The 144179-nt window shown below is 39.1% G+C and overlaps 3 protein-coding genes and 1 long non-coding RNA gene across 6 annotated transcripts in view; 1 reads left to right on the top strand and 3 right to left on the bottom strand.

Annotated features, from left to right (window-relative positions):
* ece2b (endothelin converting enzyme 2b) overlaps window positions 1–12622 on the bottom strand; it is a 150566-nt gene extending 137944 nt beyond the window's left edge. The window contains exons 1-2 of one of the 2 annotated variants that reach the window (XM_087283360.1): window positions 12494–12581; window positions 12292–12369 (exon numbers count right to left, since the gene is read on the bottom strand). In XM_087283360.1, coding sequence (XP_087139486.1) covers window positions 12292–12324 — 33 coding nt within the window. In that variant the 5' untranslated portion in view covers window positions 12325–12369; window positions 12494–12581. 2 annotated transcript variants of the gene reach the window in all.
* On the top strand, window positions 11777–20654 carry LOC103908795 (uncharacterized). 2 transcript variants are annotated; one of them, XR_015508982.1, is made up of 3 exons: window positions 11777–11957; window positions 16939–17038; window positions 19117–20654. It is a non-coding gene; the product is annotated as an uncharacterized LOC103908795 (long non-coding RNA). The 2 variants fall into 2 exon arrangements; XR_015508981.1 differs by lacking the exon at window positions 19117–20654 and having other exon boundaries at window positions 16939–17466.
* A 31030-nt stretch (window positions 20655–51684) lies between these two features.
* Window positions 51685–114407, bottom strand: atp1b3b (ATPase Na+/K+ transporting subunit beta 3b). Its single transcript, NM_131670.1, is given in 7 exon segments — window positions 51685–52703; window positions 56650–56736; window positions 62474–62524; window positions 66006–66193; window positions 70301–70399; window positions 74640–74768; window positions 114223–114407. Coding segments are annotated over 7 exon segments (828 nt in total). The 5' UTR covers window positions 114329–114407; the 3' UTR covers window positions 51685–52535.
* Window positions 114408–120404: 5997 nt separating this feature from the next.
* tfdp2 (transcription factor Dp-2) overlaps window positions 120405–144179 on the bottom strand; it is a gene marked incomplete at its 5' end in the record, with an annotated part of 71595 nt that continues 47820 nt past the window's right edge. The window contains 7 exon segments of the mRNA NM_198208.1: window positions 120405–121202; window positions 121803–121845; window positions 124993–125159; window positions 127503–127654; window positions 134070–134138; window positions 134360–134506; window positions 143676–143838. Of these exon segments, the coding sequence (NP_937851.1) occupies window positions 121091–121202; window positions 121803–121845; window positions 124993–125159; window positions 127503–127654; window positions 134070–134138; window positions 134360–134506; window positions 143676–143838 (853 nt within the window). The 3' untranslated portion in view covers window positions 120405–121090.

Here is a 144179-nt window from a genome sequence, read left to right on the forward strand (position 1 = left end):
GTTAAGGGAGGTGTCGCGGATGCCGCCCTCTCTATACTGCCACCCTAGGCGGCCGCCTAGGTCGCCTCTATGGACGCGCCGGCCCTGCCCGGGGGAAATCCTCCAGCCGACACTGACAACAGCTCACCAAACTGGGCTGGGCTCAGTCAAAAGCACAGCTGAAAGCCTCCATCATCCAGGTACAGTTCCTGGAGGAGTTTATGAGCTTACAGAGCTGGATGCACCTCTGAAAGGATCAAGTGGACTCAGACACGGCCCTAAACATATCGATGCTGTTTTTCAGCCTTCATAAAGCATATAAACACTGTTATTTTCATCATAAAATACATGTCAGCCATTTAGCAACGAAACTAGAGTCACCGGGCAAATAGAAGCCCTACCCATCATGCGACTCCGCGACTGTTTTGGACGGATTTGACGCGCGAATGAAACGTGGTTTGATGCAGGAATGAAGTGGGATTTGACACGCGAATGAAGCGAGTAAACTCAAATGTTCACGCGGCTATTTACGCGTGAATAGCGTGATTTATCCGCGCGTTCTGCATCTGGTGTGAACACAGCATAAGTAAGGTATTTCAGATTCGCAAATATGTCAACAGCGCCTTCTAGTGAAACCAAACACACCTTAGCAACGTATTTAACAAAACGTTTTGCAGAAATGTAGACCAATTGACGTATTTCCAATGAGTTTGGGTTGTTAAAAACAGACCATCTGCAAGGGACATCAGATGCATGGATTGCTCGATTGCTGACCTTAACTTGGACCCTGAACCCACACACACACACACACACCGGTACAGATGGAGTCTTGGCGTAGACAGGAAAGTGTGGCCATCTCCCTGCTCTCACACACCCAATGGCAGGATGTACCAGTGCTCCCAAGCCCTGAGCAGTGCTTTAGGGGTCACGCAGGGGATGACTAGAAAGTGCACTCCACCTCCAGAGAGCTTAACAACCAGCCGTTCCCACAGCAAAACCACACCCTGGAGTCTCCCTGTCTTTCTGATCTGGAGCCAGTGCTGCGCTCTCTACCACCATGATTACGGGATTTAAGAAGCAGCTCCTAGATTTGAGCCAAAGGGCAACCGTTACTCGAAAAATCGTTTTTTTATGACCACTAGCATCTGTATTCCAGAAAAGCACGGGTTAATTTCTGGTGTTTAGCGTAATGGAGATGGAGCGTAAAACATGCAAACAGGATGATGCTAGTTACATAACATCTTTATCTTCATGAACACATAATCCAATCACTGTGGACACAGGCCAGTGCCTCTCCAGCCATATCAAAGTTTACTGCGAGCCCCTGGAAGTCACTGAAAAGTAAACAGTTTGACTGTGCGAATACGACCACGAAACTCACACTGGTTTTATTTGCATGCATACATGCACTGACATTCAGAACCTGGGAGGACGTGCAGAAGACCAGATAAACAAACAGATGCAAGTGGAACTGACAGAGTAATACAACACAACACTGCAAATTTAGAGAAACGTTCTTTACTACAACAGATTTTACGGCATAAAAAAGGCAGACACATACGGCTTTGGTTTTAAATTCCATTTCACGAGTTCACACTTGCATTCGTTTAAGTATAAAGCATATTTGGCGTGCTGTCCGGGGGGAGGGCTCTGAGCTTGAGGAGACACCCCAACTCGAGTAATTCCCCTTATCAGGAAACAAAGAGGAGTTGGGATTCGAGCGAAGTATCTAGCCCGGCCCCAGAACGCTCCCCCTGGGAATGCAATGCAAGAGGTGAGGTGACGGGGTGGTGGAGGGATGCTAAAGTCGTGAGATGCTGCAGGTAAGACAGCTTCGGTATATATCAATGACTGTGAAAAATATGGACAGCCCTTTTTCCCATTGAACGCCTTGAGGGCAAAACGCCTGCTTGACGGGCACAAACTGTCGCAAAAGACTGCTGAAATTGGAGCCTTGACATGCGCAGAAGGACTGCCTGATGGAGCCAGAGGAGGAGCCGCGAAAATGAGCGGAGTCGAGCTTCCAACCAAACGCTTTATGTAAAATCAACCACGCCCCCCGAACTTCTCAGCATGCGTTTGCTGTCATATCAACACAAATGGATGTAATAATAACGTTAACAAATATGAGGGTTTTATATATTCAATCGCGCCAGCTCCGGGCCGCAGCACATAACCTACTCGCGGCGTCGCGGGCTGTTTTCGGCTCGCTCGGCCGCCGCATCTGGCTCGATTGACTCAGGCTGGAATTGGGCAGTGAGTCCAGGCATCCGGAGTAGGTCCAGCAGAGGTAGTCAGTCTGAGCTCTAAGGGATATGTCTCCGGCAGGCGAGAATCTAGCCAGAACTGTGTTTTGCTATCTGGGTGGTTAGGCGTGTATCAGCAAACTAATAAAGCCCGAAAAAAGCCCTGAACTTAGCGAATAAACAGTGTTCCACCAGGATCATGTATGTCAGAAACTGTAGTTTACTGCTGAACTCATTTTGTCATGGTAAAATAACACAAACATCGAATAATAACACTTCAGTCTTCTGCCGAAGCTCAGACGCGCTGCTTTGAGAAACTGTCAATCACAGCTGTCAATCACCATGACACGCCCAGCATTAAATTACTGCTAAAAACAAACTGTTCACAAAAATGAAGATCTGCACCTATTTCAGCACAATAACCAGTGCCTTAATCGACCAGAACCATCTTTCGGGACATTTTATTGCAAGTGTAATAATTTTTTTATCTGGGCTCAAGTCTCCTTTATTAACACGGAGGAGGCGGGCTTTATGACTTGTACTGCAGCCAGCCCCCAGGGGGCGATCTAACGGCCGAGACCTTCACTCAAACGCAGGCTTGCGGCACACTTGGTATATATGGGTTGCTCAGAAACTGATTTGATGTTGGGATTATTGTCAGTGACGTATTTGATACTGAAACTTCTCCGCATGCTCCTCCCGAAATTTGTTTACAAAACATCACTAAAACTACACTCTTACAACGGTTCAGACTCGCATCCAATATCTCCATTGTCACGGAGGCCATGCATGAAATGCTCCTGAATGAAAGTGAAAGTGCCGAACTGCAGTTAAAGTCGACAAATTGAAAATGAAACTCTGTATGAAATGCGGATAGCGAGGTGACGCAATGACGTTAGTCAATCTATATACTATAACATGTAAAACCGGATCATGAGAGTAACATTTAAAAACAAAACTCATGCAAACACCTGAGTCATATTATTGTCTTATTCACATTAAGACAAATAATTTGATATCTGATGTCCAAGTAAATGTAGTCACTGAGAAAATGATTTAGTATAAAGTATTTTGCACAGTAAAATCGTCCTACTTGGTTATTAATAAAGTATTTTGCACTGTTAAATCCTCGTACCTGTATATTTATACGTTTTTTGCACTATAACTCAACTCCCTCTTCATTCAGTAACCCGCTGTAGGATTTTTCGAGGAGGTTAGATGAACCGATAGATATAGCTATAATTTTGCGCTAAAAAGATTCCAATAGGCAAGAAGGTCACTGGTTCAAGCCTCGGCTGGGTCAGTTGGTGTTTCTGTGTGGAGTTTGCATGTTCTCCCTGTGTGGGATTTCTATGGGTGCTCCGGTTTCCACCACAGTCGTAAGACATGTGGTACAAGTGAATTGGGTAAGCTAAATTGTCTGTGTATGTGCGTGAATAAGTGTGATGATGTTCTAAGCCGAAAAGAAAATGAATGAATGAACAAAAGAAATCTAATTTAAATTAACACATACATTTGACTTGCTGAAGCATGTATTACACAAATACATGAAGTGGGTAGGCTAAATTGTCCATAGTGAATGAGTGTGTAGTTGTTTCCCAGAGATGTGTTGTGGCTGGAAGGGCATCCGCTGTATAAAAACATGCTCGATAAGTTGTCGGTTCATTCCTACGTGACGACCCCGGATTAATAAAGGGACTAAGCCGAAAATAAAATGAATGAATGAATATTCCAATAGCTGCATCCACTGGTACGTGAAGAAATCTGGCCAAACGTTCAGGCGCAGTAGGTAGTGCTGTCGCCTCACAGCAGGAAGGCCGCTGGTTCGAGTCTCGGCTGGGTCAGATGGCGTTTCTGTGTGGAGTTTGGTTAATTTTGACCTTAAAATGGTTTTTAAAAAATTAAAAACTGCTTTTATTTTAGCTGAGATAAAACAAATAAGACTTTCTCCAGAAGAAAAAATATTATCAGACATACTGTGAAAATTTCCTTGCTCTGTTAAACATCATTTCAGAAATATTTAAAAAAGAAGAAATTAATCAAAAGGGGCTAATAATTCTGACTTAAACTGTCTGTCAATGCTTCCAACTTTCAGCAAAAATATCTTAAGTGTTCAATTGAAGAAAGAAAGTAAAACGGCTTTAAGACACGTAAAGAGTGAGTAAATGATGAATGATTTTTCATTTTGGGGTGAACTATCCCTTTAACAACCTTAGCAGAGGAAAGAACTATAATCCCATTAAGCACTTTGGCTTACAAAATTGGATTTAAACAGAGCAAGCATTATCAAATGCCTTAAACTCGTTGGTTAATATATATTTCAGGTTTAATATAAAACTATTGATTTATTTGGAGCACGACTTGATCGTTTTAATCGGTGAATGTGAACAGATGGGTTCACAGCAGGTCTCTCTTTCTTTAAAAGTTTCACTTTGAAACTTCCAGAGCCAGATTGTTGCAGTCTGTAAGAATGTCAGAGAGAGCAAGAGAGAGATGGTCGGTGCTTTTGGAAATCCCGTTAGCCAAAACTCACACTTAATTTAGTCTCTGCGCCCTCAGAACTGATGTATTCAATCCTATCAGCCAAAAACACCTTAAAGGGGGAATTCTCCCGAAAATGAAAAGTCTGTCTTTCTTCATTCACGCTCATGTCATTCACTATCTGTATGAGTGTTATATCTTATATCTGTGGAGTATAAAAGAAGATATTTTGAGAAATATCTCACATATTTTTTTCATAGGGTCCAATACCTTTCATTGTAATGGGAAAAATTGACGTTTCTTTAAAAGACAGAGATTCAAGCAGGCGACTATCCATCTTATACTTGTGAGGAAATGTATTTGAATTTTAGTGTCAAAGTCATTTTGACTTTTGGGTTTGTTTTGTTGAGGCAAAAAGACTCAGTCAGTCAATCTTTATACATTTTCCGAAGGCAATTTGCTTGCAGCATACAAGCATGTCACATAATTAGGCATGGGCCAGTATAAAAATCTGACGGTATGATAACCTTGGATAAAAATATCACGGTATCATGGATATATATATATATATATATATATATATATATATATATATATATATATATATATATATATATATATATATGTATATATGTATGTATGTATATATATATATATATATATATATATATATATATATATATATATATATATATATATATATATATATATATATATATGTATGTATATATATATATATATATATATATATATATATATATATATATATGTATATATGTATGTATGTATATATATATATATATATATATATATATATATATATATATATATATATATATATATATATATATATATATATATATATATATGTATGTGTATATATATATATATATATATATATATATATATTTATATATATGTATATATATATATATATATATATATATATATATATATATATATATATATACATACATATATATATATATATATATATATATATATATATATATATATATATATATATATATATATATATATATATATATATACATACATACATATATACATATATATATATATATATATATATATATATATATATATATATATATATATATATATATATATATATATATATGTATGTGTATATATATATATATATATATATATATATATATTTATATATATGTATGTATATATATATATATATATATATATATATATATATATATATATATATATATATATATATATATATATATATATATATATATATATATATATATATAGTCACACTTTACAATAAGGTTCATTAGTTAATGTTAATTAATGCATTTACTAACATGCACAAACAATGAACAATACATTTATCTATTTACATGGACTTGGATGTTAATAATGCATTAGTAAATGTTCAAATATGATTAATAAATGCTGTACATGTGTTGTTCATGATTAGTTCATGTTAGTTAATGCATTAACTAATGAACCTTATTGTAAAGTGTTACCATATATATATATATATATATATATATATATATATATATATATATATATATATATATATATTAGTCAGTTTGATTAATGTAGGTTGACAAATTCTACTAAATAAATTAGGCAGGCAGTTTATTTTTAAGTAATTTCGTCAATTTGTAGATGCTTTTGTCCAAAGTGACTTTCAATTGAGCAGGCATTCAGCAAATCACATCTTTACAGTGTAGCTACTAAATTAAAGTTATGAACACTGCCATAGGATTACATTGTAATGGGCGAAATGTCCATGTATGCATTTGGCAGACAAATCCACTTACATTTACGCATTTGTCAAAAGAGGAACAAAAGCGACAGTATTTGTCAAAATGCCAGCAAAAACACAATGCTAACATAACAAGGCTATATACAATGCACACAATCAGGACTCTTCAGAGGAACCGTGCAGTCATTCATCACTTTTTATGGTGAACGTTTGACACGAGTACACCGGCCTGGAACGCAGTGTACGACATATATGCGTCAGTCTGCAAATGATCTTGCCCATGCAGATAACAAAGTTGTGGAAATGGCCCTCGCTCTGCACGCAGTAATTGATTTACAGCATATTGGACCAGGGCTAATTAGAGCGGCTCCATCGTGACCTCTGAGCACTCTTCCCAAATGAGTGAAGCAGTGTGCGTTCGCAGCCACTCTGGATATATTAGGTTTACAGAAATGAAGCTCTGCTTATTAGCGCTGATTGCTAAGGCAGGGCTGCTTTCGAAAACCCTTGTCCTGAGTGTTGAGCTTCACATTGCTACGGTGCTGCTGCAGACCTGAGAGAAACTGCGTGGGCTGTCGAGGAGAAATGTGCTGTGATTATACCTTCATTTCTGCCTGCCAGACAATACAGCAAAAAAAAAAAAAACTCTTGAAAATTTAAATAATAAGAGGGCTGAACCATATACAGGAACTGAAATACCGAAGGGAGCATACTTGTAGATGTTTAGACTTTTTGGGCTCTATTTTGACGGTCCATGTGCAAAGTGCAAAGCGCAGGGCGCAAACGCTTTCAGGACGTGTCAGAATCCACTTTTGCTAATATAAGGATGGGAAAATCCACTTTGCGCCATGGCGCATGATATAAAACGGTTGAGCTTATTTTCTTAATGAATTATAGGTGTGTTTTGAGAATAAACCAATCAGAGTCTCATCTCTCATTCCCTTTAAGAGCCAATGTGTTGCGCCATAAGCGCATTTGCTATTTACATGACGTAAAGTAAGAGTAAGTAGAATAACTGAGCATTTCACTAGCAAGAAAACTGTTAAACAGAGCATCTACAGCACGAGAATGAGAGATAAAGCCTCCTCATTATCTACTTTCACTTTCGCTCTCGTTATACGAGAAAACCTTATACACACAGACATCAGTTAGCCTATAAATAATTAATTTTGTTTGTTAAGCGCAAAGATTTTTTTCAAAACTATTTCTAAATTCAGTTCTAATTTCCAGCAAACGAATAAATGAACAATAATAATGAAGTGTGGTCAAAAAGTTATATCCAAATACACATGCTGTGCCCAATATGGTCTAAAACCTGACAGGTGGGCAAATCTAAGCTTGTTTTTAATAAAACTAATATAAATATGGATATAATAAATAATACTGCTAATAATAATAACATTATACAAAAGCAAATTGTTATGAGTAAGCCTCCCGAGATGAAAAAGGCATGAAGGCAGTGGTTTTTAAATTTATGTAGGCTAGAAATTAATATGTTTTTGTAATATTTTAATCCTTTATATTTACATCCTATATATATCCTTATTATATCCTTATATATCCCTAATATTTTTATTATTTTTCATTTGTAAAGATTTTTGCGTATTGCTCTACATCTTGTGTGTATTAAGCAGTGTGTAAGCGAGGCACACAACTAACTTGCTCTGCGCTGGACAATAGACAGGGTTTGTTTTGGTCTATTGAAAAATCTATTAGTTTCTCAAAATAGCAACGCGCCTCAGAACGCCTTCCTTTTTAGACCAGAACGCCTATTGGCGCGCATATGAGCGCAATTGCATTTGCTATTTAAACAGTTTGTCGGAAAACGTCAAAACGACTCTTGCACAGAGCTGAAACTAGCAAGCAACAATTGTGCCGTGCCTTGCGCCACATTGCGCCGGGTGTATGATAGGGCCCTTAAAGTGGACCTATTATGCCCCTTTTTACAAGTTGTATAATAAGTCCCTGATGTCCCTAAAGAGTGTTTGTGAAGTTTCAGCTCAAAATACTACACAAATAATGTTTTATAACTCGTTAAAACTGACTCTTTTAGGATTCAAAAAGAAATCTAGCTCCGCCCACTCCCTTAATATAATGTAAACAACATTATAGTATTTTTCCCTACAATTAAAACACTGCATGTGTGTCTGTCTGTCTGTCGGTCTGTCTGTCTATCTATCTGTCTATCTATCTGACTGTCTGTCGGCCGGTCTGTCTATCTGTCTGTCTGTCGGTCTGTCTGACTGTCTATCTAAAGTAGGGGAAATAAGTATTGAACACCACCATTTTCTCAGAAAAGGTTGAGGTGCGTTGACTTGAAATCTTAACCAGATATTAGTAACAACCAAAGAAATACATTTTTGGCAAAGAGAACCAATCTAATTAGTTTACAAATTAAGTGATGTTGAATAAAATAAAATGATGCAGGGACAAGTATTGATATACTTATAATTACCCTAACTTGCCTAGTTAACCTAATTAACCTAGTTAAGCCTTTAAATGTCACTTTAAGCTGTATAGGAGTGTCTTGAAAAATATCTAGTCATTTTAAAATATATAAGATATAAAATCAGTCGAAAGAAATACGTTAATAAAACTATTATGTTTAGAAATGTGTTGAACAAATCTTCTCTCTGTTAAACAGAAATTGAGGAAAAAAATAAACAGGATGGTGAATAATTCAGGGGTTCTAATAATTCAGACTTCAACTGCATACTGTATATACTATATACAGTACATAAAAATAAAAAAATAAGCTACTATTTGTCTGATACTGTAATTGCACGATGCTTAAAAAAACAAAGCAAAGTCAAACTAAAAATACTGTAGAAAATTGTCAAAATATGGTATGTATTGAAGGATTAGAAACATTTTGTTTTTTTGATAGATATATAATTTAGGCCCAGTTTGACTCAAATTTAAAGAATTAAAAGTTGAATTTCCATGTGTAGAGATTTACGTGGATTTTTAGTTTTTATTAAGTTACTTTTCAGACAAAGTATTTAGAATACAGTCATTTATATACAATTGTATTGATGTAACTAGTATTTAATCACATGTATCAAGTAATTTCAGTGTTTCCCAAAACTGGTGGTCACCAAGATTAAAATATACAAATACATATAAACAGTTTAAGAATTTAATTTACTTTCAATTTATCAATATGTTGGGTGACTAAAATATTATTTGAATAAAAATATCTGTTTAATAAATCTGTTTTGTTTAAATGCACCAAAATGCACTGCCTATATTCACTAAGAAATGGATCAAAATATTAATTTTCAAAATTTAGTGTACTCAATTATGCTCAGCACTATATATATATATATATATATATATATATATATATATATATATATATATATATATTTTTTTTTTTTTTTTTTTTTTTTTTTTTGCATCAGATGTTTTGCATACTTTTTAACTAAAACTACTATTTTTTTCTGCCAATTGCACATGATGCTTAAGAAACAATAAAATGCTTTAGTAAATTGTACTAGTTTTTGTTGATAATGGTCCAAAAGCAAGTACACTCAAATTCATGTTAGAGAAAAAAAAAATGTAATACAAATTTAAAAAGAGGAAAATTCAAGAATTCAAGAGAAGCAAAAAAAAAACAAAAAAAAACAAACAAAACAAAAATGAAATATAATGAAATATATAGCTGAAATTTTGTAGGTTGTAATTTTTTTTTAGGGTTTTTTGGCAATATTTAGCTTGAATTTAATTTCAATTTCTAAATATGTTTGCTGACTAAAATATTATTTTAATAAATATATCTGTTTAATAAATCTGTTTTGTTTAAATGCACCAAAATACATTGCCTATATTCACTGAGAAATGGATCAAAATATTATTTTTCAAAATAAGGTGTGGTCACATGCTGAGCACCATGTATATATTCAATATTTTAATCAGATTTTTTGCATAATTCTTTTCTAAAAATAAGCTACTATTTGTCTGACAATTGCACATGGTGCTTAAGAAACAATAAAATGCTTTAGTAAACTGTCAAAATATGAGAGGTATTAATTCATTTGAAACAATTTGTTTGTTTTTTGATAGATATACAATTAATAAAGGCCCAGTTTGACTCAAATTTAAAGAATTAAAAGTTTCATTCCTATGCGAGGAGATTTACGTGGAGTTTTAAGTATTTAGTCAGTTAAATTACTGACTTTTCAGACAAAGTAATTGGGAAAAAAAGTCTTTTATATACAATTGTAATGATGAAACTAGTAATAAATCACACATCTGAACAAATACCCAACACTGGTGGTCACCAAGGTTAAAATATATTACAAATATAAACATTTAGATTTTCGTGTGGGGTTTCACACATAGCACGTCACAGGTTACATGACATTTAACAAGCAGAACTGTGATCTACTCAGGATTTTCTAGCCTGGTTTGCCTCCCAACTAATTAATAAATGTTACTGAAACGAGTTTGGATGTGATTATTATTGAAAGATGTAAAACATTGAGGTTGACAAGGCACTTCTAAAGAGGAGCTGGTGAGAATATGACACATATGACATAGTGCTCAACATGTATGAGAACACCACTCACAAAACTCTCAATTAGATTATTAATTTCTATAGGAAGCTTTACAATATGATATCTGTGCATATACACTAGATTAGTCAGTACTGAAGCCAGATCTGGAGCTTATCTAACAAAATAACTTACGATAACGGTCCAAAAACAAGTACACTCGAATTTATATGCACAGGTGTCAAATGCAATTCCTGGAGGGCTGCAGCACAGTTTAGTTCCAACCGCTTCAACACACTTACCTATAGGCTCAAACAAGCCTAAAGGACTTAATTAGTTTGATCAGGTGTGTTTAATTAGGGTTAAAGCTAAACTGTGCAGAGCTGCGGCCCTTCAGGAACTGGATTTGACACCTGTATGTCAGAGAAAAATATTATTATTATTATTTTTTTTAGAAAGAGCAAAATAATTATAAAATTGTTAAAACTCTGTAGTTAGCATTTTCTCCAATATTTCGCATGAATTAAGATTGTATTATATTTCCATTTTTAAAGATGATCAGTAACTAAAATATTATTTTAATATACATATCTGTTTAACAAATCTGTTTCATTCAAATGCACCAAAACAGATCCCCTATATTCACTGAGAAATGGATAAAAATGTTCATTTTCTAAATGAGGAGCGCTCATTTATGTTGTTCACTGTATACCTGTTACAGTACAAACTATCCTCGCGCGACCCCCCGGCGCTCCAGTTGCCATGGGTAACGTACGCCAGTCTATAAAGCGTTGTGCAACTCAAGACGCTCTCTCGTAGCCACTCCCTGTAAACAAACCAGCAAGCCTCGAACAAAGAGAAACGAATAATAAAAAACCAGTTCGTCACGGGTTGTAAATTTAACAGAAAGGAATCTGCGCTATTCCAGAAAAACCAACGAGTTCGGTTTGTCGTGTTCGTGTCAACTGCTTGATGGTTTCTGGGAACCCACGCGCGGTAACGTTAAACAGTTTGTCTTTCACCTCGATATAAACTCTTTGTTTTGCTATAAAAGATGCTGAATTCCAGCTGTAAATAATGTAAAGAGGTGTTAAATAAAAACGCGACACAACACTGCTCAGTCGTGAGTTTTTCCCGTCACACGTCAGTCATTGCGCAACAGAAGAGTAAACATTATACAGAAACAAAACATAAACAAACGCACGAACATCTCCAAATGTGCAGAAATTGCCCTTTTACGTGCTAGGAATGGATTCAAAGCAGGTTCTGTCAGCCAGCGAGATGTCTAGCAGATGTTTCTGGTGTAATAAAAAGCATCAGTGCGACTCACGTTATTTCGTAAATCTTGCAGCGCTACACTCATCGTGCAGCATCGGCGCTCCGCACGCGACTAAGCCATCCCTCGCGCCTGAAACAAACATGAGCAGTCAAGAGTTAAACACCATCCTCCGGTCCATTCGCCGATGCAGTTTTTTTTTTTTCTCGAGCTGCAATTATTGATATGAGACTGGCAGGGCGATGCGTTTGCCTACCGCTGAGCGTTTTCAGAAGACGGCGCGCATGATGGGCTGCTGTGCCTACGCCAACGACCAGCACGTCCTCTGCTCTGTGTGTTATAACATAGAAAGATGTCTGTGGGAGATAGATAGAGATCAGCTCTCGCTCTCTCTCGCTCTCTCTTTCTCTCTCTATCCCCTCCCCTTTCTCCCTCATGCGCGCGCCGTGATTCGGCCTCTCGAGCTGCTGCCGCATCTGTATGGAGAGGTTTGCTGACTCTGTCAAAAGCATCAAGTGGGATGAGCGCTCATTTACATTTCATGTGATCTTAAAAAGCATAATTTTTACTTCAATGTGCTTCTGGAGTTGACATATGGCTCTGTTGAGATTAAAACATCTTGACTTTACATTGATTTCTTGGACAATAGGCTGTTTTTGTTGATGGAGCATTAACTACTACAGTTTTAGACATAACTTTTTTTTTAAGATATTCAAATTCATAGGTTTCTTTATTTGAAACTTTAATTTTATGTTATATATTGTATTTTATATAGCTACTGCTACAGTAAAAAAAATGTTCACCGATTGAGGAACTGTTTTCTAGGTAATATATATGTTTTATTAAATCATATTCATATAACATTGTTTCTTTGTATGTCATGTAGGTCTGTATATGTGAAACATACTCTATTTTATATATTGTTACAAAAACAGAAATCATTAATGATTGAGGTGTTTAAAGATTTCCAAATTTTCAGAGGGGGTGGGGGGATTTTGGGGGGGTTATGAAAAGCAGGATCCCAAAACTCAAACATAAAGAAACATCAAAGCTTAATGCTATTTACATGACGATATACACTCTTCGGCCACTTTATTAGGTACACCTGCACAACGTGAATTTCTCATCAGCCAATCACATGGCAGCAACTCAATGCATGTAGGCATGTAGACATAGTCAAGACAATCTGCTGCCGTTTAAAATGAGCATCAGAATGGGGGAGAAATGTGATTTATGTGACTTTGAATGTAGCATGGTTGTTGGTGCCAGACGGGCTGGTCTGAGTATTTCAGAAACTGCTGATCTACTGTGATTTTCATGCACAGCCATCTCTAGGGTTTACAGAGGATGGTCTGAAAAAGAGAAAATATCCAGTGAGTGGCAGTTCTGTGGGCGCACATGCCTTGTTGATGCCATAGGTTAGAGGAGAATGGCCAGACTGGTTCCAGCTGATAGAAAGGCAACAGTAACTCAAACAACCACTCATTACAACTGAGGTCTGCTTAAGAGCATCTCTGAACGCACACCACATCCAACCTTGAAGCGGATGGTCTACAGCAGCAGGGGGATATTTGCTTGACACACTTTGGGCCCGTTAGTACCAATTGAGCATCGTGTCAACGCCACAGCCTACCTGAGTATTGTTGCTGACCATGTCCATCCCTTTATGCCCACAGCGTACCCATCTTCTGATGGCTACTTCCAGCAGGATAACGCGCCATGTCATAAAGCTCGAACCATCTCAGACTGGATTCTTGGACATGACAATGAGTTCACTGTACTTAAATGGCCTCCACAGTCACCAGATCTCAATCCAATTGAGCACATGTGGGATGTGGTGGAACGGAAGATTGGCATCATGGATGTGCAGCCGACATCCTGTGTGATGCTATCTTGTCAATATGGAGCAAAATCTCAGGAATAGGCACAGTGGGTATCGCTGTTGCATCACAGTAAGAAGGTCCCTGGTTCGAGCTGCGACTGGGCCGGTTGGCATTTCTGTGTGGAGTTTGCATGTTCTCCCCGTGTTTGTGTGGGTTTCCTCCAGGTGCTCTGGTTTCCCCCACAAGTCCAAAGACGTGCTATAGGTGAATTGGGTAAGGTAAATTGTCCATAGTGTATGCGTGAATGAGAGTGTATGGGTGTTTCCCAGTGATGGGTTGCAGCTTGAAGGGCATTCACTGTGTAAAACATATTCTGGATAAATTGGAGGTTCATTCCTCTGTGGCACCCTCTGATAACTAAAGGGACTAAGCCGAAAAGAAAATGAATTCATAAATGATCTTAAAAGTATATATATTTTCCCTCAATATGCTTCTGGAGATGACAGATGACACTGTTGAGATTAAAACATCTTGGTGTTACATTACAGATTTCTTAGATGAGTTTATTTGTTAATGGATAATTGCTACAGTTTTCTATGTATTATTATTATTTTTTTAAGTTAATCAAATTAATATAATAGGGCGAGGCAGTGGTGCAGTAGGTATTGCTGTCGCCTCACAGCAAGAAGGTCGCTGGGTCGCTGGTTCGAACCTCGGCTCAGTTGGCGTTTCTGTGTGGAGTTTGCATGTTCTCCCTGCCTTCGTGTGAGTTTCCTCCGGGTGCTCTGGTTTCCCCTACAGTCCAAAGACATGCGGTACAGGTGAATTGGGTAGGCTAAATTGTCCGTAGTGTATGAGTGTGTGTGTGAATGTGTGTGTGGATGTTTCCCAGAGATGGGTTGCGGCCGGAAGGGCATCCACTGCGTAAAAACTTGCTGGATAAGTTGGCGGTTCATTCGGCTGTGGTGACCCCGTATTAATAAAGGGACTAAGCCGACAAGAAAATGAATGAATTAATATAATGTTGTTTCTTTGTTTTAAACCACATAGGTCTGTATATGTGAAACATACTGCATTTTTTATACTGTCATAGAAAGAAAGCAAATGTTTAAGGTTGAGTTGTTTATAGGATTCCATATTTGATTTTTTAAGCAGGCTCCCAAAATTCTAACATAAAAAAACAGTGAGTACGCTAACATAGATACCAATAATCAGATTTTAATACGATTACGACAACACTTTAAAAGTCAATGATTAAAAGTCGACCATGTAAACAGCGATTTTTGATGACCTCAATCTGACTAAAGTCATAATCAAACTAAACAGATATCAAATGAAGACGTGGAGTATGCCGATTCAGTGTTTCCTCTAGGACTTTTTCCAGCTTTTTTATATATTTTTTTATTTTTTTTACACGGATCTACCAACTACCTGTTGCTTTATTATTTCAGTGACAAATGTTGTGAGCGCAGTATTAGAAATCGGAATGGCATTTATGTAATAGCCTACGAGCATGCGAATCTCTGTGCTTGCGTGGATTTCCTCTGCTCGTGCACAAAACTTCTTGCACGCCCCCTCAAATATAAGCCGCTTCAAGAGCGCGCAGATCTTCTTGTGCGCTCTCAAATAAACGCTGCTGGGTGCGATTTAGTGCGTTTATGTAACGAGTATGTCTCCGGCGATTATTAGATTTGCTAGGAATATTTATAAATGTCTCAAATAGACCTACAGAGTAGCATTACTCCTCTTTTTCCTGGGATTCTCCCGTATTTTACAGTTCTATCCCGCTATCATCAAGTGAAGGTATTTTCCCGTATTCCTCCCATATTTTCAGTCTTTCTCTGAAGGGTTGCAAATAAATATTAAAGAACTGATCCTCCCTATACGCAACCCATACCGCTGAACTACCAGTGGATGCTCAAATATTATTACTTAATTTATAAAAGTAATGCGTTACTTTACTCGTTACTTAGAAAGGTAATATTATTATGTATCTTGCGGGTGGTGGGGGGTGTTGTCGTGGATAAAAGGGGTGTTGGTTCGTGGACAAAAAAGAAAACAGGATGGGTGGGTCCAACGCAATCTCACGGTAATTCGTAACTTTTTGATTTAGTGGCTAATTCGTATGAATTCGTACAATCTAATTCCTACCATTTAGTACGATTTGCTCTTCAACAAATGACGGTTGGGGTTAGGGGTGTGGTTGGATGCCACGCCTCCTTTTTAAAATCGTACATTTTCGTACAACTGAACTCGTACAAATTCGTACCAATTAGCCACTAAACTGACAAAACTTAAAATACTTATGTTTCCTCGTGAGATCAGGTTGGTGGGTCTTGCAAATGAAAGAGAAGAGTTCGGGGTGAGGGTAGGAGGGGTTTGGGATGAGGGTTGGATTTGGCCCTCTAATAGTAACTCTGGGGGCTTCGAAAAGTTGTGGGTTCTTAGCGGCACCCACGTTAATGCTACAAATTAATAAAATACGGTAGTTTACCGGAAAAATGTAACTTTTTTTATTAACAATAAACCATAGCTGAAATTTCTTTACCGTAATATTTTTTTTTTTACAGAGATGCAGCTACAATGTGTCTTAGATAGCATATTAGCTAAGATTGAAGGACAGTTGTTTAAACATCACAGAAAAAAAAAACAAGTGTTAAAGTCTGCTGGACGTTACAACAAAATCAATGAACGCATAGCGTTTGAAACTGAATCGCAGCACGGCCCCTGAGGTTGTTATGAGAACCTGATCGATGGTTTCCCACGTGAAGAAACAAACATCTCAGCTCTGATTGAAAACATATGTTTTACATGACTTAAGCCTGGCTGGGGTTATGTAACACATTTCAGCCGCTCTCTTTCTCTCTCTTTTGTCCAGGAATGAAGGCAACATATTTCTGCATCTTGGATAACACCCAAACCCTGCATCGTTTAAATGAGAAGAGAACTGCAGTAAATTGCTGGCCCGATATCAGAAGGTAGATTACACTGATTGGCTTATAGACAAGACAAAGATAAAGTGTATCCAGATTTCTCAAGTGTATCCACAAGCCGACATTCAGCATTGTCTGGATCCTACCTTTACATCTTACCTCTTTTTGAAAACGTCAGGTATAAATGAATACGCTATGAGTTAGATTTGAACACTTCAAACATTAGCATTCTGCAGTGTTGTGTTGTTAGCACACCACAGTGCATAGTAGTCTAGATGAAATATAATAATTCTGGGTTGTTTAAAGCCAAATTTGAGTAAAATTTGGACAAACTATTTTTTATTATAAAATTTTTAGCCGAAGGGTTGTTTTTCTCCACATTTTAACATCCAAATTTTGTAAAAAAAAATAAAAATTAAAAATAAACAGCATTTTTTAGGTATATTTGTTAACAAAAAAAAAAAAAATTAAAATGCTGTACGTCTTTACTCACCTTTACTTAAAGTCAACTAATCGTTTTAAAAGCAACAGGTTTACTCACTTATTTTAAGAAAGGTCAACTAATCAATTTAAAAAACAGGTTTACTCACTTATTTTAAGTAAAGTCAACTAATCGTTTGAAAGCAACAGGTTTACTCACTAATTTTAAGTAAAGTCAACTAATCGCTTTAAAAGCAACAGGTTTACTCACTATTTTAAGTAAAGTCAATTAATCGCTTTAAAAACAACAGGTTTACTCACTATTTTAAGTAAAGTCAACTAATCGATTTAAAAGCAACATGCTAACCTATTTTAAGAAAGGTCAACTAATCACTTTAAAAAACAGGTTAACTCACTAATTTTAAGTAAAGTCAACTAATCGCTTTAAAAACAACAGGTTTACTCACTATTTTAAGTAAAGTCAACTAATCTATTTAAAAGCAACAGGCTAACCTACTTATTTTAAGAAAGGTCAACTAATCACTTTAAAAACAGGTTTACTCCCTAATTTTAAGTAAAGTCAACTAATCGCTTTAAAAACAGGTTAACTCACTTATTTTAAGTAAAGTCAACTAATCGCTTTAAAAACAACAGGTTTACTCACTATTTTAAGTAACGTCAACTAATCAATTTAAAAGCAACAGGCTAACCTACTTATTTTAAGAAAGGTCTACTAATCACTTTAAAAAACAGGTTTACTCACTTATTTTAAGTAAAGTCAACTAATCGCTTTAAAAGCAACAGGTTTTTGTGGGATTTAACAAAAACAGTGTGGAAGCATTTAAAATCATAGTTACAGCACAGTTAAGGTCAAACATTTTATGACAAAAGTGTGTGAATTCAAAGCTGACAAAATTTCAAGAAAGAGAACACGATAAAATGTTCAGCAGTACATCAAGGTTACATTCATAGTACACTGATATAAAATGTACTTTTAGGATGATTGCGAAGTATTTGTTTATTTAAAATAAGGATACCAAGCCCAGTCTGTAATAATCAGTGTTTTGCATTCTCTGTACAACATTTGACACAGCATACTGCGGTAATAATACGGCTATAATGTTGTTTGACATAACCTGTTTTTTTTATTTTATTTTTTTTTATATAGCAATATGTCTAATTTTTTATGAATTATATGTTGTGAGTGAAAATGTAAGTGAAAATAAGATTGAGACTAAATAAACTCTGAATGAAAAATGTCTAAAAATGTCCCTTAATTATAACTTTGTGCTCCGGTTTCTCCCACAAGTCCAAAGACGTGCTATAGGTGAACTGGGTACACTAAATTGTCTGAAGTGTATGTTTGTGAATGAGTGTGTATGTTTGTTTCCCAGTGATGGGTTGCAGCTTGAAGGGCATCCGCTGCCTAAAACATATGTTGGATAAGTTGGTGGTTCATTCCGCTGTGGCGACCCCAGATTAATAAAGGGACTAAGCCGAAAAGAAAATGAATGAATGAATAACAGCTTGAGATATATGCCCTGTAAGATTGTAAATTCACTGGTGTTTTACATTTATAGAAAGCATTATAGGACCTTGACCTCTGACGTTTAAATGTCAAATAATGTGGCATTTTTTGGTACACTGTAAATATATTTGTTAATTAACAATTTCCGTATTTTGTGTTTTCTGTTTATTTATAGATGTGAATTGCATTATGAAACCTAAATTTATCTAAATTTACACATATTTACACAAGTAAATAAACAGAATCAATGATGGGCTGAAAATCTGCGGAATTCTGCGCATGCAGATTTCATGTGGGCTTACTAATGACCTTCACAGCCAATCACAGTCATTTCTGTTGAGCACTGGTGAACACTATGGCAAATCAGCGCTGTTTAAGAACGCGCTCAGCGGTGCTTGAATGTTCGCAGGAAATGGACGTTTTTACCAGGACAACACTGCTACAGACGAGGGTGTGCTACAGAGGACTGCATCATTTTATCGCTCACCGGGTTACATAGACTGAAGCAGGCAAGCGTCATCATGGTGTTTACCTGGTGCCATGAGCTAAAGCCTAGGAGGACACTTAAGCATGTCACTCCTAAAGAGATTGTGATTTTGTTTGATGCCTAATCTGCTTTTAATTGTTTAAACTAAACTGAACTGAAGGATATTGAAGTGATGTTTACACCATATCTGCATTTGAAATCGTGGCAACAGCCAATTTGTAGTCCCCTGATTAATAAAGGGACTAAGCCGAAAAGAAAATGAATGAATGAATAACAGCTTGAGATATATGCAATGTAAGATTGTAAATTCACTGGTGTTTTACATTTATAGAAAGCATTATAGGACCTTGACCTCTGACGTTTAAATGTCAAATAAAGTGGCATTTTTTGGTACACTGTAAATATATTTGTTAATTAACAATTTCCGTATTTTGTGTTTTCTGTTTATTTATAGATGTGAATTGCATTATGAAACCTAAATTTATCTAAATTTACACATATTTACACAAGTAAATAAACAGAATCAATGATGGGCTGAAAATCTGCGGAATTCTGCGCATGGAGATTTCATGTGGGCTTACTAATGACCTTCACAGCCAATCACAGTCATTTCTGTTGAGCACTGGTGAACACTATGGCAAATCAGCGCTGTTTAAGAACGCACTCAGCGGTGCTTAAATGTTCGCAGGAAATGGACGTTTTTACCAGGACAACACTGCTACAGACGAGGGTGTGCTACAGAGGACTGCATCATTTTATCGCTCACCGGGTTACATAGACTGAAGCAGGCAAGCGTCATCATGGTGTTTACCTGGTGCCATGAGCTAAAGCCTAGGAGGACACTTAAGCATGTTACTCCTAAAGAGATTGTGATTTTGTTTGATGCCTAATCTGCTTTTAATTGTTTAAATTAAACTTAACTGAAGGATATTGAAGTGATGTTTACACCATATCTGCATTTGAAATCGTGGCAACAGCTAATTTGTAGTCTACAGTATGTTACTGCGATGTTTACAGTGCTGATCCTATACTTCGGGGTTTCTTCCCACTGCAGCCTCACTTTCGTGTTTTAAAATGGCAGCTGCGTGAAATAAGCATATTGAATAGGTAGAATATGTTGTATTTTTAATGCAATTTCACCAGCATATTTATAGGTTTTACAAAGTCTCATATACAAAATATTGTTTCATGCTCTGTAAAAAAATCAGTAAATTGGCAGTTTTCCGTATTTTTGTGATTCATGTTTTTATTTTTACCCGGTTTATTTATGATTTTGAATTGCATTATGAAACCTTGATCAACTTTTGCACCAACACCAACCCAGTCAATTTATCACTTTAAACTATTGAAGATGTAAATAAAATCACTTTTTTCAAACTTTTCAAGGTTAAAAGTTAAAGATAACTAACTAGTGCCATTTCCCTTAACTTAGCTGAAAATGAGCTCTGATATTCCTTTTTATTTTCACTATTTACTCAGAACGGACCTTCGGGTCACTCGGAAGGCGTTAAAATCATGAATTTGTGTCACTTTCTCTTCGCTGATAAGATATACAGCCAAGTACACAACATTCCTGTATGACTTAGGCGATACATCAGGGTTTCTTCCCACCGCAGCCTCGATTATGCTTTTAAAAATGGCGGCCAAGTAAAATCAGTCTATGCACTGCGAGTTAACAAGAACTAACAATTAACTATTAATTAATACTGTAAGTTGTTTGTGCAATGGACCCTATTTTTTTATTGTTTATCTAACCAACCTTCTGTCTCGCTACAAACCAACTCGCTCTTTAAGATCTCAAAATTCAGGGCTTCTGGTAGTACCTAGAATAGCAAAATCAAGTAAAGGAGGTCGAGCCTTCTCCTTTATGGCTCCTACACTCTGGAATAGCCTTCCTGATAACGTCCGAGGCTCAGACACACTCTCCCAGTTCAAAACTAGATTAAAGACCTATCTGTTTAGTAAAGCATACACTCAATGCATCACCTAGCGGGTTCCACACAGGCTTCTGCATCTTGCTTATATACACTATGACCAGCAGCTACGCTAATTATTCTCTTTATTCTCTATTTTCACCTGGGGATACTCATCCCGAGGTCCTCAGATTATGCGGAGTCACTGATTGGATCCAAGACCAGCAACGTGATGATCCCAAGGATTCCATATCCGGGACCAGGCCATATCCTGAGCTGCTGATGGTCGTGGGGAGTGGAGAACATGAGTCTGATTCCAGCGACGTTCCAGGGACAGACGAGTCTTCACTGAGGCCGTCTTCCTGCCTAAACCACGGCGACTGAAGCTCTGCACAAGACTTTTGGCCAGCGGAGAAATTAAAATGGTCGTGCCCAACTGAGTCTGGTTCCCTCAAGGTTTTTTTTTTCACTCCCATCAGGTGAAGTTTTTTTTCCCTCTCCGCTGTCGCCACTGCCTCGCATGGTTCAGGATTGGTAGAGCTACGCATCGATGAATTTGCTCTTCAGTGTTTGAACTCTCAGTAATGATTAAATCACACTGAACTGAGCTAAACTGAACTGAACTTAAACACTAAAACCTGAACCACACTGTTCCAGTTACTATGACCATTTATGTGAAGCTGCTTTGACACAATCTACATTGTAAAAGCGCTATACAAATAAAGCTGAATTGAATTGAATATTTTTACCAACTTTTTTTAGTGTATAAATATATCAGCGAGAGCAGCTTATTAATGCTAGTGCGAGAAAGCCTGATGAATGCAAAACAGCCAACGTGTATATTTTGCTTTCCAAGGTCAAAAGAAAAACAACAGATTTGGAAGGACATGAAAGTGTCGAATTGATGACAGGAAACTCGTTTTAGGGGCAACGGTTGTTTCATTTGTAAGTCACTTTGAGCAAAATAATGCGCTAAATAAATAAACCGTTGCTTTTTTAAATTATGCAACATGAACCATCAAAACATTTGGCTGGAATGCTGATGTATGATCAGATGGTGCAGTAGACAGCCAAAAAAGTTTGTTTTTTTCTTGCGTTTGAAGAAAAACAACTCATAGCAAATATAGAGAAGCAGCAACAGTGAAGTCTTTATCTTAGCTTAAATGCTCTCTGTGATCAATAGCTGAAGGCTGTAACTCCTGGGAGGCTTTCATAAAGCCAACCATGCATAATATAACGCAGCTCTCAACTTCTGGCTTTGTTTGCTTGCTTTCGCCAGATGGAAAAGCAAGGTCGTCGGGCAGATATGTCTGCTGATAGTCCCGTCTGCTGCCATCCTCATCTCTCACCTTGAACAACATCAAGGCCTGCCAGAAAACCAATGATCTGAAGCCGCTGCACTCAATCTCTCAGTCTCTATCTCTCTACATTTCAGTTCGGTTTACTGCAAGTGTGATTGTCTGTACATTCGTAGACGTCTCCTACTGTATATACTATGAAGCTGCAGGTTAACTATGTTTATATATCATTTATTAATTTTCCTTCGGCTTAGTCCCTTGTTTTTCAGGGGTCGCCACAGCGTAATGAACCGCCAACTATTTCAGCATATGTTTTATGCAGTAGTTCCTGCCGCAACCCAGTACTGAGAAACATACACTACAGCCAATTTAGTTCAAGTTCACCTTTACAGCATGTCTTTGCCAGGGGAAGCTGGAGCTGGAACCCATGCCAACACAAGGAGAACATGCAAACTCCACACAGAAATGCCTGAAACGCACAGAAACTGGCTCAGCCGGGACTCGAACCAGCGACTTTCTTGCTGTGAGGCAACAGTGTTAACCAATGAGTGTTAAACACTCGCTCCAACTACACTGAAAAAAGTGTTGCATGCAGAACTGTTGCAAACAATTTATTTGTGTTGAATTTAAACAAACAAATTAAGTTTATTAATGTTCAACTTAATTTGTTTGTTTAAATTCAACACAGATAAATTGTTTACAACCACCTTACGTAAAAAAAATTGAGTAAATCCAAGGAGTCATCTCTGTATAATTTTTTTCAGTGTAGTGTTGCCAACTATTTTAAATGAAAAGGCGTTAAGCTCTGTTCGAAAAGTCACTAAATGTCGCTAGATTACATCATACGTCAATTTGTATATTACTGACATCATCACGTCCGGCAGTTTTTGTTTAACAGCCTATGATTAATCACCTGCAGCTTACTGAGAAGACTAGGAGCGGTACAGACACATGAGAGTCTATAAAAATCTCCAGTAACAACAAAAAAGTCGCTAGATTTGTCGCTAGTCACTTTTTAAATATATATTTGTCGCTAAGGGGGTCTGAAAAGTCACTAAATATACTATGTTGGCAACACTGGCTCCAACGGATTCATGCGGCTCTCATTCCCACCCACACTGTTCACACTACCAAGCCGACCATTCACAGAGCTTGCACTACGCATCGTTACGACGTGTAGTTACATTTTTTGAGCGGTGCAGGTCAGCTTCAGCCATAGCAAGGGCTATGCGACTGTGTGGAGTCTGCATGTTCTCCCTGTGTTCGCGTGGGTTTCTAACAGTCCAAAGACATGCACTATAGGGGGATTGAATAAGCTAAATTGTCCGTAGTGTGTGTGAATGAGTGTGTATGGATGTTTCCCAGTGTTGGGTTGCAGCTGGAAGGGCATCCGCTGTGTAAAACATATGCTGGATAAGTTGGTGGTTCATTCTGCTGTGGTGACCCCAGATTAATAAGGTGACTAAGTCAAAATGAAAATGAATGAATTAATAAATTTTCCTTTCTATAGCAATATTCTCTTTAAAATATTTAAATTCCATATTTAAAGATCTATTTCATATTTGTTCTTATTTTCTATAGGTATAAGTTTTATTTCTACACTGTTAAAAAAAGTTGACTCAACTTAAAACTGTAAGGCAACTTGCTGCACAGCTTTTTTTCAGTTGACTCAACTTTTAACCCAAGTACTGCACTTGATTTGATTTAAGTTGACTCAACTCAAAAGGCTGTACAGCAAGTTGCCTCACAATATTAAGTTGAGTCAACTTTTTTACAGTGTTCACTGTTAAATTATGCTGGGTTCTTCACAATTCATTCATGTTGTCCCAACACAAATTGATTAAGTTAACTTAATTGTTTTCACAAATTTAAGTAGATTGAACATAAAACAATTAAGTTGCCCCGCCCCCCCCAAAAAAATAAAAATAAAAAATTGTGTAAATTCCACTCATTTTAAATAAGTAGTTTGTACAAGCAGCAAAAAAATTTGATTCATTCATTTATTCATTCATTCATTCATTCATTCATTCATTCATTTATTCATTCATTTTATTTTTAGCTTAGTCCCCTTATTAATCTGGGGTTGCCACAGCGGAATAAACCACCAGCTTATCCAGCAAATATAACCAGGGGATGTGACACTGACAACAGGGTGCGGATCCAAATGCAAGTTTTTTGGCAAGGCCAGGTAGGCAGTGGTCAATACAGGAGCAAACAGATGTATAAGAGCAATCCAGAGTCGTAGTCAAAATAACAAGCAGATGGTAAAAAAGGTAGGCAGCAAACAGGATTAAACAAATAAACGAGGCAAGGATCCAACATGTTGTAATGTCACTAAAATAGTAAACAAGACTCAGCAACATTGTGTGTGTTTGTGCTGCTTATATAGTCCATGAATCAGTCTTTGAGCAGCTTCAGCTGTGAGAGTGTAATCAGTCAGGATGAGGAACCGGTTGTGTGTGTGTGTGTGTTGCATGACTGGGCGTTGTAGTCCATAACAGGGCGGATTTGTAGTTCATGTGAATGTGAGTGTATTTACCAGTGATCTCTGGTTGTAGATCGCTGTTGATCGTGACAATATGGTTTACTCTGCGGATGCCCTTCCAGCTGCAGCCATCACTGGGAAACATCCATACGCACTCATTCACACACATACACTTCGAACAATTTAGCGTACCCAATTCACCTATAGTGCATGCTTTTGGACTTGTGGGGGAAACCGGAGCACCCGGACGAAAAGTCACGTAAACATGGGGAGAACATGCAAACTCCGCACAGAAACGCCAACTGACCCAGCCGGGGCTCAAACCAGCGACCTTCTTGCTGTGAGGTGATTGTGCTACCCATTGCGCCACTATGTATATCTAAAATGTTCTGTTTACTTATTATTAAATTCGATAATTGAGATTCTTATTGACATTTTTTCAGTTTGTTTAAGGTCATGGGTTGTTTTATAAGCATTTGACTGAATATAGTACTGTGTCTGTGACAGCTAAAATTTTCATTTAAAATGGACACACTGCAGAAAAGTTTCTCTGGAGAAAGCTACGAGAAGCACTGCAACTTGACACATTTATACTCTCTCTTCCCGAATTTAGTCTTTATCTCTGGTTCCCTTCACAACCTCTTCTGCTTATTCCTGGCCATCTCTTTTTTGGCCTCCCGCTCAATGATGTTTTTGTGTCTGCCTCCAACACAACTCGGTTCACCTCCTCCCTTGCTTTGCTAGAAGGTCAGATCTTGCTATTGGGTGAAATGAGCAAACTCAGCGTGTGGCCTTGTCACAGTTTCAAAGGAATATTCAAAGGGTCATATCGTTTTAGAGAAACAGTTTGACTGATTTGTACATGTTTCTGATTAATTTCCTAGCATGTTCACAGGATTGATCAAAGTCGGTCTCAAATTGTAAACTGAAAGGGAAGTTAATAGTGAAAAATGAGTTCAATTTTGGTTAGTTCCTCAAACAGATTTCCCCAAAAATCGAGATACAGCACACGGTCTTTGTGAAAAAGAAGTGCACACATAAAGTATACTATACCACTCCTATTAAACTGAATAAAATTGAGTGTGTGAATTAAATCTGATGTTCTTAAACACATGAATGCATGTTCTAGGGGATTTATTCAAAATAAAAATGGCACAGGAAAATGTATTGAACACAGGAAGAAAGGGAGGTGTAGAAAAGTGAAGGCCCAGACAGCAGCTGAAATCTCTCAGTAGTTCTCCAGCAACCCCCCTTCATCACTGTAAATGAATATCAGCTGCTTCAGTCCAACATCTACATGAGCAGGATGCTGAAAATGAAACCAGGGTGGACATTTGTGGAAGACAATGATCTAAAACACAGCCAAGGAAACTCTCAAATGCATTTCGAGAAAGAAAATCAAGCTGTAGAATGGCCCAGGCAATCACCTGACTTGAATCCAATAGAAAATACAAAATAAAGATCAAATTTAATAGACGAGACCCGAAGAACCATCAAGTTTTTACACTGCTGAAGTCTTTGAAAAGTCACAGCTGAGCAACGCATGACCATAAGCTACCATCAGCAAAACAAATTTTCAGTACTTCCTCCTTGTGTTATTCCATTGTTGTTACACATAACTATTTTTTCAGATTTTGTGTTGTTTTTTTTTTTTTTTTTTTTAATCAAAAATCTGGTTCAATTCCATGTCAACAGCTCCTTTAGTCCGTTTTATACCAATCACTGCATATACAGTACTCTCACATTTGTGCCAAACTCTAGGAAAGGTACATTTCTAGTGGGGGAAGGTGGTTTGTTATGGTTTTCTAAGTCCTGACTATACGAGTGCAACAATGTGTATGACTTTGGCCTTGGCCAGTACTAAACGCCTTCTCTCTGCATTCTAATACGCTGTTCATCATGATGTTTGTTAAAAATTTCCATCACACCACATTCATACTTTTAACATTAAATCTAATAGCATTCCATTTTAACAGATTTTTTCTAATGGTCCATTTCCACTGTGTGGTAGGGGCGGAATGGGGGATTCTTCATAATGAAGATGGCTGTTATATGGAACTTAGAGTATTTATAGTGGCTCAGGAATTATCTGATTGGTGAATCATAAATTGAATAATGCTGGACCAGCCGCAAGCAATCATAAGCACGTGATCCTCTCGAAATTCGTTTATAAATAAACTACACTTATATCGAAGTTGATATTTAGCCACACCATGTTGATATTCCGTAACATCTCATTTTTACAAGGTGGGTCGTTGGCCCAACGCTTCTCCCCCAACCTGGGGTCTGTTCTTTGAACGTAAATTGCTCAGTTAGCTGGATTTGGATGTTGACGATTTGACACGATCCAGGATCTTTTGGTTCTCCATAACTCATCTGAGACTTGTTGTCATAGTAACAGTTCTGGTAGCTCAAGCCTGCTTAGGAGCAGGTTCATTTCATATAAAGAGGATTAGATTAGGTCAGTTCAAGCAAAGATAATACTGAAATATGTACCAAATGCTGATATTTTCTTACAGTAGATATATACACTTGGGAAAATAGTATATATATATATATATATATATATATATATATATATATATATATATATATATATATATATATATATATATATAAAGTTAAACATATATATATTTTTTTTAACTTTTGTCAGGTAGTGTAGATGCTTTTTCTTCTTCAGGAGAAAATCTTATTTGTTTCAGTTTGGATGGAAGAAAAAGACCTTGTTAAGTCAATACTACAGTATTAGCCTACTTAACCTTTAAACTTAATGAGCCTTCATAATGTACTTTAAGCTGAATACTAGTATCTTGCAAAACAACTAAAATATGTACTGTCATCATGGAAATTACAAAATAATTAGTTATTGCGAATCAGTTATTAACATATTCTTAGAAATGTGTTTAAAAACTCTCCACTTGTACAGCTGTGAACAATCATAAGCACGTGATCCTCTTGAAATTGTTTCATAAATAAACTTCACTTCATATGACTCAATTCATACGAATTCGTACGAATTAGCCACTAAACTGACCAAATGAAAAATACTTACGTTTCCTCGTGAGACCGGGCTGGCCTGTCAGTCAAAATTGGTGGGCGGGGAAAACCGTACTGCTAAATCGTGTTCTGGCCTCAGAATCACTAGGGATTTGAATCCTATTTTAACATCAGAAAATTTAATAGAAGACACTTGCGTGGTCGTACTGAAACTCCCCTTTTCATGCAAACCCTTCCCTCTTTCGCCACTCGTCACTCCCTCCTTGACAAAGCTGGACCCACCCACTTTCCTGTCTTTTTTTAAACTAGAGGTGTAAAAACACCCTACTAAGACAGGGGGGTTTCATGTTCTTTAAACATGTGTTTAAAAACTCTCCACTTTTAAAATACTAGAAAAACAATTAACATTTCACATACAGTTCGTAACGTCACCTTCAACTCTAAATTGTGAGTCAGCTCACTTCAAAAGCAGTAACTCTTGTTTTATACTGCGAAATATGACAAAAACACTGAGTAAATGAACATTTTTGCAGAATCCTTTCACAATACAACACAACCTGTCACATTTTCACATAACAGTGCTTTCCTTTTTTACTCCAGCTTGTTTTCTCCACGTGGTGAAAGAAAAGGCATCATTATATCTGACAGAAACAAAGCAAAGCACACCGTTAATTTTCTTGTTAGAAAGTATATCATTCCCAGTTCATAATAGTCCAAAAGGTGATGATGATAGTTAAACATGGCAGTTTGTTCATCTGCTAGGTTGCTGAAAGAATCATTTGCTCATTTGTTTTTTAGCACTTCACTCTCAAGTTTGTCCGTTTCTGAAAGGATCAGATGTCGGAAGCACTTTAATAATCATGCACGTTAATATCATCATCTCAAGAAGTTCGTTATTTCAAATATAGACGCATGGTAACGGCAACAAACATGGACAACAATCATAAAAAAACTGACAGATTAAATAAAATCAAAAGATTACAAGCAGGTAATGATAAACTTTATTGTGATAAAAAATATTTTCGAGACTTTTGTAGTTGCATAAACATATTGTTGTGTACACTATGCAGCGGTGGTGATTCCAATGATTATAAATTACGTAGCTGAAAACGTTCAAAATGCCTTTTAAAAAATACAAAATGTAGCACTTGATGCTTCTTTAAGTACAGTTTGATCACAGAGAGTTTTGAACAGATCTTTTAATCTGAGTTTCATTGCAAATCCTGTCATGTTGACATGATTATACACATTAATACTGAGACGCGCTAATATGCACATGTCCAATGCAATCTCACGTCAATTCGTAACTTTTTGATTTAATGGCTAATTCTTCAAGACAAAGATATTGAGATAAGAAAAGTCTGGTTATTTATAGTGAGTTAAGGATCGTCTGATAGGATAATCATTCATTAGCTAAAGTTAGAACAGCTGTGAACAATCATAAGCACGTGATCCTCTTGAAATTGTTTCATAAATAAACTTCACTTCATATGACTCAATTCATACGAATTCGTACGAATTAGCCACTAAACTGACCAAATGTAAAATACTTACTTTTCCTCGTGAGACCTGGCTGGCCTGTCAGTCAAAATTGGTGGGCGGGGAAAACCGTACTGCTACATCGTGTTCTGGCCTTAGAATCACTAGGGATTTGAATCCTATTTTAACATCAGAAAATTTAATAAAAGACACTTGCGTGGTCGTACTGAAACTCCCCTTTTCATGCAAACCCTTCCCTCTTTCGCCACTCGACACTCCCTCCTTGACAAAGCTGGACCCACCCACTTTCCTGTCTTTTTTTAAACTAGAGGTGTAAAAACACCCTACTAAGACAGGGGGGTTTCATGGCCCTTTAAACATGTGTTTAAAAACTCTCCACTTGTAAAATACTAGAAAAACAATTAACATTTCACATACAGTACGTAACGTCACCTTCAACTCTAAATTGTGAGTCAGCTCACTTCAAAAGCAGTAACTCTTGTTTTATACTGCGAAATATGACAAAAACACTGAGTAAATGAACATTTTTGCAGAAGCCTTTCATAATACAACGCAACCTGTCACATTTTAACATAACAATTTCCTTTTTTACTCCAGCTTGTTTTCTCCACGAGGTGAAAGAAAAGGCATCATTATATCTGACAGAAACAAAGCAAAGCGCACCGTTAATTTTCAGTCAGACTAACAGACACGTCTCTGAGCTGACAAATCAAAGCCACAGGCACACAGAAACGGCGACTCGTATATCTCGCATCAATGTATCTTTAATAGCTATTATATAAAGTGGTCAGATTTGCATGATGGAGCCACGTTCTGCTATAAGAGTCTCATGTTCGGCTGTGGCCAGAGCATCGCTAATAAGATGGACTATAAGGCGTTGTCATAGTATTGCCATGGTGACCGTTTCCAGCCAGTCGGAGGCCAGCAATCCTCTTTTCCTGTGGTGAGAATGAGTGTGGTGTGGGAGGATGGTGGGCTGAGAGCTGCGTCTATTGGGAAAAAGAAGCATGAGTGTTTGCTCAACTTGCTGTCTTATTTTTATCATCCCAGCGCGTCGTATTGAACTGCTCTATTAGCTGTCTGGAGTTCAGCATCCAATGTGGCAATTTGATGTATAGTAAACAGCCCACGTTTAGAGCGCTTAGTTATGTTTGCGATCATCCCTGAAAATCCCCTTCATGTTTATTGAGATTTTGGACGCTTTCCCAGATCAACATCTTTTGTTGGTCATGAAACAGCATTTGTGTCAGACTGAACGATTTCACAGATATAGGCGAAGGCTTAGGTTCAGCTTAGGATGGGGTAATGCGGTTTTTGCTCCTTTGAGAGTTTAGATGGGGTTGAGGATTGGAGGTTTTGGAGGGTTTCTTGCTTGAAATTGGGAAAAGGTTCAAAAGCTCAAGGGCAAAAGGGGAATCAGAAATGAAGGTTTTCTTTAAAGTGATAGTTCACATAAAAATTAAAAAATCCCTCATTTAGTAGTGTTGCTAATCATTGACTTCCGAAGTGTTAAAAAATTTCCCCTGTAAGAGTTGAAATATTGCAAATATTTTGATATCTTTGACAATTCAAAACATGAGCTGAAAACAGAGACTGGTGACTTCACAACCCAGCAAGGGGGAATGCGGGAAAAACCAGTTCCTGCTGCATTTGCATCTGAGTCTGCTGAAACTCAGTTTCATCCACCCCATCTCACACATATGGTCATTTCAATGTTTGAATGTTCTAGATTAACCAAACTGACTTTAACTATCATGTTTGATATCATTTGAAATGTCTCAGTGCGACTGGTACAATGGTCTCATTCTCTCAGAAATAGACATAATCAAAACAATAAATATATAACTTCAGGCATGTTTTGAACCACTGTGAAGGGTGTGACTTTTCCAAGTGTGAAAGCTCTTTTGTTATACACACGCCCCCTTCCTTGAGGGAATTCTTGGATTATTTAAGGTAAGGTCTGAGAAAGGTCCAGCGCGATTCTGCCTAACCAGATCAGCCCATAACATGGCTTGCTCCATGTTATGTATATTTTTGAAGTCAGGAATGCATCTTTTTCATCTTGGATTTGTCTTTGATAATTTGATGTTTTGTATTGATCGTTTATGAATTGACTGATTGAATTTGGCATAATACATTTACCTGACTAATAAATTATGTTTTGAATTATTCAAACCTCGTGTTATTATCACTGATAAATGTTGTTGTCCATAGCGCTACAAGCCACTGTACAGGTTAGTAACGGACTAAAACATGTTAGACGGAGCAGCGTGGCACGCTATACAATGTTGGTAGAGATCCGACTAACAAATTGGCATTTATTCAAGTATACTTGGACTGTAAAAGGCCAACTATTTAGAACAACAAAATATTGATGAAACTACTTTAAATGTGGATATTTAGGCCTTCATCTACAAACGTATAATCCTGTGCGATTATTATTAAAATACTTTGTCTTGAATTAGTAGATAACAGATCTATAGGGGCCACATAAAAAATCTCCTAAATTGAGTAAGTAGTGTTCTGCCTTTTTAGGAGAGTGGTTAATCGCCTCTGTTTAATGACCAAGACTGACAAGCTTGTATTAAGAGATTGTATACCCGGCCGGTGCAAGACTCGGGATGCTATAGGAATCTGAGTAAATGAGAATAAGGTATAATAACAAATCAAAAGAATATTCAATCATAATCTAAAATAATGTGAATGGAAACAAAATAACCTTCTCAATGTTTTATAATTGGAGTCTGATAAAACGAGGATAAATATATTAATATTCTAAACCACCTCATACTAAAATTGGAGTCAGATATGAGTAAAGTTTAATATAAATCAACATTGTGCACTGGAAAGACCGAACATGCAGTAAACCTTCATCCACCATTGGATACCGTCATTGGACCAACTGGCTGGACCCTACACCCCCAACACTACCACCCTGAACAGTTGATACAAGGCAGGATGGATCCATGCTTTCATGTTGTTAATGCCAAATTCTGACCTGACCATCCGAATCAGAAATCGACACTCGTCAGACCAGGCAATCAGTTTCCTGTTCTAGCTGACAGGAATGCCAAACGGTGTGGTCTTCTGCTGCTGTCGCCCCAGAAATGAAGGTTAGTTCACTTAAAAATAAAAACAAATCCCTCATTTTGTAGTGTTGCTAACCATTGACTTCCGAAGTGTTTAACAGAAGGGCACCTATGGTAAAAAAAAATCTACTTTCCAAGCTGATTGGACAGACATGTGTGTAGGTATAGTGTATAGACCGTCATATTGGGGTGATATAAACACACCCAGTCCTTTTTTTTTTTTCAATTAACTTGACGTAGGAGTGCGGTACCCGCCCCTCCCCCCCACACTAATATTGATTGACATGCGCGTCATCATATCCTCAGTTTGTTTATTCACGTCCGCCATTTTGAGCTCGAGTCAAAGCGATGTCACTTAAGGAAAACCCTTGCTCTATTTTTAGATGTAAGGCTCATTGGGCTCAACACAAGATCAATATTCTCCACATTATCACTATAATCGCAATTATTGGTTGTATTTTTAGGTAGTTTTGCAAACATGTGTACTTTGCATTGTGTCTACCTTAAACTTCAGACGTTTGCATTTCTCGAGGTCCCAGAAGCTCCCTATGATCTTAACTAGGTGCATCTGGAAAGGTGCAAGCATGTGCATTACACCACCACCACCAACTTGAACCGTTGATACAAGGCAGGATGGATTCATGCTTTCATGTTGTTGATGCCAATTTCTGACCCGACCATCAAAATCAGAAATGGACACTTATCAGACCAGGCAATCAGTTTCCTGTTCTTAGCTGACAGGAGTGGCACCTGGTGTGGTCTTCAGCTGCTGTAGCCCATCCGCCTCAAGGTTGAACGTGTTGTGCGTTCAGAGATGCTCTTCTGCAGACCTCGGTAGTAACGAGTGCTTATTTGAGTTACTGTTGCCTTTCTATCAGCTGGAACCAGTCTGGCCATTCTCCTCTGACCTCTGGCATCAACAAGGCATGCATTTGAGCCTGCAGAACTGCCACTCACTGGATATATTCTCTTTGGACCAGCAGTTTCTGAAATACTCAGACCATCCTGTCTGGCATCAACAACCATGCCACGTTCAGTCACTTAAATCACATTTCCTCTCCATTCTGATGCTCGGTTTGAACTGCAGCAGATCATCCTGACCATGTCTACATGCCTAAATGCACTGAGTTGCTGCCGTGTGATTGGCTGAAATTTGCATTAACAAGCAGTTGGACAGGTGTACCTAATAAAGTGGCCGGTAAATGTATGTTCATTCATTAATTTTCGTTTTGGCTTTATATTTGGTCTCTTTGTAAATCTGGGGTCGCCACAGCTGAATGAACCGCCAACTCATCCAGCACATATTTTATGCAGCGGATGCCCTTCAGGCTTCAACCCATCTCTGGGAAACATCCATACATCCTCATTCACACTCACGGACAATTAAGCCTGTTAATATATTTATTATAATAAGTGACAACAAATCCAGTCTTATGTATGTTGCATGGGAATATTTCTGGCCATAGCCAAAAATACATTGTAATGGTAAATGATATAATCCCAAAAATCATGGACATATTATGTAAATATCATGTACCATGAAGACATGTTGTAAATTTCCTACCATAAATATGTCAGAAGTCAATTTTTGATCAGTATATGCATTGATAAAACTTAAATCTGGACAACTTTAAAGTGTTTTTCTCAATATTTAGATTTTTTTAACCCTAAAACATCCAGATTTTAATATATTGATTAAATATTTTCCAAAGTATACATTAATGAGAGCTTACAAATTCAATTTCAGTATAATGCATAAGTCTCAATTTCCAGAGATTGACACTTAGGACTGGTTTTCTGGTCACATATTTCATTAAATCCATTTAAACAAAATGTATTTATTGATTTTCTCTGGCCATCTAATTCTGACAACAGGCTCTTGCTATCAATTTTGATGGAGCGTAAAGTGATCAAATAAAAAATAGTAATACAACAAATTGGAAATACGTTAATTACTATTAATCCAATAACACACGTTTTAATATAAATTACAAATAAAACTCACAGCTAAGTTATTGTCTTGTTTCTAGTCCAAACAGCGCAGTGGGTAGCACTATCGCCTCACAGCAAGAAGGTTGCTGGTTCGAGTTGGCAATTCTGTGTGGAGTTTGCATGTTCTCCCCATGTTCGTGTGGGTTTCCTCCAGGTGCTCTGGTTTCCCTCACAGTCTAAAGACATGAGCTATAGGTAAATTGAATAAACAAATGGCTGTAATGTAAATGATTAAATCACACTGAACTGAGCTAAACTGAACTGAACTGAACTTAAACACTAAAACCTGAACCACACTGTTCCAGTTACTATGACCATTTATGTGAAGCTGCTTTGACACAATCTACATTGTAAAAGCGCTATACAAATAAAGCTGAATTGAATTGAATTGAATTGTAATGCATCCACTGCATAAAACATATGCGGGATAAGTTGGCGGTTCATTCTGCTGTGGTGACCCCTGATTAATAAAGGGACTAAGCCGAAGGAAAATGATTAATTGAAAGCATTTTGTTGACAAGCTAAAGTATTGTCTCGTTTTCAGAAATAATAAGTTAAATTTAAGTGAGGTTTTCCTTAAAAACAAGCAAAATAATCTGGTTTTCACTTCAAATTAAAATTGTCTTATTTTAAGGGGAAAAAAACTCTTAATTTTGATTAATTATTTCTGAAAACAAGACAATATTTTTACTTGTCTTAAAAATGCTCATTGTTTTGTGATTTTTCTTAGATATTTTGACCAGAACCCTGCTGAAAAAACAGCATGGTATGTTTTGATGTTAATGTTGATTTGCTGGTCTCAGAAAACAAGGCAAAAAACTTCTTTTTATTGCAGTGTGCCCTAGATCACAACTTTAACTAAATAGTTTTGATTGTACCCTTACAAATAACCTGGAGATAAGCACTCCTTTGCGTTGGCCTGCTACCAAAAACATGCGGCAAGCAAATTGCTGTCCTGTCAATTATTCAGCTGCTCTTGTATTAAAAGATCTATTATTCAAGAGGAAGCAAAAGCTGGCTGAAAGACTTATAAATTAGTCTTGCAAATCAAATACGGCTGCCTTTCATCATAAAGAGCGACAGAGAACACCTGTTTATTCATTAATGCTGAAATCATCTGTGCTGAATAGGCCACCGTCACAACGCGCTTTGATCTAAACGCACTGAATTGCATCGAGGTTTTTTTGATAGCCGGTATTTTGTGTTAACCGCCGCACGCAGACTGGTGAAGGCTCAATATAATGACTTTAACGTGGTGTCACCAATCGATAAACTTCAAAGCTTCAGTTTCTATTAAAAAAATAATGGGCAGTTGCGTAACCGACTGAAAGCTGGCTGCTAATAGCCTACGCCGCCATCTTGTGGTGAGTAGAGAGTCTATCAAACTTTTACAAATATGTCAGATATTATGAGATTGTGGTCTTGTTACCGTGTTCTCAAATAAAAAAAATTATAAATATAAATAAACACTGAATAATAATTATATTTAAGAGTTTTCAAACAATACCACAAAGACTTGTGGTACCGTTGTGGTAATTTTTTTTACAGTGGCTGCAACAACAAAAAACAAATGACCCAAATACTTTCTACAACTGTGCTGTGCTACAATACACCAATTCATTAGTACGGTATAGCATTTATTATCAAAGAATTGTAAATTAAAGTTTAGTGATATACTACACTTCCCTGCTAAAAAAAACCCCAGCTTAAACCAGCCTATAGGCCAGATATGGCTGGTTTTAGAGGGGTTTTGGCCATTTCCAGCCTGGTCTTAGCTGGTCAGGCTGAAAAATGACCAGCTAAAACCAGCTTGACCAGCATGGTGTAAGCTGGACATACAGTAGCTGGTTTTGGCTGGGCTCTCAGCCTGGCTAGGCTGGTCAAGCTGGACATCTCCCAGCCTGACCAGCTAAGACCAGTCTGGAAATGGCTGGAAATGGCCAAAACCCCTCTAAAACCAGCCTGGTCGACCAGCTAAAACCAGCCAACCAGTCTAGGCTGGTTTAAGCAGTTTTTTTCAGTAGGGTTAATTGTAATTTGGTTCAAAAACACTATTACTATAATAGTAGACAATTGGAAAATTGAACAGAATAAGTCAGTATAGACAAGCATCACTGTTGCTATTTTTTTTTATTAGTTTTCGCTGCATTTTCAAAGATACATTTTACCTAGCCTACATCAAAATGTACAATTTCTCATAGTTTTTAAGTGAACGACGTTCTTTTGAGCTGATTCTGAAATATGAAATAATTAACCTAAATTGAAACCAGTAGGCTAAGCCCAGGTCATTTTATAGCTAACAATAGCTTTTTAATAGGTTATTTTAAGGTTAATTAGGTTAATAAATTCATTTATTCCTTAATTTTCTTTTCAGCTTAGTCCCTTTATTAATCTGGGGTCACCACAGTGGAATGAACCACCAACATCTAGCATATGTTTTACGCTACAGATGCAGCAGCAACCCATCAGTGGAAAACACATACTCACTCATTCACACACTACGGTCAATTTTAGCATACCCAATTCACCTGTACCACATGTCTTAAGTTTGGACTGTGGGGGAAACCGGAGCACCTGGAGCAGGGGTGGCCAACTATGTTCCTGAAGAGCCACCTTCCTGCAGATTTCAGTTGCAACCCATATCAAACACACCTGCCTGTAATTATCACATGGTTTCAGGTCCTAATTAATTGGTTCAGGTGTGTTTTATATGGGTAGCAACTGAAATCTGCAGGAATGTAGCTCTCCAGGAACAGGGTTGGCCACCCCTGACCTGGAGGAAACCCACGCGAACACGGGGAGAACATGCAAACTCCACACAGAAATGCCAACTGACCCGGCCGAGGCTCAAATCACAGTAAAAGATCATTAGGAGTTTATTCTTATGCGAATTGGATTATAGTGTGATTGCCAATTATTTGCCTTGTCAATTGTTTGTGTATGTTCCTAAACTTGTTTATAAATCACCAGATATTTCCAGCCAACATTGGTTCAATGACTTTGGTTCCATCATCACTCCTCCACCTCAACTTCTCACTCATTTATCTGTTCTCTTTTTATTCTAGGGACAAGGTGTTCTCTCCGGGTTTAACCCTCCCTCTGGACATCATACTCGCATAGACTATTTACTCAATCACCATATATGGGAGGGCGAACTTATGAATATTTTTCCTCCATCTCTAAACCCAACCAATAGTGTTTTCAAAAGCAGTGATGGATCCGCCCACCCACTTCGCTAAGCCAAATTGACATTGTTTTCAAAAGCAATCCAGAAAAAGAAAAGCCCTAATTTTACCACGTTTTCAGTTTTTACCACATTTTCACCCTGTTATTTACTTGTTTATTTAATTTTTTGGCTTCTGTTTTTGTCTTACCTGCGTTTCGGAACAGTTCTTCACTGGACTTAAACCCCATCGTCCCGGTCAACTCTGCTCCGCATCTCAAATCCGCCGCCGTACGCAGCGAGCATAGACAAACTCGTAACAGCAGGAAAGCCGTCCATTCGGAGGTAAGTGACCAGCTGGTAAGCACATAAATCATACCGACCATCATAAAGCGTTCGTTTTAAAGACAAAATGCAGCCATACATACCTCTGGCTACATAATTTGCGATCTCCAGAAATGTATATAGGGCTACTCATCTCTAGATTTAAACATTTTTTTAAAACATTTGGGACACTGTATGTAAATAACAGCAAACAATATAACACCGTTTAAGTGTTTTTTTAAATATATATTTTAATTAAAAACTCTAACATACAGTCATCTTGAGGCCACTAACGGGCCCCAAACTCTCCTTTAATCCAATACACCCAGATCACCCAGTAGAAAAGTAAATTCCCATTATTATCTTCATTGCTCCCATGAAGACACTCTTTCTTTGCAGACTATTACATAAGATGCAAGTTACCAATTAAATGCACAAGGAACACACAATTACTAGAGAAAGATCTCGCATGTTTTTCAGGCATTCACACAAATGTGCTGCTTGATTATCAACAGAAAGAGGACGGCTCCGAAAATTAGCATTGAAGGCACTGTAGGGGTTTGTTCTTGAACTGAAATTGACCGTGTTGTTATTGAAGGCCTTAAAGCAGCAAACCTTTTAGCTCTCAGTAAGTAATTGTGGCATGAAGAGGGGCTGCATGGTGGTACGACACTCATGCCAGCACACATCAAACAGACAGTTAGCCCTGCAGCTCAGCTTGATACGCGAAGATAAATCCAAGTTTATCCGTCTGTCTGCACATAGAGAGTGACCCTCACTCTCGTAGTCCAGAAAGACTCCCAGCCGCTGCGGGCGGCCTGTGTAGGGCAGCACTACCCGTGGGCTGATAGCCTTAATCAATCGGCCTACTCTCAACCTGATTAAACCATCATGCTTTTTTCAATTAAATTTAACTCATCTTTATTTGTATAGCGCTTTTACAATGTAGATTGTGTCAAAGCAGCTCAACTTAGATTATAGTGAATTGAAACAGTGTCAGTCCAGTTTTCAGAGTTTAAGTTCAGTTTATTTCAGTTCAGTGTGGTTTAATATAAGACTCTACAAGTCCCGAACCATGCAAGCCAGTGGCGACAGTGACGAGGGAAAAGAATTCACCGATTGGCGAAAGACGAGGACAAAAAACCTCGAGAGAAACCAGGCTCAGTTGGGCACGACCATTTCTCCTATGGCCAAACGTCTTGTGCAGAGCTGCAGTCTTGGCGCTGGAGAATGCTGGACGTCATTGAAAACTTGTCTGTCTCTAGAGTCTCACATGAATCAGTCTCATGCTCTCCACGACCACCACAGCAGCTGCTCAGGATACGGCCTGGTCCGGAATTATGGAAACCTTGGGATCACCTCTTCAAAGGTCTTGGATCGCATCAGTGGCACTGCATAATCTCTGGGGGCCCCAGAATAAGTATCCTCAGGTTGTAATAGAGAATAAAGAGAATATTTAGCGTAGCTGCTGTTCATAGTGTATATAAACGAGATGCCAAAAACCTGCCTGGAGCACATTCATGCATCATACCGCTATGTGATGCATTGAGTGTATGCTTTACTAAAAATATAGGTCTTTAAACTAGTTATGAACTGCAAGAGTGTGTTTGAGCCTCGGACATTATCAGGAAGGCTATTCCAGAGTTTAGGAGCCATAAATGAGAAGGCTCGACCTCCTTAACTAGACTTTGCTATTTCTCGACTTTGCTAATGCTATTCTTCGACTTTGTTTCCTAACACAACGTAAATAGCATTTCCCTTCAAGTATGAGTATTGGGTATAAATGCATCCCAGGCTTATTCTGATTACATACCCCTATATACATTTCTATAGAGCACCAAATATGTCCTAGGAGTTACATTTTTTTTCCAGCTTTTGTTAACGCGAATCCGCCAGAGGCGTCTGTGCTTTTTGACATCTCTGACTGCTCTTCTTGCATAAACCCAACCAATAGTGTTTTAATTAGCAGCGACTGAACTGCCCACTGCCTTCTCTAAACTTAACCGACAGTGTTTTCAAAAGCAATCCAGAAAAAGAAAAGCCTCTGATTTTTACCACATTTTTAGATTTTACCACAATATTACCCTGATATATACTTTGTCTCACCTGCTTTCTTGAACCGCTCTTCGCCGGAATTAAACCCCATCCTCAATTCCACTACACACCAAAAACTGCCGATGTACATGGTGAGCAACTGGACAAACTGGTTACAAGATGTCCATATGGAGATAAGCAGTCAGCTGCTGAAGCACGAAAAGAAATGGCATCATACTGCCCCTGTATCGTTCGTTTTAAAGACGAAATGCACCCATATGTTCCTCTGGCTATATTATTCACGCATAGGGCTATGTTTTCAGAATGAGCCTACTGTATGTTGCATAAATGTTTGCTTACTTTTGTAGATGGATTCTTTCTTTTATATTTTGCCTGTGCATGAGAAAAATGAGCAAACGTATACATTGATTCAAATTGCAACGCCGAATCGATATTGCCCCGTCAGTCAAATTGAATTCTGTCAGAGCTTAATATTTGATTCTAGTTCTCTAAAGCAGTGCTTTTCTTAGACGCTCTTGGAGCTGTCATTCAAATTGTATCAGATGCTTCCAGCCGAGAGAGAGAGCTGTCATATTATCGGTGTGAGCTGAATGTCAAACAGTTGGAGACGTTTTTGTTTTGTTTTAACTTTTTAACCTTCCGTTTTGATTTTAGCCGAAGTCTGAAGCTCTCCTCAGTTTCATGCAGGATGTCCTGGAAGAGTATCAGCAGGTGTAGCTCCTCAAGTTTGACTCTGAACATGATCCCCTAACACTTGACAACCAAAAAGTAGATAGGAAAGTGGAGAATGGGAGAAAAAAGGGGGATCTTGAATGTGGACCAATCTGGATTCAAACCTACAGGCCATGTCCACACTAATATGTTTTCTTGGACACACTTTATTTTAATTCATGCTATTAATAAGACATATTAGCTTAGGGAGCGGCAAGGTGGCCCAGTGGTTAGCACTGTCGCCTTACAACAAGAACGAATTACTCCCGTCTAAGTCCCGGCTGGACCAGTTGCCATTTCTGTGTGGAGTTTGCTTTTTCTCCCCTTGTTGGTGTGGGTTTCTTCCGGGTGCTCCGGTTTACCAGTCCAAAAGCATGCACTATAGGTGAATTTAATAAACTAAATTGTCCATAGTGAATGAGTGTGTATGGGTGTTTCCCAGAACTGGCTGGAAGGGCATCTGCTGTGTAACATGCTGAAATAGTCGGCAGTTCATTACTCAGTGGCAACCTCTGAAATGTACACTAAGCTGACATGCAAACTCCGCGCAGAAACGCCAACTGGCCCAGCAGGGACCCAAACAAGCGACAATCTTGCTGTGAGGCGACAGTGCTACCCACTGAACCACCATGCCTGTTCACTGTGATACTTTTTAATAATTTAAACGAGACCGAATTTAAATGGGACAGAAACATGAAAAACTGAATTTGCTGATCCAAAAGCAGATAAACACATTTAAAGCAAAGGCAAAACAAATGACTGTTTGGGCCAGGCATGTCCAAGCTCGGTCCTGGAGGGCCAATGTTCTGCAAAGTTTAGTTCCAACCCAAATCAGACACACCTGGGCTAGCTAATCAAACTCTAATTAGGCTTTCTAGAAACATCATTGCAGGTGTGTTGAGGCAAGTTGGAGCTAAAATCTGCAGGACACCGGCCCTCCAGGACAGAGTTTGGACACCTCTGGTGTAGGCTATAGCTATTGGTGATTGACAGATTGATAGCAGAGCTGGGCAGATTCAGTTCATATGAGACTGTAAACCAGGCTTTTTAAATTAACATCCTCCAGAAGAGCTGCGTTCTTCTGCAGCTAAATTGCTAAATAATTTCAGAGATCTGAAAATGGAATTAGTTGATGCACTTCCACATTTTAATGAACTCATGTAATGAAATTAACACCACAGCAAGTGTGCGCATCAAGATGTTAAAACAACGATTTTCCAGTGATCGCTCTCCACTTATTTTTCCACACTGCCTGCAACAAATTCACATTTGCAAAACCAAGCCTTAGTTACAATCGGTCATAGACTTGAGTCTCTTGAGAGCGACGTTTTCCCAAAACGTCAATTGACAAGCATGATTAATTTATTAAGCATTTCTCACTGCAAAATACGAAGGAAAAACATCTGAACTCACTTTAAAAAAATACAATAGTAAGTCATAGCAGTAAATATACACTCACCGGACACTTTTTATTTAGGTAAACCTGTCCAACTGCAATCAGCCAATCACATGGCAGCAACTCACCACATGAAATTACCACATCAAACGTGACGTGCTAACACAGATGCAGTTCACTAGAGTAAATCTGATTCATGTTAGCTCCACATCTAACTATCAGGCACCTGTAGAGTTTATGCGTTTGTGTAAAACATATACAAATAAAATGGACTAGGTGCTTTTTAAAATTAATGACGGTGAATGAAAGTCAAACCAGTGAGCCGTCTGACAAAAAAAGTGCCCTTCTGAATCAAATCAGCTGGATGCCCTTCTGGATCTTTCACTAACTTCGAAGACACTTGTGACTACTTTTACATGGGCATCTGTAATCTAGTTACCTGCCTTAATAGACAATAATATAGTTAAGGTGTTTACATGTAGTGCTTTCATGGAAGAGTTTCCTGTAATTTTGAGTGACTTTAACTGCAGTTCGACAGTTTCACATTAACTCTTGAATATTTCACTGATGTCCCCGTGACAAATCAGATGCAAATAAGGAGTAAGGACTGGTGAGAGTGTTATGGAATTTAATAACGCACGCCGAATGGAAAGAAAAAAACTTTCGCATTTCGCGATGTGTGTGTGTGTGTGTGTGTGTGCGCGATTCTGTACTGACAGCCACGCGTGTGGATCTTGTCAGAAAATATGGCGAAAGTCCAACATGACGGTAATAGTTTGATTGCGGTGTTTACTTCAATAATGCCACTAATATCTGCATACTCCACATCCATTTCTGTTTAGTTCAGTTATGACTTTACTTGGATTAAGGTGATCAAAAATCCCTGTTTGGAGCTTATGTAGGCCTACAGATCAAATATCATGTTTAAGTGAATAAATAGTTAGTAAACACAAGTACATCTTATTGAAAATCATTTATTTTCATCACCAATTATCAAAGTAGAGCAGTTTCTCAAGCAGTTTGTTATGCAATTTGGAAACAGGAGATGAGCCCCTGGTCTAATGCGCCACCTGGCTTGAGAAACTCTCTCAAAGACTTACTTTTAGTCATTATTTGGGTAACACACATATTCTGAATGCCTTCAGCAGAATTCAAATGAGCCATTTTAATTTAGATTAATTCCAAGATTACAGTGAGATTAACCTAGATAAAAAAAAATCATCTACACCCACCTATAATAAGTCCATATGTTATACATAACTGTGTTTGAAACTTTCATGGTAGTTTGTTCTCCACTGTTTCCAGAGTGCTATCAGAGATCACCTTCAGTGGAAAAGCACTTTATCAGCCACTCGGTCGAGCCACTTAATCTCTCAAAGCCTGATTTCTGCTCTTGACTCTGAGTGTTAATGCTTCTGTTATCAAGAGTGCTGCAGATTACAGGCCTGAAATCAAACGAAGGCTAGCGAGGAACTCAGAAATAAACTCTCTGGATGAGGCCAGATGTTTTCTTTATGCTCCTGGAGGGTTAACAAACAGCAGCAGTCACATGTTGGATGTGCAGACCTTAGAGACAGTGACAAAAACAAAGTTTGGTCAGCTTGGAAACACACTTTGACATTATCGGTGAACATTGGTTGCAGTGCATTTCTTTACGTACCATAGGGATTTTCAGTATTTAAAGAGATAGTTCACTCAGAAATTACAACTTACAGATAATTTACACAACCTCTAGCTATTTAAGAATAGTGAGGCTCCATGCTGTGAGTTAAAGCTAATTATAATGTAAATAAAGTTCAATTTATTTCGCAGTGATCCTTTATAAGACCTCCCTGTGCGTCAGGAGACATGGTGATGGATTTGGACTATGTAAGATTGACACCCAGTGGCTGAACTAGGTATTGCTGTTTAAATTCGAAACACTTTTTCACCTGACTCCACCAAAACGCAGGTGTTAGCGCCATATTTATTATGCAAATTTCAGATTATATATGGTTATTATTATTTGTTTATTGCGTTTACACTGTCTACAATCAAACGAATGTTTATATTGTTATTGTATGCTTTAATTATGCCTTTGCTTGTTGAAGTCAATAGAAATTGCTTTAATTTCTTACTAGTAAAAACAGAATAGTTACTAGTCACTATTAAAATAAGTACTAGTATCTGATAAATAATAACTAATATCTAATGAAGAAGTACTTCATGGAATATTAGTATCTAAAAAATAAGCACTAGTAACAAGAAAATAGATACTAGTGTGGACTACTGATTAAATGTCAAAACGGCTGGCCACGGTGAATGAGGCATTAAAAATAGTTTGTCTCAACCATCACCTGAAAAAACTGTACAAAAGCACGCACGTCTCTCTAAATTGGGTGCTCAGCCAAAACCATAAAAAGTGCAAACAAATGTCAATCAAAGGCGGCAACACCAAGGCTCCAAAAATACAAATTTATTAAATTAAAAAGGCTGACACAGAGCGTGTAACGTTTCGAGCCACCCGGCTCTTCATCAACCATCACCTGAAATTTCCTATTTCAGAAAAGGTTTTTATTTCTGAACAACAGCAAAGATGCAGATTTTGGTCTATTTAGGCTAAGTGCAAATAGCACACCTCGTTGAAATGAGCTAGTTGAGTGATTCCCGCCCATCAGCGTTTGATTGACAGTGTAGATGCGAATATTTGGGTCTTGGTTTTGACGCGTTTGTTGTTTAAACGGGTCAATAAAAAAGTGAAATGTCCATACCTTTGTAAATAAAGTTGGATATTCAAATCCATTTATTGTCCTTTCTCAAAATTAAAATGATACATCAAAACAAACATAAACCCGTTCTCACAGCATGGCGGTCAAAAAGTTCGATTGACCTTCTTCTACACATCTCTCACTTGTTGTGAGGAGCATAAATACCTTATACACCCTCTAGTGGTGCAAAAGAAAATTGAAACCCATAAATGGCTTCAACAGACAGAGACAACATAACTAAAAAGAGCGGCAATCAGCAGCGTGAGTAGCTCGTAAAGCGCATGACGACATGTTTTGACACAACCAATCATGAACTTAGTTCGAATCCAGCATCTGATAAACACGTTCCTCACCCCCCACCCCCTTCCCACTACATATCAGATTTTGCCTACTCTTCATCACGAGGAAGACAAGTAGGAATCATTAATAAGTTTTTTAATTATAAGTTTGTAGACGTTATACATAAAAAAACCCTTAAATACATATTTTAGCACAGCTTCAGTGAACCTGAACAATATATTAAAATCCATTAACTTTCACTTGTTGTATCAGTATATATTTTTCAAATTATGCTTTAAATGCTTTAAAAACAAAGTTAAATCTTTGTAGACTAGAAATATATGTACTGTATATCATTTATTTTTAAAATGTGGGCAATACAATTTATATTGTTATTATTATTAAAAATATGATATTAATCTTATTTTTTAATTCAACTATAGGAGTGCGGCCTGGTGGGGGGTCTACAAGACATTGTGCCAAGGGGGTTCTGAATTCTTAATCCGGACCTTGTTAGAACTGTGACGAACCAACAAATGTCAATGCTTTTACTAATGTTAGAGGTATAATATGTATTAGCAGTGCACTATTCTGTGCTTCTGAATGGTTGTATTTCAATCTTTCTGTCACACAAATTGCCTACGGATTCAGCTAAAATCTTACACTGAAGAAAAGAAGTGACCAACATTTTAATTTGCCTGAGTGATTAAATTAACTCTAAGTATACTTTTTTTTAGTGAACGATCCCTTTAAGCCACTGTTGTTTTTGATTGTCCTTGAGGTCTTAAGACCACATAAACATGGCTTTGGTTTTGGTCTAGGTTTCGGCTTACAGTTTCAGACCAAAGTTTAATTTCAGTATCTCAAAAGTGAGCCTTCAAGGGTTAGACAGTCTTTATGTGGTCTAAACTCACTTAAACATATTTAGAGATCCCGAATTTCCCACTTTGTCTCGAGAAAAACTGCGTGAAATCATCATGCAATGTGTCATACAGACACTAGAGGGCGGCAGTGGAGTGCGTTTCCGGTATTTCTACACAGAACTTTATATAAGTATTCAATTTAGAAAGCGGTAAAGAGAAAAGGTGATCTCATAATGTAATGTATTATGAAAACAGCTGCTTTTAATAATACATCATAAGGACTATATTGAAGGCAGACTTGTATGGCATTTTCTATTTACACATCAACCAAGCATATTGTTATTATCATGATAGCAGGGTTGTTTTGTGAACGTTTGCCATGTTAATTTTTTTTACATTGAAAAATTATTTAATTTTATACTATATATTTTATTTACATAATTTTAAATTTTATTAAATTATGAAGAGAGAGATTTGTTATTAAAAAAAACAATGCAAGTGTATAATTTATGGCCATTGTTTGTGCATGCTAGTTCTAAAATAACAACTCCAGTGACTTGCGACCCCCACTATGCTCGGAGGTGTTTATAGGCCCACACAGAATCTGCACGTGCAGAATTCCACAGATTTTCCGCAGATTTTTAGCCCATCATTAATTCTTTTTATTAACTTGTGTAAATGTGTGTAAATCTATATTTTATTTCTGTTTTTAAATTATTTACAGTAATATTATTGACTGATGTGAAAATGTTCATCTGATTTATGTACAACGCAGTTTGTACAGTATTATTTTCTGTCTTTTAGTAAAGATATTACATGAGAGACTTGCTTTGTTACCCAAATAATGTGAAATGAATTGGATTTGCATTTTAAACATTAAATAAAAGTTAAAAAGATATTATTTTTTAATTCACATATTAAGGTTTTAGTTCCGATATTCCCAAAACAATTCAGCAGAAATCTGCAGATTTTTACCAAAATTCTAAGCAGAAATAACAAAAAAGTCTGCAGATTCCATCTGGCCCTAGAAGCATACAAATATTGCACACTATGGTGCACATACACCAATAGGAACAATATAAACATATTGGCAGCACAAAAAATTACAACAGTCTTACCATATATTTTTTATAATCATTATTCATTTCTTTAATTTAACATTAACCTCACAATCACATCAGAATGGTGAGCACAATGTTTATAGCACAAGAGTATTCTTGGTTTAATTTTGGAGACCACTTGGAGATCATCCTCCTTGTTCAGTCATGGCATTGATTTTTAATGTATTTAAGTGCCATAAAGGTGTCAAAGTTTAATATTGTACCTCTAAATCAATCTGCTGCAACTAACGCTATTGCTGTGAGGTTAATCTAGCATAATAACCCCAGGGTTCGCAAATAAAATATAATAGTTGATAAAATATGATAATTCTAATAGGTTAATAAAATATGACATTTTTGGAAATCACCAAGCGACCCCCTCCCATTGTCTCACGACCCCCACTTTGAGAACCACTGCATTAAGGAATCTTTATAATTAATTACAGTTTTTCTCAGTGGCTTTGGTGCATTTCTCACATCACTATTTACATTTGCACAACAGGTCATGCATTTCTCAAAACAATTAGTCATTTGTGCACATCCTAGTAGCAGTTTCTCATTCCTTTCAACAAATTGTGAATGCTTTTGGACATGCATCAATTGCTTTCCTAAAACTCTGCTATTTATAACATTATCATTTGCTTCTGTCATGTCAGTCAAAATGAACTAAACTTTTAAATGCTGAATAGTCATTCCATATAAAACTAACAGTCCTCATTTCATTCCTTGAGTCATTACATACAAAAATGGTGAACTACTTTTATAAAATTTTATAAAACAAATGTAAATCTTTATTTTCCTGAAAATGTCTTTAAAATTGAACAATTTGATGAATGATTTACAGATCTGAGTGTGTTGTAGGCTTAGTTCCAATGTGCACTGCAATATTGTGTACAGTTGTGCACAGCTCTACCCAAAGGGAGTTTATGTTTGTTGTAAATAAGGGTGTGTTTATTCTTTTGCACAATGCTGGGAATAAATTAGGATTGTAAAGAGCAAATGCAGTAAACATGTGAAACATACATATTCAGTGTCTTGTACTCAGATATCTCACTAAATGCAGTGATGTACAACTTTACTGTAGTTTTCAAATGGCTGTGCGAATAGTATACAGTGCTGTCTTGAGTATTTTCAGGAAGTGTCACCAAAATCTGACTTTTTTTTTTGCATTGAAAAAATGTCCAGAGTAAACTCATAATGAAAACATGACAAAGCCATTTGACTATCTTGTTCATAAACAATGGTGTCAGGACTTTTCATTTTGATGATACTGACACTTTGATTGACATGAATACTTGCTTTTGAGGAATGAACTATCCATTTTGAGCATGTGACGCGCTTTCGCTGGCTATCAGCTAGGTTTTGCAGTTTGTACTAATTGTTTTAAGAAATGCATTAACTGTTGTGCAGAAATGCACTAGTGTTGTGAGAAACGCACCAAAGCGACTGAGAAAAACTCTAAGATGCACACATTTATAAGTTTCTTTTTTTCTGTTGAACACAAATGAAGATATTTTGAAACATGTTTGGAAACCTGTAACTGATGACTTCAGTAGTAAGAAAAACACACAGATGTTGCCGACATTTTTCAAAATATCTTCTTTAGTGTTTAAAAGAAGAAAAAACTCATAAGTTGGAACAAGTTGAGGAGCAGGAAATAGAGATAATTTTTAGGTGAACTATCTCTTAAAAACAACATATGTGCATTTGAATGTTGTTGTTGGATTCAGGGTAAAGCCATGACGTTGATTCAACAAATAGATCATGATTTTAAAAAACATGTAAATGTTGATGATTTATATGTAAGGATTTCTGTAACTTTATTCAACCATTTATCTTTCAACACTGTTTCAACCTTGAAACAACAGCTGACATTGTATTTCAACGTTGAAGCCTGGTCATATGCAGGCTGGTTTTTAACAGTTCAACGTTAAACATTGTTTCAACGTTAAAAATATATCTGACCAGCAGCAGAAGACCACACCGGGTGTTACTCCTGTTAGTTAGGAACAGGAAACTGAGGCTACAATACACAGACTCACCAAAATTGTGCAATAGAAAATTGGAAAAACATTGCCTGGTCGGATGAGTCTCGATTTCTGCTGCGACATTCAGATGGTCGGGTCAGAATTTGCCTAAATGGTTCAGTCTGTTGGTGGTGGTGTAATGGTGTGAGCGATATTTCCTTGGCACACTTTGATATTAGTACCAACTGAGCATTGTGGCATTGTGTCAATGCCACAGCTTACCCGAGTATTGGTGCTGACCATGTCCATCCCTTTATGACCACAGTGTACCAATCTTCCAGCAGGATAACGCGCCATGTCATAAAGCATAAATAATCTCAGACTGGTTACTTGAACATGACAATGAGTTCACTGTACTCAAATGGCCTCCACAGCCACCAGATCACAATCCAATAAAGCTCCTTGGAATACGGTGGAACGGGGTTTCACATCATGGATTTGCAACCGACAAATCTGCAGCAATAGCATGATGCCATCATGTCAATATGGAGCAAAATCTCTATAAGGAATATTTCCAGTACCTTGTTGAAGGATTAAGGCAGCTGTGAAGGCAAAAGGGGTCCAACCTGGTACTAGTAAGGTGTACCTAATAAAATGGCCGGTGAGTGTATACTTTAAGGAAAAGTAGTTTTGTAGTTTAGTTGACTCTAAAAAACAGATGCAACCAGTTAACATACAGCACCTGCCATAATTACCGCAGCCCTGAAGCAATTCTAGTCAAAACTGAAAAATACAAGTTAAGAATAACATTACTTCATTTTTGCATAGACAAAGATGAAAATAAAGCGGTAATTCAAATATCTTCAGTAAAATCTAAAACAAATATCGCAAAGTGCTGTTAGCACAAACAAGATCTGCAACATTTCACTGAAAATAGTGTTGACATTTAAAAACTGAACAGGAATTTCATCGACCGTTTACCTCAGCACGTCGAGATTCTTTCGAGGAACAGAGGTCGGGTGTGTTCCAGAATGCAGGTATGCTAAGTACAAACCTGTAAAAGTTTATGAACTTTAATATCTCAATGACTGCGCAGACACCATTTGAGCTGCATTATCCGCACTAAGTGTGTAGCACATGGCTAAATGAGAGTATTATGGCACACTTTGTTTTCATGGCGACTCGTGGAATCAGTGTTCTGTTTAGAATGCGAGTTCTACACGGAGTTGACAGAACTTACACCCAGACGCGGTTTGGAATCCAGCATACCTGTTCTTCCAGTAAGCAGCCTTTGATTTCTGAAATAGCCCCTGGTCTTCACGTTTCAGAGTGTGTGCTTCACAGTGCAGGTATTTGTTTTCGTTCCTTCATTGAATGTGTGTACTTTGCAGCAGCACTTGAACTCTCTTGAGTATATCACTGGGCTCTCAGTTGACACCCGCCTTTATTTAGACAATGCCACATTGTTATAATTATATTAAAGTAGGCCTACACATGAAATCAAAACTAACCATATTAAATAAGACGGCTCACATTGTTAGTTTTGTGAACAATTCATCTGTGGATGCCATTAAGAAATGTTAAAATGTAATCTAAAATTGCATTTTCTGTTTGTTTTCAGCTAAATTCACAGATTACGCCTGATCGTGGTTAACATATTAACCACGTCCCTACCGCTAACAGTTTAGACAGCAGTAAGGGTCTGTTTACACTGCCAGTTAAATGTGACCCAATTCCGATTTTTCCAATTCCTCATATGGGACACAAATTGGATCTGTTCTATGACCGTGTAAACACTAAAAAACCGCATGCATTCGGGTATTCAGAGATCAGTTTCAGGCCTCCTTTATATGTGAAAATAAATCAGATATAAATTGAATATATGACAATGTGACTATCATGTAAACAGACAGATCGGATTGAGGCATGCTATTTTGTACATCATTAAACTTGCGACAATCCTCAGGGCTTAATTTGTGCCAGAACATGCCGGATCCGGCACCTCTGAAATCTGATCCGGCACCTTATTTTACCGGTTCCCCTCCTTCACTGCTCTCTTTCCCCGTCCACTGTTCACTTTGAATTTCTTCCGCGACTCCCTAACCCTCTTCACTTTTGTCCGCGACACTCCCGCCTCGCTCATCTTCACTCACCTCACTCACCCTCCGCCAGGCTCGCTTCTGCTGGGTGTCATCAATCTGGCAACCTGCACTTGTGTGTGCTTTTAACGAGGCATGCAATACCTAGTTTAACCACTGGGTGTCAAACTTACATACTGAATCTTGAAATAAAACATATTAAACCTTTAAAGCCCTTTAACGTTGTACTCAGCGACTCACTGAAGAAAACACTCGACACACGCAAACCCAATCTTTGTTTAAAATCACTTTTATTTCAAGATTTTTAAACTCATACAGATCGTAAGGCATCTGCACAAAGAACAGTTTCTGCAGAGGTTTAAAAAAAATCACTTCCCTCAGATGGTGGACGGGTTTCAAACTAAGTTTGATCGTTGTTGTTTTGTTTGTTTTTTTCGTTTTTTGGTGTTTTTCCCCTTCCCCCCCCCCTTTATTTTTTCCCATTTCTCAATAATCTTAAATTACAGCTATTATATAATTTCATACTCTTGATTTCTTACAGCAGTCAGACGAAAGTGAGAGCAATGACAGAGAAAAAGAGTGTTTAAAATCCATTAAATATGTACATAGAGGCTTCACATCACACGCACACACACATGGCAGGCTAAACAGTACTATGGGGGAGCAGAGCAGAGCACATCCACATGATGTGTTGATGCATCTATTTACAGGTCCCTATTCTTACTACACGATGACTCTAGGTTCTCTCTTATGGCGGTGGTGAATCAATGTGGCTTTGTATTTAAATTTCCATTGGGGTGTTGTTCAGAGAAACGGCTGCTATGAATGAATCATGATGAGACATGAGTCCTAAAACCTTCATAAACCTTCACGAGCACAGGTTTCCAACCCTGACCCACTTGTAAATCACAGGGCCAGCAAACGTCTGTATTCGCTAAACTACACACTCACACTCATACACACACACACTCATCCAGGACGAGTGTAAACTGGATGAGCCAAAGGGGCCTGGTTAAATCTCAGTGGACGGCACATGGGGGATGAGGCAAAATGGACGTGATGGACATGAAAAGGGACGGGTTTGAGTGAGAGGAACTGACATCGTGCGTCTCCTGCAATGATTAGGTTATTTCTGCACATTGATCCGGAAGGTGACGCGGCCCAGGAACTTGTCGCGCTCATCGTTGTTGAGCAGATCCGAACCCTCCACCTTACACTCTACCGTGTGCTCGATGTTATAATCATTCTCTCCCAGCATCAGCTTCACGGCTACAAGTGGCTGGACGTAGTTTTTCTGATGAAGAGAAGCAAAAAGCAGAAAAATACGATGAGAAAATGCTTGTTAAGGCCCAATCCCAAATCTATTTTTGTATGTTATTAGGAAAGAATGCTTTTGGGACTACTGCCTTCAAGCTAAAGAGAATTGGGACAACCCTACCCCCTCATGTAAATGTGCAACATGAGGGGTAAGGGGAAGGGCTAGCGCCTGATACACATGGGGCTTTAGCATCAACGCTTGATGGAGGGAGTGTCTGAAGCTAGGACTGAAGCTATCTTTGTAGCAGCATCAGCCAATGAAGTCGGCTACTGCCTGAGCTGGGGTATTAGCATAAAGCGATCTGATTGGCTGACGCTTCTATTAGCATTTGAAAAGTTCAGAAATTCCCAACTTCTGCAGCGAGCAACAGCGCTTGACATCACCTATTCAAAGTGAATAGGAAGCGTTGATGCTCACTCCCTGTGTAAATGGGGCATAAGGTGTAGAGTTGGGATTGGGCCTAAATGTGACGCCATGCAAAGCGACTTCTGGATTCAAGTGCCATTTTTTTTAAACTGTATATGGAGGTTTATCAAACTGTATTAATAAACTTTTACAAAGCGATTTAATACTTTCCAAAATCATGATTGCAATATATATCCATGCTCAATATCAGATGGCCAGAAAATGATACATTATTGATAAATTATTCAAATATTGGTGTTTGTGATGAGTCCAGAGACTGTTGTGTACACTATGATTTTATATCAAATTCACTTTAATGTGTGATAAGACTAAAAAGTGGTCATAAACGAGTATTTTCTCAATTCAAATAAGGTAAGGGGAAGAGCTAACGCCCGATTCACACGGGGCTTTACCGTCAACGCTTGACAGAGGGCGTGTCTGAAGTTAGGACTTATGCGATCGTCATTGCAGTGTCAGCCAATGAAATAAGTCAGCAATTGGCTACTGTCTGAGCTGGGCTATTTGCATAAAGCAATCTGATTGGCTGTCGCTTCCATTGGCCATTGAAAAGTTGAGATTGCTAACTTATGCAGCGAGCAATGCGGCTGAAACAGCCCCAAAGGGCCCACAATTCAGTTCAGCAACACTTGACGTCACCCATTCAAAGTGACCCCCCTATGTGAAGGGTGCATAAGGGGTAGAATTGGGATTAGGTCTAAGTGTGACGTCATGCTTCTGGATTCAAGCGTCATTTTAAACTGTATGGGGAGGCTCATCAAATGGTAATAATAAATGTATACAAGACAATGTAATACTTTCGTAAGTCATGACTGCAATTAATATATATGCATGCGTAATATCAGATGGCCAGAAAGTGATGCTGTTTTATAAAATGTTCGAATATTGGTGTATGTGATGCAGCAAGTTCAGAGACTGTTGTGTACATCATGATTTTATATCAAATTCACTTTAATGTGTGATAAGACTAAAACGTGGTCATAAACGAGTATTTTCTCAATTCTAATAAGTAGCGAAACAGTAGTCCAATGAAAATGAAGCAAACCCATGGGGTAATTACAGTTGGTATCACGACCTCAGCTTTACTTTATAATCAAATAATTTAACAGCGTGCCGTCAGTTATTACTTATGTTAATCATGCAATCAGAGCAAAACCAATCAATAAGAAATGCATTTTTAAAATCACTAATTTGAAGAAATACAGTACAGTATGAATGTTGAAACAATTAATATACTGTACATTAAAGGCAGGGTAGGTGGTTCATGCAAAAGGGTTACGTCATTATCGCATTTACAGTATGCAAACGGAGTGAAAATGGAAGGTGAACAACAACACCAACCATTCCTTCTAAAAGTGGCACAGGCATGTGCATGAGAAAACCGTAATCTGACTCTCTCTCTCTCTCTCGTGTTGACATTTGAAGCTGCCTATGCATATTTCTGTGTTTTGGAGGAAGCATGGCTTTGCTGAGTGATTACGCAGAGAGGGCATGGGGCTTGGGCATTCAAAACTAGCTTTCTATTAGCCTATCCTGCTACTGTACCATTTTAAGTTCATTTTAATATTTTACATCTAATATTGATTTAATTAAAAGTAACACACTCTTGTTCTGTATATTTGCACAGTGGCATGAAAGAATGTTTGCCCCCTTACTGATATCTTTTTTGCATGTTAGTCACATTTTAATGTTTCAGTTCATCAAACAAATGTAATTATTTAGTTAAAGATAACACAAGTAAACACATCATTCAGATTTGAAATTAAGGTTTTTATTATTAAGGGAAACCAAAAGACAAAACTACATGGCCCCCTAAAAATAAAAAGTGCCCCCTAAATCTAATAACTGATTGGGCTTCACTTAGCATCAAGAAGGTGGAATTTTGGCCCACTTTTCTTTGCAGAATTGTTGTAATTCCGCCACATTGGGAGGGTTCTATGAGCATCAACTACCTGTTTAAGGTCATGCCACAGCATTTCAATTGGATTCAGGTCAGGAGCTTGACTAGGCCACTCCAAAGTCTTCATTTTGTTTTTCTTCAGAAAAGGACTTGTTAGTGTACTTTGTATAATTGTCCTGCTGCAGACACTAAGTTTACTTCATCTTAAGGTCACTAACAGATAGCTGGACAGTTCCTTCAGGATAAGTTGATACACAGCAGAACTCATTTATCACAAGTCTTCCAGGTTCCTGAAGCAGCAAAACACCACAAACCATTGCATTTTACTCAGAATTGCAGTGTTACACACCTTTCAAAATGTTCTCTCGTGATTCACAGACTATTTACCCAACATTCTCGGGGATCATCAAGATTTTTTTCTGGCAAAACTGAGAGGAGCTTTTATGGTTATTTAGCTGAGCAGAAGTTTTAGTCATGGATCTCTTCCCTGCAAATATTTTTTTTTTTTAGTCTTTCTCTTATGGTCATGAACACTCACATTTTCTTATGGTGGAGTCATGAACTCACATTTTCTTATGGTGGAGTCATGAACACTCACATTTTCTTATGGTGGAGTCATGAACACTCACATTTTCTTATGGTGGAGTCATGAACACTCACATTTTCTTGTGGTGGAGTCATGAACACTGACCATTGTTATAGTGGAGACATGAACACATTCTTCTTATGGTGGAGTCATGAACACTGACCATTGTTATAGTGGAGTCATGAACACATTCTTCTTATGGTGGAGTCATGAACACTCATTCTTCTTATGGTGGAGTCATGAACACCCACCTTAAGTGAGGTAGGTAAGACCTGCAGTTCTTTGGATGTTGTTATGGGGTCTTTGTGACCTCTTAGATAAATTGTTGCCTCGTGGAGTAATTATGGCCGGCTAGACACTCCTAGGAAGGTTGTTTTATTTTCCATATTTTACCCATTTATAGATAACGGCTCTCACTGGGGTTTGCTTCATTCACAAAGCTTTAGAAATGATTTATACCCTTTTCCAGACTAGTGGATCTCAATTATTATGTTTTAGAATTTCTTGGATCTCTGCATAATGTCTAGACTTTGAGGATCTTTTGGTCTACTTTACTTTGTCAGGCAGCTCCTATTTAAGTGGTTTCTTGATTGCGAAAAGGTGTGGCAGTGATCAGGCCGGGCTGTGGCTGGAAAAATTGAACTGGGGTGTGATAAACAAGAGTTAAAAGAGGGAGAGGGCAAACACTTTAACACCGGCCTGTGTAGTTTTAAATTTAGTTTTCTCTTTACTTGTGCTATCTTTGACTGACATTTAAATTTGTTTGATGATCTGAAGCGTCAAAATGTGAAAAACAAAAGAAATCTGTAAGCGAGGGGAGGGGTGAGGACAGATAAATGTCCATTTTCATTATGAAATGGCAATCAGATTAACATATTAAAATGTAAATTCAGTTTTTAAGTAAACATTTTCCATTATGCATCCTTGTACACAATTATTACATTAAAAAAAAAACATAAACAGCACGCATCCACTTATATTTGCACATGATGATGATGCTGTAAGATACTCACATGCAAGATCTTGCCATAATAGGGAAAGAAGCTCTTGTCGATTTTGCCCTCGTCAGGGTAAAGCTGCATCTGCAGGGTACCATCTCCCTGCATCAGGAGAAACCAGCACAATACATCAGATCACACTGCTGCACTTCACAGACAATGTGTCATGTGACTCATGTGCAGTTGCCAGTAGCAACAGACTGCCCTGACATCACTCAAACTGATGATGACAAAGAAAAATACCCCCACCCCACCTTCAAAAGACATCAGATGTTACACACAAACCCATACTGAAAAGAAGATTTGCACATAGTACATTTCTGATCATCCTATAACACTTACAGGATTTACTGTATATGAACACACACATGAACCCATAACTCTCAGCTTGCAGTCCATCACAGTCATACTGTATTTACAGCAGCAGCAGTAGCAGCAGGAAGCAACAAACAGTTTCCAGGGCGTAGGAACTGTTCCTGGGGGTTCTGGTCCTAATGTGCATTCAATAACTGGTTGGTCTTTCAATAAGTGAACACAAATAAGATGATTTGCTGAAAGCTTTTGAAATGGCTGTGTATCTAGAGATAGGTCATAGTGATGCATGCTCGCAGACAAGTGTTGTCTAGTGGAAGAAAACAACAGAATACAAATGATCCAGTTTTAGTCATTTTAAAAGCATCATTGGGCTTGAGACCATGATTCCTGATTTAATAATCAAATTCAGTTAAAGAATGTAATTATTAGGAATCAGCACAGAAGCTAGAAAACATGCAGTGTTTCAACAGTTCCTTTCACACTTCTATTGCTGTAGATGTTCCGCAGATTTGGCAGTTTTGTAATCATGAACAGATGAAAATGCAGATTAGCTCCAGTAATTTGCAGCTCTGCGTTGATTCTGGTGTCTAAACTAATGCTTCCTTAATCCTGTTATTTTCAGTCATTTTCTTATAGTGGAGTCATGAACACCATTCTTATGGTGGAGTCATGAACACACGTTATGGTGGAGTTATGAACAATCGCCACTCATAGTGGAGTTAGGAACATTCACCTTTCTTATGGTGGAGTCATGAACACTGGCCTTTCTTATGGTGGAGTTATAAACACTCACCTTTCTTATGGTGGAGTCATGAACGCACCTTTTTTATGGTAAAGTCATGAACATTCACCTTTCCTATGGTGGAGTCATGAACGCACCTTTCTTATGGTAAAGTCATGAACATTCACCTTTCCTATGGTGGAGTCATGAACGCACCTTTCTTATGGTGGAGTCATGAACATTCACCTTTCTTATAATGGAGTCATGAACACCTTTCTTATAATGGAGTCATAAACACACCTTTCTTATGGTGAAGTCATGAACATTCACCTTTCTTATAATGGAGTCATGAACACCTTTCTTATGGTGGAGTCATGAACACACCTTTCTTATGGTGGAGTCATGAACACACCTTTCTTATGGTGGAGTCATGAACATACCTTTCTTATGGTGGAGTCATGAACATTCACCTTTCTTATGTGGTGGGGTCATAAACATTTACCGTTCATATGGTGGAGTCATGAACACACCGTTCTTATGGTGGAGTCGTGAACCCTCACCGTTCTTATGGTGGAGTCATGAACACTCACCATTCTTATGGTGGAGTCATGAACACATTTTCTTATAGTGGAGTCATGAACACTCACCTTAACTGAAGCAATTAACGCCTGCAGTTCTTTGGATGTTGGTATGGAGTCTTGGTGATCTCTTGGATAAGTTTTCGTTGCCCATTGAGGTAATTATGGTCGGCTAGCCATTCCTAGGAAGGTTCTCACTGTGGTTCGCTGCCGTTCAAAGCTTAAGAAATTACTTTTATAACCTTTTCCAGACAGGTAGATCTCAATAATTATCTTTCTTGTTTATTTTGAATTATTTTTGGATTTCAGCATAATGTCTAGCTTTTGAGCATCCTTTAACCTGCTTCACTTTGTCAGGCAGGTATAGGAAGTGATTTTAAGTGATTTTTTTAATAGTGAACCGGTCTGGCAGTAATCAGGCCAAGGTGTGGCTAGAGAAATTGAACTCTGGTGTTATAAACAAACTGGGTAAACTCGAATCCTCCGACCTTTAAAGGTGCTCTTGCGACAGTCGCTATAGGCCATGGTCTTTACCCTCCTTGTTAGAGAAACCAACTCGCATACAAAGAATCGCTGGTTCTCAAATCGGGTTGAGTGCAATAGGACCGGTGGGTTACAGTATGACAAAATACTTTTACAATGAAAACCATTTCTCAAACTATTCTACATCAGTTTAATGCCGTTTTGATTATCAAGCAGCATCATAATGTAAGGAACACAACAGTGAGTTGCTTAACTGTACAACAGATGTGGAAATATCGGATCAAATTAATACACCAGTTTTATGTGTCAAAGTCCCATTGAAACACTGCAAAGTTTCTATTAGTGAAAGTTTTAGTAAGAAATGGCAAGGTTAAAACATCAGTAACCATTGCTTAATTGGACAGCAAAAGCGTTCAGAGGAAACGCAGAGTTCCTAAGGAGCAGAGGGCACTTCCTTGTGTCCGCTGTATACCTTCAAGGGTCACATAGATGAGAGGTCTCAGAAAAGTCACGAGGTACAAAAATGGCAAAACGATAAGGGCAGTAAAGAAGTTCTCATTAGGCAAGTGAAATACAGGGCGGGTCAGGCAGGAATGTCTCACATCTGTAGCATAGAGAACTACTTGAAGGAAGCAAACAAGTGAAAAGAGTCCAGCATAGCATAACTTGTCCCTGATATCGGTTAAGTCTTTGCAAACAGTGTTTGTAAGAGTTTGTAACTCGGTTCTGAGGTCAAAAGGATTTTTTTTGCTAAACAGAAATAGTACTGATCAATATAATCAATTGGAATACCTGAAAAGCAATGAATCCGACTCTTCTGCGAGGCAGAATCCCATAAGCAACATGCCCTGTTTACCCCTGATATGATCATGCTAATTTAAGTGCTAAATAAGCATTTTTAGCATAAACGTCATTGTGGTCTGATCAACCGTTACGTCGTTTCATGTTTACAAGAGATCAGGGGACTACCAAGAGTTTGGCATCTAGGGATTGTGGCATTAACACTGAAACAAACCAGAATTCTATAACTACTAGAATGGCCATAGCAGTAATTCTGGCTGTCCATGTAAGACCGTACCAAACTGATGTCATATTTACAACTGAATCTTCTATTGAGATTTTAGAAATAAGATTTGGATGTCTGCCATCAAACTTAATTGTAAACTTTATTGTAAAGTCCTTACAATAAAGATATACAGTAGCCTATAATTGTTTACAAGCAAAGACTATTGAATACACAAGATGTGTCACTCGTATAATTTTGAATGGGGAAATGTGTAATGGTCAATATGTTGAATTAAGCCCCGCCTTCTAGTACAGCAGATAATCAGCAGTCGCTATAGACTGAGGATTCTCCGAGGAAGGGGTCCGGACAAGACGCGAGTTTCTGCAGATTTTTTGTGATTCAAACGTTTAGAAATGAAACTAAAAGACATTTTATTGGTGATTCCTATTATGAAATTTAATCATGACCTTGGCAAGTAAGGCGTTTCAAAGATGGCTGCCGAGTGAAATGACTTTCCTTTAAGGGACTTTGGTACAAGTAACTAGGCTTCACCAAAGGTGCGCACATGCCTTTGTTCTGTAAGTGGGAGAGCAACTTTTTTAAATCCTAATGAAAACATAGTTTTTGAAAGGGTAAGTATTGTTTTTGTTAGTAGAACATTGCTTGGTAGCAGAGGCCCGCATATTCAAAGGTACAGGAAAAAGTAGTGGATCCTGAAATACTTGTAGTCAATTTGACCTTTGTGGCCATTCAGGACAATTAGAAAAAAGTCAGAGTACAACAGTTATATGGGTTTTCATTCATTCATTCGGCTTAGTCCCTGATTTGTCATGGGTCGCCACAGCGAAAGGAATCCCCAACCTATCCAGCATATGTTTTACGCAGTGGATGGCCTTCCAGCCACAACCCAGTAGTGGGAAACATCCATACACTCTCACATTCACACACAGATCATACCCTATGGCCAATTTAGTGAATTCAATGCATGTCTTTGGACTGTGGGGGAAACCGAAGCACTTGGAAGAAACCCACGCAAACACGGGAAGAACATGCAAACTCAAAACAGAAATGTCACCTAGTCCAGCCGGGACTCAAACCAGTGACCTTCTTGCTGTGAAGCGACAGTGCTAACCACTGAGCCACTGTGCCGCGATTATGGGTTTTATTGTAACAAGTTATTAAATTGCAAAACGCTCAAAATGACAGTTCTGGTGTCAAATTTGGTGTGAGCAATTAAGAGCAAGAAATCAGGATATGATCACTGTAACGTGAACTTTGTAGATTTTAATGTTGTCATATCATTTTGTGTATTACACAAAGGCTTTTTTTATTAGGCTTGACTACAATGAGTTATAAAGTAGGCACGGGACGATAGTGGTTTTTAAAGTATACCGCGGTTTGGAAAGTCAAGGTTTTAAAACCGCCAACATTTTCTGCCGTACCGTTGCTCAGGTACGTCTACGTTTTTTTTTTTTTTTTTTTTTCAATGTTTTGTTTTGGACAACAAATATACCGAAATGTCATTTAAAATTGTAAAGAAATCAATGTTTTTGAAACAAATGAAGACAGCAGAAGTCAATGATTCATTTGAATTATTTAGCCCGACATGTTTACTGCTTCAAAATATTTTAAATGTTTATCAAAATAAAATATATTGTGTTCAGTGCAGAAAAACTTTTTTTTTTATCCAGATATTAAAAAAGAATATATTTTAGAGCTGTAATCACAATACAAAACAGTGATATTTTTTTCCAAGGTTATTATAAAAATCAGAATCTTACATCGGCCCATGCCTATTATGAAGTGGGCCATAACTGATTCTGGTAGTCTAAAGCAGGGGTTGCGTAATCCTGCTCCTGCAGGGCCACCTTCCAACAGAGTTTAGCTCCAGCCCAAATAAATACAAATAAACCAGCTTATCAGGGTCTCCAGGATCACTAGAAAGTCACTTCTGGGCTGCGGAGATAAACTGTGGGAAACTGGCCCTCCAGGAGCACAATTGAACAATCCTGGTGTTACACAAGGCTACTCCAATCGAATTCGTGTTTTAAAATCTCAATATTTTACCATTCAGAGAAAACGGTTGACAGAATGGAAACATTTTACTGGGCCTGATAATGAACCATTTAGACCATTCTGCCATTTCATTTGCAATACCCCTAGTATAATTTTCAAGTCAAAAGTATGAGCCCCCTGTGATATATATTGTTTCTTTTTCAAATATTTGCTAAATGTTCTTTAACAGAGCATGGCATTTTTTTGGGTGACGTACAGGGGGGCTAATACTTCAGCATAATAATTCTGACTTCAGGAGTAATCAGGAGGATATCAGGAGTAAACGGGGCGTTAGGGGTGGCTCACCACTATGGTTTTCCTACCAAGACACGATGTGCTACAATGATCAATGGCTGGGGATCTGAAGGTATACATCATTTCTAGAATGAGGGCAGTTGAAAGCACCAGAGACAAAGCAGTACAGGAGAGAGGCAGCAAAGAGATGGAAAAGGCCCGGGGCAAGGACCCTGGGGAAACAATGGGGGGGCTGGGGCCCGACATCTTACCCACCATTAAAACTGCTGGCCCTATAGGCAGCGTGGAGAGAGACCAGATACAAACAGATGTGTGAAAAACGCAAGATGGAAACACTCACACACATTAATTCAGACTGGCACTGTCATTTCACACTCATTCTGACGCTGAAGTACTCGAGAGTACAACATCTGATGTGGGAATTACCTTTACTGTGCAGGCAATATGTGGGTCTCCTCGCGGCTTAAGCCCGATAACCTGTAAACAACAAGAAACAGGTACAATGAACAAATATTCTTGGATATGACTCAATTATACCATCAGTTGATGTGCAGAAATCTTGATCTTATGGATTTCAGTTTGGACAAGAATTCCATGCAGACAGAATTAGAAGATTTTAATAGTGCTCGCACTTCCAATTCATTTCTATTGGTTTATTTGATCCCATGCAAAACGCTAATTATACATTTAGTCATGGTCTGCAGAACACTTACGAAGACATTTTTAACACTGAACACAATGCACGAGGAAGTTATAAAACCTGATTTATATCTTGCAATACAATCCATCAAAAATTAGGGATGCACCAAATATGCTTTCCTTTTTCGGAAAGATGGTTATTACTGAAACAACACAGCTGAAACAGTACGTGGTGATGACCGCAAACAGATAACCGCTGCCTGGACGTGCTTGTCTGAACGGCACATGGTGTGTCTATTCCATCTATGCAAAACTCTGCATGTCATTGCGACTGTGCTCGATCCGTAACATAAACATTATTGCATGCGGAAATAAAGCAGCGTGCATGCAAAATAATCCAGATTGCAATGGATGCGAAGAACCCGCAGAGAGACTATGCAGGAGAGAGAGACCATTGAAAGTTCTTCAGTAATTTCAGTAAAGGGTGGGTAAAAAAAAAGTTCCTGAAGGGATTTCATTTAGAGCGTTGCAACAAACTTCTTAACTGTCACCCTTGTTACAATTAACCATGTTTTTACTATTAGTAATCATAGTTAAAATATGTCTTTTGTAATGAAACCATAGTAATCACAAAATTAACTATAGTTTTATAATAATAATAATAATTATTATTATTCCTAACATTTATATAGTGCTGTTCTGGACACTCAAAGTCACATTGAAGGGAATCTCCTCATCCACCACCAGTGTGCAGCAGCTGATTTGTGGAGAGGAGACCGAGTGATGAAGCCAATTATGGTTTTGGGACGGTTAGGAGGCCATGTGAAACCAGTGGGAAAATTTGGCCAGAATCCCGGGGTTTAACCCCTACTTTTTAATGACCACAGAGAGTCGAGAGCTCTGTTTTGTCTCATCTGAAAGATGGCGCTCCCTGAGCTTCACTATACTGGGGTGTTGGGACCCACACAGACCATGCTGGCCTCTCGAACACCTCTTCCGGCAGCATCCTAGCTATCCCATGTGGTCTCCCATCCAGGACCTGACCGGTTGCAGTCCTGCTTAGCTTCAGAGGGCGGCCATGTGAGAGTTGCAGAGAGGTAGCTGCTGTTTTATAGTAAAATATAGGATCCACAAAATAAACTAAATTAACATTTTATTTAATTTTTAAACTTTAACCACTCAAACTCTGCAGACCCGGTACCGGGTCCGTGACATCATCGACTTTCGCTTTCAGATTTAAAGGGCTAGCGTTGCACCAGACCCCCGTAAGTGGTGACATTTGAAAGTGTAGAATCTATATTTTATGCACATATGCATCACTTTGGTTTTTATTTTACTGTTTAAAAGTTATTTACACTTAAAAACACAGTATTTTGGATACCTGAGCTAGGTATTTTACATTGGTTCATTTTCATATTTTTCATATGATACATGGACAAGTAATAGCTCAAATGAAAGCTCTTGCCGGTGCTCATACAGTTCTGGCATTCTTTTTACTGAATTATATTCATATGCAAACAGTTGTTGAATGAATTGTGTTGTTTCCATGGCACAGAAATGTAAACGATGCATTCATGATCAATAAGCAGCCCCAGATAGCACAGACAGCAGTCATCTCTTACCCTATGCTGTGTGCTTCAGGGCCATTCTCCTCTGTTTTTGAGGTGATGTGCATAAGTAATCCTTTTATATGTCTGATGTGGTCCAAACACAGGGAATTATGTTTGATCAAACAAAAGAATAGTGAAATATGTAAACAAGGATTGGTCTCTGTGGCTTGTACAGCACCTCTCATCAGTTGGAATACAATAACTTTTGCATAGATTATGGTAGAGACATTTTTCTTTTTTCCTATGATTACAGACATGTGCAGGAACCACCAAAATTAATTACAGCACGCTAGACCACACAGAACCTAAAAGGTACACTTTCACATTTGAGTTTATAAAAAAAAAAATACAAAAAGCGCCTCTTTTTTAGGTGTTTATTATAACACAGACGACATATACAGTTATTTTAAACACTTTCAATAGTGTTTTATGAAAATTCAAAGGGTTTTCTTTAAAATGAAACCAAATTTTTGCATTTACAGCTCTGCATGTGGATTTGGGAAGCTTTTAAATTTGGGTAGGCAAAATCCAGGCGGAAATCCCCAAATAGCAGCAGAGTTTAAGTGGTTAATATTCATTGATGCAACTGTTAATGCCTTGATTGCAGTAAGGTTAGTACACAGCCATAGCCATAAATGAAATGGCGCTAATAATTGGCATAAGTTCTTTTGGTGTTTTGGTTTTCGGTCTTCCTTTCCTCTTTTTCAGTTTTCGGCCAAGAATTTTCATTTTGGTGCATCCCTACCAAAAATCTGAACTCACTAGCTGCGTCCCAAATCGCATACTTATGCACTATTCTACGCCATTTTGTAGTATAAATAGTGTAAGTAGTGCGTTCACACTGAAAACTCTAAAAATAATAAGAGCACTTTAATTACCCGGATGATGCACTCATTTAGCCGCTAAAATGAAGTGTGGAATGATGGACACTTCACGCACTCAATGACCGTAGGTTTGCCTACGTAGCGGAAGGGGTGGAGCTATCGGACGCACATGTTGGATAACTTTATTTATTTTGGATGGTGAAAGCAAAAATCTCTTCTACAAGAGTGATTATAGCGCCTCCCGATGGTGAATGGGGTTATACTCACGGCAGGTATTATCTGATAATTCGGTCGTTTATTTCACTGATTTGGCAACTGTCAAACATCATCAGGGAAACGGTTTGAATTTCCGCTTAGTAAAAAAACATAAGTGTGCCATTTGGGACGACACTACATACATATACTATCCTGTTGAGTGTGTAAGTGCATAAGTACATTGTGCATAGTGTGCCATTTGGGAAGCAGCTAGTCATTGTGCATATGCGTGTACATATTGTCTATATATGCTATATAATTGCATGTGCTTTTTAATGCACCATTGTAATACTTGTAATACCACTCCTATTTTTTGCTGTCATATTCAAGTTGAACAGAGTTAATTTGAAAGCAGACTAAAACTCATTGTTCCTCTTTTTTTGTTTGTGTCCGTGGCTTGTTTTGCCATCCAGTGTCCGGTTGGCACGGTTCACACTTATGAACTGCACTAACAGTGCGTTCACACTAGACTTTTTTAATTGAATAAAACCTGTCAGGTGCGAGTACACCCTTTGTGTCCTTGCATGGGCACCATGGCTAAATCAGTCAGAACAACATATGCTAACAGCTAGCCTGCGGTTTAAACAGTAAATGACTTTCCCTGAGGAGAGAGGTAAAAACACGACTCACTCGATTCATCTTGACTATGATGCAAGGGTTGCCCTCCGAATAACCAAAAGTGGTATCACTCAGTCCAGAGCACTGTCGTAACTGACTTCTCTTGAACTGGCAAACCTTCTTTTCCTCAACATCGTCTTGCTCAAAGTACATCCCCTCCTGACAGGGCTCATTTGCTTCCTGCAGACTGTCATTGTAGCCTGTAGTAAGAAAATAGAAGAAATAGATAGTCAGGACATTGTTGAGCTAGAAATTGTTAACAGTTGTTAAAAAAATTTGTGCGTAAGAGGTTTAAAAGTGTGGCTATTTTAAAAGTCTTGAAATATTCCAAATAAAGCCTAAAAAGAACAACATAATCCAGTGTTGGAGAATTTCCAAAGTTGATGTAGGAGAGGTCAAAGCTTCAATATATACTCATTGAATAGCATTTATTTACTGATATTGAACATAGTCAGAAAGTGTTTCTTGCTTTATGATTTACAGCAGCGTTCTCAACTGGTGGGTCACGACCCAAAAGTGGGTCGCGGGAACATTTTCAGTGGGTCGCGGAGTGGTCAAAAAAAAACAAAAGTAAAAGTTTTTACTTATTTTGCTTATACTGGACTTTTATTTTGTAATGCGTGTGCAACAACCATACAGTTCGACAAGTGAAATTTCATTTAACTGTTGCAACAAATTTGCCGAATCGCAAGTATGACCCCGAATATGTAAAGTATGAATATATATATTGACGACAAAAAAGACTTAAAGCCTCAGTGTGATATGTAGTGAGGTGCTCTCATAAGAGAGCATGAAACCTTCTAAATTAAAACAACATTTAGAAACCAGAAAACATGTTTTATTAACAGTTTATTATTAACTGTATTTGTCGTGTTTACTTTGTAATATTTCGATAATTTGATCCATTTTGTTAAATGACAGCAATAAATTATTGTTTATTTGTAAGTCTAGGTGCATTTCTTATGATGTGTCTGTCACTACTTGTTTATGTTAACAAATAAATACAAATTAATTATAATTCCTAAATTTGTAATTTTGGGTCGCGGCTTGATGACCATGTAAACATGTGGGTCCCATGGCTAAACCAGTTGAGAACCCCTGATTTACAGCAGGGGTGCCCAAACTCAGTTCTGGAGGGCCGGTGTCCTGCATAGTTTAGCTCCTACTTCCTTCTATACACCTGCCTGGAAGTTTCTAGTACAGAGGTCACAAACTGTTCCTGGAGCTCTACATTCCTGAAGAGTTCAGCTCCAACCCTGATCAATCACACCTGAACCAATTAATTAGGACCTGAACTGCATTTGATAATTACAGACAGGTGTGTTTGGTCAGGGTTGCAACTGAAATCTGCAGGAAGGTCGATCCCCAGGAATAGAGTCGGGCTGCGTCCAAAACCGGCTACTACTCAGTTGGTACTGCATTTGAATTTAAACATATTACTTGGCCATTAGAAAAGTATGTTCTATACAGTATGATTGGAAATCAGATGTCCTACATTCGCCATTTTGTCATGATCACATGACCTACCCGCATCAGTTGAGTCACTTCTTCCATTCATGAATTCATCATGGGATAGCGTAGCATCTATAGGATGCACACTTCAGAATCTCACTGGAAGTAGCAGGTCATCCAGGTGCTTTTTACATACTGACTTTCGAATTCTATGAATTCAGACATACTACTCGGCTCGCAAACTGATATAAGCATACAATATATTATGGAAGTATGCAATTTCGGATGCAGCCTAGGTGACCCCTGTACTAGTATATCTAGAAAAAACCTGAAGCAGGTGTGTCTAATCGGGGTTGGAATTTAACTTTGCAGGACACTGGCCCTCCAGGACCGAGTTTGGTCACTCCTGATTCACAGCTTTGTGCTTGTGTGTGTATGCATGCGTATATACTTAAAAGCATATACACACAGTCCTATCATAGACCTACAAGACTCTGTTCTAATTGCTTGCTCATTTATTTATTAGTAATCTACTAATAGCAATAATACTCTAGTAATAACATAAAGCTACTAACAATTTGCATAAGTGACAATTATATAATTGAAGTAAATGTATCCATTAAAACTGGCATTATTATGTTGATCACATTCCAAGAATCTGATCAGAGCGTACACACGAGGTTTCATGTATTGAGACACACAAAATGATGAATACAAAATATTATAGATTAATACCACTACTGAATATAATTAGTATAATCTTTTATAATGTTATACAGTGTAATTTAATTCCTCTTGTTGTCATGCAAGATATCTGATTCACTATCCACTTCTCCCGACTAGAGCTGTTGCTTGGCCAAAATCTGACCTTGATGAGCAACAGAGATAGAAATACTCCCATGTTAGTAAACTTGCCTTGAACTAAATTTGTTTTGCCTATCACCTTCCAGACATAAATGATGTTTGCTGGTCCTGAAAATAGACAGAATTTTTAAACTGTGCCCTTGATAGCTCATAACGTCACATACATATAGCTTTGGTCTGGATGTAAAAGCTCAGTCCCAGACATCTAGTCTTGGATTTTGGTCTTATTTGTACTTTGTCTCATTTGTAGGAGATTGTACCTCATCCCTATGAGTGTGCTGGCTCTGAATGGCTTTTTGGCCTGAACTGTTTGCTCATTGACCGAATTTTATCTTGTTTTGTTTTGGTCTGGGTCTAGTCCTTGGAAGGCCAATAATGCATTGGGGTTTAGACCATCTCTTTCTCTGGTCTAGGGCTTACATTGGAATTTAGATGGGCTCAGTCCTAGAGATGTGGTCTCAGATTTTGGTCTAATTTGTACTAGAGGGTATCTTACCTATAGTGTTTTCATAAGTGTCGTAGCTCTGAACGGCTTCTTGGCCTCTTAAAATGGACTGTTTGCTCATTTTCTGGATTTGATCTCGTCTTGTTTTGCTAGTCCTTGGAAGGCCAATAATGGGTTGCGGTTTAAACCATCGCTTGCTCTGGTCCAGGTTTTACATTGGAAGTTAGATGGGTCTTGGTATTGGGGAGGCCTGATATTGGACTGTCTTGAAAGTTCGAGCCCTGGATTGGGTTTCAGTCTGGTACTCTCTTAGAAGGTCTGGCAATGACTTGTCTGGGTACTAGAAGATCTACACTTGTTCCTACAAAGGCCTAATATTATCCTGTGCCTTGAAAGGTTTGACATTGGCTTGTGTTTTTTGCAGTCTGCTATTGGTCCAAGTCTGGTTCTTCAGAGGTATACAGGTTTAGATCTCGAGTTGGCTGATAGGTAATCTAGGTTTGTTTTACATCTTAAGATGCTTTTTCACTGCACAGTATGGCATAGTTCGGTCTGGTTTTGCTCAGCATAAACAATCGTGAAACACAAACCATGTGGACTCTCTCATGCTAATAGTCACTCTGGTAGTGACAATTCTCTCGGACCAATCGGTAATCAGCAATGTGCATATGTGATGATTTGATAATAAAAAATAAAAAAGGAAACAGCTTAAAAAGGTAAAGCTTGCTTGGAACCTCATCCTAGGTGGTACTAAAAAAATACCAGATACTAGGTATGAAACGCAATGGAAAAGCTCCTAAAATGAGCAATATCAAACCACATTATGCCATGTAGTGGAAAAGCATCTTCAGATGGCCTAGATCACAGATTTCCAATCCTGTTGCAGGAGAGCTAACTTCCAGCAGAATTCAGTTCCAACCCTGATCAATCACACCTGACACAATTAATAGGACCTGAAGTAGAATCTGCAGGAAGGTAGCTCTCTGGAAACAGGGTTGGTGACCACTGGCCTAGATATTAAGGAGGTCTTGTGTTGGTCCTATTGATTTGGGTTTTGGGCAGGCGCTGATTGGAGTGTTGGAGTTTTTGGCCATGACATGTCTGGGTATTAGAAATATATATTAGAAAAATCTAGTATCGAGTCTTTGAAAGGCCTAAAATTGGACTCTGTCCTGGAAGGTCTGGTAATGCTTTTTATATTGCATTTTTAATGGGTTTTAGTCGGTCTGGACCTTGAAAGGTATACTGGATTGGGTCATGCCTCTTACATGTCTCAGCTCTGGTGTTATGAGAATTTAGTGCTGTTCTGAATCTTTGTTGGTCAATATATTTAGGAAGGCCTAACTTTGGTCTCAACCTCAAACGGTTTGGGGTTTTCAGGAGCCAGGTGCTTAGCAGAGTTGGGTCTTAACTCCAAATCTGGTCTTGAATGACTGATCTCTACTGATTAGGATAGGACCAGGTGCTTCCAGATGATTACAATCACTTTTGTACCAATACAGAGCACAATAAACAGCGTTAAGGTGAAACAAATTAAAAGACTCACTCTGCAGGAAGGCCTCCAGATGCTGCACATACTTGCTGTATTGCTGAGGAATAGATCGGTTAAATGCAATATCCAAGGACCTTGGCCTGATCATCAGCCCTGTGGACAAAATACGCCAAGCAGATATTCATTATACAAATTAACACTGATAATAGAAATATAAGTGCTAGCAAAACCTGTTTTTCTATTAGTGGAGGTTACTAGCCAAGATTTTAGATGGAAAGTTGAAGGTTTCATCGCTCTTAAAAACTTCCTAACTTTCTCAAATCTAAATTTGATGCATGTGTGCTCATTGTATCATCTTCAGGTCATAATCGATGTGCAGTCATGCTGATTAACATGTGCCTTAAAATCTTGCTTTGAAACATTTAATGCACTGATAACTGGAGACACGAAACTGCAGCTTGTCTGAAATGATGTCCAACTGTGTCTGTTCTGAGAACACTCTGTTACTAAAAGATCTCAGGAAAGGTGGGGGCAGCTCAGGGAGGGAGGAAAAGGAGAGATCAGTGGGAGGAATAAATTGACACTTGGGGATGGATGAATGATAGCGAGAGAGAGAGAGAGACCTGTGAGCTGTATCTCACTTTGCCGAGTTTAACAGCGCTCATAATTGAGCAAGAGGACAGAATTGGAGCGCTCTCATCTCAACCACTGTACACAAGTGTGTGGGCTGTATATGTGTGTGTGTGTTTGTCTGTGTAGGAGTTTAATGGATGGAGAAAATGGTAAAAATAGTACGGAATAAAATCACATCAGCTAAATGGCATCTCTACTGCAAATCATGTCTATTTCATTACTCTCTGTGTTATTTAAACAGATCAAAATGCTGTTCATAAAAGGGTTTAGAAATCCCAAAAGACGTCTCTGAAGTAATTACATGAGCAGATCAATAAGTCTTAAAAGGGGAGACATTTGGATTTACACAATGCATTAAAAACCTATTTCTGAATCATCCGAGTATAACCATAACAATCAGCATATTTATATAGCACTATAAGCAAACATAAAAATGCATTATAAATATTATATATATATATATATATATATATATATATATATATATATATATATATATATATATACATATATATATATATATATATATATATATATATATATATATATACACACATATACATATATATATATATATATATATATATATATATATATATATATATATATATACACACACACAAAACAGTATACCAACACACACGTTTATTTATAATAGCCATAAACTGTAAACTACCCACAATATTTATATTCACATAGAGCTAGAGGCTGAGAGTTAAAAAATCATATTCACAAACTCTGAGAAAGCGTAAAGACAGAAACTAAATAGAGTGTTGCAAGCGTGAGGAATTTCACAAACATTGTGGTTCACAGAGATGTGAATTGCAGAATTAACAAATATGCTGTGACTCTGTGTTTCACAGCATTGATGCGATAGACTGATTCACTTTAACAGACTAAAAGGCAGGTACTGCATGTCTACAAGCAACTAAAACCTTTCATCGATTGTTTTATATTCCTCTCCTGTACATTTTCCAATAAATCTTCCTTGAATACATTAAAAATAACCCTTTATTACATACAATTTAAGTTAAATTCAGATGGTTTAATCCAAGTGTTCTGAAGACATATTATTGCTTTATATGTTTATAAGCAGTTTAAAGGGACACAATGCCCCACCATTTAGCACTGGTAATTTCTCAGCACACCTTTAGAGTCGTGAAATGAGCAAAGAAACACTTGTCGCACCTAGCGCCACTTTTACCAGGTGTATAAGAGGCCTATTCATGAATGCAATCTTGTTGGGACCGTTCACAATATACATTTGACAGATGTGTATGACCGTTATCACAAATTTTTTTAGACGCCGTTCGAGTTAAAGCACTTTGATTTTACACGCAGAGCTGCTCATCACTGTTAGTTCCAAAGCAGTGGACCAATCAGAAGAACTCTGAGATTTCTGGAGGTTCTGTTTAAAGGCACTCAGTGGCCGTGTCCGGATATCCTTATGCTTTATGTTGTGATTTTTGCGCATCTCGCATTCATAGAAGCATAGTTCAGTGTGAATGAGTTCTTAGACCGACACAACGTGCTGTAATGAATAATTAAACAAAGCATCTTCTCACAGGAGAGTCTCATTAAAGGTTTAGACACACCACTGCATCATATATTACTGCTGATTCTGTGGAAACATGTAGAGCAGGGGAGTCCAACACACTTTCAAATGGCCGGTTATAACTGTAAGATTGTATAAATCTTACTACTCCTTGAGATATGTTATATTAATTATGTTAATATTGATTTAATAAAATAAGAATTATCTCTATTTCATTATAGCATAATGAAATGATAAATAATACATGTATTTGCATTAATGTAAAATTAAATGTTAATTCCTTAGGTTTTCTCTCTTTTTTTTTTTTTTTCGAGGTTTTCACCTTTATAGGATAGGAAAGTAGAGGGAATTGATGGCAAAGCATGGGAAGCAGAGAGAAGGTAAGGATCGGCATAGGACCACGAGGCGGAATCGAACTCGGGTCACCGTGAGCACCGGAGTGCATGTGTCGATGCCCTAACCACTACACCACTGACGCCGACTCCTTAGGTTATCTTAACATGAATCCAAATTACTCCGTTAAAGTGAATACCAAAGATCAAACACAAGTTATTACCTTTTTACAAAACACTGGCTGCGTCTGAAACCGCCTACTACTCAGTAGGTACTGCATTTGAACTTAAATGTACTACTCGCCCATTAGAAAAGTACGTTCTACAGTGTATCCGGAAAGTGTTTATAGCGCTTCACTTTTTTTCACTTTTTTTTTTTTTTTTTTTTTAAATCAAATTAATTTATTTCCTTAAAATTCTACACAGAAAACCCCATAATGACAATGTGAAAAAGCTTTTTTTAAATTGTTGCAAATTTATAAAAAATAAAGAACAAAAAAATAAATAAATAAATCACATGTACATCAGTATCACCATGGGATAGCATAGCGTCCGTACAGTGCGCACTTCAGAATCTCGCCGGAAGTATTGGTCATCCGGGTACTTCTCGCAAACTGATTTTCGAATTCTATGAATTCGGACATACTACTCGGCTCGCACACTGATTTTAACGTACTAGTATGGAAGTATGCAATTACAAACACTGCCATTGTCATGTTTTAAAAAGAAAAATGAATCATTTTGTGCTGGGTCTCAAAACAGACATGCATTATGGGAGATGTAGTTTATAGTCAATATATGAGATGAAGGACTTTTATTATAATACTAGCTTCACACTAAATGTAAAGCACCACATCAGTCTTTAATCAAACCATTACCGTTGTGTAGGATTTTCGCCACATTCTATGAAAGGATAGTCTTTACGGCTTTCTAACGCTACCTACTGAGTGCATCTAAGTTACAGAGAAATGTGGAAGTTTTTATCTCCCATTTGGCATGTGGTAACAAACTTTCCATTAAAACTACACTCTTCCAGCAGTTCCTCGAACCCTGCATCTCATTTGTCACGAGGGCATGCATGAAATGTTCCTGAATGAAAGTGGCAAACTGCAGTTAAAGTCAACAAATTAAAAATTTGGCAAATCATTCCGTTACTGATGTCCATGCAAGTGCAGTCTTTCTCCGCTGCGTCTGTGTTTGTTTTGCCTCTGTGAAAATCAGAAGGTCCCCAAACGGTACTTTAAATGCGAGTGTCCCCAGGGAGTCCCGACCCCCACTTTGGGAACCACTGCAATAGATCACTTTAAACTATTGTAATAGTTTAAAGTGATCTATTGCAGTGGTTCCCAAAGTGGGGGTCGGGACTCCCTGGGGACACTTTCAAAGGTACAAAAAGTGTCCTGAAAAAATTTTCAGTGTACAAAAGCCACTTTCAAAGGTTAAAAGTTGTTGGGTGAAAGATTAAGGTCCCATAATGCAATTTAAAAGCAGAAATAAACAAGGAAAAGTAAAAAATTAAAGACATGAATCACAAAACATGAAAAACTGCTAATTTATGAATTTATTTTACAGTATTGTTAAATTATGACAATTCTAATTTGGCGAGAATAAGCAAAACTGCATTAAGGAATTGGTAGGATTTTTATGCAAAAAGTACCCCCAAAAACTGTTTACAGTACATATCTTAAAAAAAGAAGGAAAGAAATACAATTATTGATAGTGCCAAACAAACTCTGAAATTAAAAACGTGATGGGTAAATTAAATAGAGTTCAATGCACTACTACAGTCTTGTTGTTAGTGCAATTGTTGCACCCTGTAATGATGATGACAACAATAAAAATTACCAGTGTATTTTTTTTTTTTTTTTTTTACCTGGATTGGCCACTCGGTCCCTGTATTTGGGAGTATGGTCATCCAGTGTCTGTAGCATCACCCACATGGTAAGCGTGAACATTCCCGCCAGAAAGCCATAGAAGACCAAATAAAAGAGGAATATAAGAGCTGCGGAGAGAAAAAAAAACGTCATGTTAGATTACTATGTTTTATTATTATTAATAAAACCAAACAACAACTACAGCCAACAGCAATGAATTTCCATAACATTTCCAAGTGTACAGAACATTTCCATCATCTGGAAAGCATTTTGTGTTATTGATGAAGATAAAGGTCGTAAATTCACAAACATGAACCTCACAAAATATCAGCTAAATGTTCCTCTAGCAGACAAATATGGATAGGAGGACGAGTGTTGATTCAGACGTTAGATCAGAGTACAGTCGCATGGCTTTGGGGTCTGAAACCTGTAGATCAGCAGTGTGGATTAAACTAGTTCTGGCGGTTGCACTTCATAGAGCAGAACTAGACAAGGACATGTCAGAACAGAAGGAGGTGGAACTGTACAGAGCAGGAATGTGACCTCTCAATGATTTGGAGGAAGGCCAAATTCTTATTCCCAACAGGTGGAAATGTTAAACTATTGATTGATTTGCCATTTTATTCATTCATTTATTTTCTTTTCCGCTTAGTCCCTTTATTAATCACAGCGGAATGAACCACCAACTTATCCAGCATTTAATTTTTGCAGCGGATGCCCTTACAGCCACAACCCAACACTGGGAAACACCCAAACACTCTTGCATTTACACACATACACTATGGCCAATTTAGCTTACTCAATTCACCTGTACCGCCCATCTTTGGACGGTGGGGGAAACCTACACGAACATGGGGAGAGCATGCAAACTCCACACAGAAATGCCAACTTACTGACTTTTATTCAAGCTCAAATAAAACAAATGATATTTTAACCAGAAGAAAAAATATTATAGGAAATACTGTGGGAAAATTCCTTGCCCTGTTAATCATTGTTTGGGAAATATTTGAAAAAGAAAAAAATTCACTGGAGGGCGAATCACTTTGACTTCAACTGAATATTTTCATTCTAAATAAAGTATAAAGCTTATAACTGATCACTTCTTCGGTTTGTTCTGTAAATTAGTAATCAAGTTTAAAAGTTTTAGTATTTTTAAATGATTGATTTGCCATTTTAATAAAATTTAAAAACGTACATCATGTTTTTAAGCTTTTTGGACAGTATTTTTTTTATTTTTTTTGGTTTGTTTTGTGGTGAGGGGCTGTGTGGGGAGGGTATTTTAGTACATTAATTTAAAGAGCCCATATTATGTGTGTGAAAAAGAGCTTCCATGCAGTGTGCAACATAACACTGAGTGAATGAAAACATCCAGCTAAGGTTTAAATCCGAAAGTGCAGCATGTTTAAAACTATTGATTCTTTAGCGAAATAGTCGACTCAGAGTCTAATAAATGAATCAGGTTGGGTTCGGATCTTTTACCTGATGCGTGAACATCAATACAGTACATCATCAAATATTTAGAATCGGATCCGGTAAAACGTGAACGCGCTTTTATCTTTAGACACTAGCGGAGCACGGGGGAATCACAGGAATGGTCATGACACAAAGATGATGATCACTGACAGATGGAGATTCGGCTGAGGGGAATAAAGGGTTAAAGTTTATTTTCACAACAATACCACAGTAAAGTCAACCGTGTCCTGTGTTTGTTCCTGTAATTTTTCTGATATTTGCAACGCAATCCCACAGCAATTCGTCACTTTTTAAATTAGAGGCTAATTCGTAAAATCTAATTCGTACAACAAGTACGATTTGCTCATCACCCAATGATGCATACATACGCATATTTTTTAAAATCTAACATTTTCATAAGACTGAACTTGTATGAATTAGCCACTAAACTGACAAAACGTAAAATACTTACATCTCCTCATGAGATTAGGCTGGATTTTTGATACAATAACCTACGCTGCAGCTCGTGATTCATCTGCTGTTTGCTATTAGAGTAAGGAGCAGCAGAGACTTATGTATGGGACTTTGTCAGACTTTGACAGTAACTGTTACAGTTCATATGAAGCAGTTTCTTCTTCCTTCGAAATCACATGTAAGTGTCATTAAAAGTGTTGCCTCATTTTGTGTAGTTTGCAAAATTTGTATTTATTTGTATTTAAAAATTTGTATTTAATAATACGTTCACATAATGACCTTATTCTAAGTGGAAGTGCGCTCGTTTTTGCGATAGTTTAAGAACTTCCGATTCAGTCGCCTGTGAGAAATGACTGGGAATAATAAATGGCAGAAAATGATCAAACAGACAAAGCCGTATCATATAATAGGAAAATATAAGTTTGCAACATCAAGCAGCAGAACGAGCTGTTTTTAACGTCTAAAAATGAATGGGACTGGAAGTCTCGAGCCAAAAAGATTCAAATGGCTGTGCCTACTCGTACACAACGAATAAGGTGAATCACGTCTAAAACCACATTGAAAACCCACACACGCTTCTTCCTTAACAGATTAAAATGCGTTTCAGAAATTGTGATCCTTTGCTGTTTGTCATTGCTATGGCCACCATCTGCTGTTCGTCACATGAGCGGCGGTCAATTTTCTAAATTATCCAGCTTTGCTACTGTGTGAATAAATACTGAATGTGTTCTATTGTTATTACTTGTGATTAGTATTAAGAGTAGAGTATATGCTGGTGTTAGACGGCATTGCTTTAATGCACTCCTGCATTGGGCTCTAACATGTGTGCTACTTAATAGTCGTGGTAGGTGTTTCTATTGGTCTCACACTCAACCCAGTCGACTAATCACAACAGACTGGGTCACTTGGCCCATCTGCGCACGGCAAAAGAGGGGTTGGGGAACAAATTGCTGAAGAAATCATATGGGAGTTGCTGGGATAATTAGGTAAAAATAAATGCAGATAAGACAATGAAAGTGTTTTTGACCTTGCATGCATATCAGCCTGTTGTTTGAGACCCCCAAAACCAAAATATGACCTTTTATAATGCATAATAGGCGCTCTTTAAACTAAATGTAAACCTGAGATGTTTTTATGGCAACTAGCTGAACATATACCATAGTCCCATTTACCATATGTATATATTGTGTCTATGATATTTAAAGTACTTAGGAATGCCAGCCTGTTTGGAAGGAATGACAGGCTAGTTGAAGGGAAAGATGGCCAAAATTCCAGAGTGGCACCATATCCAAACACCACCATGGTAACACTATGCTATTTGTTTGTGGATTTTTCTTGGACCGGGAATAAAATGGGTCTGCGGTAAGAACAAATAATCACCAGCTGAGGAAAAAGACATTAAATAAATGTCAAGAGAAGATAAAAAGACGGGAAGTAAAGGACTGTGTGTGTGGAAGAGCGTGTGTAAGAAAGAGAGAGAGGCTTGGTTTAATTATAGATGCATTTCTTCTTTGCTGATGTCTCCGAGGAAGACTCTAGTTACTATAAATAGCATCTGGGGGAGGACAGTTTAGCGATGGCACAGCACTGGCCTAGAGAAAAGTGCACACACGCACTCACACACATGCATGAACACTAACACACACACACACACACACACACACACACACACACACACGCACAAACACTTTCTGCTCCTGCTGCCTGTCAGAATATTCCCCTGGTGAATGGGTCTTAAAGTGTGTACTGCATACCAGACATGCAAATCAACACCGGCGTCATTAGATTTCTTCAAACTATTTACATGCAAATTGAAATTCTGGGCTGGATGAAATCTCTTTCAATTACTTGGCTGGATGGGTTAATAAAAATAATAAATATAAACATGCTTTTAAGACAATCATACAAACACATTAGATGATAAGCATGCTTCCAATTAAAAAAAAGTAATTGATTAATTAAAGTATAACTAATGAGGGAGATGTCAATTTCCATATTGAACAAGAAAGCCTCACACTCATAAAAGAATGACGTACTGTTTGTCCAGACTACTTATTTAAAATGAGCTGAAACAACACAATTGAGTTTTTGCGACAACTTCTGTTTTTTTTTTTTTATTGAGACAACTTGATTGTTTTATGTTCAATCCACTCAAATCAGTAAAAAATAAATAAGTTAACTTAATTCCTTCATTTATTGATTCATTTTCTACAGCTTATGCGGAGCCGGGTCGCAGGGGCATCAGTCTCAGGAGAGAACCCTAGCCTTCCCTCTCCCCAGACACTTCCTCCAGCTCCTCCGAGGGAACCAGAGGTGTTCCCAGGTCAGTCGAGGGACATAGTCCCTCCAGCAAGTCCTGGGTCTCCCCCGAGGCCTTCTTCCAGTGGAACATGCCTGGAACACCTCCCTTGATAGGTGTCTAGGAAGCATCCAAAACAGATGCTCGAGCCACCTCAGCTGACTTCTCTTGATGTGGCGCTCCTCCTGGGTGTCAGAGCTACTCACACTGAACATAAGAGTGCGCCCTGCCACCCTGCGAATTAAACTCATTTCGGCCGCTTGTATCCGAGATCTTGTCCTTTCAGTCATGACCCAAAGCTCATGACCATAGGTGAACGTAGAAACATAGATTGACCGTTAAATCGAAAGCTTTGCCTTTCGGCTCAGCTTCTTCACCACAACAGACCGGTATATCAACTGCAATACTGCTGCCGCTGCACCAATCTGCTAGTCAATCTCACGTTTCATCCTTCCCTCACACCTGAACAAAACCCCAATATACTTGAACTCCTCCACCTTGAGTAAGGACTTTCCTCCAACTCCTCCATGAACCACCACCTTATCGTGGTGGAGGAGTTTGAGTGCCTGAGTTATCCTAAGAGCCATGTTGTCGGGGGCTAATGGTAGGGTCTCCCAAGGCAAAAGGTGACAGGTCAGACTAAGTGTGGCCTGGTATGGAGCAGCCGGGGCCCCAAACAATTCCTGAAAGCAAAGAGGGTCAAGGTGCTCCAGGATTGGCCAGCCCATTCACCAGACATGAACATTATTGAGCATGTCTGGGGTAAGATGGAGGAAGCATTAAAGATAAATCCAAAGGAGCTTGATAAACTCTAAGAGTCCTGCAAGAACGCTTTCTTTGACATTCCAGATAACTATTATTAAGAGATTTGAGTCATTGCAGAGATGTATGGATGCAGTCCTCCAAGCTCATGATAGAGTCAGACACAATATTAACTCTTTCTCCACTGATGCCTGACTTTGTATTCTATACTGGACATTATTTCTGTTCAGTGACAAGACTTAGTCTAAGCAAAGTCAGACTTTACTGTCCTAAAATCACTTAAGATCTTACAATAATTTCAAAACTCAGCTGCACATGTAAACCCCAAACGCCAGCTCCCTACATATTACTTAATTGATTTGTGTTGGGGCTCTTGTTAGCGCTTTGAGTTTGAGAAAAGCGCAATATAAATGTATAATAATAACAATAATTATTATTATTATTATTAATTAAATCATTCAAAATCAAGGCATGATCATATTTTATTTTGACAAAATAAGTGTAATCTAGAGGCCTTTGCCTTTCATATAAGCCACTTCTGATGCCAAATGATCAACTAGAAGTTAACTTATTATTTGTTGTTCCTAAAACTTGAATAAGCAACAAGACTTTTGTCAGGTCGTGTACACACACGAATGAACATTATGAAAAATAAAGATTGTTGTACAGTTGGCAGTTCACTTCCGTTATTTGGTATGATTGCATTCATATCAGAAGTGAATCGTACCAGAGTTTGCGCAAACCATACCCCACATCCCAGTTCAGAAGACATTGTTCACACTTGCTAAATGTACCAAACTTGTGTGTGGACCAAAAGCAATAATCTGAAAGCACCCTGCATGTAAATGATATGGATGTACAATAAATAATAGTTCATAATTACATGTATTCGCTACCTTTTGTTTTATCTTGTGAAGCACAAATCAGTGTCCTCGAGATCACACAGAGGAATAAAAACTTCATCAACAGTCAGAGTTGCTATGGTTAATACTAGTAATACAAAACTGACTGGAACTACCTGTGCAATAGTAACACCTTTAAGCCAATCAGAATAAAAAATTTCAAGACCATTGGAGAAAAATAACACTCTAGATAATTAAAAAATAATAATAATAATAATTTACTCTAGAAAAAAATGCCAAAAAACAATGAATTCCATCAAAAGTAAAGCCTGTGAACTCCTATCAGGACACCTGATCTGACAATTCAATTAATCTTTATTTATTTCATTTATTTATTTTACAATGTAGATTGTGTCAAAGCAGCTTAACATATATCATAGTAAATGGAAACTGTGTCAGTTCAGTTTTCAGAGTTGAAGTTCAGTTCAGTTCAGTTCAGTGTGGTTCAGTGTGATTATTATTCTGCTCAAAATATGTTTAATAAAGTTTTAATAAAGGCTTTAACTCTCAAGTAACCATTTATGGGAAAATATACCAGATATATATCGCTTACCGTCATTCCTCCTAAAAATACAGATATGGCTTTTTTGCCCATATCGCCCAGCACTAAATTACATCTTTGATAAATTTCTTTAATTACATTCATAGTTACACTAGTGGCCCATCCCTTACACCTTAACCCACCCTTAAACCTACCCATACCGCCAAACCTGTGCCATATCCCACTTCAATAGGAGCCACTTCATACAAACCTTTGCCTGAATGTTTAGGTTTTTTTTTACTCTTAAAGTGAAGGTAACCTATTGACTGACTGACATTTAATAAAATCACAAAGCACAGCAGTTTTATCCAATTCAATTCATCTTTATTTCTACAGCGCTTAATGTAGATTGTTTCAAAGCAGCTTGACGTAGAAGTTCTAGTACATGGAACATTGTCTAGTACATACAGAGTTGAAGTTCAGTTTAGTTTAGTTCAGTGTGGGTTAATTTTCACTGCTGAAAGTCCAAACACTGAGGAGCAAATCTATCGATGCGCAGCTCCATAAACCTAATTTAAAGTTCTTCTTAAGAAAACAAAGTCATCAACGTTTAGGATTGACTGTACATGAAATGCTATTTGTAATTACCATCCCTCTAAGAGCTCACATAGTTTTCCCTGTGATAAAACACTTGTAGAGCACTACAAGATGTTGACAAGTTTCAGGCATGTGGCTTGAACAGATATTCACCAGACTTGGCTCTCGGTAGATTTCCATTTGGCAGACTTCATCCTGACACACACTGTGCTGATGCCTTAAAGAACTTCTAGGCTTGGACCAGAAGTGGATGTGGGAATGAGCAAATGCTATGGCGGAGAAATAAACTATAAAAGGAAACAGAAGTGTCTCAATTCAGAGGCTGCATCTTCCGAAGGATGGATTGGAAGAGTGCTGCGTTATCCATGACAACGAAGACTTGGGCTGCACAAGATATCGTTTCAGCGCCAGCGGTTGGGTGATGTCGACCAATTTGGCATCGTACGTTGTCTAATGTGAAACATCGCGATATTCGATGGCATCGTCATCATAGGCGGCGGTGAATTAATTATTTATGAATTAATTAATTCATAACAAACTAACTATTTGTAGCCTACCTTTACAAATACCTGACCTGCATGGTCTTTGTATTACCCGTAATCAAATCATAAATAAATAAAGATAAGTTACACACAAATCACCACCTGTCAATCACTTTTCCTGCGGGACTCTGGCATGAATAGGCACAGTGGTCTGTGTCACACAACCAACAGGAACTAACCAACAGTCTCTGAGGTTTTCGCTAATATTACTAAGTACAAGCGTGAAAACGAAAGATTGAAGCAGTGAACTGACGCAGTGACACGTTACCTGATAGATTCAATAGACCGAAGAGTCGTTAGATTAAGACAAGATTAATTAAATATCACGTTTATCACGCAGTACATTCTTGACAAACTGTCGGATGTGCACTGCTCTCTGGGCTGACTGTTGACTGTTATCTGGGCTGCAGTGTCTGATGTGCGTGTGGACGGTGAGATCTTTTCAGAATTGCTAGATGAAACGCCAGTGTGGATTGTTTTCATTGTAAAATGCCATTTTAAAACGAAGACGTATTAGTGTAAACGTGGCCATGTGTATTTTTCTCCAGCGGGTTGCTGCTGCGACAGGGGCGGGGCGGAGGATCACAATGCCGGCTCAGAATCATGATGGATATCGGCCATCGGCGATGTACGATAACATCGTCTATCAACCCAACCCTACATAGCAGGATCTGCAAAGTCAGTTCAGTTTAAGCTCATTTTTAGTTTATTTATCCCTTGAGCGGGCTTATGATTGAATCACATTGTGACATTTAACAACAACTGTTTAAAACAACAACATGTCCAATAGATGAATAAAGGTCACCATATTCTGAAAGATCTTGCACCCATTGCCCAAATTCTCCATCAGTCAAAATAGAAAGTGAGTTTCTGGTTAAATGTGGCTCACACAGATAGCTTATGTAGAATGTCAAAATACTCACTTTGTTCAGATTTTAGTAACTATAACTTTGACTTCTTATTCAGTTTGTGGTCTCATTTTATTTGTAACACTGTAAGCTAAGACATCAACTTGCTTTATTCTACAAAGACACCACATTCGCACGTAGTCGTGCATTTATTGTATACTTCTGCGCGCTGTTTGTGTTGCTCTGCGATTGCACTTCCGAAACGCTAGCTGGCAGTGGGGATTTACGTTCCTCTGTGTTGAGTTTCTTCGCTGGTGTTTTGTTTTTTCTGAAGGCAATCTTAAATGTACAAGTAGCTCAAACTCGCTCATTCAGAGGCGGGAACCAGCAGACGTGCAACAACTTTAATCATAAGGTAAACACAAAACAAAAAAAAAAGTTTCCATCTGGAGCTCTTTCACAGGACCCGACACTTATAAACACTCGCTCCCACAGGTTCACCTGGCTCTTGGTCCCACCCACACTGGTCACAGCTACCAAGCCAACAAATCACAGAGCTTGCACTACCCGTCGTTGCAACATGTAGTTACATTTTTGAGAGGTGCGCATCAGTAGCTATGTTTCCATCCAAAAATGCGAATGAACTTTATACGCAAACTGGATTATCTCATAAAAGACGTGCGAAAAAAACGAGTCAAAGCGAACAAAATCGTCACTTTCTGATTATCTGGTGCCAAATATCAACAGTCAAAACTGAATTTGCTGCAGTAGGAAAAGCTGCATCAATATTTTCTTTATCTAATAAAGTAGAAGGCAATCCCGACACGCAGTGAACGCGTGGTGGCGTTTGAAGGTGTCAGCGACGTGGAGTACAGATGCTCTTGATTCTGGAGGTCATTTATAATATAATAACACTAATACTAAAACGACAAGGTTTTAGAATGACCAAAACAACATTTCAGATTTTTCGTAATGTGCTCAGCCTGCTGGTTTGTCCATTCACACACATTTTCATCATCAAATGATCTCTCATAACAAAATCACATGACCTTTTTAATGCGCATGCTGAAGTGCAGGTAAAAGGGTTTCCATCGTAGTTTGTACGCATATTTTCTTATCGAATAAAAAGTTTCTTACTCAGTTATGCGCATAATTTTTTTTGCGCATCATGTCGTTTCCATCAACCGTTTTTTTATGCACATATCCAAAATGCACATAAAAATAGGTGGATGGAAACAAAGCTACTGACAGGCACAGCGAGGGCTATGTGATTGCGCGAGGGCTGCACTGAAGCATACGCATGTGCTTGATGCAGAAACAGAAATTAACTCCATAGTAAAAGTAAACAACAGGTCTCCGGCAGAAATTGTGACAAACAAACGAAAACCGTTCATAATTTAACACTGTCACCTAGCAATGTTTGTTCTGACTTTTCTCAATGCTTGCACAACAGTCTCATTTCAAAATGCTCGGTTCGGCCTGTGTGGACCTTGAAGGGTTCACCTTTGAAGTCTGCAGCTTCTGAAACGAGACACAGCTACAGAGCCTTGTCAGTCAGATGTGAATCCCTCAGCATGATGGGAAACACTCAACTCATCACTATTTCACTCTCAATCTCACATCATCTCCATCTCTGCTCTCACTCAGACCTTTCAACCCAGATCTGATCTCACTGGGTCAATACTGCCAGAACAACTGATGAGCACTACTGGAGAATCCTGTAGGCTGATAATAAGATAAACCACAAAACTCTGGTTTCAGTTACACGTTCAGTTACGTAAAAAAACACATAAAATGGATAAAAGGGTTTAGAGTCTGTCTAAATGGTATACACACGCATTACATTTCCACAAATGGTGTTAAAAATGTATGAAGAAAACTGTATACACTTCAACAGGGCCGTGCAGAGACCATCCAAAGGGCATGTGCAGTAGAGGGGGGGGGGGGGGGGTTGCGCGCGTTCTGAAGAGGGGGGGGGGGGGTTGTTGTTGTTGCGCGCGTTCTGAAGAGCCGGGGGGGGGGGTGTTGTTGTTGCGCGCGTTCTGAAGAGCGGTGTTGTCGCGCGCCTACTGAAGGGCGGGACCGAGGGTGTGCCGCGTCGCGGGGGCACTTTTGATCATTTTGGAAGGGCACTTTCTATCCAAGACTAAAAAGGGCATGTGCACTGCACAGGTTGAGCCCTATGTGTGCACGTGCCTGCACTTCAATTGAGGGCGCAACGGTGGCTCAGTGGTTAGCACTGTCGCCTCGCAGCAAAAAGGTAGCTGGGCCAGTTCTGTGTGGAGTTTACATGTTCTCCCCGTAATAACGTAAAAAAAAAAACTGTTTTCTTATTTACTATTGTTTCTTTAGAAATTTCATTAAAATATGTATAAAAAATGGCAGCTTCTGGTTCATGTGGACTTTAAAATACAGCAAATTCATTCATTCATTTTCTTGACGGCTTAGTCCCTTTATTAATCCGAGGTCGCCACAGTGGAATGAACCGCCAACTTATCCAGCAAGTTTTTATGCAGCGGATGCCCTTCCAGCCGCAACCCATCTCTGGGAAACATCCACACACACACTCATACACTACGGACAATTTAGCCTACCCAATTCACCTGTACCGCATGTCTTTGGACTGTGGGGGAAACCGGAGTACCCGGAGGAAACCCACGTGAAGGCAGGGAGAACGTGCAAACTCCACACAGAAACACCAACTGAGCCGAGGTTCGAACCAGCAACCCAGCGACCTTCTTGCTGTAAGGCGACAGCACTACCTACTGCGCCACTGCCTCACCCTTAAAAAATCATTACCTTAAATCCAGCACATTCCATCTAATATTCTTCCCTCATTACCAAGTCAACCCCCCTGCAAAGACCATCCATCCTGCACTGATCATGAGTAACTCGGCTGACCTCTGGGAGTCATTCTTACACTTCTTTCAGAACAAAATCAATTGAATGTGAACTCTATACAACATTACACTCCCCTCTCCACTTGCTTGACTTCTATGACTTTGCACCTGGTGCATTTGATGAATTTGACTTTCCAACTCCTGCTTATATGTCTGAACCACTCAAGACACAAGCATCTTTCCATCATCTTAATCCTGCTACTTTTCTTCTGAAAACCTTTGTACCTGTTATTGCACTGCCTATTTCACCACACAGCAGACATTGTTCCCCTTCTCGAATCTGACACTACTTTCAAAATTACTTGGAAAAAAGTATTTGTTGCTCAACTACAGTCATATCTGGCATCCCATAACCTCTGTGAGTGCTTTCAGTCTAGTTCTGGCCCACTCCACAGCACAGAGTCGGCTCTTTTAAAGGTGGTCAATGACCTCCTTGTGACCACTGATTCTGTTAGTTTGTTGATTCTGTTAGATCTTTCCTCTGCTTCTCACTACTGTTTGGGATTTCTTGCATTACCCAGTCTTTGTTTACATCTGATGTGTCTGACCATCAACATTATATCAATATCTATCAGTTCAAATAGTCTACTGCTTCGGTTTCTCAAGGTGTTCCTCAGGGTTCTGTTCTCGGACTTTTACTCTTCATCATCTACATCACATGGATCAATTACAGTTCCTGGAGGGCCGCAGTTCTGCACAGTTTAGTTCCAACTCTAATTAAACACACCTGATCAAACTAATGGAGTCTTTCAGGCTTGTTTGAAACCTACAGGTAAGTGCATTGGAGAAGGGTTGGAACTAAACTGTGCAGAGCTGTGGCTCCCCAGGAACTGGAACTGACACCTGTGATCTACATGCTTCCCTTCATTATCCTTCATCATGGCCTCAGTTCAGTGATATGCAGAAGCACCCAATTTTGTAATGGTTCTCAATACAACCCTCCACTGGCCGTAAATACCATTTCAGCTTATATTAATGGTGTAAATAACTAGTTGTCCAATAATGTTTTCAAACTTATGGGGTCACAAAACACCAAAACACATTATTTGAGGTGCTGACAGTCATATATGTGTACCACTCTGCTAAAAAAACTATTAGGACACAAATATTTCACTAAAAAGTTGGTTGTTTTTGCGTTAGAGCAAATTCGTTCTTCCAGAATGAAAAGAAATTTTGAAGCTGCGTCACAGTGATTAGATCCTTGTGGAAATTCCAGCTAGGGGACTGCCTGTCTCGAGCGGCGGGTACCACTTTCACTTTGGTATTGGACATGAAGCTCACATTTACAGGTAGGAATGACATCCTGCCCTACTCATAATTCTCTCTTCATATAGATATGCCTATTGCAGACCCATAAATATCACCAGGTGATATAGCATGGTTCATTCATTCGTTTTGCTTTGATCCGCACCAGAGTTTGTTTCAATCAAGCAGAGACCATCTCATTCAGGCGATCCCGGGTTGATTGTTTGGCACAGATCAGAGTGCGACTGCTGGATTCACATATGCCAAACGAACCATGCTAATGCTGCGTTCACACCAGACGCGAAATGTGCGTCAAGCGCGAGTGATTTTCATGCTAAGTCAATGCAAACGCGCGAATAGACATCCTGCGGCGCGATACACATGAATGGCGCGGCACGAATTGAGCGTTTTTCGCGTTTGACGCACGAATCTCTCGAGTTCGAAAATCTAAACTTCAGCGGACATTCGTGCCAATTAACCAATCAGAAGCTTGCTCTTTTGGGTGTGTGTTTGTTACGTATCCCCTGTTGTCGGTGTCCCGGGGAAAATCCTCCAGCCGACACCGACAAAAAAGTTCATCAAACTGGGCTGGGCTCAGTCAGAATCACCGCTGAAAACCTCCATCATCCAGGTACAGTTTTTGGAGGAGTTTATGAGCTCACAGAGCTGGATGCACCTCTGAAAGGATCTAGGGGACTCAGACACAGCACTAAACGTATCACCGCTGTCTTTCCGTCTTCATAAAAGCACATAAACACTATTATTTTCTTCATAAAATCCATGTTAGCCTTTTAGCAATGAAGCTAGAGTCACCGGCCAGACAGAAGCCCAGTCAATCACACAAATCCGCATCTGTTCCGAAGAGAATTTGACCTGTGAATGAAGCGGGTTTGATGCGTGTTTTAGTATGCCCCAAATTTTAGTATGTAAAATGTTTCAGCATACCAAAAAGGTTTTAGTATGGTTTGTGTTTATGCAAGTGAGACAAGTGTGGTGCTAATCGACAAGAGAAGGCACCAATAGCGGTCCATACACCATACTAATCAAGCAATACAACTGTTTATTGCTGGTACACACAGCTGATATCAATGATCACGATAATATTCAATAATCATGGATCATACTCATGAACATCATTAATCAAAATACAACAAAATTGCATAAGGCTTATAATGCGCAATAAAGATGAGATTACATGAATAAAAGACAGATAATGAAAACCCCGAGCAATTTGATACAAGTTTATACAACCTCAGACATGCCATCATTTTCCTCTTCAAAGACTGGGGAGCCCTTTGCAGTCACTTTGGAAAACCAACACTTGCCGAGAATGCCGAGCGATGTGCGCTTATCCCACGGCTGAGCTTCCAATGTTCCAGCAAGAAACCCTCACCTTTATAGGCAAAATTTGGGTGCTGGCCAAAGGTTGGCCCAATAGGTAAGAGCAGGCCCGGATTGGCTAATCGAGAGGACCAGGAGAATTCCCGGTGGGCCGGTCCGTTTTTTGGCCGCGAGGGCCGGTATCCCTAGCTCCAGAATCTGTTGCTCTCAGCAGCCACACTTTTTTAATTTATTTATTTACTTGACCACAGCCTTTTTATTCATTATTTTACCGCAGCTCTACTCTTTTTATCTATTTTCTCGCAGCTCAGTGAGCAAGACGCAGCCTGCAGGTTAATGATCATCTAACTAAGATGGGGCACTGCGCGATCATTAACTGATGTGGTTCAGTGGATAGCACGTTAGTTTACGACGCCACAGACCCGGGTTTGATCCCCGTCTGAGTATTTTTTTTTTTCCTTTTTAATTTAAGACATATAATAATGTTAGGGTTGTTGAACATTTGAAGTTCTAAAGCAGCTGTTTTCTCAAAAAAAAAGACGTGATAGTGTCATTAGAAACTGATTTGGAAATGACCTTATTTTAATATAGTCAGTCATGAACTGAGGTGGGCCGGTCTGAGGCTTGAAACTCCAGGGCTGAAAAAGAGTCCCACTCCGGCCCTGGGTAAGAGAGTAGATTGAGTTGATCAGGCCCACCTTCTCCCTTAGCTAGGTGCACATTATTACTGATTGCAGGCACTAATTTGAGGCTTGTAGTGTCAGCATGATTATCTAGAGTCAATATTCTACCTCCTGAAATTTGGAGAAAGTTAACCTGAAGGTCCGGAGACCCTTCTCTGGTTATATGGTCATGCTTAAGTGTCAATATTTTACCTCCTGAAATTTGGCGAAAGGTGTGAAGTTAACCTTAAGGTCATGAGACCCTTCTCTGTTCAGTTGGTTGTTTCTTGAGCGCAACAGGAGAAAAACAAAAAATATCCCATCCTGATTGGATCCAAGACCAGCGACGTGATGATCCCAAGGTTTCCATATCCGGGACCAGGCCATATCCTGAGCTGCTGCTGCGCTGATGGTCGTGGGGAGTGGAGATCATGAGTCTGATTCCACCGACGTTCCAGGGACAGACGAGTCTTCGCTGAGGCCGTCTTCCTGCCTAAACCACGGCGAATGAAGCTCTGCACAAGACTTTTGGCCAGCGGAGAAATTGAAATGGTCGTGCCCAACTGAGTCTGGTTCCCTCAAGGTTTTTTTTCCTTCACTCCCATCAGGTGAAGTTTTTTTTCCCTCTCCGCTGTCGCCACTGCCTCGCATGGTTCAGGATTGGTAGAGCTACGCATCGATGAATTGGCTCTTCAGTGTTTGAACTCTCAGTAATGATTAAATCACACTGAACTGAGCTAAACTGAACTGAACTGAACTTAAACACTAAAACCTGAACCACACTGTTCCAGTTACTATGACCATTTATGTGAAGCTGCTTTGACACAATCTACATTGTAAAAGCGCTATACAAATAAAGCTGAATTGAATTGAATTGTTACAGATGCGCAAATGAAGCGAGTAAACTCAAATGTTCACGCGGCTATTTAGTGCGAATATCGTGATTTATCCACGTGTTCCGCATCAGGTGTGAACACAGCATAAGGATGCAAATGCACCAGGTTCTGAAACAAAACTCATTCATAAAACATCCGTTTTTCCTGCCGAATGAATGTGATTTCAGCAGATAGCTTTTTTATATAACAGATATTAAACACTTGATCCACGTGCCAATTCAATCAAAGCTGCTGAAAATATCGACAAAACTTACTTCCAAAAAACAACAGATGTGTTAACACTACTCTAGGATCAGTAATTTGTTGCAGGTCTGTAGGCCGATCGTCACAGTAAAGAAAAGAAAGTGATGATGAAGAGAAGAAAAGCATACTATGATTGAATGAATGAATGAGATCCCCAATGAAAGACCACAAGAGAAGTCTTTATCTGCGGCTCCTCTCAGCTGTTGAGAAACCCAAGTCCCTGAAGAACCAGATACTCATCCTGCTCCTGTGCTCAGGCATGCTAGGATAAAAATAGCCCTCTGCAGCGGGATGGGTGGGGGTGTAGTGTCCCACCAGGGTGTAGACCTGTGGTGTTTGTGGGGGTAATTTAGGGTGCCCACAGAGACGGTGGCCAACAAAGTGAGCAGCAGCCATAAGAGTCTGTTTTTCTGTAAGTGGATCCGCTTGAGCTGCATACTACCATCAACTATACGGCACGGGCCACTGAGCACATAAGCAGACGCATGCAACTGGACGGAAAAGACATCCTGTACCCGCATTTAAAGACGCTGCAGGACTAGTGCCGTCACTATTACTAGTGTCACAATAGACAACGGATAATTCTGACGGTTCGTATTACGGGTTATGAAGATAATGGAGATTATCACAGTTTTAGCAGTAAATCCTTGATGATGCATCCAATTAGGGCTGCACATTGTATCACTTTAGCAATGTGCCGGTCCGTAACGGTCACATCACAGGCATCTGCAACATAGTCGAGATTATATTTGACCAAAGTGCAGCACGGTGGCTCAGTGGTTAGCACTGTCACCTCACAGCAAGAAGGTTGCTGGTTCGAGTCCCAGCTGGGCCAGTTGGAATTTCTATGTGGAGTTTGCATGTTTTCTCCGTGTTGGTGTGGGTGCAAGAAGTCAATTGGATAAACTAAATTGGCCGTTGTAAGAAAGTGTGTATGGGTGTTTCCCAGTACTGGGTCGCAGCCGAAAGGGCATCCGCTGTGTAAAACATATGCTGGAATAGTTGGCGGTTCATTCCACTGTGGTTCAAATGAATACATCAACCAGGACCCTATAAGAGGTTAAAGAGTTTGCAATGTGTGACCCATATATATTTATATATATATTTATATGACAAGAACTGACCGATCAGCTTCACGCTTTGTATGGAATATACACATTTCTACTCCAAAAAGAAAAAAATACAAAACAAGTTCATAATGTAGTTGATCAACCGTGCCTTTCAGAGGTTCAGCAGCCTTTGACTACATTTGTGCTCTTAAAAAGGGAGATACTTAGCTCATCTGTTGCTTAGATTTACATCAAATACATTTTTTTATTCTTATTTTTATTCATTCATTCATTTATTTATTTTCATTGTAAAAATATTATTACTTATGTTTTTTTTAATGCCACAAAATCTTTTTTTTTTTTACTCATATTTAAGTCCAAAGAGAAATGGACTATTGATTGTTTGTTTATTATTGTAGCATCAATAAATAACACAGTAAATCAAATAAAAATGTCTTTTATTTTACAAAACAAGTCATGTTTAGGAATTAATGAATGCATAATAATCGTGATAACCGTGATTATTCCTCAGACTATAATCATACAACTAAAATCTATGATTGTTGCATCCCTATGATGCACAGAAACTGCATTTAAGGCATCTAAGTAAGCATCTACAGTTAACAGCATCACTGGCTTCAACAAGCATAGCAAATGAGAGGAGAAATAATTGTTTATGAGCAATTCCAGCGTTATGGATGTGACATTTGTAGTAAAAACTCAAAACGTAAATTCACATAGAAGCAATATGCTAACATTATATTTAAACTTTTGTTTATATTTTCCAGAACAACTCGCCACAGAGTTAAGGGACCTGAAAACGATCAATCTGTAAACATGTTTTGTACTTTAAATGAGGAAAATAAACATGCGTAATGGATGTGACAAAAAAAAAAAAAAAAAAACTGTATACAACATACTTGGTAGAAATTCTACCAAGTTAAACTGCACAACCCAAAAGAAACAATGCTAATCAAAAGGATAAGAGTTGGCTCTCAATAAAACGAAAATGATTGGTTTTATTTAATTTAATATTTTCACATTTATGAGGAAAAAGTGTCGTTATGGATGTGACATCTCTCCGTTATGGATGTGACGGATGTGAAATTGCCACTTGACTGACTTTGGTAAATCAAATATAATAGTTTGGAAACATTGACAGATGCATCGAGTATTTTGAAAGTACTGTAAAATACTTGCTTACCCAAAAAACCCAGAGACGGTTTCCATATTTTAGTGAAAACCTAATTTTTTTCATGGCAAGGTTGACATTTGCACGGAATTGCTCTTATACTTTTGTTAGTCAAACTGATTATTTGCGAAATCTGCTAGTAACAGCACTGCCAATTCTAACAGCAACAAAAGCATCTGAACGGGGGAGAAAGTAAATATAAAGGACAGCGAATGTTTTTAAAAATGTTTTGGTGGACACACACACACCATAAATCCCAAACAGAGTACCCGAATGTCACACACTTTACTAAATATATATGCAATTCTGCTTAACTGCTCCATTTGGCGTAGTAATGTGTAAACACAGGCTCAAAGTAAACCTTAAATTACTAGCTCAAGTTAAATTTATCTTTGCTTATAAAACACTCTTTCATCCCTCTGACACTTTAACAGACACTTGCACCAGACACTCTTACAATCACTCCACATCTCTATAAAAACACTGTGCATATTTTAAGTGTGCTTTACACAGGTGAGTCGGCTTGACAAACCACCTGTAGAAAGACTCGTCTGTCTGTCTGTCTTTCTGTCTCTCTCTCTCTCCATATGCACTACACACTACCTCCTTTCTACAATATCTTCCACATAATTGTTCCGTCTTACGTAAAAGTGCTTGTATAGTCTGTCTTAGCTCAACTCCTTGTTCAAGCTCTTGTTCTTTCCAGACTGGACTATTGCAACTCTCTACTAGCCGGGCTCCCAGCTAACTCTATCAAACCTCTTTAGATGCTTCAGAACGCAGCAGCACGAGTGGTCTTTAATGAACCTAAAAGAGCACATGTCACTCCGCTACTCATCCGTTTGCACTGGCTGCCAGTTGCTGCTCACATCAAATTCAAAGCACTGATGTTTGCTTACAAATTGATTTCTGGCTGCGCCCCTTCTTATCTGCTCTCACTTCTGCAGATCTATAGGCCCTCCAGAAACATGGCCTAGTGGTTCCATCCCAAAGAGGAAAGAAAACGCTTTCCTGAACGCTCGTGCTCAATCTGCCCAGTTGGTGGAATGAACTCCCTAACTGCATCAGAACAGCAGACCTGAAAACTTGCCTACAGAACTTCCTTGTCCTCATTTGTAAGTCGCTTTGAATAAAAGCGTCGGCTAAATGACAATGTAAATGTAAATGTGTGCAGTTTAAACATGTATAGAATATGCAGAGTATAGTTAGATTACTGCTTCAGTATGTCAGTTATGTATAGGTTTGGAATTGCTCAACATCCAGTGCTGTGTTCATATTAATGATTATGTTTAAGCAGTACAGTAGTCCTGTGAAACATGACATTTTGTTCCACTGTATGTCCGCACATGTTGCGCAATTACGGATGGGCGATTTGGCCTAAATCCAAAATCCCGATTAATTGAAAATTTTACCTCCATTACAGTAAATGAACAGTTGTTTTATTTATTTATTTTGGCCAAATAGTTAATTGACAAGTTGTGTATGTTAAATATGTTCACATATTACAAATGAAAGGTTTTTGAAAGAAGGGTGCATTACATGATTTTAAAACAATTGAAAGAAACACACACTATCTATGATTTATTGAACGTCATAATAGAAAATATGCCGTCTCAAGGCATCTCTGTCGCAGCTTCCGATCATCGTCATCCGTCAATGTAGTGCATTTCATGTAGGCATTTCAGACTTAAAGGGCACCTAGGTTACCCCTTTTTTCAGATTTAATATAAGTCTTTTGCGTCTCTAGAATGTGTATATAAAGTTTCAGATCAAAATACCCATCAGATTTTTCATTATACCTTTTACAAGATGCTGTTTTATACTGATTTCCAGCAGGGGGTGGTTTTGTCGTACTGCGCCTTTAAGACGAGTTTTTCCCGCCCACTATTTCTACATGCCTCCTCCCTCAGCTGCGTCAGACAACAGACAGACTTAAAGGAAGAAGGTCTCACGTAGCGTTTGTGAGATACTACAGTAAGAACTAACCTTTACTAATCAGTATTGTGAAGTTGCATTGATGAGTCACACACAATATCGTTACAAAGTTATCGCGCGCGCACATCGCAGACACGCAGGCAGGCAGACAGACAGAGCGTGCTTAGCTTAGTTAAGGCTAACCTCAAGTACTGTGTGGATATCTGTGATGCTAATGTACAAAATAAACCTGATTTAACTTCCACAAACCGGGATTGAAGCGTCTTCTTTTATAATTGTTCTGACACGCGGCTGTGCTGATGAAGTAAAGCTGAAGTAAAATGCTGTAATTAATTACACACATACTCTGTTTTAAAACACTTTAAACATGTGAAACTCACTCTTAATCACATTTGATGATGATTGCTGATCCTAGCGAACAGAAAAGACCTTTTATTTCCGGTTGCTTTCCGTATGTCTGCCTGGTCTTGTTGACATATACACGCGACTACCGGAACATGTTAATGCGCAGCTGTCAATCAATTCGGTGGGCGGGGGGATCGCACACCTACGTAATGGTGCGATCGATTTGAAAACAGCTCCAATTGGCCGACCCCTTTTTTTGTAGTTAAATTGAAAAAAAAGGACTGGGTGTGTTCATATCACCCCCGTATGACGGTCTATACACTATACCAACACACAGATCTGTCCAAACAGCTTGAAAAGTAGATTTTTTACCATAGGTGCCCTTTAAAGAAAGTCACCTGACTCCACACGCGGAAGGGAAAATTGAAAAAAATTGACCTGGAAAAAATTGTGATTGATTATACAGTAGGTTCTGAATGTCGATCCTGATAACTTTTGATAGCTCAACTTGACTTGAACTTAAAGGTGCAGTATGCAAGTTTGACACCCAGTGGCAAGTATTGCACTCCTGGATCAAAACACATTTTCACTTGGCTCCTCCTCTGACAAGTCCACACAAGCACAGGATTTTGCATTTTGGTCGCAGACACATCCTTTAAGGGCCTTCCTGACTGAAAGAATGAATGAAAGAAATGCGTTGTTTTCTATCAAGGCAACCCATGGTATTGAAATATGATTGACTAAACTGGCATTGGGCAGGTGCAAAGACCAAAACAATGACAGATGTTCCAGCACTTAACTCACAATTTCAAAGCAGAATATCTGACTTCAGTATTGTTTTTCAGATGTTGCTTAAATATCTGCAAACATAAGTATGGTATTTTAATGCTTTAGAAGAGTTAAAAACTCACATACAGCTCATTTAACTGGTTTTACTTGCACAGAAAAAAACTGATTTTACTTTTTGCTTCATAATGGGATATAACTGCATAAACAAATGCCAATTAAAGAGTGTGTTTATTCTTTCCTGATAACTTAAAACAGAAATATGCAAAAGAGCGGGAAGATAAATCTGACTTTAAAACCTGATTAGAAGTCCCTGTAAAATTCTATTGCTTATTCAACAGCATCACCAAAGGAAAAAAAACTGTATTACGTCATAAACAAATAAACTGTAAGAGTTTATTTTCTTAAAGGTGCCCTATAATGTTAATCTGGGTATATTAAGGCATAGTAGAATAATAAGAGATCAGTAAATGGAAATGGGCATACTATGAGCCTCAGACAACACTGTTTCCTTGTTTTCATGTAAATTCCACAAGTTTAAATCACTAATGGACAACAGGCTACTCAGAAAACAAAACAAATTGTGACAAGACTCATGGGCCAATGCTCAGTGCATTTGCATGTATGCCTACTTTAGGTCTTTCATCCAGACCTAATGAACAGCTGACGTCAACACATGAAAAACATGACTCATATTCAGCTCTGCGATCATAAAAAGTACGAGGCGACTGCGTTTGACAAGCCTAACGTTTTCTAGTCATAGAACAGTGATATTCTTATTTATTTTAAGCGTGTATTTCACTCACTATGTATGTGGGACTTTTACTTTGAAAACGCGAGAGCCTAATTGTTTACTGTCCGTTACTGGGCAAAGACAGCATGAGATGTTTCAAACTCACATCAGTATGCAAAATGTAAGATTTACAGATTACACATTAATTCGTCTCCAGAAAAGGCAGAAGGTATGTTTAGTTACATCGTATGCTAATTTAAAAAAATTTGATGCGTATGTTTCAACAAATATGTAGACTGCTGAATTGTGTGAAATCACTCAGCTCAAATGTCATGTTCATGCAGAGGTTTATATTAAAGAGCCCATATTATACATGAAATAGGGTCATATCTTGGTTGTAAGGGTCTCCAACAACAGTCTAATATGCATGCAAGGTCAAAAAACACTTTCATGGTCTTATAATCTGCATTTATTTTTACCCAATTATCCTTAGCGCGAAGCTAATCTGCGCTGATTGGACCAATGACAGTCTTGCGTTTGGTCAACTGCCTTCAGTCAGAGTAAAATGCCAAACAGCTAATCAGCAATATAAAAGTAATCACAGTTCATACACGCTCCATGGTGTAGGCGTGGATTTTAGCTGCCAGTGGGTCAATGTAAATACAGTCGATGGACTTGAAAATTCAGACGACTATTTTATTGAGCAAAAACTCCAAAAACTGTCGAGGAGATCACATAGCTTGTCTCACTTTTCACAGACACAGACACACACACCTCCGGATGACAGCGCACGCGCACACACACACTACCCTCGTCCACAGAGCTCCGTAAACAAATCAGCACGCGTCGCATTTTTAACGTGACTTTGCACACAATAAGAGAATATAGACAGTTAACCTGATACAGTACACGCGGTTACAAGTAACAAATCACAACTAAATACATTTGCAAGCTAGAGTCAACGAGGCAACTTTAAATCGCACGTACTTACACTTGAGAAATGGAGGAAGAAACCCATCCTGACGTCCATCAGTAAGTTACTCTTTACTGATCCTTCCTTTAACAAATGCAGATGAAGTATTCTTTCTAGCATGTAGTTTGCAGAAGTTTCCAGTAGTTTCCAACTGCTTGGTTATAATGCTGAGGTTTCATCTTTGGGTAGAGACTCGATATAATATCCATCTGCAGTGTGACTTCAATCGACCGGCATGTTTGTGTGTGTGTGTTTGTGGGTGTGTGTGTGTGTGTGTGTGTGTGTCTGGGTTTCTGCGTCAGAGGGCGGGGCCTCAGGTTTGAAATCTCCCGGGTTTGCGCGTGCACGTGAATAACTTGGTTTCGTTCGTACGTCATTGCGAAACACCTAATGACTCGGTATCAAGACTTGTTTGAAGCACTATGAGTCGACTCTTTTATAGATGAATTAACAGTTTTAAACACTGTACTCTTACAGATTTAAGCCTTAGCTGGATACTTCACTTCACTTAGAACAGTGTTACACACTACATGGAGGGGAATTTTCAAAAACCCATAATATGGGCTCTTTAATACCTGGCTAGAAATAGAAGGCAATACATATCACTCTCTTTTGTCAAGTTCAATTATAATTTAGTTTTCATCCACAACAGATCTGGTGAGCAAAATCGGTTAATGTTACTCTGATTGGGTTTATATTTGTCTGTGTTTAGCGTACAATATGCTTTGTGTGTGTCTGTAAGAGGGCATGTTACAGCAAAGCTCATTAATATTCATGACACATGCCATATATGGTCAATCATGGACCTTCTGATTCTATTCTGGGTATTTTATAGAGTAATAAATTAGCTAATAAAACCCTTTCGGGAGATTTTCTGAACTTACCGAAGCGATAAACATATGTAGATGTCTGAGAATAATTTAATTTGTTAAACCACTGTAGTATATGGCACCTTTAAAGCAAAGCATCTCAACTAATGAATCATCAATATGTGAATATTAGCTATATAGAGTTTGAAACCTTAAAATATGAACACAATGCAGACCAAACAAATCTGAATGAACCAAAAACAGCGCATCACAAGAAATTACCATAATCAGACCAGTTTTTTCCCTCATCTTAGTCAATGTTTCCCAGTACACCTCAGCAGAGGCATTTAAAATGCGACTCTCTGAAAATGTATTGTGTTTAATGCAAGTTCTCTGTTGCAATATGTCATGAATCTTCATATTCTTTTAGTTTGGTCCTAAAAATGACAGTATGAGATATGTCCCTCGTCAGTTTGAATAGAAAATACAGCAACACAAGAAAAACTGAGCCCTGTGAATTTCACAAATTGTTGCACTACCCATTGCCAACGGTATTTGACTGAAATGCACACTATTTATCAACATGGGCTGAATGTACCATAGCAGGCTCGTTGAGTTTGGTTGTGAAGTTTTTAGGAATCAGGCAGTAGCAGGACACCCAGTGATGTGAGAGGAAGAGGCGCTGGAGAACAGCTGAGACTCCCAGTACGAGTCTCCTCGGCTGCCAGAATACCTCCTCCGGCTAAACACACACAGAGCCCGTTCCCTCAGGCTAGTGCTAATTCATTCACATGACTGCGGCAGTGCCATCAGCTACTCTCGCTCGCCTCTCATTAGCAGATATCACAGAATCTGAATAATGATAGTTCACACGTTTACTTGAAGTAAATGGTGGTATTAGCTTGTGTAGAACTCGTGCTATGTTGCTTATGGTGTCTGTGGTTGATTTCTCATGACATTTCTAGGATAATTGAAACAGCAACATCTGTCAAACTTCAACAATCAAAGCATCATGAACATGCACTGCTACTAAACATCAGCATGCCTATGTGATACGCATGCTACGATGCTAATGCTCATTTTTAATACGATTATTTTGAAAACCGCCATCAATCATCAGGCTGCAAGATTTCCCTTTTTTTAAGAAATGGGTGGCATTTGCCCGAGCAAAACTTGAGACGCTTTGTTGTAGGTGGTTGCCAGTGTATTACAAAGCTGTTGCTAAGGTATTCCGAATGGTTTTAGCTTTGTGGTTGCTAGGTTGCTCTGTAAGGCAGCCATGTCATGAATAATAACAGAATGAAAAAACCCTACAGATGCTTCTAATGGATTTTTTGACTTCAGTCAGGCGAAGAAAAATGTCAATTCCCACCCACTGCTTTGGCATGAAGGACAATGGATGCGCTAATTAAAGCTTCACGAAACCCTCGAGTACTTTTTTTGAGATTTTAACAGATTTGTGTGTGTTGAGCATCAGTTAAGATGATGTTAGTACCCGTCAGCTTTAATTGTGGGGAAAACTGGATAATTTTGAGCTTTCGTCAGCTAATCCAGGTTTTGTGGTGGCATCAAAATCAATGATGCAGCGCGAATCTGCTAGTGAAGTGATGACGTGTCGGTCATCATTATTATTCAAAGCAGAGTTTTCTTATTCTAGGAGAAGACTCTGCTTCTTCATTATTCATGAGAGCACGTTCCGAAGCAAGGCAAACCTGCCAAGTTGTAAGACCACGCCGGCTCACGGCACGCAGTATTTAGCCAGTCGTACGTGTTTGTTTCCAAGATTCACAGGGTTTGATGCATGTTTTCTCCGCGATGCTGTCAGTTGAGTTTGTTACCATTCAGACACATCGCCTCCATCCGTGCTGCTGTGTTTGCACATGTTTAAAATCCTGTTTAAAAGGGCTAAAGGTTGAAATTGATAGGGAAAGAGACTTGCTGCACTGCTATCCACTGTGTCTGCATTTAGATCAGGGGATTGAGGAGGTGAGAAGTCCTCCTCATTTAAAGTGTTTATAAACATTCATTAATTTTTTTTCAGCTTAGTACCTTTATTAATCTGGGCTCGCCACAGCGGAATGAACCACCAACTTATCCAGCACATGTTTTATGCAGCGGATGCCCTTCCAGCTGCAAACCATCTCTGGGAAACATCCAGACAGACTCATTCACACTCATAACACTACAGACAATTTAGCTTACCCAATTCACCTATAGAGCATGTCTTTGGACTGTGGGGGAAACCAGAGCACCCGAAGGAAATCCACATGAATGCAGGGAAAACATGCAAACTCCACACAGAAATGCCAACTGAACCAGCGACATTCTTGCAGTGAGACGACAGCTCTACCTACTGCGCCTCTGCGTCGACCCTTTATATAACCATGATTATATTTATAATGATATAAATTGTGGTTTTATATAAATTTATGAAATTACGAATAACAAAAGTAGCAAGGCATTAAATTAGGGTTTATTTCTTTGCATTTTAACTTTGTAAACGATAAAATCATGCGCCTCCTCACGGTGTGTGTCTCATTTTGTGAGCCGATTGGCAACAGTTGTTCGTTTCCATCTTTTTCCCTGCTCTGCCGGCTACACCCACTCCTCGCTCTGCTAGTAGCGCCCATCATGAAGGTTTTTTTTTATTTTGAGGTACATGTAGTTCACCCAAATATGAAAAAAAATGCCATTAAATAAACATTGAGTTATAAGTTATATTGTCCTTCATGGCCAAATCATAGCCATATTTGTAGAGCACATCAACACAACGGCCAATCAGGGGCCTAATGCTGTGTTCACACCAGATGTGGACAAATCGCGATATTCAAGCGCAACATTAAATTTACTTGCTTGATTTGCGCGTCAAATTCACTTCACAACAGATACGGATTGGCGTAATGGGCAGAGATTTTGTCTTCCCGGTGACTCTAGTTTCGTTGCTAAAAGGCTAACATGGATTTTATTGAGAGAATATCTGTTTACGTGCTTTATGAAGGCTGAAAAACAGCGTCGATACGTTTAGGGATATGTCTGAGTCCACTAGTTCCTTTCAAAGGTGCACCCAGCTCTGTGAGTTCATCAACTCCTCCAGAAACTATACCTGGATGACAGAGCTTTCAGCGGTGCTTGTGTGTAAAATATTACGGTGGCTCAGTGGTTAGTACTGTCGCCCTTGCAGAAAAAACGCCACCAGTTTGAGTCCTGGCTGGCTCAGTCGGCATTTCTGTGTGGAGTTTGCATCCTCTCCGCGTGTTAGCGCGAGTTTCCTTTGGCTATAGGTGTGCTTCCTTTCCATGCCCTATTGGTGAATTGAATATTGAATGCTTGTTGTACATTCTGTAGTATTACTCCATAAACTAATGGAAGATGTCAGAAAATAAATGAGGTCATTGCATTATTTATTGTGTATAAATTCAATGTTAAATGTTGTTTGTTTTATATGAATAGTAGTAAATGTATCAATTGTACTGAGTCTGTGTTTTTCTTCTTACAGATGGTAAAATAAGGACGTTCTACTGTTTTTAGCCCAATCTGCTGTTTGCACATGTAAATTAAACCCCAGAGAAATATGGTATTGTTATTTTGTTTTGCATTTCATGAGACAACAGAAAGAATCAAAACCTCAAAAGCTGCAACTGAACAGATTTCTGTTGAATAGTAACCTGAAATGTTTTTACACCCCACACAAAGCTAAAGAATTGGAATATACACTCGCCATGCACTTCATCAGGTAAACCTGCTCAACTGCTTTTACATGCAAATAACAAAGCAGCTGAGCCAATCACAAGGCAGCATTTCAGCATGTAGACCAGGTAAGATGATCTGCTGAAGTTTAAAGCAATCATAACAATAAAGGAAGGTGATTTAAGAGACATTCAGCATGGTTGTTGATGCTGTTGAGTGTTTCAGATACTGCTGATACTCTGGGACTTTCACTCAGCCATCTCTAGGGTTTACAGAGGACTCTTTGATAAGGGGAAAACCCAGTGAGAGGAGGTTCTGTGGGTAAGAACGGTGTGCTGATACTAGAGGTCAGAGTTGCTGGGTTGTTTCAACAGTGCAGGCTGCTGCTGGTCAAGTGATACTTAGTATCACTTGAGCGTCGTTTGAACACCACAACCTACATGAGCACTGTAGTTGACCGTGTCCATTCCTCTATGACCGCCGTATGCCCTTATGATAGCCAATCCTAGCAGTATAACATCATCTCTTAAAGATCAAATCTTCTCAAACTGGCTTCTGGAGCCTGCGTTTACAGTATGTAGCCAAAAATGAAAAGGCTTTTCCCTTGAATTTTGATAAAGTTGTAGATCAGGGGTGCTCAACGCTGTTCCTGGAGATCGGCATTCCTACAGAGCTCCAACCCTGATTAATTAGGACCTGAACCACACTTTATAATTACAGGCAGGTGTGTTTGATATGGGTTGCAACTGAAATCTGCATGATAGTAGATCTCCAGAAACAAGGCTGAGCACACCGTTATAGATCTACAAGACGACATTTTCAATAGAAACTGCATTTACACTTGGGGAGGCCCAATCCTGTTAGTGTAGATCAGACGTGACAACCCTGTTCCTGGCGATCGACCTTGCAGATTTCTGTTGCAACCCTTATCAAACACACCTGCCTGTAGTTATCAAGTGTTGTTCAGGTCCTAATTAATTGGTTCAGGTGTGTTTGATCAGGGTTGGAGCTGAACTTTGCAGGAAGGTTGATCTCCAGGAACAGGGTTGAGCACCACTAGTGTAGATCAACCTTCCCGCAGACTTCAGCTTGATCAAATGCACCCGTCTTTAATTAACAAGTGCTCCTTCAGGTCTTACTTAGTTGGTTTAGTTGCGTTTGATCAGGGTTGGAACTCGGCAGGATGGTAGATCAACAGGAACAGTAATGGGCCAAGGTTATTATAGTTAACGAAAACGAACGAAAAAACGAAAACTAAAATGTAAAATAATTGTCGTTAACTGAAATAAAAATAAAAACGAGTTTTTTTTTTTTAAACTAGAACTGAAACTATTGTGTACATACAAAACTAACTGAAACTAACTACAATTATAGCAAAAAGCTCCTTAGTTTTTGTCTTTGTGAATGTATTTTATACATAATCTTACTGTAAGCTTTTAGGAGTAAATATAATTTGTGCTGCAGGTGTTTGACCCATACGTCACCTACCGGCAACGGAGTCTCTAGTCCTACTGCCATTGGCCAGATCGAGCTGATTCTCCTCCAGTCAGTCCTCGCTGTTGCTCCCGCGACAAAAACAACGAGTAGGCATGACGGCAGCAAGGTGACAGCATTACAGGCACTTAAAACTATTACTTTAACGCATTTGCGCCCAATAATGGGTTTTATTTCTGTATCGCGATCGCGGATGAATATTTTTAACCAAATCTTCTAAGTGAACTGGTTGAACTAGTTAACCAAACCGAACTGAATCACAAACTACTTACTATTTAACAAGCCGAATACCCCCCTCTGCCTCTAAATAATCTAATATATAATCCAATATATTTGCTATCAGTTATTAGAACGATAACATTACAGAAGCCGTGAATCGATAATACTGCGAATGCGTGATTCAGTGAACCAAACACAAACCGTACATGACAGCCTGCTGTGAGTGAACTAAACTTGAACAACAGCAGCGCGGGTAAACCAAGGGCTTAAATGAGAGGATCAGGTGAAAAAACTTAAGTTTATTTTAAAACAGAAAATCGTAATGGAATTTAAATAAGTGAATCATGCTTCAATTGGCCACAACACAGAACTGGGAAGCACCCACACACACACACTCATAAACTACGGGCAGTTTAGTTTTCCAATTCATCTATAGTGCAAGTGTTTGGACTGTGGGGGAAACAGGAGCACCTGGAGGTGCCAACTGGCCGAGCCAGGACTCAAACCAGCAACCTTTTTGCTGTGAGGTGGCAATGCTAACTACTGAGTCACCGTGCCACACAAAAACAAGTACATTTTGGTTTAATTTTTGATTAAACTACTTCTGTCATGAATGACGAAAAGGCCCATGATTCGTTTTCAACTTTGAAAATGACAACTGTATGAAAGCCACCGTTGTGTCATTACTACGTTGTGAACCTCAATCCAAACATGCATGAGCACGCACACACACACACACACACACACACACACACACACACACACACACACACACACACACACACACACACACACACACACACTCTCTGCATTTCAAGTGGCGAACGGGAGCAGGAAGTCTCATTGATCAAAAGCAGAAAATAGGTCATTGTTGCATATGAAAGCATCACTGCCACATGGTTGGTCTCCTTTTCAGAGAACAACGTTTCTTTTCATCCGCATGAAGCACCCGTGGTAAACAGATCCTGAGATCCCACCAGCGGCTCCAGGCTCGTCAAACCACATCGCCACAAACCCTAGTGGCTCTGGACGGATTACGGCGACAGTGCACCCTATCAAGGGCATCAGTACATTTGGGAAGCGTTAATCTGAGCTAATCCAAGCGGACATGCATCAAGGGTGCTGACGTCCCGCAGATCCCGACCTGTCCATTAACTCCAGCCTGATCCTTTTATCACTTCACTACTCCTCCATCCATCCATCCTTCCCTCCCAGGAGACAAGTAAAAGCAGCCCGCCAACCAACACAGATTCTCTTATGTGTACAGGCTTTTCAATTACTCCATCGTGGACAGGTCGCTCTGGACTAAAATGCTAGTGCGGTACATTTTTAAAAGTGTGTAAAATCATTACTTAGCTTGACCTTGTATACAAATCCTCTCCCATTCATAGACTTGCCCTCATCTACATGAGCAATATTACTCGAGTAGCAGTGCCATATGGCTGTATATCAGCACTGGTGGAAGGCGCACGTTGCATATACAGCCATATCGCACTGCTATTAGGGGTGTCAAATCGAAATCGATCGAAATTTTTGCTCAATTTCGATTATCGAATCCAAAAATAGAATCGTCGATGCTGCCACGCCCCCAAGTCACGTCAGCTTGGCTTGCCAAGCGGGAAAAAAACAGGCTTGTTGAAGTGCTTGTTAACTGCGGAAGCAGGAGATCCGTCGACAGAACTTAAACCCTCTCCTCTTTCAATGAAGTCGCTGGTGTGTAAGCATTTTGGATTTCCAGTGAGTTATGTTGACAACATTCGTGTTGTCGACAAAAAGAAAACACAGTTTTGCAAGCTCTGCTATGTACGTATTACGTACGGTTTGTCCGATAGACAACACTGGCATCGCGATCCTCCGCCCGCCCCCGTTGCAAATCCGCTCGCGAAAAGTACACACTCATGACCTGTTTACACTGTCTTTGTTTTTAAATGGCATTTTAGAACGACAACGATTTGACATCCACAGTGGCGTGCAGCATTTCTGAGCAGCCCTCCTTCCTCTCTACCTCTGAAAATGCACATCACGTGACCACACAGACACACAGCCATGCGCTCGAGACAGCAGGTCCAGGCAGTCAGAGGACTGCTTCAATCTTTCACTCTCTTGTACTTAGTCATTTTAGCGAACACCTCAGATACTGTTGGCTGGTTCCTGTTGGTTGTGCGTCTTTTTTTATAGACGCCATTATAACAACACCGATCACTGCCTATTCACGAGTCCCGCAGAAAAAGTGATTGACAGGTGGTAATTATGTGTGTATCTTGCCTTTATTCATTTACTGTATGATTTGTTTATGGGTAAAACAAAGACCATGCAGGTCAGGTAGTTTAAACGGTAGGCTACAAATAATTAATTGGTCATTAATTAATTAATTATTCATAACCGAAAATCGAATCGTGCCTTTAGAATCGAAAATGTAATCGAATCGAGGATTTGGAGGATTGTGACACCCTTAACTGCTATGAGTGTGATATTGTGATTATACAACAGTTCACTGGTACAATCTTATATATAAATTAGGGCTGTGCAATTAATCGAAAATCCGATTTCGGCTTTCAACGATTATGAAAAATTAATCGAGATAACTGATTATTCCATCACGTACCGCCCCCTTCCAGTTGTACACGTGTGAAAACTCTTTGCCTCTGCAAAGCTCAGTTCCACGTGAAAATGACTAAAAGCGCATGTGCTGTAATGTAACTTTTGCAGCACGGGATGCGCATCATTCATATGTTTAAAAGCGCAAAAGAGCACATGCTGTTGTGTGTGCGCGCCGCGTTCAGCCTCGGACAGGTAGCATGTGTGTGTTTGCGCACGCCGCGCTTAGCCTCGGACAGCAGAGCACACACACATCTAACGCGATCTTAATGTGAGCACTTTAATGGTCAAATACATGCACATTTGTGTCAGAGCGCTGTGTTTAGTGATTATTCATATTAACCCTCATTTGTGTAATAAACTAACAAGTTAAGAATCAAAGACACGTGAAAGAGAAACCACATCAGAGCCGCACTATTCTTAAAGTGACAGCGTGTGGTATTCCTGCTGCTGCCGACTGCTTTTATTATTAATCAATAGTAAAATCTAAAATACATTGAAGATGCATAAAGCACAGTTTAAACAACAGATTTAATATCTCATTTCTAATAACTGATTTCTTTTATCTTTGCTATGATGACAGCACATTATATTTTACTAGAGGTTTTTCAAGATACTAGTATTCAGCTTAAAGTGACATTCAAAGGCTTAATTAGGGTAAATAGACAAGTCATTGTATAACAGTAGTTTCTTCTGCAGACAATCAAACATATATATTGCTTAAAGGGGCAAATAATATCAAGCTATTAAAATAGGTCTCAAAATATTCAAACCTGCTTTTATTCTAGCTGAAATAAAACAAATAAGCTTTTTTCCGGAAGAAAAATTTTCAAAATACTGTATAAAAAAATAAATAAATAAAAAGCTCTGTTAAACATCATTTGGGAAATATTTATATATAAAAATAAATTCACAGGAGGATGAATAATTTTGACTTCAACCGATAATCGTTTTGAATAATCGTGATTACAATTTTGACCAAAATAATCGTGATTATGACTTTTCCCATAATCGAGTAGCCCTAATATAAAAAAGAAAAATCAAACACGCAGAGTCTAAAAACCCCTTTTTATTAGGAACTACTTTCTTCCGCCATTCATTCACATCTGCAGCTGACGTCTAAACAGCTGAAGCCATTATTAATTCACCAACGTCACTTTGGAGCTGGCGTTTGTTTGAATGACTATGTCTAAAGTGATGACAAAGCAGCTGATTTTGTTTACTTTAAGATTATAAGACATAAGACACGACATGAACGACATATCTCTGTAGATGGATGGCCTTACAGTGTTACAGTCTACAGTATTTCTCTGTTGCAAATAGGAAATCACAATAATTAACCCCGAAAAAAGCAACGCAATCAATATCACACTGCTGTTGTGTTTGCGATAAGGAAAAACGCTAAACACATGCAGACTATGCTTATTTCAATCTGCCAACACAACACACATTCCTGATATGCAAGCAAATCGGTATAAATACAGCACTACAACATACAAGAGTGAATAACACTATTGAAAACCGGGATAGGATGCAGTGGGTTTTGGGCGGCCACTTCAATTGGGTACTGCACCAAAGTTTGCAACCCGGTGGGTGTTTACAGACTATGCCAAAGATGGGGGGTGGCTGAAATTATGGGAGTTTTTTAGGAAGAAATAAAAACGGGATGGTTGCAGGGGACTGGTCTGAAATACGGGATACTCCCATGACACACGAGCATGACAAAAGTGTTGGCAGGTGTTGCTTACCAGTTTAATAATGAATTGATCTGCTATAGTTAGAAATCAGACTGTTATTTTATTATTATCTGCTTATTATGCTGTTCTGTCGCCATCTTGTGGATAGAAAGTGTCAACCATCTTTGGTCTACGCTATGGCTGTCGACTAGCTCTCCCAGAAATTGTAAATATTTTAAAATAGGCACTATTCTTGCAAATAAACTGCATAGTTGCAATCTAAACAACCACATTTTCGACTAAAAAAAGCCACAAATAGTAGATTTTGTTGTCTAACAACAGTAATATTTGTCAAACTGTAGTGTGTCTGCTTGTTGTTGGCTGTATGTGGGCGGAGTAGTCCACAATGGGTAAAGGGGCTGTACAGGTGCTAATATTAATTCAATATAACACGGCTATCAGCCAATCAGATTGGAGAACCAGACAGAACTGTTGTATTAACATTTATACTGGACCACACAGATTTTTGTAAATGACACAGTGTTTCACTTTGAGGTGAACTGGATTTGACTTTAGGACAGTATGCCTAAATAGATATACAATACAGTAAAGCTAATTAACTTGTGCTGTAAATGAAAATACAGTATTTATGGTGTAATTGATTTACAGCAAGTTACTGGCAAACTGCGGCAAGGAAATTACTGCACAAAATAAAGCTAAGTTATACTGTATATAATTATATGTGTGTGCAAAAAAATACAATAATAATAATAATAATAATAAACTAGGGCTGCACAATATTTCTTTTCAGCATCGATATTGCAATGTGATCATTCGCAATAGTCACATCAGAAGCATACGTAACGTTGAGTTTGTATTATAATTGATCATTTGCATGTGTTTTTAATGTCTGTGATTGTTTAATAACGTTAAAAGCATTCAGGCAAAATAAATTGCACCATTTGTGACCAACTACGATTAATTTGATAGAATTATGTTATTAAAAGTGTGATAACACACTTTATTTCAATTGTATCTTGGTCTTGATTGTATTTAGAGATTGTTATGCATGAAAATACTCACAACACATGCAAATAGAGAAACGCACTACAAATAGCACAGACCACAGTGAAAACGTGTCAGGGGACCCCATAGTTTATAGATTGTTTATTAGATTTTATGGAGTTGCAAATAGTAAACATTAATCCATCAATCTCTGACTAAACAGATGCATGAAAATACTTACAACATCGCAAAATATTAAAAATCGTAATGTTAGATTTTTTCCAATATTGTGCAGCCCTAATAATATCTATTGTCAATAATATTTAAAAAAATAACATTCATATTATTTATGAAAGTAAAAAAAAAAAGAAATTGAAATGCAAACATTAAAATATTGTAAATAAAATAATGAAGCTATTTATACATCCAATAATTTTTTCAAAGGTTTCATTCAAGTTTTTACTATATGAAGTTGAACACAAAATTACTGTAACCATTCATATTTTAAAATATTAAATTAAAATTGTGATATATAGTATATACAGATATATATTTCTCTCTCTCACTCACTCTCACACACACACTAGTTTATCTTTTTATATTTCTCTCTCTCACTCACACACACACACACACACACACACACACACACGTTTATCTTTTTAACCTAAAGCTACATTTTAATTGCAAAAGCTTTATTTTGAAAGCTGATCATTACACTATAGTTCCACCAGATGAAGGCCATCATACATTCATACATCAACACCACTGCTTGAAAATATGCCATCCAAGGACAAACATTACATTAACTTAATGTTGTCAAACCATTTATATCAACGTAACCTAATTTATTACGTTTACATTAAATATTTATTTTGCGATTTAACACCGTGGAAAATGATGGCGATAATGAATAATCAACTAATTCTAATTCTGTGAGGTGGCGCAGTAGGTAGAGCTGACGCCTCATAGCAAGAAGGATGCTGGTTCGAGTCCCGACTTGGTCAGTAAAAGACTAAAACATTAGTCACTAAAATAGTCTGTTGTGTATGTGTGTGAATGAGAGTGTATGGGTGTTTCCTGGTGATGGGTTGCAGCTGGAAGGGCATCCGCTGTGCAAAACATATTCTGGATAAGTTGGCGGTTCATTCCGCGATGGCAACCTCAGAATAATAAAGCGATTAAGCCGAAAAACTAAATGAATGAACGAATGAATGTTTGTTTAATAAGCATTGCTAATCAATAAACTTTTACAAATTTAAAGGTGATTTGATCAATATTTAGTTTGTATAACCTAAGATGCCAGATTTTCAAATAGTCACATCTCAGCCAAATATTGTCCCATCCCTACAAACCACACATCAATAGAAAGCTTTTGTATTCACATATTAATCGATCACATATACATCTCAACTGCTTTTGTAGTCCAGGGTCAAATTACTCAAACATAAAGCAGATTCAACACCATAACATACACTGAAAAAAATGCTATTTAAAGTAAGTTAAACCAACACAATTCTTGAGGGCTCATCTTAATTGTTTTTCAAGTTAAATCCACTTAAAGTTGTAAAAACGTTTACGCTAACTTCATTTGTGTTGGGACAACGTGAAGGAATTGTGTTGAACCCAGCATTTTTTCAGTGTATAAATACAGATATCAACATTAGCAATCTATTAACACAGCCAATGCGCTGCCAAATCATGAACACGAGCCTAAGAAGAACAAACTATTAGGAGAACGACTCGTTTTGTAAAGCTGTGAGATCACATTGAAAGAGCCAAAAATATTGTTTCGAGTCTAAATTAAGAATGTTTCTTTATGCCAAAAATCAGAATATGTAACAGTAGCGCGCTCTTCATCATCATCATCATTTCTGTGAGATTTATTTATTTATAAAGTATTATACACGCCGCGGTGCAGTCCAAAAAGTTGAACGGACACCTTCATAGGGTTTCCTGGGCTTTTTAATACTTTTTTTTGTTTACCTCGGGGTGGGGTTGAGTTTTGTACAGGCATCTTGACATGACAAAAAAGCTGGTGAGCTTTTCCTCAGGGGTAAGTCGTCATAAGACATTGTTATTCACTGACAGAGGAAATTCTTCTGCAGTAACTACCGAATTACCCCCAGTAGATTTATTCAAGTACTTTATATTCAGAATAATACGGTATATTCATGTTGGCTTAATAGCTTCCAGCTAAATCTTTTGTAGCAACAGGCAACTTTACTTAAGAAAAAAAGCTAAAGTTAGTGAGATTTACCTTCAGTGTAGGTCGTCGTAAGACATTGTTATTCACTGACAGAGAAAATACTTATTTTTTTGACATGAAGCGGTTTCAAAAAGTATAAAGAATTGTGTTGATACAGCTCGTTTTAAATAGGTAACAAGTAGCAACAAATAAATTACCCCAGCAGATTAATCCAAGTACTGTACTATAGTAGGCTAAATTACATTTCATGTTGGCTCTTCAGCTAAATCTTACAGCAAGACCACCAATAGTTTTGTACAGGCATCTTTACTTGACAAAAAACAAGTATCGATTTACCCCACCAGATTAATATCGAATTTAAATCACACATAGAAGTAAAAAGGTAACGTCTGATAATGTTACAGCTCGACGTTGTGTGGACGTTACCACTATGACGTCTCAGACGTTGGATTTTGTTTGACATGATGACTGTATTTGATGTCAAAATGATGTTGGTTTAAGATGTTGGCTTGACGTTGGATTTTGGTCACTTTCTAAAACAACCTAAAATCAACCAAATATCAACGTCATTTGATGTTGTTATTGGACATCAAAATAGCATTGTCCTTAGGAGAACGACTCATTTTGTAAAGCTGTGAGATCACATTGAAAGAGCCAAAAATATTGTTTCGAGTCTAAATTAAGAATGTTTCTTTATGCCAAAAATCAGAATATGAAGCATAAATAAAGTTCTGTTAAGATATTATGTAAATTACCTTTAGTAAAGACATCAAAACTAAACGTTTGATAAGTAATAAGCATTGCTAAGAACTAAATTTAGACTAATTTTAAGGTGATTTGATAAATATTTTGTTTTATTTTTTAACCCTCAGATGCCAGATTTTCAAATAGTCACATCTCAGCCAAATATTGTCCCATTCCTACAAACCACACAGCAATAGATACATATACAACTGCTTCTGTAGTGCAGGGTCAAAATACTCAAATATAAATCCAACACCATAACCTACACTGAACACTTGCTGCTTGTTCAAACTACTTCTTTAAAATGGGCTGAATCAACACAACTCTTAAGGTTTTTGGAGGAGAACTTAATTGTTTAATGTTCGACCAACCTAAAGTTGTAAACACAATTAAGCTAACTTAATTTGTGTTGGGACAACATGAAGGAATTGTGTGTTCCCCAGCATTTTTTACAGTGTATGAAGGCAGATGTCAACATCAGTAATCTAACAACACAGCCAATGCGCTGCCAAATCATGAACACGAGCCCAAGAAGAAGAAACTATTAGGAGAACGGCTCGTTTTGGAAAGCTGTGAGATCACATTGAAAGAGCCAAAAATATACATTGTTTTGAGCCGAGATGATGAATGTTTGCCAAAAATCATTTGAAATAATATTAGGCATTAAAAAAGTTCTGTTAAGATATTATGTAAATTATCTTTGGTAAATACATCAAAACTAAACGTTTGATTAGTAATATGCATAGCTAAGAACTAAATTTGGTCAAATTTAAAGGTGATTTTATCAATATTTAGTTTGTTTTATACCCTCAGATGCCAGATTTTCAGATAGTCACATCTCAGCCAAATATTGTCCCATCCCTACAAACCACACATCAATAGAAAGCTTTTGTATTCATATATCAATCGATCACATATACATCTCAACTGCTTTTGTAGTCCAGGGTCAAATTACTCAAATATAAATCCAACACCATAACCTACACTGAACACTTGCTGCTTGTTCAAACTACTTCTTTAAAATGAGCTGAATCAACACAACTCTTGAGGTTTTTGGAGGAGAACTTAATTGTTTTATGTTCGACCAACCTAAAGTTGTAAACACAATTAAGCTAACTTAATTTGTGTTGGGACAACATGACGGAATTGTGTGGAAACCAGCATTTTTTACAGTGTATGAATGCAGATGTCAACATCAGTAATCTAACAACACAGCCAATGCGCTGCCAAATCATGAACACGAGCCCAAGAAGAAGAAACTATTAGGAGATTGGCTCGTTTTGGAAAGCAATCCCAGGTTACAAGATGCCATATTCCTCAAAGCTGGAGAAGGTTTTCATGTTAATTGGGCTGATAGTGTTTGTGAGGCTTTCTCTACAGGAGAACCGGTTTGACCTTGAGAGGAGCTGGAGAAAGAGCCGGAGAGGAGGGGCAGAGAACGCATCAGATGGAGGAGGAGGAGGAACACCCATCCCGCTGAAGAAGAGGTACTGCAGAGTTTAGCATCACCAGGCCTGCATGCTTCACACTTTGATGCAAAGCCGGTTACCAAGCAACAGCGCGTTTTATTAAGAAACTGCAGTATTAATTAAGAACTGTATAAAGGCATGAGTAGTTACGCAGAGCATCCTCCTAAAGCAATGGTGTGAAGGGATGTGGAAATTTCCTCTCATCCTCTCAAGCAGGGCAATTTGCATATGGAGTGAATGCGGAGGCTACGTCACCGCGGATGAGTGACTGACAGCCGATGCGTCCGAATAATCGAAAGGTTCCTTTTTTTAGGTGATCACTATTTAATTCCCCCGCAAAGCCCTGCTGTGTGATGACAATGTCGAATTGAGTGAAATGCCTAACAAAAACCCGCGTGAGGTGATTTAAGCAGGTGCGACCGTTCGTCAAGTTAGCGAATAACCGACGCGTCGAATGTTTAAAGCGCAATTATGAGCCGAACGCATCATTTCGCATCTAATGTGACAGGCCTGCCGTAGAGAGCGCAGTGATGACATTCAAGAAAGCTATTCATAGACCTCGAGCCTCGTGTGAAACTGCTGGATACAAACGGCAGGGAAAATCAGCCATGCTGTTCAATTAAAACCCGATTAATCACGTTAATCCGCGGCGCGTAATGAAGAGTATTGCGTAATTGCGGTAGTTCATCGTTACATGATAACAAGAGCTTATTTAGAATGGCACAATTTACAAAAGAGGCTTTTAAAACCGTGTTTCAGATTGACTAATCGATCGATTATCTCGGTTTATCTCCGGATATTGTCCATCAATTATTTCCACGGCTTGACGTTGTGCATTTCACGGCACATGCTGCCACACTGTAACGGACTGCGGGCGACAGAACAGCCAGAGAGTCTGCTGGAGACGTGAATGGGAAACCCTTCAGTTTTGCTTTATGATGAATTCGGAATGTACAGCGATTCAATTGCACGGATATCTGGCTACTGTATGACACTTGTCAGAAAGCCGAGGACTTACCCCAACTGCTCGCCGTGCGCCCGATGAATTCCCCTGTCCGCGGGTTGTAGATAAAATCTTTCCAACTCGACTGCTTCTCGTCAGCTTTCTCCTCTTTGTTGGCCATAGTGTGGAGAGGATAGATAAACCAGTTTGAGAGCGATGGATGAGGACAAATCAAAGAAAGCGTCGGCTCGGGCTTGCCAGCTTGGCGTTGTGGAGGCAATGAGGTGTGCGGTGTTTCCACGCGGCTCGACACTGCAGCAGTCCGACGCTCCGCTAGCGGCGTTTCAAGCGCTCCGGCGCATGCGCAGAAGGGCTGCGCCTCAATTCCAAGAACCGCATCCAAATGAACAGTAGCGCGGTCTTCATCATCATCATCATCATTTCTGTGAGATTTATTTATTTATAAAGTATTATACACGCCGCGGTGCAGTCCAAAAAGTTGAACGGACACCATCATAGGGTTTCCTGGGCTTTTTAATACTTTTTTTTGTTTACCTCAGGGTGGGGTTGAGTTTTGTACAGGCATCTTGACTTGACAAAAAAGCTGGTGAGCTTTTCCTCAGGGGTAAGTCGTCGTAAGACATTGTTATTCACTGACAGAGGAAATTCTTCTGCAGTAACTACCGAATTACCCCCAGCAGATTTATTCAAGTACTTTATATTCAGAATAATACGGTATATTCATGTTGGCTTAATAGCTTCCTAAATCTTTTGTAGCAACAGGCAACTTTACTTGAGAAAAAAAGCTAAAGCTAGTGAGATTTACCTTCAGTGTAGGTCGTCGTAAGACATTGTTATTCACTGACAGAGAAAATACTTATTTTTTTGACATGAAGTTGTTTCAAAAAGTATAAAGAATTGTGTTGATACAGCTCGTTTTAAATACGTAACAAGTAGCAAAAAATAAATTACCCCAGCAGATTAATCCAAGTACTACTGTTCTAATAGGTTAAATTACATTTTCATGTTGGCTCTTCAGCTAAATCTTACAGCAAGACCACTAATAGTTTTGTACAGGCATCTTTACTTGACAAAAAACAAGTATCGATTTACCCCACCAGATTAATATCAAATTAAATCACACAGAAGTAAAAAGGTAACGTCTAATGATGTTACAGCTCGACGTTGTGTGGACGTTACCACTATGACGTCTCAGACGTTGGATTTTGTTTGACATATGACTGTATTTGATGTCAAAATGATGTTGGTTTAAGATGTTGGCTTGACGTTGGATTTTGGTCACTTTCTAAAACAACCTAAAATCAACCAAATATCAACGTCATTTGATGTTGTTATTGGACATCAAAATAGCGTTGTCCTTAGACGCTGGCTAGACATTGAATTTTGGTCACCTGACATCGAACTAAATCGAACCTAATATACACAAAAAGCTAACTAGTGAGCTTTTCCTTCAGGGTAGGTCGTCATAAGACATTGTTACTCACTGACAGAGAAAACAGTCCTTCTGTTGACATGAAATTGTTTCAAAAACCATGAAGAGTTGTGTGGATACGGCTCATTCTAAATATGTAGTTTTAACAAGCAGCAAAAAAAAATTAATACCCCAGCAAATTATTTCAAGTACTGTACTATTGAAGGCTTCTCTTTATAGTGTTTTCATGTTGGTTTAAAAGCTCTACTGCTGAATCCAAACAGCAAGACCAACAATAGTTTTGTACAGACATCTTTACTTGACAAAAAACAAGTGTCGATTTACCCCACCAGATTAATATGGAATTAAGGTAATAGCAGTGGTGTAAAATAACAAATTACAAATTCTCAAATTACTGTAACTGAGTATTTTTTTTTCTGTGGAATTGTAATTTACTTAATAGTTTTACTTTTACTCTACTACTTTATTTTTTATTGTCTTTGCGGATTAGAAAATCCAGTCCTGTGATTCCTGTCCAATTAAATTACAATAAAAAGGTAAATCACATCATAATGACCTACCTCAAGACATGCTGATTTATAATTGCAGCAAACTGTTTGGAAGCATTTGAAGTGTTCAAGAAGATGTCCAAAATCTTCACACGCGTTGACTCAGAGACTGTTTAGAGGCATGTCACTGATGAGAAGATGACGGATGTTTACTGTATGATGGCCTTAAACACCCAGCAGGCACAACACATCCACATGACGTCAGATTAAAGTTGTACCTCAACATCGTGGGGACGTTGCATTTTGTTTGGAAATGAAAATCATGCTGACATCTGAACTCAACGTCAGGCCGACGTCCATGTCCAATGTCCAACTTAAAATCAACCAAATATCTACGCCTAATGATGTTACAGCTTGACGTTGTGTTTACGTTATCACTATGATGTCTCAGACGTTGGATTTTGGTTGCCATAGCTGACGAATAAATGTCAGTATTTGATGTCAAAATGATGTTGGTTTAAGATGTTGGCTTGATGTTAGATTTTGGTCACTTTCTTAAACACCCTAAAATCAAATATCATGGTCATTTGATGTTATTGGACATCAAAATAGTGCTGTCTTTAGACGCTGACTAGACATTGAATTTTGGTCACCTGACATCAAACTAAACTGAAGCTAATATACACAAAAAGCTAACTAGTAAGCTTCTACTTCAGGGTAGGTCATCATAACATTGTTACTCACTGACAGAAAATAGGTCTCCCGTTGACATAAAGTTGATCCAAAAACCCTCGAGAATGGTGTTGATTCAGCTCGTTTTAAATACGTAGTTTTAACAAGTAGCAAAAAAAGAATTACCCCAGCAGATTACTATCGAGTTATCTCAGTAAATTAATCCAAGTAGTCTACAATAGAAGGCTTTTCTTTATATAGTGTTTTCCAGACTGATCTCATGAGGAAACGTAAGTATTTTACGTGTTTTCAGTTTAGTGTCTAATTTGTACAAATTTGAGTTTAGTCGTATGAAAATGTACGATTTTAAAAAGGAGGCGTGGCACCTAACCCCATCCGTCATCGGATGATGGGCAAATCGTACAAAATGGTACAAATTAGATCGTACGAATTCATACGAATTAGCCATCAAGTCAAAAGTTACGAATTGCCATGAGATTGCGTTGGTGTTTTCATGTTGGTTTAATAGCTCTTCAGCTAAATCTAAACAGCAAGACCACTAATAGTTTTGTACAGGCATCTTTACTTGACAAAAAACAAGTATCGATTTACCCCACCAGATAAATATCAAATTAAATCCCACATACAAGTAAAAAGGTAACGTCTAATGATGTTACAGCTTGACGTTGTGTGGACGTTACCACTATGACGTCTCAGACGTTGGACTTTGTTTGACCTGATGACTGTATTTGATGTCAAAATTATGTTGGTTTAAGATGTTGGCTTGACGTTGGATTTTGGTCACTTTCTAAAACAACCTAAAATCAACCAAATATCAACGTCATTTGATGTTGTTATTGGACATCAAAATATCGTTGTCCTTAGAAGCTGGCTAGACATTGAATTTTGGTCACCTGACATCGAACTAAATCGAACCTAATATACACAAAAAGCTAACTAGTGAGCTTTTCTTTCAGGATTGGTCGTCATAAGACATTTACTCACTGACAGAGAAAAGACTTTGTTTGTTGACATAAAAATCGACCAAAAGTGTTTGTTTATTAGACTATACACTGAAAAAAAATATGATTAATTGGATTTACTAAAATTTAGGGTGCGATAATGTAAGGTAAGTGGTTGCGAACAATTTATAACGGCTGAATCGAAACAAATTGCATTTAGTCATGTTCAACCTAATTTGTTTGTTCAAATGAAGCCTATATAAATGGTTTGCAACCACTTACCCTAAAAAAACTTTGTAAATCTAATTGTGTTTTTAAGTATTTAGTATTTATCACTGTTATTGGACGCTACAGTATTATTTTAGAGATATTATTGAAAAAAGGTAATGATTTGCACTCATCAAGTAATTGCGTTGTACTGTTTTTCTTTTTACATTTTCCGGGTGATTTAAAGACACAAACGTTTCGGCACAATGCCGTCCTCAGTGTGTGATACAATGCTCGAACTCCACCCTTTTATCCCACAGTCTATTACACTGCGTCATCAGTTAGACGGCCACTCTCATTTTCATTTCATCATTCCATGATTAACCACATAAGGACTGTTTACTTTCATATTTCAAACATTATTTCACAGAGCAATATCATATCAATTATCATCATTTGCCAAGTGTACATATATTTTAGTATATTTAAATATATATGTAGTTTATTTCAATTTTTACTACAGTAAACTGAGGTATAATATAGCTTAACCTCTAGTCGTTTAGTACGAATTTAGTACGAATTATAAATTGTCGATCAGGGGGGTCAACTCTTTCGATAATGTTGTTTTGTGTAATACAGTGAATTAAATTAGTTTATTTGAATGACCTACGTTTTCAGTGTTTTGTGTACTTATATTCTCTGATTAGCTATTTCAGAGGTTACTGTAGGTCACACAAACTATGCATCTAGTTTGACTTTACTGTTAGGCTATATGTAGAAACAAACACCTGTTTTACAAGAAGAGTGTGAACGCTTACCCTGTCTATCAGCGTAGATTGACTGACGCGATTGATTATGCATTCACAATGGTATAATCCATTATAGGGGTGGTCAAATGTAAACTACCTGACAAAAGTCTTGTCGCCTATCCAAGTTTTAAGAACAACTAATAATAACTAGTTCATTTGGTAACAGAAATGGCTTATATGAAAGGTGAAGACCTCTTATTTTTAATATGCTTATTTTACCAAAATAAATATGATCATGCCTTGATTTTTAATTATTCAATTAGGACAGAAAGGTCTGACTTTGCTTAGACAAAAGTCTCAATAATGTTCATGTCTGGTGACTAGGGTGGCCAATCCTGGAGCACCTTCTCTGCATTCAGGAGCTTTGATGTGGAGGCTGAAGTATGAGAAGGAGCGCTATCCTGCTGAAGAATTTGCCCCCTCCTGTGGTTTGTAATGTAATGGGCAGCACAAATGTCAGGCTGTTGATGTTGCAGATCTCTCGCACGCCCCATAGTGAATGTAACCCCAAACCATGATTTTTCCTACTTGACTGATTTCTGTGAGAATCTTGGGTGCATAACAACATCTAAATCAAGTCATTTTAGCATGTCAAAGTCAAATTCATGCATATAAAAATTTATTTTCTCAACAATAATACTGTGGCTAGTGAAAATGGCGAGTGGCTAGTAATGTTGGAAAACTACTAGCCACAGTGGCTGGTGATCAAAAAAGTTAATGTCAAGTAGGCTTGCCACGATAGACGGTGGTGCCGGTTTTAAGACGCAACACCGGTGACATCACTTTTCACCTTGTTTTTTTTTTAGTATTCGTTTTTTTATTACATTTTTATTTGGATTAAATGGAAAATAAAATTCTAAGACTAGAGCATGCACTATAATCAAAATAAGAACATAGCTACAATGCGTCATATTTCATTTATCACGCGAGAAGAATGAGAGGGGTCGAATTTACAGAAAGAGAATGGCAGATGATTTAGTGTCGAAACGCAATGCAAAAGCGCCTGTTCGGCAATATTTTGGGTTCAAACCAAATGCAAACTGAAAGTGAAAGTATTGCGCGCATTTATAAGCTATTTAAAAGCAGGAAAAAAAGAGGAAACCCCCCACCCCCACGGTGATACCGGTATTACCGGTGTTGTCACATGTCGATTGCCATTCATTCATTCATTTTCTTGTCGGCTTAGTCCCTTTATTAATCCGGGGTCGCCACAGCGGAATGAACCGCCAACTTATCCAGCACATTTTTACGCAGCGGATGCCCTTCCAGCCGCAAACCATCTCTGGAAAACATTCACACACACACACACACACACACACTACAAACAATTTAGCGTACCCAATTCACCTATAGCGCATGTCTTTGGACTGTGGGGGAAACCGGAGCCCCCAGAGGACACCCACGCGAACACAGGGAGAACATGCAAACTACACATAGAAACGCCAACTGACCCAGCCGAGGCTCGAACCAGCGACCTTCTTGCTGTGAGGCGACAGCACTACCTACTGTGCCACTGCGTCGCCCTTATCGATTACCCGGTGAGGAAATTTCCTCATCGTCACAACCCTAATGTCAACCCCTGATGATAATAACTATTATTTCTACACTTTAATTATTATTAAAATGGCTTTAAATGAAAAAGAAAAGAAAAAACAGCAGAAGTAACCAAAATTATATGTTTATATATGTATACATATACATACAGTTACATTGCAAACCAAAATTCAAAATTCATATTAGTTCTATATGGCCGAGTTGGTGTAAAATGCCAACCTGAGTGGATCTGGAGCGTTTTCCTTCTGAATGCCAACAAAAATCCCTCGCAACAAGACTACATCTCCCAGCATGCAACATTCTGGAGGCCACTCGCCTCCCAGAACAGCAGACGGACGACCTCCTTTTATCCTCCTTCAACTACTGTGATGAATGTCAAGAGTAAACTATACAACACAACAAAATGACACTGAATCAACCTATAAAACAACCTTTTTTTGTCTATGTAATTCCGTCCAATCGGTGAACAAGTTGCCCTCCACGGAGACAAGTCAAATAAAGTGGCACTAGCCCACCGGACTACAGATACCGTCATACTGGAATATGACCCAAATAAATACAATTTAGGAACGTCCTCTGGATATGAAGTACTGAGATGACGTGAGGCTCTTCTTTTAAACGAATCACTCAAAACTGCGGCTCGCTGGCCTGAAAGCACCACAGAAACACATGTGCCCGTCTCCAACCCGCAGCCAGTCAGGAGGAGGGAAGAGACGCTAGTTAAAATATGTCCCGCAGAGAGGAGTGTCAGCTTATTTTCCTGTGTAGTAGTCCTCCCCGGCACGTTTCGGGAAAGCATCACTCTGGAGATGAGGGGCTGTCGTCGTCATCATCGTCCTCATCATCGTCCTCGTTGAAGGAGCTGGGCGTCAGCACGCGGGACTCGGAGGTATGTGACAGGGCAGTGCTGCTGAGGAAGAGGACATGAGAGGTCTTTGAGAATACGTTGGCCTTAACCAGCAACTAAATGCACTACAGAATGTTACGTTTTCAAACAAATGCACAAAGCACATGTGTTTGATAACGTAACATTCTGTAGTGCATTTAGTTACTGTTCAAGGCCAATTGGTGATTTCAGTCATCATTCAGTAGACATGCTTCATCATCGGTCTGAACAGTCTCTTGGTTGTTATGTGTAAAGATTTTATGTCTTCTTGTACACTTTTAATGTCTTCACACTACATGTTTGGTGCTTTTTAAAGCAACTGCGTCTTGAGGTCGGTCTGTTATATGATTAATCTAAGCATGATTTGATTTGACTGGAATCATGGGATTGATTATTCCACTTAGCCAATCACTGTAGACAAGAATAAATAAATATATAAAGTAGCGACTGCAGGTTAAGTGTAGATAAAACACAGAATAGCACTCAAAATAAGCCCTTAATTAAAGTACAGTTCTTAAGAAAAACTACACATTTTCAGTTATTTGTTACTTCACTGCACTTGTTAAACCCAAATGAAAGAGGGTATCTGTGGACACTGGACATTTACAAGTTTTGCAAACTTACCTTGTGAGGCTGAGAGGTGTTCTGGTGGAATTTCTAGCCATATCTGTTGGGAAAAAAACCAAACGAATATTTAGGTATTAAATATCAAACACAAAAATGTATTACGAAAACATCTCGACACACGTTCATTTGAAAGCTGTTTTAAATTACAACACAGGCTTTCAATGTCTGATGGAAAAAGCTTATTTGTGCATTTATGACCTCTAGGTTAGATTACTGTAATGCATTTCTGGGTGGTTGCCATACTAGGGTTGTCATGATACTGAAATTTGGTACTAGTCGATACTGAAATTTTTAAAACGTCCATTTCCCGCTAACATTTGATCGCTAGAGTACGTAATTAAATAACGCTAATTGGCCATTGGGTTTACGTGCTCAACAGAAATGAGTGTGATTGGCTGTAAAGGTCATCAGTTCACCAAAGTCACAGCTGTTTACTGAGTGTAACCACAGATATACAAAACAAAAGCCTGATAAAGTTGACCTGTACCAACTTGTACCGTACCGTACTGTACCACTCAGTGGAAACGGGCCATGAATAACCCACCTGCCAATACACACTTAAAACACAACCTTTAAATACATCCACGTACACAGATCTATCTCTTCCAGACTCTAAACATCAATTTGGTCAACGAACGTAGTGTTTGTTATTTCATTCAATATATCACATTGCTCTAAATCTCAAAGGCTATTGGCTCAGTGATGGGTTTATTCATGACGTGCGTCATGTGACAAGAATCAACCAATCGACTTCTCTATATCTGTGGTTACACTCAGTAAACAGCGGCGAGTTCAGTAAACTGATGACCTTCATGGCCAATCACAGTCTATTATGTTGAGCATGTGAACACAATTACAATACAGGCTTTCAAAGTCTGATGGAAAAAGCTTATTTGTGCATTTATGACCTCTAGATTAGATTACTGTAATGCATTCTTAGGTGGATGCCCTACTAGGGTTGTCACGATACAGGAATTCAGTACCAATTGATACAAATTTTTTGAAAATGTCCATTTCCCGTCCATTTGAGTGCTATTGAGTGCGTTCTTAATCATCACAGATTTGCCATTGTGTTCACGTGCTCAACAGAAATGGCTGTAAAGGTCATCCGTTCACCAAACTCAGCACTGTTTGCTAAGTGTAACCACAGATACAGAAACACTTGAGTGTTTCAAAGTCACGTCGATCCGCTGTTCTGTCAATAAGTTGACATATGAGTGATCCGCTGATAAATCGTGGCTTTAAAACACTCCAGTGTCCCTGTATCTGTGGTTACACTCAGCAAACAGTGCTGAGTTTGGTGAACTGATGACCATCACGGCCAATCACAGTCATTTCTGTTGAGCATTGGAACCCAATGGCAAATCAGCCCTATTTAATTACTCGCTCAACAGTGCTCAAATGTTAGCCGGAAATGAACGATTTTACAATTTCAGTATCGATTGGTACCGAATTCCATTATCTTGCAACCCTATGCTGATTAGGGGCCGTTCCCATACGTTATTGCGTCTAAAACCTATTGGAAAATTTGAGATGTGTCGCTCAATTTCAATACACTTCTCAGCTTGGGCTCCCATCAGCTGTCCTCTCATAGGAACCACCTCTGACAGAAGCTTGCTGCAGCTCTGATACAAGTTCATTTATGGATAAAATTAGAAATTGAGTGCTTTGTGTTTGTCTGAGGTAACTGGTCCACCATTAGTAGTGAAATGTGTATAATAATCCATGTAAAGTCTAAAGCTGATTAGTCGGTTCTTGTCAATAAACCAATCACTGAGCCAATAGCCTTTGAGTTTTAAAGCATTGTGATTTATTAAATGCAGTATTCATTAACCAAATTGATGTTTAGACTCTGAAAGAGATAGATCTGCATTTGTGAATGTATTTTAAGAGTAGATGTCGTTCATGAATTAAATGAATGAGAGTGTATTGGTAGGTTGGTTATTTAGCATGCGAGTCAATCTGGTTTAGCAATCAGCAGAAAGTGGATTCAAAATGGCCACCCTTTGTCACTCATCTAAGTCCTATACCCAGGCCTAAGGGAGGAGACAAGAAAGCCAACATGCTAGTTATGACTGCTCTGACCTTGTACAGACTGATGCAGTTTTTCACACCGTGGGCTTCTATGCATTGACATTTGTATGTCGAGAGGCGTACTCGATAAGGGAATGTGAACAGGAAGGAAACCTGTGGCTATAGTGTAAAGCAATAAGCGATAAGCAAAGTGCAACAGTTATTTGCAGACTTGCAAGTAGATTTGCACAGAATGCAAATTGAATTATTTGATTTATACGATTGAGTATATGAACACAGTAAAAACACCAGTTCAATCACAACTCTTTAATAAGCAAACAAACAAAAAATGCTTATGATAATAACTAATGTGTCCACACGAAAGCGGGTATTTCCAAAACGGTAGCTTTTTCAATGCAGTTTGGCTATTTGTCTACAAACAAACGCAGTATCTGATCACTGAAAGCAAAACCTTTGAAAGGTTTATTTATTTACTTATTTTATTTGACTTCTGATTGGCCAACATGACTTGATGGTTGGAAGTGTATTGCCACCTTTTGGTTTGGCATGCTCTTGACAAGGATTTAATGAATAATCTAATCCTGAGATATGACTATTATACTATAGTCTCTACTACATCTAAAATCCATGACAATTACGTCTATTTTAAAGCACTACTGTATGAAAACAACAAGTTTATGGGAGATTTTGTCGTCAAGCGCAAGAAATCACTCAAAAAGTGTTATGTTTGCTGTTTTTTTAAACTACTTATTTTAAGTGAGCTGAAACAACACCATTCTTACCTTTTTTCGTTTTTTTTTGGAGACAACTTAATTGTTTTAAAATTTAAACTGTTTGTCTGATAGTGAACTCTTCTATTAATATAGTATACAACCGAGCACATGTGTCCAGAAAACAAACTTGTTAAATAAAGTGTTAAGTGTTCACCCAAAGAAAAAAAAAAGAAACACTTCACTGCCTTTCCCACATCTGAGAGAGTTACGGTGTGGAGAAGCCCCAAAGAAGCGTTCCACCCAGACTGTTGCATACCCAGAGTGAAGCATGGGGGATGATGAGTCTACTTAAATTTGTAAAGACTGATAAGCTATCCTAAATCCTTCATGTTAACCTAACAGAAAACGATTATGAGGGACCCAAAATGTTTTACACGTACTGGTGATGTAAGCTTCGAGAGATTTGGGCACCAGAGATTTGGCCAGAGTGAGGTTTTGTGGAGAGCATGTGCCGTTCTCAAGGCCCAGAGACATTCCCATCCGCTTCAGGATCTCAACGTCATCGTGAATCTCAAACGTGTTGTCAAAGTTGAAGAGGTATTCACACCTGTGTGCAGGAAAGAGTTTGTGTTAAATAAAGCATTCTGTTGTTATTACAGATGGTATACGGCTAACACAGGGTTTCTGCAGGTTTCACCAAGTTAAATTTAAGACTTTAAGACATTTTTAAAATCATTATGTATCAAATTTTAAACTTATACAAGACTAAATGCTGAGGAGTTTTTAAATATCCTAGTTAGAAAAGATTTTCACTATTTCCAATCAAAAAATGAATTCAATTGAATAGATTTAATAATACAATCATAATAATTTAGTAATTTTTTTAATTAATTTTCAAATATATCCACTTACTAAGAATATAATTAAAAGTAGCTGTCAATTACTTCAGTCTACAATGATAATAATTTTATATTATAAAAGATAGGTCAGGTCAGTATCCTCAGCAGTAAATAAATGGAGAACTTTTAAGCAAAACTACTTACTTACTGTAAGCAAAGTAATTCAATACTAATTTTAAATAAAATGTTTATTGAGATGGACTGTATGGGTGATAATGGGCAGATTGGGGTAAGTCCTGTTAAAAAAAATGAAGAAGAAGACCTACAACACAATATTTCAGTAGATTTAAGACTTTTTAGGCCCTAAAATTTAGCTTTTGAGATTTAAGACATTTAAAAACATTTTAGGACCCCGCGAATACCCTGCTGTGTTTTTCTAGGATTTTTTCCAGCTGTGGTGGAACACAGATCTACCAAATACCTGTGGCGTTATTTCAATGACAAATGTCGTGAGCACAGTATTAGAGGTCGAGATCGCATTTATGTAATAACTTACATGTACGAGCATGCGAATCGCCGATTTCCTCTGCTCGTGCACAAAACCTCTTGCACGCCCCCTCAAATATAAGCCGCTTCAAGGACATGCAGATCTTCTTGTGCGCTCTCAAATAAACGCTGCTGGGTGCGATTTAGTGTGTTTATGTAACGAGTATGTCTCCGGCGATTATTAGATTTGCTAGGAATGTTTATGAATGTCTCAAATAGACCTACAGAGTAGCATTAATGTCTTGAAGTAAAGTGAAACGGCTATACGTCGTGTTTGCTGGCATCACGCATCACGCACCTGTCAGGTCATGCCAGTCAGTCAGCACGTCACCTTAAAGGGTTAAACAAATGACGCACAGCACTACTACGGTAACAGAAAAGGTTGCGCTGTTATAATTCACTTACCCTTTTAATGCGTTTTGGTGCGATTATTACACGCTATTAAAAAAATAAAATGTTTTGAATGAGAAGCTGTAATGTAGCCATGGTGGGATGAATTTTGGCGTGGCGCCCCGCCATGGACAAATGAATGTAGCGGAAACCATGCCCTGTAACAATAAGAGTAAGTAATCCATACTAAAATGTTTGTTGAACTGTTTTAGTCAACCCAACTTACATCAGTCAAACTGACTAAACATATTAGGTTCAACTTTGCATGGATGTAACTTTTAACTTATCAAATTAAGTTGTTGTGACTTTGTCATTACATTTTTACAGTGCACTTCCATTAAAACACTTACAAATATTTGTATTCCCTGGCTTAATTATATAAGGAGAGCACAGAGAAAATATGCACGCCTATACATATTTCTTTTATTTCTTCCTTTTTGCACATTGGAGTATGGGAGAAACGCAATTTCAGTCTGCTGTGTAATGTACTGTTGCATGGTTTGATTGACAATAAAGTTGACTTGACTTGACTTGACTTGTATTATTATTTTGATTATTTTTTGATTATTATTTTTGATGAATCATTTATTACTGCTGTACCTTTTGCATATTTGTATTTATATATTTTTCTGTATTTTATGTGTTACTTTTATTTATAATGTTATTTTATTCATCTTATTATTAAAATTATATTTTTTATTTGTGTTTTGGCCTAAATTGTTTTTGATGCAAGAGTATACACTCACCGGCCACTTTATTAAGTACACCTGCCTAACTGCTCGTTAACACAAGTTTCTAATCGGCCAATCACATGGCGGCAACTCAATGCATTTAGGCATGTAGACATGGTCAAGACGATCTGCTGCAGTTTAAACCGAGCATCAGAATGGGGAAGAAAGGGGATTTAAGTGATTTTAAATGTAGCATGGTTGTTGGTACCAGATGGGCTGGTCTGAGTATTTCAGAAACTGCTGATCTACTGTGATTTTCACGCACAACCATCTTTAGGGTTTACAGAGAATGGTCCGATAAAGAGAAAATATCCAGTATTACACATTTAAATAATCAATTACATATATTATACATGTAAACATTTTCTTGTTTCAACAGTTTTCTGAAATTAGCAGTGTATATATCTCCAGATAATGGACATGGCAGTGAGTGAAATCTCGTACTTGTCGCTAGAGATGGAGCAGTCGATGACGGTGCGGACGTCTGTGTTGAGAATGATAAAGGGAAGCTGAATGACAGATCCTGCAGGAGGACTGGAACGGGACGACGCTTCGCTGGCCTGGTTCCTCTGCACCAGATTCTTAAAGGCGACCTGCTGCTCATGAGAAGAGAAGAAAAGAGACGCACCAATCACCACATGTACAAACAAAGCCCTAAATCACACATATCATAACAATATGACTGTTATTAGCTCACATTGCTAGTTTTGTGGTGAACAATTCATCAGTGCATGTCATTAGGAGAAAAAAAGCCCTTGCCCTTCTAGGTATTGGGCGTGACCAACACTTAACCACTCCCCTCCAGCTGTCAGTTTTGATAACAAACAGAAATGGTGAGGAGGAGGAGTCTGTAAGGCTGTAAAAACTCTCCTCAATCTCTTTTCCAGATCTTTCTGAATGAAATGCCTACTTTACTACATTTAATACTCATTTAATAATCCATTTCTCTAGGATGATTCAATATGAACATTAAAACAATAATAAAAACGGTCACAGCTTCTGATTTATGACTTTAAATGCTATAATCGCATCTCTGGTGCATCAACCAACACAAAATGATGTGATAAAGAACAAGCCAGTGCGATGTTTGCAGTCAATTGTGCTCAGACTATTCAGGATTCAGGTCTGTCCGACCTTTTTTATTAATAAACGTGTTTGTTTTTATTTAAAATGTAGAATTTCTCTGTTATAATTTATTCATCATTTACAAAACTTTAATGCGCTCCACTATCCGACAGATTGATTAGCTGTAGGCCAGTGGCTCTCAAACTTTTTTTATCAAGTACCACCTCAGAAAAAAATGGTCTCTCCAAGTACCACCAAAATGAGCAGTATTGAAATACAGTACCATAGTAGGCCCAGTAAAGCAGCTAAAACTCTGCACAGTTAAAAAACGTGGCAGATTACCTCAGAAACATAGGCTATATATCATATGTGGCATATTATATACATAATTTTTGATAAATTTTGAAATGTGTGTAGCATGTGCATGACATTCTTCATTCCTCCGCGTACCACTAGAAGGAAGCCGGCGTACCACTAGTGGTACACGTACCACAGTTTGAGAACCACTGCTGTAGGCTATAAAAATCATCAGAAATGTTGTCAAACGGTGCTGTCCCTGTATTTCATAAATAGCCTAGCATTTACTAATGCTGACTTTAGACTGCACGATTTTCAAAGTAGTCGTGACGCAGATGTTTACACACTGCATGACTATCTGGGTAAAGTTCCGTCGCTGCCGTGTTTACACTGTAGGATGGATCGGTGCATGACTTTACAATAGGAGAATCACCAACAACTTTGTCTCGGTCCACAAACTACGTCTCACCACTAAACACACGTGAGAAGTGGCATGGAAACAATGCGAGGTCACATAGTATATCTTTTGTTATCAACTACATAATGAGAAAGAAACCATCAATGGGGTAGCAAATGTACTTATTTTGCTCTCCTGGCTTTTGAAAGGCAATTTCTCCCCAACGTTTTACTTTTTTGACCCGGTTGTGATATTGCTCAAATGACACGTCAAACAGACATGTGTTCTCCTTTTCACAGGTTCCACTAATAAAGCTGCGGTCACACTAGAGTTTGATAATGCGAAATTCTGTCATGCGGCGCTGCGAAAAGGGGCGGGAATAAACAAGATTATTAGGCATTAAAAAAGCGAGCGATTGCTCCATGTTTTAAATTTCTGTCCAGAGAGGTCATGTTTCAATCCTCGATTGGCCTCACGCAGTCAAGTGATCCGATTTCGCAGATCAGAGTTCACCAAGCTTGAAATTTGCACCGCAGCGACCAGCGAAACTTAACGCATGCGTTTCCAGTCTGACGCATTCGCGTGCGGATGAATGGAAGTCTATGGGAGGAAAAGCCCAGTGTGACCGCAGCTTAATTTCCACTAGTTTTCCGTCCATTTCTTGGGTCCAAATAGACCAAAAAGACTGGCCTGTAGATACCCATAGTAGTGGATGCTGCTCTCTCATTGGCTGTAAGTAATCATCAATGTTATTTTCAATCAGAACACATTTCACACGGCATGATTTGAATCGCCGACAGCTTCAGATATTTAGCATGCCAGATATCTCAAAGGTGTCGACAACTCATTAATGATTCCCTCAGATTGCATCTTTAATAGTTCACTGTGTGTCACTCACGTGAACGAGCACCGATTTGCCTGTGATTTTAGGCATTTGTTGGTGATTTCTCAAAACTCAAGTCAAAATTGGGGCTAAAATCATTTAGTCTGAACTCGGCATTACACAGACTATATTGGAGTAGTATTTGAAACTAAAAAGCATTTTCCATCTGTAAAAAACGTCATAATAATGTTTGCCTTAATGCACTAAAACTGCTTTTAAAAGACCAGTAAACACGTAGACATCATGCCTGTCAACATTGGGACGAGAAAACTATGCAAAAAATCCTAAAATTACTAAATGGGTTTACCTGGAGCCGTTTCATTGTAAATAAACAGTCGAAATGGCCAGTAATATAAAATTTTTTGTATTTTATAATTATTTACAAAAGGATAGAATAGCATAAAGCAGAAGAAGCTGGAAATAAACTAAAGTTTAGCCTATTAAAATGAATAGCTATTATAAAAGAACAGAATTAAATTATCAAATCTCATTAACCTTTCCTTCACTGTATAACTTACAGATGGCAGATGGCAGACTCTTAATCAGAGTATTGTCTTCATGGCATTAAAATTGGATTATTGGTGTTCATGTATGGTTTGGGCTGCAGTATCATGGCATTCCCTAGGCGCAATACTTGTGCTAGATAGGGACACTGCCAAAGTCTACCGAACTATTCTGGAGGACCATGTGCACCCAATGGTTCAAACATTGTATCCTTAAGGCGGTGCCGTGTAACAGGATGAGAATGCTCAAATACACACAGCAAGACTGGTGACAGAATGTTTTGATGAACATGAAAGTGAAGTTGAACATCTTCCATGGCCTACACAATCACCTGATGTAAATGTTATTGAGCCACTTTGGAGTGTTTTGGAGGAGCGATTTTGGAGGAAGAAACATTTTCCTCCACCAGCATCACACAGTAACCTGGCCACTATTCTGCAAGAAGAAGGGCTCAAAATCCCTCTCCCCACTGTGCGGGACTTCTATCGATAATTGATGCTGCATTGGCCGCAAAAGAAGGCCATAGACCATACTAATTAATTATTATGGTCTAAAACCAGGCATTTCAGTTTCATAATCCAACCCTCAACGTCATTTACATCTAATAAAAAGGGCAGCTTTAAATCACTTCATATGCTGATAAATGCATTTTGTGCAGTCTTAGCACTAGCACGCACACATGAACACGAACTCATTTCAGTCTCTGCTGTGTGAGGCTGGTCAATGACAAGAACTGAGCCAATGCATTTAATTTAGCACTCCAGCGGCCCTCACATTTCAGCTGAGCACAAGCCTGATCAATATCCCAGCAGGACCAAGGCCTCTTCTGATCCGTCCACACATCTACGGCTTCATCAGTGCGAGCCGCTGTGTGGCATTCATGTTCATCTATAATACGGACTTCACGGTGTTAATGTCGCACATCAACACAAACAGGCCGCAGTGATTTCCTGACAGTCAGTGTGTGGGCTTTGGTTTGACAGCAGGAGATGGATGAGGCTTTCGTCTCACTTCAGGAAAAAAAATAGATCAATATTAGGAGATTGCTGGCCGCCGTCTCTCATCTGCTGCTCGCAATGACCCTTTTCATCGGCTTCTCTCTGGTTATGGAGCGAAGCTGGTTAGCATTGATGATGCTAACTGGATTAAGATTTATTTCAGCAGATTTGGGTTTGCTGATGTGAGCTGTTTAGCAAGGGTAAATTATAAAATAGTGATGTTTTTGTGTTTTGGTTTAAACTTTTCAAATTGTATTTAGCATTTGAAGCCTTTTACTCTCTAAACTGGCTCTATCAATGTTAGCATTTAAGTCCATGTGCTGAAACAAGTCGCTGTGTGAGGAAATGTCCAATCAGTGAGCACTAAAGTAAGGAATGATTTCCTGTGAAATTGAAATTGTGAGTCGCTTGTCAGCACGTGAGCTAATGTGCGTCCAGAATCCCGCAATTGGAGAGACCAAGTGGCAACCTCCCGCTCTCCCTCGTGAAACAAATATGGAAGTAATTAAAACTGCAATTCATTGAAATTCCGCTAGTCCTGGCTCCATAATAGAGCAGGATTCTATTGACCCTAATGCTAAAAAGGCTTTACATTAGAAAAGAAAGTGTTTACAGCCTGCTACAAAGATTGATTTAGTTGTGTATAGCTAATATTACCCTTCATGACAACTGTATGGGAGTGAATTTTTTTAATACCTCATTCGTTTTGTTTATATTAAGTCTGCATAATTAAGGGCGTGGCCACTTGAGTGACAGCCAGATCTTGCCGTCTCATCACCTCAGCCGATTCCGGCTGATTAGCCGCTGAACTTGGCATATTCATTGTATTTTTGTTTTTGTTTATGTGGCTTTACATAGTCAGCTGCCTTTTGGAATTATTTTTTACAACTATCAGATGATATAGCATGCTGTGTGCACTTAATTGTGCTCACAAACCATTCACGTGGCCTCCATTTCCCAGGTGAGTGAAGTTATTTACTTATATATTATATCTAAATGTATTTGTTTTATTTAAGATCATTTATCATGTATAATGTTCTTTAGACCTGTAATGCACTCCAGAATCTGACAGATTGATTAGCTCTAGGCTCTAGAACAGTCATCTGAAGCGTTGTCATACAGTGTTATTCCTGGATTTTATCAATAGCCTTGCATTTACTAACACAGACTATATTTAAAGTATTTGAAAGTGATTTGCGTTTTCCTCCAGTAGAAAGAACAATGTTTAGTGGCTCAATGTCCTACATCAGTGTTTATAAAAGTCTAAACACTTAATTGATATAAAACACAACCAAGCACATGTGGTCAGAACACAAACGAGTCACAGGTGATGAAGTATTAAGAGTTTCTCCCAAAGAAAAGCCCGTCTAAGCAAAATGCTAGCAGGCGTCTATAGCTCCACTCATGCTCCGCCTCTTTGCCCTTATTTGGTCACCCTGGTTGAAGCGATAACGCACAAACAAAATGCTGCCGGTAAGCCACGCCCACTTGTAGCTTCATTTGCGCCCTTTAGAAGCCTTTGGGTGATGTCACAGATACTACATCCATATCTTTTATGATGTATACGACATGCAAATTAAGTCTTGCTTCTCAATGGTACAACATTGAGAACACAAATATTTATGTCCACCTGTCCTTGGAATGAAAACATTTGGAAAATTAAGTTGTCAGCAACACTGTGCTGCATTTGTGGATTGTCTTAAAGTAAAGGCATCTTATTCCTTCTTACAAGCATCTTATTAAGGTAGAGAAAGTGAGAGAAAGGCCCAATCCCAATTCTATTTTTGTACCCCTACCCCTTACAACCGAGGGTGAAGTGGAAAGGCTTTAAAATTTACCCACTGACAATTGGGACAGCACTACAGCACCTGCACACGTCATCATATGTCATTGCGTTCTCTTGCTCCATATGAGATCAGACGATACCGACTGCTGGACAAGATCTCGGATACAAGCGGATGAAATGAATTTCCTTCGCAGGGTGGCAGGGCGCACCCTTATGGATAGGGTAAGGAGCTCTGTCGACCCAGTTCCGGAAAAGCGGTAGAAAATGAATGAATGTCTTAACCTTGTACTAGAGGTCTTCCTTAATGGATTCCCGGGACCCGACCAGATTTCTGCGGCGCGGGAAAGAGTTTCGGAATAAAGCACGGGAGCAGTCGGTAACTGGTTTAATTTTGGACGGGAGCAGGCCGTCTAGCAATATCGCTCCAGACTCCCGAGCGAGCGAGTACGCGTATGTTTGTGTGTGAATGAGACAGCATGATGGTGTGATTAGCTTGTTTGTTGCTGCGTGTGTGCGAATGAGAGAGAGAGCTTTGCCTGTGTGTGTGCTTGGTGCTTATGTGTGTGTGTGTGTGTTTATACAGACTGCTTGTTATAGGCTTTCTGGACTCTGTATAGCTGGGTGGTTTTCGGTTTTGTTCTATTCCCCACTCTTCAGTGGGATCGGGCGCAGCGGGTAGAAAACAGGGCTGGTCGGGCAGCGGGACAACAAATGCTGAATATATATAGAGGTCAGGTTCGGGCTAAAACCTGGCAGGAGCGGGATTCAAAATTTTGTCCCGCGCAGATCTCTACCTCGTACTTCCGCAGTTTTTACGATTCAATGACTCAATCAAAGACTGAATCAGTCAGACATGTTTGCTGAAACTGACCCAAATAGTCTTTCGTTCCCATCTAGAAATGAAAACACAAGCAAAAACTAAAACGCACAGATAAAGAGTTAAACGCTAAAGTACTGAAATCCCTAAGCATTGACTTCTTTTTCTGCTGATGATTCCCATGTGTGGTGCTGTTTGTAATTTCAGCCATGACGTTCATTGCAAGACCAGACGCAAACAAACACAAACAGGTGTGCAACAAACCTGTAATATTAGCTCTTCTAGCTGCGCTCGTTTCTGCCGGATTCTTTCCAAACGCTTCTGTTTTTCCAACTGAAAAATGAGCACAATCACACACACACACACACACACACACAGAAGTAAATAAGCAAGACATGACTGTAGTATAGATCAAGATTTAGTTAGCTGGATAATACGCAGATATGAGCATTAGCTGGTCTAAAGGTGTGTGATCCACATTCAGCCTGTTTCTGCCACAGATGTGACACTAACAGATAGTGTCTGTCTTCAAACACACACACACACACACACACCTCTAAGTTGCGGCACTCCTGGGCTGAGTTTGTGGGAAGGCCGATCCAGCGTATCTCCTTCTTCTCTTTGGAGATAATGTTCATGGCCATCAGCACGTTGAGCGCGTCATACACACGCCGGCGAATGTTTTTCTGGTCGTACACCTGCTGCAAGCACAAACACACACCTTTTTCATGAACAAGGAGCAAGCAGATGTGTGATCATTCAGCCCCAAAAACTTCCTGCATCTTTTTTTAATTACACCTTTTCAGCGTTCCAGCAGGATTAAAACATCGAGAGGACTGTCAGGACTAATAGCGGAAAATATTTGCTCGCTGCGGGGACAAAACAGCTCTTATGCAACGATCCAAACCCGAAGTCTCATTACAAATAAGAGATATTATCCGAGATCAACGTGAAGTGTGTGTTCCTGCTTAGGGGTGATGAGTGCCAGACGAGAGGTGGACACTGTGCAGGACTGCAGGAAGAGCTGGACGTCCTTCAGACTGATAAATCACAGCTATTTAACAGGGGAGGCTGCAGCTCTGTTTTACTCGGCTGTGTAAACTGTTGGCCAGTAAAGTGATGGCCGTTTAAGTGGCGAGCATATGCATATTTCATATGTGAAAGGCCAGTCGGAGACAGTGTAGATCAATAGCAGATTGCGCTGGAAGAAAACATGACGTCAAATCCATGATGAGTCTTAAAAGACTCTTGAATGTAGGAGGGTTTGAACCTCACTTCGCCCATTTCAAATCAATTGTTTAGGGTTTTAAAGAACATCTTGATGTTTAAACTGATACAGTGGTGTGGAAAAAAGTGTTTGCCTTCTTACTGATTTCTTATTTCTTAGCATGTTTGTCACACTTTAATGTTTCAGATCATATAACACATATAAATATTAGTCAAAGAAAACACAAGTAAACACTGTGGAGAGGTAAGCGTGGTCGAACACCCAATCAGGGGGGAGAGCATGCTAGGAGCCCGGCGGCTAATCAGCGGGTCAATCAGAAATGATAAATAACACCTGTCTTTCTAGTGATTGGGCCGGAGAGACTCCCTTCTTAAGGAGAACGGGAGGAGCAGTCGGGAGAGGAGAGAGCACACACACACATACACACCCACGCACACAGTTTGCTAGTGCTGTGGAAAAGCAAAATAAAAGATATTGCTTACCTGATATCGCCGACCCTGTCTTCTTCTTCCCACACAACAACGAACTATACTACAGTGGTGCCGAAACCCGGGAAGGAGAAGAGCCTCACTGCCAGAATGACCACTCCGTCAAGAATGCCATTTGCGGAAGCTATCCAGGCCCTCTCGGTCCTCCACCAACAACAACATGAGACGCTGGTGGAACTAAAGAACATCCAGGAACAACATTTCCAAGTCCTCATGGAGGCCCAGCGGGAGGACCGCGAGCAAATCCGGAGTCTGCTGTCCCAGGGGATCCGGCCCGCTCCGACATCTGCCGCCCACCCTCCCATCACCTTACAGAAAATGGTGCCGGAGGATGATCCGGAAGTGTTCCTGGATATTTTTGAAAAGATGGCTGAGGCGTGTGGCTGGCCGCGGGCTGAGTGGCCGGTACGAGTCATCCCGCTGCTCTCGGGCGAAGCCCAGATCGCCGCACAGCAGCTACCGGCCCAGAATCTCCTGGAATACGCTCATCTGAAGCGAGCTATTCTCCAGCGGGCCGGCCGCAACCCGGAGGAGCAACGTCAGCTCTTCCGATCGCTGGTTTTGGCTGAAGGCGGCCGGCCCTTTGCGTTCGCCCAGCAGCTCCGTGACGCCTGCCGCAGATGGCTGATACAGGATGGCCGAACCACCACCCAACTGGTGGATGCCGTGGTGCTGGAGCAATTCATCACCCGCCTCCCCTCCCGAACATCGGAGTGGGTCCAGTGCCACCGGCCTGATGATCTGGAGACGGCCATCCGACTGGCGGAGGATCACCTGGTGGCGAGGTCCAGGGTTGGCGAAATAACCTCTCTCTCTTCTCCCCCTCTCTCTCTCTCTCTTCCTGTTCCCAGGCCCAGACTGCGGAGACCGCCCACACCTGCACCCAGACGGCGGTGCGCAATGGCGGATCTGCCAAACGTCCCAAGAGGGGCGGGGCCTCATTCGGGCAGAGGGGTGGAGCAACGACCCCTGGCGGTTGCCCAGACACTGCCAGGATTCTCTCCGGTTCAATCGGTTGCTCCTGCTGGCCCCGGGGGTATAGTGGGAAGGTCTGGGCCGATGCATTTGCGTCGCGGGCACGAGGATAGCGCACCAAAAATCTGCTCCGTGAAGGAGGCGAGTGCGCTGATTCGCGTCCCCGCCACGCCAATCGTCGCCCCCGGTCGCAACGGGCTATACCGGGTACCAGTGAGTATAAAAGGGGGTACATATCAAGCTTTGGTGGATTCGGGGTGTAACCAGACTTCCATCCACCAAAGCCTGCTTCAAGACCCGGCATTGGATATGAGCCGCACGGTAAGGGTAAGGTGTGTGCACGGGGATGTAATTCACTACCCGCTGACGGCAATAGACATTCAATTTCGGGGGAAAAAACATAGAGTAGAGGTAGCAGTTAACTCGCACCTCAAACACCCGCTAATTCTGGGAACTAATTGGCCTGGATTTAATAGATTATTGGGAGTCTTATGTGCGGGTGCTTCTTGGAAGAAGAAATCGCCGGATAGGGGACGTGTCGCTCAGCTGGGGGAATCCCAGGCGGTGACGTCACGCGCTGACTCAGGGGAAGGGCTGGGAATTTCCCGGTGTAAAGACTTTCCCCTGGAGCAGTCGCGTGATGACACGCTAAAACATGCACTCGAAAGAGTGCAGGTTATTGATGGGAAAATCCTCCAGCCTGATAGACCCCTCTCCTATCCGTATTTTGCGGTTATTAATGATAGGGTGTATCGAGTGACCCAAGACGCTCAGACAAAAGAAGATACAACCCAGTTATTAGTACCAAAGAGCCGCCGGGAAATGCTTTTTCAGGCGGCTCATTCTAATCCTATGGCCGGACATTTAGGTCAGGCGGCCACACTAAATCGCCTCATGACCCGATTCTTTTGGCCGGGCATTCACGGTGACGTCAGCAGATGGTGCGCTGCGTGCAGTGAATGTCAGCTGGTAAATCCGCCGGCCACCCCAAAAGCGCCGTTGCGCCCTTTACCAATTATGGAGATCCCCTTCGAGAGAATTGGTATGGATCTAATCGGGCCATTAGAGCGATCCGCACGCGGGCATCGGTTTGCATTAGTTCTGGTGGATTATGCAACCCGCTACCCGGAAGCAGTCGCGCTCCGTAATATCTCAGCAAAGAGCGTTGCGGAGGCGCTGTTTCGCCTCATCTCCCGTGTGGGAATCCCCAAGGAGATTCTCACTGATCAAGGCACCGCGTTCATGTCACGCACGATGCGCGAGCTTTACGGATTATTGGGCATTAAATCTATTCGCACCAGCGTCTATCACCCACAAACAGACGGGCTGGTGGAAAGATTTAATCGCACGCTTAAATCAATGATCCGTAAATTCGTTCACGAGGACGCGAAAAATTGGGATAAGTGGTTGGAGCCCTTATTATTCGCTGTGCGGGAGGTTCCCCAAGCCTCCACGGGGTTTTCCCCCTTCGAGCTTCTCTACGGCAGACAGCCCAGAGGGGTTTTGGATGTTGTTAGAGAGGCTTGGGAGGACGAGCCTTCTAAAAGTAAAAATGAAATTCAATATATCCTGGACCTTAGAGCAAAACTCCACACACTGGGGCGGCTCTCTACAGAGAATTTGCTTAAGGCTCAGGATGACCAACGCCGGCGATATGATAAGGGCACTAAACTCCGTAAATTTTCACAGGGAGATAAAGTACTTGTACTGCTACCCACTTCCAGCTCTAAATTACTCGCCAAGTGGCAAGGGCCGTTTGTGGTCACACGACGAGTCAGTGATCTCGATTACGAGGTGGTTCGTTCGGACAGGGCTGACTCGCGTCAGATTTATCATATTAATCTGCTTAAGCAGTGGAGGGAGCCGGAGGACGTGGCGCTGGCTACGCTTGTTACTAACGAGGATGACCTGGGGCCGGAGAGCTCCGGCCGTGAACGGCCGAGCGCTCTGGTCACCGGGGGCGATCATCTCTCAGCGAGCCAGCTCCTCGACATCCGGCACCTCCAACGTGAATACTCTGACGTGTTTTCGTCCCTGCCCGGTCGTACTAACCTGATTCAGCACCATATCGAGACCGAACCGGGCGTGGTCGTTAGGACCCGGCCGTATCGCCTACCTGAACACAAGAAAAAAGTGATTCAGGAAGAATTGAGTAATATGTTGAAAATGGGAGTAGTGGAAGAATCCCACAGCGACTGGGCCAGCCCGATTGTCTTGGTGCCTAAGACGGACGGCTCGGTCCGGTTCTGTGTGGATTATCGCAAGGTGAATGCTGTGTCAAAATTTGACGCTTATCCAATGCCGCGTATTGACGAGTTGCTCGACCGGTTAGGTGCTGCTCGATATTACTCGACATTGGATTTAACGAAGGGCTATTGGCAGATCCCCTTATCTCCAATATCCCGCGAAAAAACAGCCTTCACTACGCCGTTTGGATTGCACCAATTTGTGACGCTTCCGTTCGGGCTGTTCGGGGCACCGGCGACGTTTCAGCGCCTGATGGACAAAATACTCGGCCCTCACACAGCATATGCCGCTGCTTATCTAGATGATATCATCATTTACAGTAATGACTGGCAGCGGCATATGCAACATTTGAGGGCGGTATTGTCGGCGCTGAGACGGGCCGGGCTCACGGCCAACCCACGGAAGTGCGCAATTGGGCGAGTGGAGGTAAGGTATCTGGGCTTCCACTTAGGTCACGGGCAGGTGCAGCCCCAAATTGATAAGACTGCAGCCATTGCAACCTGTCCGAGACCTAAGACCAAAAAGGAGGTGAGACAGTTTTTGGGGCTGGCAGGATATTATAGGCGTTTTGTCCCTAATTATTCGGCCCTTGTCAGCTCATTGACTGATCTCACTAAAAAGGAGGGACCGGATACCGTCCAATGGTCGGAGCAGTGCCAACAGGCCTTCTCAAAGGTAAAATCTATACTTTGTGGGGGGCCGCTATTGCACGCTCCTGACTTTGCTCTCCCCTTTGTTTTACAGACGGACGCATCCGATCGGGGACTGGGGGCGGTTCTCTCGCAGGAGGTGGCGGGAGTGGAACGGCCGGTGCTGTACATTAGCCGCAAACTCAGCAAGAGTGAGGCTAAGTACAGCACCATAGAAAAGGAGTGCCTGGCGATCAGGTGGGCCGTTCTCACTCTCCGCTATTACCTCCTGGGTAGGGAATTCGTCCTCTGTTCAGATCACGCTCCTCTCCAGTGGCTTCACCGCATGAAGGATACCAATGCGCGGATCACCCGTTGGTATCTAGCTTTACAACCTTTTAAGTTCAAGGTGATCCACAGGCCGGGCGTACAAATGGCTGTAGCCGACTTCCTCTCGAGGGCGGGGGGGGGAGGGCTGCAGGCCGGACGGCTCCCCGGCCTGAGGCGGGCGGTGGGGGTATGTGGAGAGGTAAGCGTGGTCGAACACCCAATCAGGGGGGAGAGCATGCTAGGAGCCCGGCGGCTAATCAGCGGGTCAATCAGAAATGATAAATAACACCTGTCTTTCTAGTGATTGGGCCGGAGAGACTCCCTTCTTAAGGAGAACGGGAGGAGCAGTCGGGAGAGGAGAGAGCACACACACACATACACACCCACGCACACAGTTTGCTAGTGCTGTGGAAAAGCAAAATAAAAGATATTGCTTACCTGATATCGCCGACCCTGTCTTCTTCTTCCCACACAACAACGAACTATACTACAAACACATCATTCACTTTTGAAATGAAGGATTTTTATCATTAAGGGAAAACAAAATTAAAATTAAAGCTGCAAGCAGCAATGACAGGGACCTCGCACCCGGGCTCACCGCCCCCCTGTGGCCTCAGGATGACAGAAAAGAGCGAACAACAATAATTTAAGCCGATATATATAAAGAACCTGAGAAAATCACAGATTTATGCCAAACTTCCTCCTGTCAGCAGGTGGCGCTATAACTGTGACTCAAGATTGGCATGTAGATGCATTCAGTAAAGGAATCTTATCAAACATGTGAATTTTCAGGCAGATCGGACATTGTTTGGCTGAGTTATAAGTCATTTCCTGTTGCCAGCAGATGGCGCTATAACTGTATCTGGATATTGGCAAGTAAACATGTTCATGTCAGGACTGTTATCAAACGTGTGGATTTTGAGGCAGATCGGATAATGCTTACCTAAGTTATAAAAACTTCCTGTTTTGTGGTGAATTGTCAAAGTTTGCTAGGCCGCCACGGACACACCCTTCGACGAAAACTCTAGATCTTCGCAATTTAACATCGTCAAGGCGTTTAGATGATAAAAGCCAATTTTGGTGTTGATCCGATAAAATCCCTTGGAGAGGTTTGTTAAAATACAACCCCTGAAAATGGCAAAAAAGCCACTTTTTTGCCGCAGGAAATTAAAAATATCTGACTTCCTGTTGGGTTTAAGATTCCGCTTTTTTGTAGGTTTTGGCGTGTTTTTCGGTGTGTGCCAATTTTCGTACGTGTGCGTGATTCATAACTCGGGGGCCAGTCCGTCAAAAGTGCATAGGTGCCGCTGTCGAGTCATTTTGCCACGCCCACTTCCGAAACCCATAACAAACTTACATTTTCGCCACTTCTGAGACGTGTGCAAAGTTTAGTGAGTTTTCGGGCATGTTTAGCCCCTCAAAACAGCTATTCATTCCGCGGAAAAAGAAGAAGAAAAAGAAGAAGAAGAAGAACCGTTTCGGTGCTCGGTCCCTAATAAATTTAAACTACATATTCCTGTGTGAAAAAGTGTTTGCTCCCTAAACCTAATAACTAGTTGGTTCACCTTTAGCAGCAACAACTACAATCAAGCATTTTCAATAACTTATAATAAGCTTTTTACAGCGCTCTGGAGGAATTTTGGCCCACTCATCCTTGCAGATTTATTATAATTCAGCCACATTTGGAAAGTTTGAGCATGACCTGCCTTTTTAAGATCATGTCACAACACCTCAATTGGATTCAGGTCAGGACTTTGACTAGGCCACTCCAAAGTCTTCATTCTGTTTTTCTACAGCCATTCTGAGGCCATTTTGGGGATCATCAAGATGTTTTCTGACAAAGCTGATACAAACTTTTATGTTCTTTTTGCTCAGCAGTGGTTTTCATCTTGAACTGTAGAACATGTCAACAGGCCTGTGTCATGTTGAATGTACTTTTTTGCATGTTTATCACACTTTAATGTTTCAGTTCATTAAACAAATTTAAATATTAGTCAGAGATAACACAAGTAAACATTACGCAGGGAATGACGATGATTAGGTTCCAAACTTAAGCGAACTTACTGTATGTTCACACCGAAAGCGGCGAGAGCATCAAAGTAGCCGGAAGTCATTAATTTTCAATGAGAGCCAGCGGCGGTAAGTGGCGAGGAGCAGCGCGGCACGTCTTCCCCAGTGTGGATGTTAAGCAGAGTTGAAATCAAATTAACTTTATGGTAATGAGCTATGACGCGGTTTGGCGGCAAGCAATCAGAATGAAGAAGTCCACCGCTTGAGAGGAGTTTAGAGAACAGACTTGTGAACTTTGGTTCCGACCACAGTTGTTCCCACGGGTTTGATTATCGCGGTCGCCGGATTTTCAATTATTTACAATGTTTTTTCAGGAACATGCATTAAATTAATTACTGGCGAGTTATTGATGTGCATTAATGTTACACCTATATATATTTTTATCTTTAAAAAAGTGTGAATCTCATGCGACGGGTTGTTGCGCGCGTAGTGAAGAGCGGTGTTGTCGCGCGCCTACTGAAGAGCGGGACCGAGGGTGTGCCGCGTCGCGGGGGCACTTTTGATCATTTTGTAAGGGCACTTTCTATCCAAGACTAAAAAGGGCATGTGCACTGCACAGGTTGAGCCCTATGTGTGCACGCGCCTGACGCACAGTTAGGCTCTGCAGTAGGACAATTACCCAAAACACCAGCAAGTCTACTTCTGAATGGCAGAAGAAAAACAAAATGAACTGGCCTGGTCAAAGTCCTGACCTAAATCCAATTGAGATGCTGAGACATGTTATGTCTGACTAATATTTGAGTTTTTTTTTGACAATCTGAAACTTCAAAGTGTGACAAACATGCAAAATATAAGAAATCAGTAAGGGGGCAAACATTTTTTCTCCTCAACCACCACCAACCAGTTAGAAGTTGGGCTGTGCGATATTGAAGAAAAATATGATAGCATGGCTGAATAATGCGATTTAGATACGTATCATGATATTTCTGAAAAATGATATAGCCAACATATGTTTCATATTATTTCAAGTGGAAGAAAGCATCACTACTACTAACTTCTGAAAGTAAACAAAAAGTGTTTGCCCCTTTACTGATTTCTTATTTCTTAGCATGTTTGTCACACTTTAATGTTTCAGTTCATCAAACAAATGTAAATATTAGTCAAAGATAACACAAGTAAGCACATCATGCAGGGAATGATGATCATTAGGTTTCAAACCGAAGCCAACTTGGGCTCTACAGCAGGATGATGACCCAAAACACACCAGCAAGTCGACTTCTGATTGGCAGAAGAAATACAAAATGTAGTGGCCTAGTCAAAGTCCTGACCCGAATCCAATAGAGATACTGAGACATGACCTTAGAAAGGCGGTTCATGCTGGAAGACTCTCTAGCGTGGCTAAATTACAGTTCTGCAATGACGAGCGGGACGAAATTCCTCCAGAGCGCTGTAACAGACTCATTGCAAGGTAATTAAAATCGCTTGATTGCAGTTGTTCTGCATAGGTTTGCTCCATCACAGTCCAAACACATGCGCTATAGGTGAATTGGATGTACTAAATTGGCCGTAGCGTATAAGTGTGTGTGAATGTGAGTGTGTATAAATGTTTCCCAGTACTGTGTTGTGACTGGAAGGGCATCTGCTGTGTAAAACATATGCGGTTGGCGGTAGTTGGTGGTTCATTCCGCTGTGGGGACTCCTGATAAATAAGGGACTAAGCAGAAGTAAAATGAAGGAATGAGGATCTGAAACTTTACAGTGTGCCAAAAAAAAAAAAGAACTTAGTAAGGGGGCAAACACTTTTTCACACTACTACACAGTATTTTAAGGCACTCACATCACTTAGTGGTAGAGCTGTGCAAACTTGAAAAATGTATTAGCATGGCTAAATAATGTGATATTCGATACACAATATATTTACAAAAATAATGTAAAAGAAATGACGCTGTGGTCTGGTACTCACAGAGTCTGCAGGCATCAGACTGCTGGCGTGTGTGAACTCGGCTACCAGCTCATCTGCCACCTCGTTGTACGACGTAGTGCCTTTCTTCTGGACCTTCTCGCACACCTTCATGGAGAAATGCCGCAGGCCTTTACCATTCTTATCCGCCCTTTTCAATCTCTTACTGCACAGACAGAAATAGAAATGTTGCAGAGTTTACATAACATAGTATATGAGGTAAAAGATGATGAAAACTATTTAGATTGTATTTATACAACAGTTTGACGGCATAATCATGTATAAAAAAAAGAAAGTCCCAAAATCCTTTTGTACAAGGAACTACTTTCTTCCGCCATTCATTCCCATCTGCAGCTGATGACAGAACAGCAGAATCCGTTGCTCCTTCACCAATGTCACTTTAGAGCTAGTGTTTGAATGATTCTCTAGCGTCATGTCTAAAACGATAATAAAACAGGTGATTTTGCTCAGCATTTTAGGATTACAAGGCTGAACGGCATGAAATGC

This window comes from Danio rerio, chromosome 15 (assembly GCF_052040795.2).
Source record: "Danio rerio strain M-AB ecotype USA chromosome 15, GRCz13ab, whole genome shotgun sequence".
Classification (NCBI taxonomy): Eukaryota; Metazoa; Chordata; class Actinopteri; order Cypriniformes; family Danionidae; genus Danio; species Danio rerio.